The sequence below is a fragment of the Pongo abelii genome, chromosome 9 (assembly GCF_028885655.2).
Source record: "Pongo abelii isolate AG06213 chromosome 9, NHGRI_mPonAbe1-v2.0_pri, whole genome shotgun sequence".
NCBI lineage: Eukaryota > Metazoa > Chordata > Mammalia > Primates > Hominidae > Pongo > Pongo abelii.
The window spans coordinates 133,333,556-133,476,171 of NC_071994.2; the positions used below are offsets into that span (position 1 = coordinate 133,333,556).

At 45.8% G+C, this 142,616-nt stretch overlaps 2 protein-coding genes and 1 pseudogene across 9 annotated transcripts in view; 2 read left to right on the forward strand and 1 right to left on the reverse strand.

Moving 5' to 3' along the window:
* Nucleotides 1-13,932: 13,932 nt before the first annotated feature.
* On the forward strand, nucleotides 13,933-87,417 carry APLP2 (amyloid beta precursor like protein 2). Of its 8 annotated transcripts, none has more exons than XM_054525438.2 (18): nucleotides 13,981-14,221; nucleotides 51,304-51,477; nucleotides 52,404-52,527; nucleotides 62,856-62,968; nucleotides 63,765-63,961; nucleotides 64,453-64,661; nucleotides 65,745-65,912; nucleotides 68,825-68,985; nucleotides 69,882-69,956; nucleotides 71,170-71,328; nucleotides 72,165-72,293; nucleotides 75,760-75,859; nucleotides 77,698-77,850; nucleotides 79,887-79,922; nucleotides 83,016-83,101; nucleotides 84,119-84,193; nucleotides 84,539-84,694; nucleotides 85,960-87,417. In XM_054525438.2, the coding sequence occupies exons 1-18, from the start codon at nucleotides 14,117-14,119 to the stop codon at nucleotides 86,059-86,061; spliced, it is 2,322 nt and encodes a 773-aa protein (XP_054381413.1). In that variant the 5' UTR covers nucleotides 13,981-14,116; the 3' UTR covers nucleotides 86,062-87,417. The 8 variants fall into 8 exon arrangements, with proteins under 8 accessions (XP_002822749.1, XP_009245534.1, XP_002822748.1 ...); XM_002822701.6 differs by having other exon boundaries at nucleotides 68,825-68,955; XM_009247259.4 differs by lacking the exon at nucleotides 65,745-65,912 and having other exon boundaries at nucleotides 13,966-14,221; nucleotides 68,825-68,955.
* Nucleotides 55,988-56,156, reverse strand: LOC112135694 (U4 spliceosomal RNA; annotated as a pseudogene).
* A 14,957-nt stretch (nucleotides 87,418-102,374) lies between the features above and the next one.
* Nucleotides 102,375-142,616, forward strand: part of ST14 (ST14 transmembrane serine protease matriptase) — a 51,350-nt gene continuing 11,108 nt past the window's right edge. The window contains exons 1-15 of the mRNA XM_002822697.6: nucleotides 102,375-102,736; nucleotides 131,405-131,564; nucleotides 131,821-131,948; nucleotides 132,195-132,265; nucleotides 133,067-133,224; nucleotides 133,441-133,476; nucleotides 133,782-134,022; nucleotides 137,355-137,494; nucleotides 137,850-137,947; nucleotides 139,528-139,637; nucleotides 139,759-139,889; nucleotides 141,025-141,129; nucleotides 141,495-141,605; nucleotides 141,695-141,808; nucleotides 142,132-142,254. Of these exons, the coding sequence (XP_002822743.3) occupies nucleotides 102,656-102,736; nucleotides 131,405-131,564; nucleotides 131,821-131,948; nucleotides 132,195-132,265; nucleotides 133,067-133,224; nucleotides 133,441-133,476; nucleotides 133,782-134,022; nucleotides 137,355-137,494; nucleotides 137,850-137,947; nucleotides 139,528-139,637; nucleotides 139,759-139,889; nucleotides 141,025-141,129; nucleotides 141,495-141,605; nucleotides 141,695-141,808; nucleotides 142,132-142,254 (1,807 nt within the window). The 5' untranslated portion in view covers nucleotides 102,375-102,655. The remainder of the gene's footprint in view (nucleotides 102,737-131,404; nucleotides 131,565-131,820; nucleotides 131,949-132,194; nucleotides 132,266-133,066; nucleotides 133,225-133,440; nucleotides 133,477-133,781; nucleotides 134,023-137,354; nucleotides 137,495-137,849; nucleotides 137,948-139,527; nucleotides 139,638-139,758; nucleotides 139,890-141,024; nucleotides 141,130-141,494; nucleotides 141,606-141,694; nucleotides 141,809-142,131; nucleotides 142,255-142,616) is intronic.

Genomic DNA, 142,616 nt, shown 5'->3' on the forward strand with positions numbered 1-142,616 from the left:
AAGGAGGAAGACCTGAGTCCAAATGCTGTTATTTCCACCTATTTGCTACGTAATGTGAAACAAATTATTTAGTCTCATTAAGCCTCAAAGAGGCCAGGAGTTTGAGACCAGCCTGGCCAACATGGCGAAAACCCATCTCTTTTTTTTCTTTTTTTTTGAGACAAAGTCTCACATTGTCACCCAGGCTGAAGCATTATTCCATAATGCCCAGCCAGAAGCATTACTCTTAATAGCCAAAAAGTGGAAACAACTCAAATGTCCATCAGCTGCTGAATAGACAAATTAAATGTGGTCTAGGCTGGGCACAGTGGCTCATGCCAGTAATCCTGGCACTTTGGGAGGCTGAGGTGGGAAGATTGTTTGAGGCCAAGAGTTTGAGACCAGCCTGGGCATAGCTGGGTTTAGTGGCGCATGCCTGTAGTCCCAGCTACTTGGTAGCCGGAGGCAGGAGGGTCATTTGAGCCCAGGAGTCAGAGATTGCAATGAGCTATGATGGCACTGCTGCACTCCGGCCTAGGTGACAGAGCAAGACCCCATCTTAGAGAAAAACAGAGAAATGTGGTCTAGCCATATGTTAACAAAAGGAATACTATTAATATTTGTCGATAAAAAGGAATAAAATAGTGATACATTGTACAACGTGGTTAAACCTTGAAAACATTATGCTTAGTGAAATAAGCTAGTCACAAAGACTCCATACTTCTTGATTCTGTTTATATGAAATGTCTGGAAAAGGCAAATCTGTAGATATAGAGAGTAAGATCCGTGGTTGCCTAAGGCTCGGGGAGGGAGCGTTGGAGGGAAATGGGGAATGGTTCCTAATGGGCACAATACTTCTTTTGGTGTGAAGAAAATGTTCTCAAATTCATTGTGGTGACGGTTGCATAACTCTGTGAATATACTCAAACCATTGAATTGTACACCTTAAATGGGTGAATCATACGGTATGTATGTATCAATGAAGTATAGTATATGTTAATAAAGCTGTTATATGAAAAACAAAACAAAACAAACAACAAACCAGGAATAGACCTTGGGGTCTCCCCAAACCCCTTTTACCTTATGAAGCTCTGCCTGAGAAGTAAGCTGGGCTCACTCTCTGGCATTTCTTTCTCTTTTCTTTTTTTTTTTTAAAGATGGGGCCTCACTCTGTCACCAAGACTAGAGTGCAGTGGTGTGATCTGGGCTCACTGCAGCCTCCACCTCCTGGGATCAATGTCTCAGTCTCCCAAGTAGTTAGAACCGCAGGTGCACACCACTATGCCTGGCTGATTTTTTTTTTTTTTTTTTTTTTTTTTTTTTTTTTTTAGAATCAGGGTCTCACTATGTTACCCAGGCTGGTCTCTAACTCCTGGGTTCAAGTGATCCTCCAGCCTCAGCCTCCCAAAGTGCTGGGATTATAGGCGTGAGCCACCGCACCCGGCAACAAGGTTTTATTTATTTATTTATTTATTTTTGTGACAGAGTCTTGTCTGTCACCCAGGCATCATAGTGCCAGTGCAGCCTTGAACTCCTAGACTCAAGGGATCCTCCCACCTCAGCCTCCCAAATAGCTGAGACTATGAGCGTGCATCACCGTGCCTGGCTGTTATTTTTATTTTTAGTAGAGACGGGTCTTGCTTTGTTGCCCAGGCTAAGTTACTGTTGATAAAATCAAGAAAGACAAAAGAAAAGTGAAACATTACTCCCTCCATTATAAACATAACACATATCCATTATAGAAATATTTTTTAAAGAATAAAACAATCACTTATAATCCTATTATCCAGAAAAAAATGTTGTTTCATTTTCTTTCAGTCGACTTTAAATGCATAACAGAAATTGTTCTACATATGCAATTTCTACTATGACTTTTAAAATTTTAACACATCTTATAAGCATTTTTCCGTAATTTATTCTCATTTGGATTATTTTCCTAGGATGGATTCCTAGAAATGAAATAAGTGAGTTTTACATGGTTCTTTTAAATATGAAAGGAAATGATGGATACAAAACAAATTTGAAAATTCAAAAGCATTATACAAATATGAGCTTCTCTTTCCCTAAACTTGCACTACAACCATAAATAACCAACCAGAACCACCTGCTGTCCTGTACCAAGCCCTTATTATATGCTGTATGCTGAGCTAAACATGTAAGCATTTTATCCATCATTCCACTTAGTCTTTCTGAGATGCCTGCTAAAAAGCTGATGATATCCCATAGCTGTCAAGATAAAGGACAAAATCATTGTCCCTTAGGAATCCTCTTCTCTCTCGTCATTCTTATATGGCGTCATGCCACTTCCATGTTAATACCCACACAGATGCCTTTGCCTGGCTGAGCACCTGTTTGCCATAGCCACCTTCTTTGTCCAGGTGGCTCCCACCTTTCCAAACTCAGTTAAAACATATTTTCCTTTGAGAAGTTTTCCCTGTTATCATAACACTTTTAAACGCTGACCTAAGAGCCTTTATTAAATTGAGATTAGGAAGCACAAGCACAGTATATTGAACATAGTAGGTGCCAAATAAATATTGAATTAATTTTTTTTTAAGAGACAGGGTCTGCTGTGTTGCCCAGGCTGGCCTCAAATCCTCAAATTCCTAAGCTCATGTGCTCCTCTCACTCCAGCCTCCTGTGTAGCTGAGGCTACAGGAGTGCTACCACATCTGACTCTTTAGTGAATTATTATTACATGAACTTGGTGTAGATATCTCATCAGGAAATGTTGGTTACATTATTAATAAAATACACATTGTCCAGAAAAAGAATGAATTTTCTGGGGAGTTTGTGTTTATTATGTGAAATATTGTGTTCAGTTTTGGATTCTATACTTTTAGAGGCTGATTGGTAAATTGGAATCTATACAGAGATATAAGGATGGTAAGAATGGAAACAGTATTACAAGTAAAATGGTTAAAGAAGTGAATCTGTTTATTAAAGAAAAGATTTGTATGGCCAGGCTTGGTGGCTCATGCCTGTAAATCTCAGCACTTTGGGAGGCTGAGGTGGGTGGATCACTTGAGGTCACGAGTTCAAGACCAACCCGTCCAACATGGCGAAAACCCATCTCTACTAAATACAAAAATTAGCCAGGTGTGGTGGCGCGTGGCTATAATCTCAGCTACTCAGGAGGCTGCGGCACAAGAATCACTTGAACCCAGGAGGCAGAGGTTGTAGTGAGCCGAGATCACACCGCTGCACTCTAGCCTGGGCAACAGAGCAAGACTCTGTCAAAAAGAAAGAAAGAGAGAAAGGAAGGAAGGAAGGAAGGGGAAGGGGAAGGGGAAGGGGAAAGAAAGGGAAGGGGAAGGGGAAGGAAGGAAAGAAAGGAAAGAAAGAAAAGACTTTGCGGGTGATAGTGGGGGGTGCAGAATGGGGTATGACAGCCACCTTTAATTATGTGATGAAGATTAGTTCAATAAAAAGACAAAATGTCTAGCCAATGGAGCTGTGAACTTCTCTGTCCTTCTACTGTAGTAAGTGACTTCCACACCAGGCAGAAAGATGACACAAATACCCTCAAACTCTGACGTGGGGCATGTCAAGCAAGCAGTTTTACATCAGCTTTTCTGAAAAGCAAGTACCATGTAAAAATCACCAACGATAAGAACTTTTAGTATAAGCAGCTCCCAGCGCTGAGGTTTTTTTCACCATTATTTTGTATTTTCTGCACTGAAGGCAGAAGAAATTATTCAAAGAAGGACCAAACAAGAATACCAAACAATGTAGCATTACTACAGGTACATGAGAAAATAGCCACAACATAGAGGCAGAACAAACCGACTGAAGTACAGGGAATGAGATGGTTTCTTTCAAATAAGGGTTAAGGGCTGGGCGGCGCGGTGGCTCACACCTGTAATCCCAGCACTTTGGGAGGCTGAGATGGGCAGATTGCCTGAGCTCAGGAGTTTGAGACCAGCTGGGGTAACATGATGAAACCCCATCTCTACAAAAATACAAAAAATCAGCTGGCGTGATGGCAGGCACCTGTAATCTCAGCTACTCGGGAGGCTGGGGAAGGAGAATTGCTTGAACCCGGGAGGCTTACAGCAAGCCGAGATGGCGCCACTGCACTCCAGCCTGGACAACAAAGAAAAACTCTGTCTCAAAAACACAACAAAAAACAAATAAGACTTAGGAACAATAATAAATGAAGGAAGCTAACTAGGCAGGGCTATATACGAGGACAGTTCCTCCAGGAGGGATTTGCAGCCAGAGGTGGTTTTTCTGCAGAGCTAATGCAGAGCAAGCTTCCAGGCCATTCTTTTGCCCCAGTTTCTTCCAAGGCTGTGGTAGGGACCCTAGCAATCTCACACTGTTTCTCTTTAAGAGAGCACCTGACTTGTGTAAGTTTTAGGACTTGCAAAACCTGTTTTCAAGCCTGTAAACCAGTTTACCAGCAAAACAAAACTTGGTATACGCATAAGGTGTTTAAAGATTTTTTTGTAGCATTTAATTTTAGACATGCCCACATACCCAGATCTTAATCAGTTAAATTAACATTATCTTTGAAAACAAAACATACTCTAGGACCAGATTCTTTTCCATATCAAGGCCCTGCTTTGGCATTGAATTTGGGGACTCTGTATTGATTTTAAGTACTTGATATTTTTGTCTACTTGACTTATTTGATAAAAGCAGACACTTGTTTTAGTCTAGATCAGTAGAAGGTAGAAGAAAGGCTTTATAAACTATTTAAATCTTAATTACCTATTAATGTGGTAAACGTGTGTATTATATAAGGTTAAACCTGTTCTGCTTCAAGCAACTGCATTGCTTCCCTCTGAGAAGTGATTCCACCTGCTCAGCATCAGCGGCAAACAGAACACAGAAGCACCCTAAAGAGCTGGGTGTGATGGTAGGCGCCTGTAATCCCAGCTACTCAGGAGACTGAAGCGGGAGGATCCCTGAAGTCCAAGGAGTTCGAGGCTGTATTGTGTCATGATCATGCCAGTGATAGCCACAGCACTCCAGCCTGGGCAACATAGTGAGACCTCATCTCTAGTAAGTTAAAAAAAAAAAAAAAGCCTGGGTGTGGTGGCTCACACCTGTAATCCTAGCACTTTGGGAGGCCGAGGCCAGTGGATCACTTGAGCCCAGGAGTTTGAGACCAGCCTGGGCAACATGGCAAAATCCCTTCTCTACAAAAAATATAAAAATTAGCAGGCTGTGGTGGCACATGCCTGTAGTCCCAGCTATCTGGGAGACTGAGGTGGGAAGATCACCTTAGCCTGCTAAAATAGAGGCTGCAGCAAGCCATGATTGTGCCACTGCATTCCAGCCTGGGGAACAGAGTGAGACCCTGTCTGAAAAACAAAACAAAACAAAAGGGAAGAAAAAAACATTAAAAAAATTCAACCTGAGGCTGATTTTTTTTTTAAGTGTTCTAAGTAGGAGAGAAAGATGCAACAGCTAAATACATTTTTGACTCCTCTTGAGTCACATTTTTATAAGGACTCTTCTGTTTATTATTAAGCATGTGACTTTACAGACTATCACACAGCCTGAAAATGTAAGCAAAAGGAATGACAAGCCATTGATACATTTTCATGTATCCATTGAGGGCTGTATCAGACTAATATTTTCCAATATTTGGTGGGGAGTTCGTTAGCATGATGTGATCAGGAGACCATATATTTCCAAGTCAGTAAAACCAGGATTCAGTTTCCTTCTCTGCTAGTACTGGTTTTGGCTATTGACAAGTTATTTAACCTCTTTGAGCCTCAGTTTCTTCATCTGTCAAATGGGGTTAATACACATTTTACAAATCTCAACTGTGTCTCTTTCATTTTCAATTTTTTCCCTTCCACCAGTGCCTCCTTATCAGTGACAAACAGGAACAACAACAAAGTTCTCCACCCATACCCTACAAGAGCTACTCTCCTAGTTTTTGCTCTTTCAACGGGGAACTTCTGGGAAGAGACAAGACTGCACTTGTCAGCTCTCCTTCCTCCAAGCCACTTAAACCTTTACATCCTGCAAATAGCTTTTACTCTCTCAAAGAAATGACCATTGACAAAGTTCAATGATCTCCAAGTTCAGTGGTTCTTTCTTAGTCCTCATCCTATTTGGCCTTTTCTAGTTTTCGACTCTATGCTATGGTGACAAATACTGGTTGAACAGAACAGTCATATATCCTTCTGGTTTCTTTCTACCTCTCTTGTTGCATTGCCTGTTGCAAGACATTGCCTGTTGCTTGTTGCATTGCCTGTTGTTAACTAATAGCCTTTTGGAAGGTAACTTCCAAAATTCTAATTCTGGCATTTCACATCTCCACCTTCCTCTCATCCCCATAATCTTCTTGTTTTCCCCATTTCTGCCAATGGCATCATCATCACCATATTCTCCCAGGCCCATGTTCAGAGGTTAAAGTTCTCTTTATCACTCCTTCCTTCTCCTTAACTCTATGCCACTGACTCCCCCATCCAGTGACTGGCCAAGACCATAGATTTTACATTTTACGACCATCTCTTTTCTTTTTTTCTTTTTTTTTTTTTTTTTACTATTATTATACTTTAAGTTTTAGGGTACATGTGCACAATGTGCAGGTTAGTTACATATGTACACATGTGCCATGCTGGTGTGCTGCACCCATTAACTCGTCATTTAGCATTAGGTATATCTCCTAATGCTATCCCTCCCCCCTCCTCCCACCCCACAACAGGCCCCAGAGTGTGATGTTCCCCTTCCTGTGTCCATGTGTTCTCATTGTTCAATTCCCATCTATGAGTGAGAACATGCAGTGTTTGGTTTTTTGTCCTTGCGATAGTTTACTGAGAATGATGATTTCCAATTTCATCCATGTCCCTACAAAGGACATGAACTTATCCTTTTTTATGGCTGCATAGTATTCCATGGTGTATATGTGCCACATTTTCTTAATCCAGTCTATCATTGTTGGACATTTGGGTTAGTTCCAAGTCTTTGCTGTTGTGAATAGTGCTGCAATAAACATACGTGTGCATGTGTCTTTATAGCAGCATGATTTATAGTCCTTTGGGTATATAGCCAGTAATGGGATGGCTGGGTCAAATGGTATTTCTAGTTCTACATCCCTGAGGAATCACCACACTGACTTCCACAATGGTTGAACTAGTTTACACTCCCACCAACAGTGTAAAAAGTGTTCCTATTTCTCCACATCCTCTCCAGCACCTGTTGTTTCCTGACTTTTTAATGATTGCCATTCTAACTGGTATGAGATGGTATGTCATTGTGGTTTTGATTTGCATTTCTCTGATGGCCAGTGATGATGAGCATTTTTTCATGTGTCTTTTGGCTGCATAAATGTCTTCTTTTGAGAAGTGTCTGTTCATATCCTTTGCCCACTTTTTGATGGGGTTGTTTGTTTTTTTCTTGTAAATGTGTTGGAGTTCATTGTAGATTCTGGCTATTAGCCCTTTGTCAGATGAGTAGGTTGCGAAAATTTTCTCCCATTTTGTAGGTTGCCTGTTCACTCTGATGGTAGTTTCTTTTGCTGTGCAGAAGCTCTTTAGTTTAATTAAATCCCATTTGTCAATTTTGGCTTTTGTTGCCATTGCTTTTGGTGTTTTAGACATGAAGTCCTTGCCCATGCCTATGTCCTGAATGGTATTGCCTAGGTTTTCTTCTAGGGTTTTTATGGTTTTAGGTCTAACGTTTAAGTCTTTAATCCATCTTGAATTAATTTTTGTATAAGGTGTAAGGAAGGGATCCAGATTCAGCTTTCTACATATTGTATATCTAGAAAACCCCATTGTCTCAGCCCAAAATCTCCTTAAGGTGATAAGCAACTTCAGCAAAGTCTCAGGATACAAAATCAATGTACAAAATTCACAAGCATTCTTATACACCAATAACAGACAAACAGAGAGCCAAATCATAAGTGAACTCCCATTCACAATTGCTTCAAAGAGAATAAAATACTTAGGATTCCAACTTACAAGGGACGTGAAGGACCTCTTCAAGGAGAACTACAAACCACTGCTCAATGAAATAAAAGAGGATACAAACAAATGGAAGAACATTCCATGCTCATGGGTAGGAAGAATCAATATCGTGAAAATGGCCATACTGCCCAAGGTGATTTATAGATTCAATGCCATCCCCATCAAGCTACCAATGACTTTCTTCACAGAATTGGAAAAAACTACTTTAAAGTTCATATGGAACCAAAAAAGAGCCCGCATCGCCAAGTCAATCCTAAGCCAAAAGAACAAAGCTGGAGGCATCACGCTACCTGACTTCAAACTATACTACAAGGCTACGGTAACCAAAACAGCATGGTACTAGTACCAAAACAGAGATATAGATCAACGGAACAGAACAGAGCCCTCAGAAATAATGCCGCATATCTACAACCATCTGATCTTTGACAAACCTGAGAAAAACAAGAAATGGGGAAAGGATTCCCTATTTAATAAATGGTGCTGGAAAAACTGGCTAGCCATATGACCATCTCCTTTCTAATTCCACTCCATCTCCATTAGTTCTGCCCACATTTTCTCTTTCCCCAAGATCACAGTGGGCTCTTAGCTGCCTCCTGGACTCCAGGCTCTGCCGCATCCCTCATGCAGCTCTCACACTCGTTTTTTGCCTAAAAGCCCACTCTAATTATGTTCTTGTCCAAAGGTTTCTATGGCTCCTCAATATCTTTTCTGTAAACCCACCAACCATCCTGTCTTAATTATGTATTACAAACCCTGGGCTCCGATTAAGTGAAATATGACTGGCATATTCTCTTCCATCATGTTTTTCCAGTGCTATGCCTTTGCTTGCATTGTTCCTTCCATGCTTCTTGTCCTCTCCTGACACTGCATGAGCACATCCTGTATAGATTCCCAGGAAACCTCAGATAGCCTCTTCTCTATGATCCTCTCCTGGTGTCCTCACACAGCTGTAACCAACTTCCTCTGCTCTTCTTAAAAAACTTCACTTCTCTTAAGCCATTTATGACTTTCCACCTATTGCTATGCTTATGCACACCCAGGTTTTAGCTTCTCTGACAGACTGTAAAACTCACTTAGTTCTGTGTTCATTCAGCAAGTATTTTTTGAACACCTATTAAGCACAACCACCATGCTAGATTGTGGAGGTACAGACATGGTTCTTCCCCTCAAGGGAGTCGTGGTATAATTAAGGAAACTGAAAAGAAAAGAAATAACTAATGCTTAGTTTACACATAGTATGACAGAGGTGTGTACATACAGAATGTTAGGGGGAGCAAAAAGGAGATGCACCAAACTCAGCTTTGAAGAAGAAAAGGAGGAGCAGAAAACTTCCTTGAGCAGGTGACACTTGAACCAAGTCTTAAACACTGAGTCAGCTGTGGATGAGGGGGAAAGGCAATCTGGGTGGAAGGAAGGAGATATTTAAAGGCTATCAGCTATAGGCCAAGGCATAGAATTGATTCATATTTATTTCCCATACCACAAGAGTTCTAACACATATATTAAATCAGGGCCATTCCATTATAAAGTATTCACCATTCTGATTTGCAATTAAAACAACAACAACAACAACAAAGGCAATGTATTAAGTTGCCAAAAAGTTATGTTATTCCAATTTTTTAATTTCTTTTTTTTCTTTTTTTTTTTTTTTTTGAGATGGAGTCTAGCTCTGTCGCCCAGGCTAGAGTGCAGTGGCGCAATTTTGGCTCACCGCAAGCTCCACTTCCCGGGTTCACGCCATTCTCCTGCCTCAGCCTCCCGAGTAGCTGGAACTACAGGCACCTGCCACCACGCCCGGGAAAATTTTTTTTTTTTTTTTTTTAGTAGAGACGGGGTTTCACTGTGTTAGCCAGGTTGGTCTGGATCTCCTGACCTTGTGATCCGCCCGCCTGGCCTCCCAAAGTGCTGGGATTATAGGCGTGAGCCACCACCCACAGCCTCAATTTTTAAATTTCAAAAGATGACTATCCTGACTTTGTTGTTGTTAAATGTTGTTTCTTTAGTGAGATGGTGGTGATAATAAGGTTACATTTTAATTTAATGCATTATTTGGAAAACAAAACAAAACAAAACACAACAACTGGTAACTTTGTTATTCCACTTAAAAAGTGTTTTTCACAGTCCATGATATTCAAGAATTAAATAACCACTATGCCAGAGCAGCAGTTCTCATGAATATTAGTGGGTTAGAATTATCTAGAGAGCTTTAAAAATGTATATCAATTTCTTTCTTTCTTTTTTTTTTTTTTTGAGACACAGTTTCGCTCTGTAGCCCAGGGTGGAGTGCAATGGCGCGATCTCAGCTTACTGCAACCTCTGCCTCCCAGGTTCAAGCAATTCTCCTGCCTCAAGGTGCCCACCACCATGCCCGGCTAATTTTTCTATTTTTAGTAGAGACGGGGTTTCATCATGTTGGCCAGGCTGGTCTCAAACACCTGACCTCAGGTAATCCACCCACCTCGGCCTCCCCAAGTGCTGGGATTACGGGCATAAGCCGCTGGGCCTGGTGGAAAAATGTATACCAATTTCTTTAGGTCACCCTAGCATTAGAGATTTAGAATTTCTGACATTGGGTTTTAAAATATGCCTTTTAAAAATAAACTCCTGGCTGGGCATGGTGGCTCATGCCTCTAATCCCAACAGTTTTCGGAGGCCAAGGCAATAGGATCATTTGAGCTCCGAAGTTTGACATCAGCTTGGGCAACATAGTGTTAAAAAAAAAAAAAAATTAGCTGGGCGTGGTGGTGTATGTGGCTGGAGAATTGCCTGATCCCAGGAGGTCAAAGCTTCAGTGAACTGTGATTATGCCGCTGCACTCCAGCTTGGGTGACAGAGTGAGACTGTCTCAAAAATAAAATAAAATAAAAATACACTTCGTAGTTGATTTTGAAAAGCATCCTGATTTGGGAGCAATTATCCTAGCCAAGTGTACCTAGCCTGAATAGGTATTGGATAAATAAGTATCAAATTAATGTGAGGGTTCTGCTCATGTTAAGTATACATTTAGGAAAATAAACTTTGTTTTTTTTCAACAAGGAAATGCACACATCTTAAGTGTGCATAGAAGAGAGTTGATTTAGGAGAAAGTCTGATTCTTAAGAAGGTAGAAGAAACATGAGGTTATTTTATTTTACTTTATGTTATTTTTATTTTTTTGAGACAAGAGTCTCGCTCTGCCACCCAGGCTGGAGTGCAGTGGCACAATCTCGGTTCACTGCAACCTACGCCTCCCGGGCTCAAGCAATTCTCCTTCCTCAGCCTCCGAAGTAGCTGGACTACAGGCGCCTGCCACCATGCCCAGCTTTTTTTTTTCTTTTTTTTTCTTTTTCTTTTTAGTAGAGACGGGGTTTCACCATGTTGGCCAGGCTGGTCTGGAACTCCTAACTTCAGGTGATCCACCCACTTCGGCCTCCCAAATTGCTAGGATTACAGGTGTGAGCCACCGCACCCAACCAGGAGGTTATTTTAGGGCCTTTTGCTTTTATGCACAAAAGATAATAAAATGAAAACATGCTACTCATATACCTTGGTCACTGACACGAGCATATTTGGGATGAAAAATTATTGAGAATTGCAAGACCAGGTACGCTCCTGTCAGTGTCATTTAATAAAAAGACCGTAACATTTTAAAGTACAGAATGTTGATGAATGGGGCTATCAGTTCTTAGTAACGATCCTTCCATAACTTGAAAATGCAAATAAACTTTCAAGACCTAAGTTTAGATTGAAGGCCCTCTAAATCATGTTCCTGTATTTCCTTGTACTATCTCATGATATTAGAGCTCAGTCTTGAATATACCGTCTCCAAAGCATGAATATCCATGCCACTGCTCTGAACTCAGATATCTCACTTGCTTTTCCCTGAGTTCAACGCCCTGATTTTGTAGGTGAGGTAATAGGCCCCAGAGGGGCTACATGTCCTACCCTAGGCTCAACAACAGAATGGGGATTTAGGTAGTCACCTGATACTTTTCCCACATACTTGCAGATGAACCTGCACTTGGTAATACATCGCTTTACCCTCCTACCCCTTACATTTAAGTCACTTCATGCTTTTCACTATTGTACATTCATTTTAAGTTCAATCACACAAAGTGGTGCAGTGAGACAGGTTTTAATATTCACATTTGACAGAGAAGAAAACAGAGTCCCAAGCGATGGAGGAACTTGCCGGTGATTATGCGGCTGTGTCAGTCAGCTCCGGCTGCTGCAACAAAATAACATAGGCTGCGGGGCTTCAACAACAAGAATTTATTTTTCAGAGTTCTTGAAGCCTGGGAAGTCCGAGCTCAAGGTGCCACTTTGGCCCCTCAGTGATGGACCTCTTCCTGGTTTGCAGATGGCGGCCTTCTTGCTGCGTTCGCACATGGAGGAGGGAGGTGAGGGCTGAGGTTGGGGGTAGGGGACAGAGAGTGTGAGAGAAAAGCAAGCTCTTTGGTGTCTCTTCTAATAAAGGCACTGATCCCATCATGACCTGCTACCTCCATGACCTCATCCAAACCTGATTACCTCCCAAAGGCCCCATTTACAAATAACCATCACACTGGGATTCAGCGCTTCGGCACACACATTAGGGGTGGGGACAAAATTCGGTCCATAGCAAGAGCCAAATTCATGCCAGTTCCAGAACTAGTATCAGCACCCAAGATAACTGGGTTCAATAACACCGGGCAAACATTTATCGAGGACTGCACTGTGAGGGGCACTGCAGCATGACACACCCAAGTCTTGTCAGTGGCCTGAGAGAGGTATGGAGTAACTAGGGAGCGAGTGCCACAGTGGGAAACATCCCTCTGAGCAATCAGAAGAGATATTTCAGCCGACTGAGCCGAGGAACAGTGAAAATGCTTCCAACAGGTAGATGTTGGGGAGAGGACATTGCAGGCGCAGGAAGAGTGTTAGGAAGGGCTGTGAAATGGAAAGGCGTCGTCTTGGAGGAATCGGGCAGAGCCAGTTTACCCACAGGGAACTGGGCATGTAGGGGAGTGGTGCAGAGTAAGGCTGGAAAATCCCGAGTTCTTACAGCCGTACTCGCCTACTCCGCGGACAGTCTCCTCCTTTCTGTTGTCAGCGTCCTGGGGGGTGGGGGTTGTGTTATGCATTTAGTCGAACCTGAAGGGACTAGTCCAGGTCTCTCAGAAGGCAGTACCTAACTCACAGGCTACTGAAAGGAAACAAGGCCAGCGGAGCCCTGGCGGTGGCGAGGCTGTGCCAGTTGCTAAATGGGGCAGCAGGACGTTTTTCTCTAGTGAAGTGGAAATGCCGGGGAGCAGGAAGGCAGAGTAGCAGGTCTCCCGCTAGTGCGTCTCAACCGAAGAAGCGGCGTGATCTCTTCCTAAAACACACGAGGAAGGGGGCCTGGGTTGTGAGGCCGGCGTGGTTCTTGCACCCCTGGTCTCTATCCCTGCCTGGGCAGCCGCTGGGAAGGAAGGGTCGGGAAAGGCCTAAGGACCGAAGGCCGAGCGTGCGGAGCGCGGCCGGGCTCAGAGGCGAGGACCCGGCGGAGAGGCCTGGACCGAGCAGCGCGGGAGAGGCGCGCCCTGAGTAGGGCTCGGGGGAGGAGGATGGCTGCCTCCTGCGGTCCTCCCCTTGCCTCGGGGGACGGCCCTTGGCAGACCGTCCCGGACTCCTAATTCATCCTGTTTTTAATAAAACCATTTCCAGAATCAAAAAGAGGGCGGTACCCAAAGGAGTCTGAAGAATGCCCAGCAGGGACAGGCAAGCGGGGCGTGCCCGTATCGGGAGGCTGAAGGCTGACGGACCAGCGCAGCAGGGACAGATAACTGCGCCGGGTTGCGGAGGCCAGAGCCAGCCCCGCACCCGCAGAGCTGCGGCCCCAGACCCGCCGCGCGCACGCCCCCGCGCCTGGCGGCCACAGGGTCCGGAGCGGGGGCGGGGCCATCCGCGGCCGGGGGCGGGGCGGGGCAGGGCGGGGGACGAGCGGTTGGACCGGGCGGGAGGAGCAGGCTCTTCCATCCCCTGATTGGGTCTGGACCGCAAGGGGGCGGGGTCTTGAGGGGTTCTGCGGGCCGGCATTGGGAGCCGCAGAAGGAGGGCGTGGTAATATGAAGTCAGTTCCGGTTGGTGTAAAACCCCCGGGGCGGCGGTGAACTGGCTTCAGATGCTTCTGGGTCGCGGTGTGCTGAGCTAGGAGTCCGAGTGTGTGAGCTTGAGAGCCGCGCGCTAGGGCGACCCGGCGAGGGATGGCGGCCACCGGGACCGCGGCTGCCGCAGCCACGGGCAGGCTCCTGCTTCTGCTGCTGGTGGGGCTCACGGCGCCTGCCTCGGCGCTGGCCGGCTACATCGAGGTGGGGACCGGGCGAACGCCGGAGAGTCGTCTCCTTCGCCCGCCGGAGGAGCGCGGCCTGCGGGCGGGCAGCGGGGTCCGCGGCAGGGCGGGCCGGGGGTGCGGCGCGGGGGGTCCGGCGCTGCGGCGGGTCTGGCGCGCCCTCCCCCGCGCGTCCCTGCTTGGCGCAGTGCTTAGCGCTGGAGGTCGGGCTGCCTCAGCCGCCGCAGAGGCCAAATGAAAGGCGTCGGGGCTACTGGGGGCGGCCGGCCGCCTCAGCCGCCCCAGCCCCTAACCCGCCCGCGGCGCCGCCACCTCCTCCGGGGACCCAGTGCCCACGGGCACCCGCCCCGCCCTCCCCCGGGACAATGCCAGGGCGCTACTCTCCCGCCGGAGTCCGCGGCTGGGCTCTCTCCGCGGGCGGCCCCGTGCGGACCCCGTACGCTCCCTCGCGCGGCACCGGGGCCTCGGCTCCGGGCCTCCCACCTGCGAGCGGCGGGCTTCCCCTTTGTTGCCAGGTGGACGCGGCCCCGGCCTTCGCGCGCGGCAGTGATGCTGCAAGCCCCGGGGGAGCTCCCGCGCCAGGCCGCCCGCTCGCTGCTCCCTCTGCCGCCCGGGGCCGGGGCGCGGACGCGCATTTTTTAAGTGGCGCTGTTTGCCTGCGTCTGTAGACCGAGGAAACCCGCTCTGGGTGCGTTGACCGATTTCGTGAGGGTTTCAGTGAGTAGGGAAGGTGCCCGCGAAGGCGTGTAAACTCTTGGAAAAATCGTCCTCTTTCGGTGTCAGAATTCCAGCAGTGGTTGTGCTTCGAGGTCGCACCCTGAGCATCCCCGCTGCGAGAAAGGCGAAGCGGCTGGGCCGGGGGTGGGGGAGGCCGCGGGAGGGGGTGGGGGCGGGGGCGGCAGGGTCCGCGGCGCGGGCGGGAGCGGGCAGCCTTAGAGGAGCCCTGCAGTGGCCGAGGGAGACGGCGGGCTTGATCTTTACTTTCCTTCTCGAAGTGGTGCTTGAACTGCTGGTCTGGAATGTGTAGTTCTGGTGTCGTTTATTTCTTCTCCCTCTTCGCTCTTTTAAAAATTACAATTGGTTTCTGCGTACTTAGCTAATTTCAGAGAGACCTGAAGACTGGATTTGATTGGGCATTAATTGAGAGCTTTCTTTTAAAGACCTCAGGTTTAGAATATATTTACTTCTACAGAATGTTCAAGTATTTCCACGGGTAAAAATAAATCTAATAAAAAGCCTCTCTGATGGAACGGCTTAAAACCTTTGTATTCATCCAGTTTAAAGCTTTGTGACTGTGAGGGTAAGAAAGGAGTTCAGCTTTAAGGAGAAATAGTTAAGGTTTATCTACAGACGATTTTGGATTGCTATTGTTTCAATGTGTCCACACAATGGTCAGAGTTGTATCTGTGATCTCTGATATGATGTCGCATGAAAACAGCTAGGTGAATGAGATGGGGAGAAGAAATAAAGGCTTTCGTATGGAAGATGGGACTTCACTAGTGGGTCGGGTGTCAGAAACCATCGTTCACACTCGCACTCCACTTCCCACTGCTATGAGTAATTTGAGGCATTAATGAATTCACAGAAGACTCAGCAGTTTTAAAGAATTCGTTAATACTTGTGTAGCGAGAAAAAATAATATCAGAATTCGTTGTTGTGTATTAAATTTGATTGTTAGCCACAGCGTTGTTCAGTTGAAAAGTATGGCTGAAGAAAGTAGGAATTAAACATTTCTGAAAAATGGTTTTATGGTAACTCCTGTTCTTTGGAGCTGTATTTTTGCTCACACTTACTAAATGATCTTTCAAGGGGCCTTTTGTCAAGCTATCAGAATTTTATTCATATGAATATAATTTGATTTTGTTTATTTGCTGTCAGGCAAGGGACTGTCGAAGCTTAATTTAGATAAGAATGGCCTAAATCAGGATGTCTTTGGGAAGGCCCTGATTGAGATTAGCCAAAGGGGTTCTGGCCAAATCCCTGATCAAGTTGCTTGGCACAGAATTATTGATTGGCAAATCTTTAGTGTTGCTTGGTGTTGACTGAATTAATTTCTTACACCTGTTTTAAAAAAAAAAAAGCTCACCTCTGGACTCAGGGTCACTTCCTCTCTTAAATCCGAGACAAGTTCTCCTGTGTGCATGCTCCCATTTGGGACTGAGACAGTATTGTGCTGAAACCCCGCATACTATGCAGTAGATGACTAGGCTCCTGAGAACCGGAACTTGAGTTTGTTCTGTCACATTTGAAAGAAAGAAGGCCATTTGATTGCCAGTTTTCAGGAAACTCAAACCCAAATTAAAGGATGTCAACTGAGGCAGAGTAGAGAAGGCTTTGTGTTGGTGTTTCTGACAGGTGGTATGGGAGATGTCTAATTGTACCTTGGAGAGAAACGTTGGTGTGCTTCTGATAGGAATATCGTCTTTTTTTGTTGTTGTTTTTGTTGATACGGGGTCTCGCTCTGTCCCAGGCTGGAGGGCAATGGTGGGATCTCTGGGCTCGCTGCAACTTCCGCCTTCCGAGTTCAAGCCATTCTCCTGCCTCAGCCTCCCAAGTAGCTGGGATTACAGGCGCCTGCCACCACGCCCAGCTAATTTTTGTATTTTTAGTAGAGACAGGGTTTCACCACGTTGGCCAGGCTGGTCTGGAACACCTGATCTCAGGTGATCCGCCTGCCTCGGCCTCCCAAAGTGCTGGGATTGCAGGCGTGAGCCACGGCGCCCGGCCCGTTATTTTTATCATAACTATGTTTTAAAAAACTTTTGATAAATACGATAAACTTAAGTTTTATCAATTAGGTTCTCCTTTTGTAGAGGGAATTTGTTTTACCATCTAAAGCCGGGCTTTCCCAGGGTGTAGCCACAAGCCACATGTGGTTATTGAGCCTGTAGGGTGACTAGCGTGACTGAGGAGTGAGTTTTTCATTTTATTTAATTTAATTAATTTAAGTTTACATTTAAAATCTGATTCAGTGGTTGGAAAACTTTTAACTGAAATAATTTGGTTTTGCGAATCTACTTTTAAACTGTACATTTTATGAAATCTAAATGTAGATCAAGTATTTCCTATGAAAATTTAGCTTCTGAATTGAGATGTATTGGAAGTATAAAATACCAGATTTTGAAGATTTAGTACAGAAAAATTAAAATCTCAATTTTTGTATTGACTAAATTGAAACAATACTTTAGACATGGGCTAAATAAAACATTAAACTTAATTTCACTTGTTTCTTTTAATTCTAATGTGGTTCCTAGAAAATTTCATACTATGTAGGTGGCTCACGTTGTGTTTCTGTTAGATGGTGCTGACTTAAAATTTTGCTTAAAGTTGGTGCTGCATATGTTTTTATTAGCAAAATTTTTAAATATGTTCCTATATTTTTCCAAATAAAGTCTTGCTAGAAGTTGGCCCAACATGCTCTTTTTTGTTAGAACAATTTTGAATGTGTTGATTTTTAAGCTTTTTCAATTAAAAATGTTTTACTTAGAAATAACTTTAATCGCCAGGCGCGGTGGCTCACGCCTGTAATCCTAGCACTTTGGGAGGCCGAGGTGGGTGGATCACGAGGTCAGGAGTTCGAGACCAGCCTGAGCAACATGGTGAAACTCCGTCTCTACTAAAAATACAAAAATTAGCTGGGCGTGGTGGCGCGCGCCTGTAATCCCAGCTACTCAGGAGGCTGAGGCAGGAGAATCTGGGAGGTGGAGGTTACAGTGAGCTGAGATCATGCTGCTGCACTCCAGCCTGGGCAACAGAGCGAGACTCCGTCTCAAAAGAAAACAAAAATAAACAAAGAAATAACTTTAATCTTATAAAAAAATGCAAAAATTGTACAATTTTCATACCCTTTACTCAGATTCACCAATTGTTAACATTTCTTCTAGTCACATTTGCTTTATTATTGCATTTTTTGCCAAATTATTTGAGAGTAAGTTGCATATGTCATCCCCCATCCCCTTTACCCCTGAGAACTTCAGTATATGTTTTCTAAGAGCCAAAGACATTGTCTTATGTAGGTTTAGTACAGTCATCAACCTAATGAAATTTAACATTGATACAATACGTGGATCTTACCTGCTGTCGGTTTTCTAGTTAGTTTGTTGACCCAATCATGTTCTTTATAGCATTTGAAAACGTGTTTTTTTGTTGTTGTTTTGTTTTTCTTTTTTGAGATGGAGTCTCACTCTGTCGCCCAGGCTGAAGTGCACTGACATGATCTCGGCTTACTGCAACCTCCGTTTTTCAGGTTCAGGTGACTCTCCTGCCTCAGCCTCCAGAGTAGCTGGGACTACAGGAGCCCACCACCATGCCTGGCTCATTTTTATATTTTTAGTAGAGACAGGGTTCACCATATCGGCCAGGCTGGTTCCAAACTTCTGACCTTGTGATCTGCCCGCCTTGGCCTTCCAAAGTGCTGGGATTACAGGCGTGAGCCTCCACACCTGGCTTCTTTCAAGATTGTTTAATTAATTCTGTTTACCCTTACTAAATTCTCAGGCTTTTGGATTTTCTTTCTAAAATAACAGAAGAAGAATTCTATAGGTAGTACATATGCATTGTAAGACATTTAAAAGTACAGATAACCAATAAGAAATGAAAAATGACCTAAAATCGTATTACCCAGGGAAACCTTAATGTAATGTTGTATACCCTTCTGTTAATAGATACATTATGTACATAAATTTTATAAAAATGACACATACTGCGTATTGAAGCCAGCACCTAACAATTATTATTTCAAATTATGCCAACATGAACTACTCAAAGAAGATGTTTTCTGTGTGACAAGAAGTAGGGGTAAATCTTTGTACAGTAATTGTAGTTTCCATGGAGGGGCTAGTTGAGAGAGAATTCTAAATTGCCTATAATTCAATTTTCATGGGTTGATTTTTAGTGAGATAAACTAGATTACCTTGAAGTTTAATTAAATTTAGTGTATTGTACCTTGATTTATGGCCTAAGATGGAAAGTGGACTATGTAGGCACATTCAAGTAGAAATGAGTTCCAGTCGTTTGTGTCAAGTACAACTAATAATTGCTTTTGCTGAGGGAATTTTTCTTACATAAGCATCATGAAGTCTTTATTTTTATTTTTTATTTTTTGAGACAGGGTCTCACTCTTACCGAGGTTGGAGTGCAGTGGCACAGCCATGGCTCACTGCGGCCTCAAACTCCTGGGCTCAAGTGATCCTCCTGCCTCAGCCTCCCGAGTATCTAGGAGTACAGTGCATACCACCACACTCGGCCAAGATCTGTTTTTCAAAATGAGATCTTTTAAAACATAACTAATCTATTTTTTTAAAGATGAAGATTAGAAAATTAGCTGACTTTTCATTTGTAATTCATCCTACTAGTATTTATTAAGCCCCTGTTACATGGTTCTGTGCTAGGTGCTAAACAGTACAGTAGTAAAAACAAATGTGGATAGTGCTTTTTACTTTGCGAAATGCACTCGTGTATGATTTCTAGGCCCTAACCCCAGAGATTGTCGTTGAGTACCTCTGGGATGCTCAGTTTCAAAAGCTCCCCGGATGATTCTAATGTACAAGGAGAGAAAAACAAAACAAACTCTTTGGGTAATTTATCTACATAAGTCCCTAACAGTCTGGTGAATTTGGTATTCTTATCCCTACCTAAAAAGGGAGTCAGTAGAGGCCAAGAGTTGAACATCACACAGCTTGACCAGGGGAAGGAGTCTGCCCATCCTATCTAAGCCTACTGCTCTGTCCTGTCAGCGTGGTTCATGTTTCCCTTTTGGGTGCAGATTTCTTTTTACTCATGTCTGCCTGTCTTTCCCATTACCAAAACCTGGTATGAGTGTTTCCCTTAAAAGGAACTAATTTCTTACAAGTTCTGATATATTATGAACCAATGTAAACCATATGGTTAACAGTGACCCTTTGAAGTATGTAATTACAGGGAACTTTGATGTTTTACATTTTCCATTGATTTATTTTTTCTTTCGCATCATTCAAATGATATTCACTGATCTTAAACACTTTTTGGGCCTGTTTGTTTGTTTTGAGACCAAGTCTCACTCTGTCATCTAGGCTGGAGTGCAGCGGTGCCATCTTGGCTCACTGCAACTTCCGCCTCCTGGGTTCAAGCGATTCTCGTGCCTCATCCTCCTGAGTAGCTGGGATTACCGGTGTGCTCCACCATGCCCGGCTAATTTTTATATTTTTAGTAGAGACAGGGTTTCACCATGTTGGCCAGGCTGGTCTCGAACTCCTGACCTCAAGCGATCCAGCCGCCTCAGCCTCCCAAAGTGCTGGGATTACAGGCATGAGCCACCGCGGGCCCAGCTCTTTTGTGTCTTTTTATATTATGTGCAAGTTCTCTTTTTTTAGTAGTAAGTTGTGTCATTTTTGTATTCTAACCTAAAGTTTTAAGAAAAGAAGTTTGGTTCCCTGTAGAGATTTTTATCAAAATCAAGGTGTGGGATTATTTGGAAGAGAAGGCTGCCAGCACCAGATAGTCAGTGGCCAGTGACCAGTGTGATGGGGATAAGATTGTGGTCCAGAAAAAAACTACTTCGTGTGTGGAGTGGGGCACCTAAAAGGTTGCTTAATTGAGCTGTCCCCACCACCTTTCTCCCCGGCCTTCCTTGGGCGCGCTCCCCTAGTGGTTGTGGAATTACTGCTGCAACTCCAGGGGACATGCTCCGATATGATAATGTCCAGAGGAGGAAGAGATAGTCTCTTCTGTGTATCTCCTTTTAAGAGGGAAGAAACCTTTCTCAAAGCCCACCAGCATAAGACCCCTTAGGTGTCACTGCATAGAAGTGTATCAGATGCTTCTAGCCAAAGCAAGCCTTGGCAAGGGGAATGGTACTGCCTCCACAGGCTTAGACTTCTCGAGGCCTGCTTTCGGAAGCATGTGGCTAGGAGGAGGAGGGTGCAGCCTCGAATCAGGTTGGGCTTATCAGATGGTGATACCTCTTACTAAAAAAAAAAAAAAAAGTTGGGCTTGGTTGGAAAAGAAAGCTGTGGATGTTGGTGAGAACCCAGTGTCTGCTACAGGGGTATTCCCTGTCTGGGAAGTTATGTAGCTGGGATGGCTGAAAGAGAAAGAAGTAATTTCTTCTGAAGAAATTATCTGTGGGTTAAAAGTTAGCTGGCAAAATGGAGACATCTGAGACATCACAATGCATTTGTTAGATCTGGGATAATGCTATCCAGAACAGAATGACTGGAATGGTGAAGAATGTGAAAAATTTGACCTGAAAGGTGAATGGACTGTGAGGGAGGTATTTCGCCTAGATAAGAAAATGTGAGATTAGTGGTGGGAGTAAGGATTGTTAGTATTTTCGCATATTTTATGCTTTGTCTCTGGAAGGCTAAACATGTAACTTGCTTCGGCTGAAGCAGGTTTTTACCCGGAGAGGTGAGCTATTAGAGCTTTTATTTTACTCCCTTTAATTATGAGCATTCCCCACATAGGATAATTAAACATGTAAAAAAGACCCTTATGTTCAGCCCCCAGTTTTGTTGAATCTTAACATTTCTCATGTATGTTTTAGCCTTTAAAAAAAAAAAACACTGGATACAGACATACAACATTACCAATAAAAGCCTCATTTGAACTTTCCAGAAGTAACTCTTGAGTTAGGAGTTTACATTTCCATTCATATTTTCATTACGTTTGCTTAGGCTGTTCTTAGAGTTGTAACACATATTTATCAACACATAGTGTTAATTATTTGTGCATACTGTGATGATTTTAGAAGGTAAGAATGTCAAGCTGTTTGAACTGAAAGTAAAGACAGCCGCTTATCAGGAAAGTGCCAGCCACCCTTGCTGCTTCTACCCACTATTGAAAGCCCTTGAGTATTTTTGAGCTTTTCAAAATTTAAGAGTACACAAAAGAAAAAAAAAGCTCAGTGTGTTTTTGTAAATGAAACACTTGTGTAACTACCACTGAGGTCAAGAAATAAGACACTGCCAGTATCTCCTTTCCTTTCTTGCTCAGGAGTATACTGCTCCTCTGACTTTGTGGTATCACTCTTTGTATTTCCTTATAGTATTACCTCCCATGCATTCGTCCCTAAACACTGTAGTTCAGTTTTTCTTTCTTTCTTTTTTTTTTTTTTTTTAGCTTCATATAAGTGGAATCATTCCGTATATATTTTCATGCATTTGGTCTCTTTCACTAGACACATTTTTGACAGCCACGTGTGTTGAGTGTAGCTGTGGCTCACTCATTTCCGTTGCTGCATAGTACTCCATTATATGAATAAACTGTGCAGTTTGTTCGGCTGTTGATGGACGTTTGAGTTGTTTCCACTTTGAGGTTATTAAGATAATGCTGTTCTCTCTGTGGTTTGCCTTTTCACTCTCTTAGTGATGTCTTTTGAAGAAGTTCTTAATTTTAATGTCTAATTTTTTTGTCTTGTCTTTTTTTGTTGTTGTTGTTATGGTAGGTGCTTTTTGTATCCTGTTTGAGAAGTCTTTTCCTACCCTGAGGTTATAACGATAGTCTCCTGTATTGTCAATGAGGAACTTTATTGTTTTGCCTTTTGCATTTGGAGCTATAATTTATCTGGATTTTTGTGTAGATGTGAAGTTAAGGGCCATTTCATTTCTGTTTTTTTCCTTATGGATATCTGGCTTGCACCCTTTATTGTCAAGGTCATCCTTTCCCTTCTGCTCGGCTCTGTCACCTTTGTAATCAAGTATCTCCCTGTGTGTGAATCTGTTCCTGGGTTCTCCCTTCTATTCCATTGGTCTCTTTGTTTATCCTTGCACCAACTCCACATTGTCTTAATTATTGTATAATAAGATTTTATGTTTACTAGATCAAGCCCTTCTACCTTGCTTGTCTTGAATAGCATCTTAGCTCTTCCCTTAACCCTTTTCTTTTCACATAAATTTGCCACATTTTACCAAAACAGCTTATTGTTAGAATTTTGATTTTGCTTTGGATCTATAGTTTAATTGGGGGAAAATTGACATTTTTCAAATACCGAGTTTTCCAATCCGGGAACATGACATGTATTTTATTTATTTATTTATTTATTTATTTATTTATTTATTTATTTATTTTTGAGACAGGTTGTTGCTCTGTTGCCCAGGCTGGAGTGCAGTGGTACAGTCTCTGCTCACTGCAACCTTTGTCTCCCGGGTTCAAGCGATTCTTCTGCCTCAGCCTTCCGAGTAGCTGGGATTACAGGCACCCACCACCATGCCAGGCTAATTTTTGTATTTATAGTACAGATGGGGTTTCACCATGTTGGTCAGGCTGGTCTCAAACTCCTGACCTCAGATGATCCTCCCGCCTTGGCCTACCAAAGTGCTGGGATTACAGGTGTGAGCCACTACGCCCGGCCCATGACATGTGTTTTATTTAGGCCCTCTATAATTCTGCCTTCAGTGTTTGGTAGCTTTCTGCATAGAGATCTTGTGTATCTTTTGTTAGATTTATTCATAGGCATTTGATCTTTTTTATGCTATTATAAATGACATCTTTAAGATTTTTTGTTGTTGGTTTGTGTGGTGGTGAAAAATACAATTGATATTTTTCAGATTGACCTTGTATCCAGTAATCTTGCTAAACATGTATACTAATTATAATAATTTATCTGTAACTTTAAATTTTTCTGAGCATATTCTGTGAATTGTGACAGTTCTATTTCTTTCCATTCAATCCTTGTAACTTTTATTTCTTTTTCTTGCTTTGCTGCCCCAGCTAAAATGTTCAGATAGAAATGATAATAGCTAGTATCTTAGTCTGAGTTCTCTCAGAGGGATACTGTTTTTGCAATTTATATGATACTCGTAGATTTTTGGTAGATACCAGACCCTTTATCAGATAAGGAAGAGTTTATATTCTAAGTTTGCCAAAGATTCTTATCATGAATGAATGTTGAGTTTTTTTCAAACATCTTTTTTTGCCAAATATAAGATGATCATATGAATTTAATTTTGATAGTGCAGTATGTAAGATACTTTGCATTCCTGAAATGAACCAAACTTGGTTTGTTTATTTTCTGGATTTGGTTTGCAAAAATTTTGTTCAGGAGTTTTGCCTCTTTGCTAATAAGTGAGTTTGACCTGTAATTTTTCTCTCTTTGTAATATACTTGTCAAGTTCTGATTTCAAAGTTAATAGCCTCCTAAGTTTTGGGGGAAGAGAGCGTTGCCTTTATTACTATTATTATTTTTTGAGATGGAATCTTACCCTGTTGCCCAGGCTGGAGTGCAGTGGTGTGGTCTTGGCTCAACCTTTGCCTCCTGGGTTCAGGTGCCTCCTGCCTCAGCCTCCTGAGTAGCTGGGATTACAGGTGCCAGCCACCATGCCTGGCTAATTTTTGTATTTTTAGTTGAGATGGGGTTTCACCATATTGGCCAGGCTGGTCTCAAACTCCTGACCTCAAGTGATCCACCCACCTTGGCCTCCCAAAGTGCTAGGATTATAGGCATGAGCCACCATGCCCGGCCAGACATTTTATTTATACAGGTGCTTACAGATTGATTAATTTGAGGTCTAGGCTAATATGTGTTCCAGACAAAAATTTTCATTCTACTTGGAGCCTGAGGACACTAGCAATCCAGGATCTTACTGTAGTAAGTTCCTGGACTGTGATGACTGTAAGCTGAACTCTGTGGAGTCCTGTCAGTTTCTGATTTATCTTTCTTTCTTTTTTTTTTTTTTTTTTTTTGAGACGGAGTCTTGCTTTGTTGCCCAGGCTGGAGTGCAGTGTTGTGATCTTGGCTCACTGCAAGCTCCACCTCCCGGGTTCACGCCATTCTCCTGCCTCAGCCTCTCAAGTAGCTGGGACTACAGGTGCCCACCACCATGCCTGGCTCATTTTTTTTTATTTTTAGTAGAGATGAGGTTTCATTGTGTTAGCCAGGATGGTCTCAATCTCCTGATCCACCCGCCTCAGCCTTCCAAAGTGCTGGGATTACAGGTGTGAGCCACCGTGCCCGGCCTTCTGATTTATCTTTCTAGATTCATATGCTTTGAGCTACAAACTGCAAACCTTTAAGTTCTCGAAGTTATTACAAGAAATTTAGAAAATACGGTTTTGACCAAAACAAAACACAAACCCCCCAAAAAACAAAAGAGTAGATTCCCCCTTATGTGTGTATAACCCGTTTTTTTCTTCATTTAACATATTGAATAATTTCCAGGTCATTACATATTTTGTAACGTGTATAACTTTTTTTGGGATCACGCTTCATGGTTTGGGGCTTTTGAACACCCGGCAATTTTAAATGTACAACATTCATCCCTCTAAATAGGTATTCATACTGTGAATTTGGATTTGAGTAACTAAACTATTGTATGAACATTTTGAGTTATTGCATAGGGATGTTGCCTACTAGCCAGTGATTGGATATTTGCAGTAGTATTGAACTGTTACTTGAATATTTTACCCTCATTTTATAAGGGTGATAAAAAGGAGGGAAAATGTTTATTTTATTGATAAGCACATGGTGATAACTGGTGCTTTTTTGGTGTTTTTCTAGGTAGTTTCTTTGAACTTATGTAAATACTCAGTGGGCTCAATTATGTGGGAAAAATTAAGGAATGCCTATAAAATGCTGGAAATACATTTTCAAGGGTGTTTTTCCCCCTAAAACACTGGAAGTAATTGGGATCTGATAAATTATTAGCTTGCTAGTAGCAGAATCCCCAAATAACATGCATATGTTTGTAACTTGTTCATGTTTACAGAAATATACCTTATGTGAAAGTAGAGGACTACCTATTTTGTAATTTATTTGATTCTTTTATAACTGAACATATATGTTTCTCATTCTTCTCTAATGTAAACAGCATACTGTGGATATCTTTAAAAAAAAAAATCATTGTAGCTATATCCCAAATTGGCATTTAAAAGAACCTCTGGAAAGGACTTGATCAAAAGTGGAAGACTTTGTGGTAATTGGTTCATTTGAGGCTTTTCATAGTCATCATTATTAGCAGACATTTATGAAATTGCCATATGCAGGGCACTGTGACAGAACAAATAACACCATAGCCGAAGGCACTGTATGGTTCCTAAGATGATATAATAACTAGAAACTTTTTCTGTTGGAGAGGTGGTAGTCAACACTTTTCCAGTCTTCTCATACAGATTTTATTAATTTAGCCTTTTAATTTTTATTACTCAAAACTTCATTTTTTTTGTTTGTTTTTGAGACGGAGTTCTGCTCTTGTCGCCCCGGCTGGAGTACAGTGGCACGATTTTGGCTCACTACAACCTCCACTTCCCAGGTTCAAGCGATTCTCCTGCCTCAGCCTCCTGAGCAGCTGGGATTACAGGTGCCCGCCATCACGCCCAGCTGATTTTTGTATTTTTAGTAGAGACGGGGTTTCACCATGTTGGCCAGGCTGGTCTTGAACTCTTGACCTCAGGTGATCCACCCGCCTCGGCCTCCCAAAGTGCTGGGATTAAAGGCATGAGCCACCTCATCCGGTCTCAGTTTTTTATTTAATTTTCTGACTCTGTGCTTGTGCTTTTAATACTTTCACACTGATTTTCTGCTTCTCAATAAGGAAAGCAAGTTTGATCTGGTCACAAACACAAAACAAATGGAACCACTGTAGGCCCCGATGCCATGTGTTTTGTTTTGAATAACCTCATAAGAACTCCTGGTCTCCCAGCATGAAGCTCTCTAAGCCTGGGCACACGCCACTGCAGGTGTTGGTGCCTTTGGGGCAGCCGAGTTTTGTTAGAGGCTGTATTGCAGGAAAGCCTGTGACAGTATGTCAGACTCATTGCCTATAGACAGCATCCCCAGAAAGAGAGCGGGGGGAGGCTTTTCATATACAGATTTTTAAAATCTGGGTTATCTGTTTTCTTACTGATTTATAGTGTTTCCTTCCAGATGTTTTACATATGTCAGCCACAAGACATAAGCATTTTCTAAATTGAATAGCCTAAAGTCCACAGATCTTTTTGTGTATGTGGTAAAATATACATAACATAAAACATGTTAACCATTGAAACTTTTCTTTTTCTTTTTTTTTTTGAGATATGGTCTCACACTGTTGTCCAGGCCAGAGTGCAGTAGCACAGTCATAGCTCACTAGAGCTTCGACCTCCTGGGCTCAAATGACTCTCCCGCCTCAGCCTCCCAAGTAGCTGGGATCACAGGCGTGAGCCATCATGCCTAGGTAATTAAACATTTTTTTTGTGGAGATGGGGACTTGCTCTCTTGCCCAAGCTGGTCCTGAACTCGTGGCCTCAAGCAGTCCTGCCTTGGCCTCCCCAAGTGCTGTGATTGCAGGTGTGGGCCACCAAGTCCTGCCTTAAAACATTTTTTTTTTTGTGGTAAGAACACTTAACATGAGATCTAAATTTTTAAGTGCACAATGCAGTATTGTTAACTGTAGATAAAACGTTATACAGCAAATCTCTAGAACTTATGCATCTTGCAAAATGGAAACTTTATACCTGTTGAACAGCAACTGTTCTTTCCTCCCTTCAGCCCGTGTCAGTGACAGTTCTGTGAATTTGATTATTTTAGATATCCCATATAAGGGGAATCATGCAGTACTTGTCTTTTTGTGACTTGTTTATTTTACTTAGCATAATGTCCTCCAGGTTCATCCATGTTGTTGAATGTGGCAGAATTTACATTTTTTTTAAGGCTGAACAATATTCCATTTTATGTATATATCATATTTTCCTTATCCGTTCATCTCTCAATGGACATTTAGATTGTTTCCATGTCTTGGCTGTTGTCAGTGATTCTGCAGTGAACATGGGAATGCATGTATCTGTCTGGGATAATGAGTTTAATTCTTTTGGCTATATACCCAGATGTGAGATTGATGGATCATATGATAATTCTACTTTTAATTTTTTAAGAACCTTCATACTGTTTTCTATAGCGGCTGCACCATTTTTTCACCAGCAGCGTACAAGAGTTCTGATTTCTCGGCCGGGCGCGGTGCCTCACGCCTGTAATCCCAGCACTTTGGGAGGCCGAGGCAGGCGGATCACGAGGTCAGGAGATCGAGACCATCCTGGCTAACACGGTGAAACCCCGTCTCTACTAAAAATACAAAAAATTAGCCAGGCATGGTGGCGTGCGCCTGTAGTCCCAGCTACTCGGGAGGCTGAGGCAGGAGAATGGCGTGAACCTGGGAGGTGGAGCTTGCAGTGAGCCAAAATGACGCCACTGCACTCCAGCTTGGGCGATAGAGCGAGACTCCGCCTCAAAAAAAAAAAAAAAATGCTTTTTTTGAGGGTATCATATGATTTTTGTCCTTCATTCTGTTAATGTGATATGCCACATTTTTTGGTTTGTATGTGTTGAACCATTCTTGCATCCCAGGGATAAATCCCACTTGATCCAGGTGTATGATCTTATTAATGTGTTGTCTGATTCAGTTTGCTAGTATTTTGTTGACAATCTTTGCTTCTGTGATTATCAGGGATATTGGCCTATAGTGTTCTTTTTTTTGTAGTGTCTTAGTCCTATTTTGTTATTGGGGTAATACTGGCTTCATGGGTGGAAATTAAACACACCCTTGCTAAACAACAGTCTTAACCATTGAGCCAAAGAAGAAATCAAATGGGAAATTAGAAGATGTTTTGAACGAATGAAAACACAACATGCTAAAACCTTTGGGATGCAGCAAAAGCACCACTGAGAGAGAAGTTTATAGCAGTAAATGCCTACATTAAAAAATAAGAAAAATCTCAAATAAACAGCCTAATTGTACACCTCAAACTAGAAAAAGAATAAGCTAATCCCAAAGTGAGCAGAAGGAGGAAAATAATTTGCAACAGAATAAATGAAAACAGAGTAGAAAAAAACAATAGAAAAAAATCAAAGTAAGAGTTGGGTTTTTGAAGAGATAAGCAAAATTGACAAACCCTTGGCTAGACTAAGAAAAACAGAAGACACAAAATCAGGTATGAAAGAGGAGACATTACAACTGATGGCCATGGAAATAAAAAGTATCATGAGACTATTATGAGCAGTTGTATGCCAAAAAACTGGATAACCTAGAAGAAATTGGTAAATTTCTGAAAACTTGCAAACTACCAAGACTGAATCACGAAGAAATAGAAAACTTGAGCAGATCAGTAACAAATAAGAAGATTGAGTCAGTAATCAAAAACCTCCCAACAGGCTGAGTGCGGTGGCTTACGCCTGTAATCCCAGCACTTTGGGAGGCCGAGGTGTGTTGATCACCTGAGATCAGGAGTTTGAGACCAGCCTGGCCAACATGGCAAAACGCCGTCTCTACTAAAAATACAAAAAAATTAGCCAGGCATGGTGGTACGTGTGTGTAATCCCAGCTACTCCGGAGGCTGAGGCAGGAGAATCGCTTGAACCTGGGAGGCAGAGGTTGCAGTAAGCTGAGATCGTGCCACCGAACTCTAGTCTGGGCAACAGAGCGAGACTCCATCTCAAAAAAAACCAAAAAACAAACAAACAAAAATTCTAACTAAGGAAAGCCCAGGACCAGATGACTTCACTGGAGAATTCTACTAAACATTAAGGAAGAATTAACGCTAGTCCTTCTCATAGTCTTCCAAAATATTGAAGAGGGAACATTTTCATTTTAACTATTTTTAAGTGTACAATTCGGTGGCATTAAGGACATCCACAGTGTTGTGCAACCATCCCCGCTGTCCATTTCCAGTACTTTTTCATCCAGACAGAAACCCTATACCCATTAGACACTAACTTTTATTCCCCTGGATCCCCCAGCCCCTGTTGATCTATGAATTTGCCTATTCTAGGGCTCAAGTAAGTGAAATCACAAAATATGTCCTTTTGAGTTTGGTGTATTTAGTATATTTTCAAGGCTTATGCATCAGAATTTCATTCCTTTTCGAGACTGAGTAATATTCCATTGTGCGTATATACCACATTTTGTTCATTCATCTGTTAATGGACACTTGGGATGTTTCTACCTTTTGGCTACTGTAAACAATGCTGCTATGAAAATTGGTGTACATGTAGATATGGGAGTCCCTGCTTTCAGTTCTTTTGGATATTTACTAAGAAGTGAAACTGCTGGATCATATAGTAATTCTGTGTTTAAATTTTTGAGAAATTGCCAAACTGTTTTCCACAGTGACTTTACTGTTCTACAGTCCCACTGACAGTGGACAAAGGTTCCAATTTCTCCACTTCCTTGCCAACAGTTTTCTTTTTTCTTTTTTCAAATAATAGCTATCCTAATGGGCGTGGAGCAGTATCTTATTGTTTTGATTTGCATTTCTCTTAATAACTAGTGATGTTGAGTATCTTTTCATGTTGACCATGTTTATATCTTCTTTGGAAAAATGTCTGTTGAAGTCTTTGGCCCATTTTCGAATTAGATTGTTTTGTTGCTGTTGTTGAGTTGTCGGAGTTCTTTATATATTCTGGATGTTAATTAGATACGTGATTTTTAGATATTTTCTGTCATTCTGCAGTTTGTGTTTTCACTCTCAATAGTGTCCTGTGATGCACAAAAGTTTAACTTTGATGAATTCCAGTTTATCTATTTTTTTCTTTTGTTGCCTGTAGTTTTGGTGTCATTTTTAAGAAATCGTTGTGAAATATAATGTTATGAAGCTTTTCTCCTAAGTCTTTTTCTAAGCTAAGAGTTTTATAGTTTTATCTCTTAAGCTTAGGTCTTTGATCCATTTTGAGTTCAGCTTTGTATATGGTTTAAGGTAAGGGTCCAGCTTCACTCTTCTGCAAGTTGCTATCCAGTCTCTGCAACATTTGTTGCATCCCCGTTGAATTGTCCTGGCAGATCAATTGACCAAACATGTGAGGGTTTATTTCTGGGCTCTCTATTCCAAATGACTGTCTTTATGCCAATATCACACTGTTTGATTACTGTAGCTTCATAGTAAGTTTTGAAATCAGGAAGTATGAGTCTTCTGTCTCAAGACTGTGTGATTTCATATGAATTTTAAGATGGATTTTTCTGTTTCTGTGAAAAAAACAAAACAAAACCCTGTTGGGCTATTAAGTATTGCATTGAATCTGTAGATTGTTTTAGGTAGTCTTGTCATAACAATATTGTCTTCTAACCCTCAAATGCCATAGAGCTTTAAAGTTAATTATTGTAAATTTGTAATAACAGAATACAATTAATTTTAGTTTATACTATGGCTTTTGAGTGTAAGGTGTTTGGTGAATTATATTCTTTTAGAGTAACTGTCATTAGCGTTCTCACTGTGATATCTAGTACATAACCTAAAGTTGAGGTTGAAGACCTGCAGTCTGCAGGCAGAATGTGACCTGTCCTTGTGTTTTATTTGGCTGTTACCGTTTGACCTTCCTTGTGTCTTAAATTCAAAGTAAATATATCCATTTCCAAAGATCATGGGTTTTAATATAAAAATTCTGCTCCGGTTTTAAAGAAATTAGAACATCTGGCGGCAGGGGCTAAATAGCTGCCGGCCCGCTTCAGTTGGTGAAGAGAGCCTGTGGTCTCCCCAAGGGGGCTGAGTATGGGTCTCCGTTTTTGTCTTACACTCCAGCTCCCCATTCCCTGTCTATGATGTAGAGGCAGTTGAATTTTCAACCTTTGTTGTAAAACGAGGAAAAGAGAACGTTGGTTTGAAATGATCTTTTGTAGTAAATATTTAACACCCTGGCATGTTGCGAGTGAACCAAAAACCACGTTTCATAGCAGAATGGCCCTGCGATTGGTTGGACTCCACCCTGCCGCTTATCCTCTTCTGAAGAAGCTTTCTGTGTAATACTATAGAATGTTTTTCCCTCTAGCCACTTCCTATTAGAAGAATGATTATTTGCAGCTTGATTAGCTTCCTCAGGATCTACATTAAAAAAAATATCCTGCTGGGCTATTGTTTTGCAAGATTACTCTTGTGAATTGATAGACGTCAATGAAACTCAATGTTGGTTAGTGTTGTTTTTAAACAATAGGAATAGTATTCAGGACAGATTAAAATCAGATTAAAATATTTTAAGTATTGCTTTTAAAAGATTAAATACAGAGCACAGTCTCAAGCCTGATAAAGCTCCCCGCCAAACAGTTTTTACATGTAGTTTTCTGTGTGTATGTGTAGTGAGTGAAGACGCTGAACTTGTCACAAAATGTGGATGCATGAGGCATGTTATTGTAACTTGAATTCAGATGGCCCCAAAATTACCCCATTCACTCAGCATAATTGGTTAAACTTGGTCTGGGTGATATCTGTAAGTCATCAAAGGACGGAATTTTTAGGACAAGGAAAGGATGGTTTGATTGTTCCAGGGGGAAAAAAACCATAAAATTTTAAGAAAATCATTGTTCAGGGAAGGCTGCAAGCACTGGTAAGGAAACAGAGTTTTCCAATAAGCTGAAATTGGGAGTAAGAGACCTCTGAAGAGTCTATCTTTGGGAAAATCTCTGACTTCATTCTTGACATGATTGAGGACTTCATGTACAATGAATTAGCAATGAGAATCATCTAGGCATATAAACTGGAAGGAAATAAGAAGGTTCGTAGAGCAAGCAACACCAGATACTCATGCTTGTTCCAGAGAAGTTTTCCAGGAAAAGTAAATGTCATCTTCTCTCTCTGCTTCACTAACTTTAAATTTTGAGACCTCAGGCAGTCTAGTCCATGAAGAAAACACTCCAGAATGACCAAGATACTTAAGTTTTTAACAACATTTAACATAATATGAAAAATAAAATGTTAAAAACTTAAGTATCTCGGTCATAATTTGTGTCCTTTTTTTTTCTTTTGATATTTGTTCAGAAATAGACTCCCAACTTATAATATTAATAATATACCTGTAGAAAATAGGGACTGCCTTCTTTTTTTCACATTGCACAGTCTCCGCAGGTGGTTCTGCCTAATCTCTGGGCTTAAAATTCTTCCAGCCTGGTAATGAATAGAAAATCCTTACTTCCAGCTCACGTTACCCTCTGGAACGCCCATCCTCTATTTTTGTCTGGTGGACAAAAAATGCAGCACTTGGTAAGCTGTGAGTCCTTCCAGTATGATGCACTCAAAACTGAAGTTTATCAGTCTCCAATCCTCAGTCCCCTCCCTACCACCCCTCTTCAATTTCTTTGGCTGTTAGCCTTGCCATTCTCCCAGTTGTCAGAATTAGAAAGCTGGACTTATCCCGACCCTTCCTTCATGTCCCCTGTCCAAGTGTTTCTCATCTGTCCCTTTCCTACTCACACTGCTCCTGCCTTTGTTCATCATCTTGAATGCAGTGGCTTCCTAACTGGTCTCCTGTCTATACTTCATCTTTCCTGATCACACCCTCCTGCCTTCTAAAGTATGCATAGCAGGGTCATGCACACGCTGGAGGGGAGCCCAAGCACACTTTGCTTGGAGAAGAATTCTGAAGGCTCAGCCCCTCATCCTCCATAGCTGTCCCTCTCCTGTGCCAAGCCCGTGCATGCCTCGTTACAGCTCTTCTCAGTTGCAGCATGCTCACTGTCCATGTCCTCACCTCGCATTCACGGTGTGCACCTTACATTGTAATCCTGTTTCTCTACATCTGGATCCTGTCTCAGAGTATATATGCTCCCTAAATACACACGTTGAGTCTTGTTTACCCAGTGTGTTTGTTTGCTAGAGCTGCTGTAACAAAGACGCCACAAATGGAGTGACTTAAGCAACAGAAATTTATTGTCTCACTTTTCTGGAGGCTAGAAGTCCCAGGTCAAGGCGGTAGCAGGACTGGGCTCCTGCTGAAGGCACCAACGAAGGGTCTGTTCCGGGCCTCGCTCTTGGCTTTTGGCAACGTAACTCCAGTCTTCACGTGGCGCTCCCTCTGTGTGCATGCGTGTCTGTCTGTTCACATTTCCCCCTCTCAGAAGGACACCAGTCGTATTGGATTAAGGGCCCATCCTGCTCCAGTATGACCTCCTCCCAGTGACATCAGCAGTGACCATATTTCCAAATAAGGTCACATTCAGAGGTATTTGGGGCTAGGATTTCAGTAAATGAAATTTGAGGCCCTATTCAACCTATAAGACCCAGTGGCTAGTGTGTTGACTGACATAACTGTGAAGTAATCAAGTGAAATGATCTTTGAATAAAGGGTCAGAATTTTATTTTCTTCAAAGTTATGTTTATGACAAATAAAAGCTTATGATCTTGGGAATACTTTCCCATCTCTAGTTTTCCAGTATATTCATAGTAGCTGTTGAATTGTTGCGCGTCAAAAGATGCTGGTGGAGTATTCTAGTTGTTCTAGCTCTGTCTTGATGATAGAATGCCACTTAGTTTTCAATACAGTTAACGTATGAATAAACTATTAAAGAACAGGAAGGGAGAGATGCCTATGAAATCTTGTAGATGGCAAACAGACTGAGCCAGCAAATCAGAAAAGGCTGAGACCTCATCTTAGCTGGGAGGAGCCAACTAAAAGCAACCTCATTTGCAGAGCAAACTCAGATCTGAGAGATAGAAAGCACCGGGGCCTCTGAAGACATGCTGAGGCCCCAGGGGACATAGATGAAACTAAATGTGAGCATTTAGCCCCCTGAATACCCCTCCCCACCTGGCAGTCTAGGAAAAGACTTGAGGTTTACTTGGGGACAGTGGGCCCAGCAGAAGGTGAGGGACTGAGCAGTGAAAGTCTCCCTAACCAGGCCTGGGACAGAGAACTGGCTGAAGGATTTCTCCCTGGAGAGGCAAAGGCCGCTCTTGACCTTGTGCATGTGCAGGAAACTTCCAGAAACTTCCAACCATCTTCTTAGTGTTCCCTTCTTAAATGTGAATTAGATAGCTTAGGATCACCAAAGACTTCAGGAACACCTTGAACATGAACGAGAACAAAACAGGAAGAAAAAGCAACTTGAAGGCAATGTAGGGAATAGACAAAGACAAGTTCTTACCTCAAAGGAGAGAAGAGGGGGCATAACATCTATGAAATAATTGTTTGAAATTTAAAGACGTTCAGATAACAAAGGGTTCTTGGAAATTAGAAATGTGGAAGCAGAACTTTAAGACCCCAATAGAAATCTTCCAGAAGGAGGAAACAAAAAGAAACTAGAAAAGATAAGTAGAAGGTCAATCTAGGAGGTCTAAGATATAACTCATGAGAATTTCAGAAAGAGAATAGCAGAAACAGGACTCTGTGTGTCCAGGCCAACAGGGCCACTGAGAGCTCAGGCCAGTGAGTGATGAAAAGACCACACCAAGACACGTTGGGTTGAAAGTTCAGAATACCAGAGATTGGGAAAACCTTGGAACTTTTTTTTTTTTTTTTGAGACAGGGTCTCACTTTGTTGCTCAGGCTGGAGTGGAGTGGCATGATCTTGCATCACCGCAACCTCCGCCCCCCCTGGTTCAAGCTATTCTGCCTCAGCCTCCCGCGTAGCTGGAATTACAGGCATGTGCCACCACTCCTGGCTAATTATTGGGTTTTTTTTGTTTGTTTGTTTGTTTTTTTGAGACGGAGTCTTGCTCTGTCGCCCCGACTGGAGTGCAGTGGCGTGATCTCCACTCGCTGCAACCTCCGCCTCCTGGGTTCACGCCATTCTCCTGCCTTAGCCTCCCGAGTAGCTGGGACTACAGGCGCCTGCCACCACGTCTGGCTAATTTTTTTTTGTATTTTTAGTAGAGACAGGGTTTCACCATGTTAGCCAGGATGGTCTTGATCTCCTGACCTCGTGATCCGCCTGCCTCGGCCTCCCAAAGTGCTGGGATTACAGGCGTGAGCCACCACTCCCGGCCGATTTTTTTTTTTTTTTGAGACGGAGTTTTGCTCTTGTTGCCCAGGCTGGAGTGCAGTGGGGTGATCTTGGCTCACCACAACTTCTGCCTCCCGGGTTTAAGCATTTCTTCTGCCTCAGCCTCCTGAGTAACTGGGATTACAGGCATGCGCCACCATGCCCTGCTAATTTTGTAGTTTTAGTAGAGACGGGGTTTCTCCATATTGGTCAGGCTGTTCTCGAACTCCCAACGTCAGGTGATCTGCGTCCCTCGGCCTCCCAAAGTGCTGGGATTACAGGTGTGAGCCACAGTGCCCAGCCTAATTTTTGTATTTTTAGTAGAGATGGGGTTTTACGATGTTGGCCAGGCTGGTCTTGAACTCTTGACCTCAAATGATCCACTCACCTTGGCCTCCCAGAGTGCTGGGATTACAGACGTGAGCCACTGCACCTGGCCAGGATTTATTTCTATATGTAAAAAAACCCAGACCTGCACAAAGGATTAGGGAAGATTGGCTTTAGATTTATCAATAGCAGTGCTGAAAGCTAGAAGACCTCAAATTCTGAGGGAAATTATTTCCAGCCTTTAATTTAATCTGGAATTTAAATTCCAGGATTTAATTTTAATTCCAGCTCATCCAAATTATTGACAAGACGTGTACATAAAGTAAAAACCTTTTTGGGATCTGTCATGTTTGAATTTTCCATTCACACACCCTTTCTCAGGAAGCTATGGAGCACTGTGAGCCACTAAAACAGGAAGTTGAGAAAGAGGGAAGTGCTGAGTCAAATCAAAGAAAGGGGAAGGAATTTTCAGGACTCATGAGAGCTGTGCCGAGGCAGAGACATAACTGGTCCAGATGAAGCAGGGAAATGGAGGGCCAGAGGAGGGATGCGTTCTAGAAACCAGAGGGTCAGCTAGTGTGTCTGACTACACTGAAGGGAGTTTTACTGATCTTTTCTGACAATTTCAGGGAGAATTGGTAGTCAAGGCGTGTGAAACCAAGCAAGTAAAAGAAGATGCAGTTGCTTACTCTAATGGGGAAATAGATGCCTAGAAAGGAATTGTAATCACAGTACGCTTTTATGTTATAATAATGGAAATAGACCAGATGCGTGGCTCACACACATCGTCCCAGCTCTTTGGGAGGCTGAGGCGGAAGGATTGCCTAACACCAATAAGATTCCATCTCTACAAAAAAGTAATGACAATTAGCTGGGTGTGGTGTGGCATGTCTGTAGTTACAACTACTCGGGAGGCTGAGGCCGGAGGATTGCTTGAGTGCAGGAGTTCGAGACTGCAGCGACCTATCATTGCACCACTGCACTCCAGTTTGGGTGACAGAGAGAGACCTTTCTTTAAAAGTAGTAATTACAGTGGAAATAAAGAAGTATTGATTTGACCATGGGACAAGTGGGTGGATGGGCATAGGGTTTGACAGTTTAAGAATTAAAAACATTGGAGGATAATATCTGGACTGAAAAGATACAGAAATAAAACATGTTATGTAGAAATGTGGAGATAAAGAGCAGGTGCAAGTCCTGATAGCTGTGCAGCTGTGGAAGCACAGTCTCTGCAGAGCAGGCTCCACTCGGATGGAAGCTGTCCTTCTAGTGTGAGCTCTAGCCTTGTACTGTGTGGCTTCTCAAACTGTGTGCTTGGAGTCACTTGACAAAAATTAAAATTAAGAGAATGGAAACTTGCCATCTTGTATTTTTGTCATTTAATTTGTCAACTTTTAGTAGGTCTCCTTGTATGGAGACTAAGTACACTGTTGATTTAGAAATACCTGTAGATTGATACTAGTTTAGTGCAATATCTTGAAGAAACCAAGAGCAAAGGCTTCAGAGTCAGTTGTTTACTTGAGTATGAATGATGAGCTACTGCATGCTAGGGCTGTTCCCAGATAACAGTGGTTAGGAAAATACATGAAGTCTCTCCCCTTGACGAACTCACATTCTGGTGATGGGAGATGGACACTGCAGATCAATGAGCAAGGTCGTTTCAGATTGCTTGAGAGAGATAAAACCTGGAATGGGTTGGAGGAGAAGGCCTTCCATGGAATGCCCCTTTGAGCAGAGTCCTGAGGGTGAGACCACCACACTTGCTTGGGAACAGCAGGGGTAGGGAGTTCTGGGAGTTCATTAGAATTCAGGACAGTTATCCTCAACAAGAGAGGACAGTTGGCCTTGAGGTGAGACAGACCCTGGCTTGCGACATCAAGGGTGGTGCTGGACTGGAGGGATGCTGGAGTGTGGCGGGGGCTGCATCATGGTGGGCCTTGGAAGCCACATTAGCCACTCTGAATTCTCTGCAATGGAAGAGCAGTGTGTTCTGCCTTGAGGGGATTCAGAGTGCTGGGTGGAGACTGGATCCTGGAGGCCTCCCAGTGCTCACCTGACAAGTAGTACAAAAGTGCTGTTGAGGCTGGGCCCTGTGGCTCATGCCTGTAATCCCAGCACCTTGGGAGGCTGAGGCTGGAGAATTGCATGAGGCTTGGAGTTTGAGACCAGCCTGGGCTATATAGCGAGACCTCCTCTCTACAAAACATTTAAAAATTAGCCAGGTGGGGTGGTGCACATCTGTGGTCTCAGCTCCTCGGAAGGCCAAGGCAGGAGGATCACTTGAGCCCAGAAGTTCAAGGTTATAATCAACTGTGATTGCACCACTGCACTCCAGCCTGGGTGACAGAGCAAGACCCGGTCTCTAAAAAATACCAAAAAAGGTGCTGTTGGATTTTACACCATGCGGGTTCATGTGTGCTTACACACACGTTTACATTCCTTTTACTCATTCTTTTTACTTGAGGGTAGCTTTTCCTGCTGTCGTTTATGCATTTATTTAGTAGTTAGGTGGTTTGAACCCCAGAAGGTTAACTGATAGCCAGTGCAGCAAGCAGTAAACATACTGACTAATGGGTCATACTTGCTTTATTACTTTAGTTTTTTAAATTGTTGATAATTACAATAATGCACATGGGCACGGGTCCAAGACAGGAAGAATTATTGTCTGCAGGCAGATCTGCTGTAAGCTGGTAATACAGTCTGATTTACTTTTAAATTTAAATGCCACATAAATCATAGGAAAGATGTCTTTTAACTTGCTTTGAATTTGGAAACAGTGGAGCACTTTCGTATTTTTGTTATTTTCACGGTTTTAATGGGCATTAGAAGTTAAATTGATTTGTTATATCTAGATTGATATCTGAATGTTGTGTGCACCTAATAAAATGTTTAGCAGAATGACTGTATAGAAATTTATATTTAAAATGTAAAGTTTCTCTCTCCCTGCCCTGTGAAAATCATTTTGGCAATTTGTCATATTTTCTTGTTATAAGCAAAGATATGGGTTATTCACCCGAGAATTTCATGCCTTTCAGCATAGCAGAACCTTAGAAATTAAAGGGCCAGGTATGGCGACTCACGCCTGTAATTCTAACACTTTGGGAGTCCAAGGAGGGAGGATTGTTTGAGGCTGGGAGTACAAGACCAGCCTGGGCAATATAGTGGGACCCCGTCTCTGCAAAAAATTTTTGTTTAATTAGCCGGGTGTAGTGGTGTGTGACTGTAGTCCCTGCTACTTGTGGGGCTGAGGTGGGAGGATTGCTTGATCCTGGGAGGTTGAGGCTGCAGTGAGCTCCAGCCTGGGCGACATAGTGAGACTCTGGCTCAAAAACAACAACAAAAACCCACAAGAAAAACGTAAGCCTGTAATTTCCAGTGTTTGGTTTTTATGGAATAATGGAACTAAGAAAAATGTTTTAAATAGATAAGGTTGTTCTTGGTTAATATTACAGAAGAATAATTTTTAAAAAGCAGCTACCTGTTTATTGTTGCCATCATTTTATGAAACCATTTTAATAACAAAAGGTAGAAGAAAATGTTAGAATTCAGGACAGTTATTCTTAAGCGAGGACCATTAGCAGTTCTGTACCCTTACACGTGGATGTGTGCACAACACGTGCACACTAGTCCTTTCTTAGGTTTCTCATTTTTCGGGTGGGCCACTGGAAACCTTTCGTAGACCCTGTTAGTCCCCCTAGTGGATGTTGGGGACCCCCTGCTTTAAAACACTGGCAAAAATCATCATATATATTAAAACATGGATATTTGGCAGGGTGTGGTGGCCTGTAATCCCAGCACTTTGGGAGGCTGAGATGGGCATATCATGAGGTCAGGAGATGGAGACCATCCTGGCCAACATGGTGAAACCCCATCTCTACTAAAAATACAAAAATTAGCTGGGTGTGGTGGCACGTGCCTGTAATCCCAGCTATTTGGGAGGCTGAGACAGGAGAATTGCTAGAACCCGGGAGTCGGAGGTTGCAGTGAGCTGAGATGACGCCACTGCATTCCAACCTGGTGACAGAGGGAGACTCCGTCTCAAAAAAAAAAAGATGTTTTCAGTTGCATGAATTTGTTTTCTTATTTTTTCCCAGATACGTTAAAGGAAACAAGATCTAGTGAAGTCAATTTCAGATCTCTGACACTGGTTATTCGTGTTTGTGGTTTTAACCTCTTGAAGTCAGTTACAGCATTTCAGCCAAAGCTGGAATGTTGGATAGTTTCTCAACTTAGCCTTGGTAAAGTCACTAATCTGAGTGTTTATTTAGTGAAATAGTTGGTCAGAAAAATGGAATATTTTAAAAAGTGTAATTTTTTACAAGTACATGAAATAAACTATGCTTAACCTGATTTTTAGTGGCTGGCTTAATGCATATAAAAACAAAGTATGTATCATAGAGTACCAGGTCAGCCAGAGGAAGCTTATAATTTCTGAGAGTATTGCCAGGTTTGTGCTCAGATATTCTGCAGAAAACCCTTCATCATTTGTATTATTTCTGTCATCTGAATCAATAAGAATGATTTAGAATAAACATTTTATTATTAATATTTAATGAGTAATACTTCTGAGTGTTACTTGAAATCATTTCACTCTCTTAAGGTTTGGGAAACATATCCTTCTACATCCCCCCAGCCCTGCTCTGCACGTACTGGTCAGCACACTCTTAATAACTGCCTAAGTGATGCTGGCCAACAAGTTCAAATGTTAAGCCCAACCTCACACCATTTAGATCATCTTATATTAATTCTGAGGCCTCCTGCCTTCCTGACCTCTGCAGTTAGCGTGACTGACAAAGTATGAGAAATGCCTGCTTTGCTTTGGAGTCACAGTGAATTCTGACTTAGTGAGGGAAGTCGTCTTTGTTTCTAAGCCATGTTTCTCCTGCATGGGGAGTTTTAGGAAAATAGAGTTCCATCTGTTATAGTGTGAAAAAAGTTAATATTGTAAGTGTCTCGTTTAATAACTAAACTTTGAGTAGCACCCTATTTATGTTGCACAGTAGTGAAAACTAAGGTCAAGAGAGATTAAATAACTTCCATGAGATTACATAGCAAGGAAGCAGAATGTCCATCAGGAAAACCAGTTTAGAAAAATAATTTACATAGTGCTCTTCTGATCACAGAAGTGTTTTGATAGTTGCAGATTCATCTTGACTTCACTTCCAAGTCCCGGAAGCTGGGCTAGAGCCAGGAAGTCAGCAACTCATGGCCATTTTCTTTTAAATGTATTAAATCATTCATCTAAACGTCTGGTGACTGAATTCCCACAAAATATGAAGCATTAATGCAACCTGCTTTCCTCATGTCCATAGTTAATGTGTAAAGAAGGAATGTGCACTCTTTTAAACCCATTTCATGCCATCCTGGATTTGGGAAGGATGGCTAGTCATGTGGGGACTTTGTGGCCTCTTCCCTTGTGCACCTTGGGCTCAAGCCCTAGTTCTGCGTAATTGCAGCCAGAGAGTGGAAAGAGCCAGCCTGATGATAGTGATGCTAACGTGCTTGCTCCGCGGCAGGCATTGTGCTCAGCGCTTCTGCGTGTTATCTTAATCGAATCCTCACAACAGGCCTGAGCCATCGGTACGTTAGTAACCCTGTTTTGTAGATTAAAAAATTAAAACCTGGTAATAATGAAAGCTACCAATGCTTGAAGAGCACTTCTATGTGACAAGCACTTTTCAAACCCTTAACATGTATGAACTCATTTAAACATCAAAGCAGCACTGATGTGTAGTTATTATTGTCATTACCTTATAGATGACGAAAGTGAGGCCCAGAGAGGCTAGGTGACCTGCCAGAGTTGGCACAGCCAGTCAGTGATGGAGGTGGAACTCTGTCACGCTGTGTCTGCGCCTTAAAGCCACACTCTTGCTCTTTCTCCCAGGTCAGTAGTGCAGTGAGTAGAAGAGTAATGGCTGGCCGAGGCCAGTCCCTAGTGTCTCCATACCCCCTGGAAATAAGTTTCTTGGACTTCCTGTTTTATAATGGGCGATCAGAAAAAAACACAGGGACTGATGAAGAACCCGTTCATTTGAGAATTTCAGGTGTGTAAACACTGTTCTGCATGATTTTTGTTTTTTTTTTTACATGAAAGTATTTTATGTATTTGTATATTTTAAAAAAAACTTCCCTTAGCTCTCATCTCAGAGACACATACTGAAAGACAGACCTCTATTAAATCATGATGCTTGGCTCCTTACCACTATAATCCAGATGGACAAATTACCATGTTTCCATAAAAAGCATTGGAGACAGCCTAAACCATTTTCAATCTTGGAAATGATACCTCATTTATACTTTAATATTTAAAGCTCTAATAAAAGCTGGGGTTATTTGTATAAATTACTGCCTGTGAAAATAATACCTTACAGCTGGCATATGTCACTGTAAGAATAGTGTCCTTTACACTTGGAGTTTTCCCCCTACACCCAGTTCACCAGTTTCTAATTAGAATTAAGTTTAAATGTTAAAAAATCAAAAGACCAAGAATTTTCCATTCATGTAATGCAAACTCTCAAGAATAGGTTTTTTCATTTTACTGCTATGAAACCGGAAAATGCTTAACAAGAATCCTGCTATTTTATTAGTGGTTTGAAGCTTCACTTCTCTGCTGCTGAAAAAGATACTCCTAAAGTTTCAAACTGTGGTCACTGTTTGGACAGTAAAAAAAATGTGGCATTTCTTACACATTAGGCTCTGGGTCAGAATCATAATAGTCTTCCAATTGCAGAAAAATAGAATTTAATATGTGTACACATGGGGCTTTACTGTATTAGGATGTGTACCCGTGTGTTTATTTTTTTTTGTTGTTGTTGTTGTTGTTGTTTTTGAGATGGAGTCTCGCTCTTTTGCCCAGGCGGAGTTCAGTGGCGTGATCTCGGCTCACTGCAAGCTCCGCCTCCTGGTGGGTTCATGACATTCTCCTGCGTCAGCCTCCCGAGTAGCTGGGACTACAGGTGCCTGCCACTGCGCCCAGCTAATTTTTTGTATTTTTTTTTTTTTTTTAGTAGAGACAGGGTTTCACCGTGTTAGCCAGGATGGTCTCGATCTCCTGACCTCGTGATCCGCCTGCCTCGGCCTCCCAAAGTGCTGGGATTATAGGCGTGAGCCACCATGCCCGGCCCTGGTGTGTTTAGAATAATACACTTTTCAGGTATTGAGCCTGTTCCGATTTTACTTGCTAGTTGGGCTACCTCAAATTGTGTCTTCTCTTTTTGACAGATTAGACTCTTAATATTGAAACAATGCATTCCAGGTTGAAATCTAGGCATATAATAAGCAGAATTCAAAAACACTATTTTGAATAAATTTTAGACTTTAAAAAAAGTTGCAAAAATACTACAAGAGTTCCCCTGTACTGTAACCCTGTTTCCCTTAATGTTGACATCTTGCATAACTCGTAATGCGATGATTAAAACCAGGAGGTTGGCACTGGCACAGCACTGTTAACTGACTTACAGACCTTATTCAAATAATTGCTGCAGTTTTTCCACTAATGTCCTTTTCCTGTTCCGGGATCCTGTCCAGGCACCTGCATTGCATTTACTTGTCATTTCTGCTTAGTCTTCTCAGATCTGTTGCAGTCTCCGGTCTTCCCCGATCAGCACCCTCAAATGTCTCATTGTGGATGAGATTAACGTAGGTGTCTGATGTGTCTCTCTGCTCTCAAGTAATTGTTTTCCCTTTTGTAGCTAATATCTTTGGGGAGATACCTTGAAAGGATACTAAGAACAGGATTTTTTTTTTTTTCCACTTTGTTCAGTTTAGTAAATCTTTGGCGAAGGTTCATGAACATAAATTTGTTTTAATTTGTGAATCTTGAAGTACCTCAGCACTTGAACAAATATGAATGAAAATAATATATAGGATCTTTGTATCTTTTAATAGATGGTCCTTTTACTGACTTATCCTTAAAAAAGGTTTTTGAACAAGAGCGTCGTACCTTTCGCTATCAGTAGCTTGCGAGTGGTAACTAGATGCCTCAAAGGCCTGCTTCATTCCGCGTTTATTAGAACTAGAGCTGTGTTACATTGCCTTCGCAGGGTGAAACTTGAATACTCGTGTGTCTCATAAAGCCGGATTCCTGTTCAAAGAGACCTAATTCTCCCAGTAGTAGATCAAACCATGTTCATGGGGAGATGCTCCCTCTATGGCAGGCACCTTCAGAAGCCCTGCAGCCAGATTTGATCCTGGAATAGTAGCTTCAATGAGGGCAGAGATAACTGGGTGTGCATGTTTGCTTTGGAGTGAGAGGACTGCCTGGTCCCGAGGGCTTTGTGAAGGGAGGTAGGCTTAGATGGGCCCAGGAGTTGCATCACTTGAGGTGATTAAAGGCCCCGATTTAAAGTAGGTTGAGACTTAGATTTATTTAGATTTGCATATTTATTTCCTTAAGCCATTTCAGGTTTTCGACCAAGTTACTAGAAGCACTTTTTACCAAGTTGAATTTCTGTCCTTGGATCGCTAAACTGTTCCCCAAGCCAAATTAATAAAATGGAATTTCTTATTAAGAATGAATTATTAAGCAAAATGGAAGTGCTGGGCTAGGGAAGCAGTTGATGCAATTTGTTTTCCAAGCCTTAAAAGTGCTGCAGTATGCACAGATCACAAGGACTGGCTTTAGTGCCAACACGTGGGGCATTAATTTTTTTGGTAGAGGATTCCGGGTTTACAGGATATCAGAAGTGCTGACTTGGCAGCAAAATCCCATTTGTAACATGTTAGATTAGGAAACAGATTGATTTATATGTTGATGTAATGGATCAAGGCACAGTCTGTGCTTAAGGAAATGGAGAGCACATTAAATAAGGGCATTTTCAAGGTAGAAGTACCAACATTACAGAAAAAATTAGCCTTTTATACTCTAGGTAGGGTTGGGGTATGTTTGATTAGTTGACTCCTAAAACATGGTCCACAGAGGCTTTTTATATTTCAGATGATACCTTCTTGAGGGTCTCTTAAGACCACAAGGATTAATCTTTTTGAACTCAAAAGTGAATCACTACAGCATTTTGCTGTCTGGATTGATTCCAGTTTCTCTGCTTTTTCTTGGTGGTAACTGATGTGAGGATCTGTTGGTGCTTAGCTGCCTCTTCCTGTTGCTTTAACCTCTGGTATTTTAAGATTCTCTTTAGGGAAGATAGTACTGACCATCTCAGGACAGAGCCGAAATGCACTTACCACTGATGTGTTGGCCTTAGTGGTTGACCCATAAACTGAACATTTATACAGTTGGAACTCTTGCGGTCTTTTAGCCAACAACCATAATGAGTAACATGTGGAACATAATCTTTGGTGCTGATAAATGGCTTTTTACAGTGAAATTGACCATTCCACGCTGTGGCTTGGGTGACCTCATGTAACTAATTACATGAGGTCTCTTAGCTATATTCATTTTTGGAATTTAAGGGGTAAATGGTTTCTTAGCTATATTCATTTTTGGAATTTAAGGGGTAAATGGTTTCTCCTGCAGGCTGAACTGCTGACAGATTAAATACCACCTGAAATCTGATTTGTTTAGTAGCTGCCTTTAATGTAAAAATATAGAAGGCCAGAGACAATCTAGGAAACACTGCTCAGAAGCTTTCAGACTTAACTGTGGGAGTTCATTCATAGCAGGTTTAGGAAGCACATTCCTTCCGACCTGTAGATTTGGCTTTTCATATACATATTTATCATGTCTTCTTGGATTTTCTTCACTTAATTCTATCTGAGCTTTTGAGCTTTCGAAGTGGGAAACAAAGGATTCGGGGGAGAGCACTGGTTTCAGTACACGAAAATATCCTTGGGGCTTCCTTACCTTTATCTTTGGATATCCCCATTTTTCTCCACACACAATCCAAGTTTCTAGCCATAATCCTTAGATTACAAAAGAACAGGCCTTTTGGTACACATCTTTTTTTTTTTTTTTTTTTTGAGACAGAGTCTCTGTCTCTGTTGCCCAGTCTGGAGTGCAGTGGCGCAATCTCGGCTTCACTGCAACCTCTGCCTCCTGGGTTCAAGCGATTCTAGTGTCTCAGCCTCCCAAGTAGCTGGGACCATAGGCACGCGCCCCCATGCCAGGCTAATTTTTGTATTTTTAGTAGAGACAGGGTTTCACCACGTTGACCAGGCTGGTCTCGAGCTCCTGACCTCAGGTATCCACCTGTCTCAGCCTCCCGAAGTGCTGGAATTACAGGTATGAGCCACCGTGCCTGGCTTGGTACGCATCTTGAACTAAGTGTGAAAATTAAGCACATCTGTCTTGTGCATCCTTTATACCTTTTAATTATTTGTTTGAATTAAGCACCACTACAGTATTACCTACGAATAGGTGTGTGTTCCTTTCTACACATATCTTTAGGTGTTTTTTCCTTCTTTGGGGGAAGCAGGAACTCACCTTAGTCTGTAGCTTCACGTGCATTCATGCTGAAGGCATAGGGCCTTCTACTTTAATAAATGAGTATTCGTCCCAGCAGGGTAAAGTCAATTCTAGTTAATAAAGGTGCTAATTGTTTGTTGGGTTTAACTGAGGTGTTTTTCAGCCCTGATAGATATTGGCAACATTTTAATTCCAAATTAGCTTTCTCCCAGCTGTCCAACAAGGGTTGGTGCTTCCTTCTCTTATACTAGTAGAAAGCAGGTTCATTTTAATAAGCTTCGAAGCAAAACATATGTCAGATGGTAAATTGGTCCTGGAAAAAGACCATAATATATTTCACAATCAAATTTAAGTTCCTGGTTAGAAGGATCGTTCATGTCTATGTAGTTCATCATCATAAATAAATGAAAGTTTCCTAGAAAATCATACATTTTCCATATATTTTAAAAGTCAGCTAGGCGTGGTATCTCACGCTTATGATCCCAGTCCTTTGGGAGGTCAAGGCAGAAGGATCACTTGAGCCCAAGAGTTTGAGACCAGCCTGGGCAACACAATGAGACCCCATCTCTACCACAATATAAATACGTGTATACTGGGTGTGATGGCGCATGCCTGTGGTCCCTGCTACTCAGGAGATTAAGGCTGGAGGATGGCTTGAGCCCAGGGGGTCGAGACTGTAATGAGCCGAGATTGCCCCACTGCACTCCACCTGGGTGACAGAGCAAGACCCTGTCTCAAAAAAAAAAAAAAAAAAAAAAAGATGGGGGCATCAAAGCTACCCTTTCTTGTTAATAGGAAAACCATGTTAGGTATATGCTGTTTTTAAAAAGAACAACATGGTAGACCATATAATCTAACACTCCTCCTCTACAAGTTTTAACTTAAGAACTGTTATTTATTTATTTAATTTTGAAGAAAGTTTTGCAATTGGGGACTCTTATGGCTATAACCATGAGTAATGGCATATTTCTAGAGAGATGCCTGTGCTTCTCTCTCTGTGTCTCCCCCCTTCCTTCTCTCCTTCCTGCCTCCCTCCCTCCCTGTCTGTCTGCTTTTTTTTTTTTTTTTTTTGAGATGGAGTTTCGCTCTTGTTGCCCAGGCTGGAGTGCAATGGTGTGATCTCTGCTCACCGCAACGTCTGCCTCCCGGGTCCAGGCAGTTCTCCTGCCTCAGCCTCCTGAGTAGTTGGGACTACAGGCATGTGCCACCACACCTGGCTAATTTTGTATTTTTAGTAGAGATGGGGTTTGTCCATGTTGGTCAGTCTGGTCTCAAACTCCTGACCTCAGGTGATCTGCCTGCCTTGGCCTCCCAAAGTGCTGGGATTACAGGTGTGAGCCCCCACGCCCGGCCGATGCCTGTGCTTTTCTCGTGCATGTCTGCAGGAGCCTTGCTGTCATAATGTTACTTCTCACCTATAGCTTCTGAGCTGTTAATGGTTAGACCGCACATAAAAAGTTAAAGGCCAAAGACAGATCTTATGGAATAGTTGATTATTTTTACCCAACATGAGATAAAATTGTTCATGAAATCCCCTTTAGTGTTCGGTGTTTATGAATGATGCCGTCACATTTTGAGTCATGGGAGCCAAACTTGACACCTTCGTCTTCCTCATCCCTCATATCAGTTATCACACCTAGGCCTATTTTAGGCTCTATGGTTTCTTGAATCTCTCTGTCCACCACTCCACCTTAGCCCAAGCTACCATTTATTCCTCTCTTGGAATGTGCAACTGCAGTGTCCTGAATGATTTCCATGCATACACTCATTTCCTTTCAGTCGGTTCTTCACCGTGCAACTAGAGAAATCATCAGAGCTTTGTTATGAAAATAGTAACTTTATGCTTAAAGCCTCTCAACACTTCAGTGGTAAGGACTGAAGTCCTTCTTGGTCTGCAGACTCTTCTCCCGGCATGCTTCTCCCACCATCTCTCTGCCTCAAAATCAACATTGCCTCCATGTGGGATGCTTAAAGCGCTACTCAGGTGTCACTCTCTTTAGGAAGCTTCCTTGATCAGCTTCCTACCCAAGCTTAGGTCAGATTTCCCCTTTTTTGAGATTTGAGTCTCGCTCTCTTGCCTAGGCTGGAGTACAATTGTGCAATCTCGGCTCACTGCAACCTCTGCCTCCCAGGTTCAAGCAGTTTTCCTGCCTCAGCCCCCTGAGTAGCTGTGATTACTGGCATCCGCCACCACGCCTGGCTAATTTGTGTATTTTTAGTAGAGACGGGATTTCGCCATGTTGGCCAGGCTGGTCTCGAACTCCCGACCTCGTGACCTGCCTGCCTTGGCCTCCCAAAGTGCTAGAATTACAGGTGTGAGCCACCGCGCCTGGCCCAGATTCCTTTTTTATGTGCTTTCTCAATGCTGTTTTCTTTTCCTTCTTAGGACATTTGGGAATGTGGTCACAACTTTTTGTGAGTTTTAACTCTTGCATTAGAGCCCCAAGAAAGCAGGTCATGACTTTTTTGCCCACTCTTAAATCCTAAACACTTAACATGTTGCTTTGCAAAATAGTAGTTGCTCAATAAAATTTTGTTTTCTGGGTAAATTAGGTAAAATTATTGGAATTTTAGTAATTCTCCACTTTCATGATTTGGTGTGTGCAAAGGATTAGAAAGTAGATTTGCTTTTACGAGGACAAACTGCAGTTGGATTATATGTTCTAAAGTTAGAAGTACCCCAGATGGGGATTGAGGGTTAGATTTTTCCTTCGCCTAAGTCTCAGGATACAAAATCAATGTGCAAAAATCACAAGCATTCCTATACACCAATAACAGAGCTAAATCATGAGTGAACTCCCATTCACAATTGCTTCAAAGAGAATAAAATACCTAGGAATCCAACTTACAAAGGATGTTTGAAGTTCTCCTCTTCAAGGAGAACTATAAACCACTGCTCAATGAAATAAAAGAGGACACAAACAAATGGAAGAACATTCCATGCTCATGGATAGGAAGAATCAATACTGTGAAAATGGCCATACTGCCCAAGGTGATTTATAGATTCAATGCCATCCCCATGAAGCTACCAATGACTTTCTTCACAGAATTGGAAAAAACTACTTTAAAGTTCATATGGAACCAAAAAAGAGCCCACATTGCCAAGACAATCCTAAGCCGAAAGAACAAAGCTGGAGGCATCACACTACCTGACTTCAAACTATACTTCAAGGCTACAGTAAGCAAAACAGCATGGTACTGGTACAAAAACAGAGATACAAGACCAATGGAACAGAACAGAGCCCTCAGAAATAATACCACACATCTACAACCATCTGATCTTTGACAAACCTGAGAAAAACAAGAAATGGGGAAAGGATTCCCTATTTAATAAATGGTGCTGGGAAAACTGGCTAGCCATATGTAGAAAGCTGAAACTGGATCCCTTCCTTACACCTTATACAAAAATTAATTCAAGATGGATTAAAGACTTAAATGTTAGACCTAAAACCATAAAAACCCCAGAAGAAAACCTAGGCAATACCATTCAGGACACAGGCATGGGCAAGGACTTCATGACTAAAACAGCAAAAACAATGGCAACAAAAGCTAAAATTGACAAATGGGATCTAATTAAACTAAAGAGCTTCTGCACAGCAAAAGAAACTACCATCAGAGTGAACAGACAACCTTGGGAGAAAATTTTTACAGTCTACCCATCTGACAAAGGGCTAATATCCAGAATCTACAAATAACTTAAAACAAATTTACAAGAAAAAATCAAACAACCCCATCAACAAGTGGGCTAAGGATATGAACAGATACTTCTCAAAAGAAGACATTTATGCAGCCAACAGACACATGAAGAAATGCTCATCATCACTGGCCATCAGAGAAATGCAAATCAAAACCACAATGAGATACCATCTCACACCAGTTAGAATGGCCAGTCATTAAAAAGTCAGGAAACAACAGGTGCTGGAGACGATGTGGAGAAATAGGAACACTTCTTACACTGTTGATGGGAGTGTAAACTAGTTCAACCATTGTGGAAGACAGTGTGGCGATTCCTCAAGGATCTAGAACTAGAAATACCATTTGACCCAGCCATCCCATTACTGGGTATATACCCAATGGATTATAAATCATGCTGCTATAAAGACACGTGCCACACGTATCTTTATTGCAGCACTATTCACAATAGCAAAGACTTGGAACCAACCCAAATGTCCATCAGTGATAGACTGGATTAAGAAAATGTGGCACATACCATGGAATACTATGCAGCCATAAAAAGGATGAGTTCATGTCCTTTGTAGGGACCTGGATGAAGCTGGAAACCATCATTCTGAGCAAACTATCGCAAGGACAGAAGACCAAACACCGCATGTTCTCACTCATAGGTGGGAATTGAACAATGAGAACACTTGGACACAGGATGGGGAACATCACACACTGGGTCCTGTCGTGGGGTGGGGGGAGGGGGCAGGGATAGCCTTAGGATATATACCTTATGTAAATGACAAGTTAATGGGTGCAGCACACCAGCATGGCACACGTCTACCTGTGTAACAAACCTGCACGTTGTGCACATGTACCCTAGAACTTAAAGTATAATAAAATAAATACATAAATAAGGTTTTTCCTTTGCCTTTCACTTCGATCATACACATCCAAAAGTCACTTTTTATTATGTTCTAGCTCCTGGGAAAAGGATTTGTTTGTGAAGATACAAATAGTAAATAATTAAGGTTTTTAAAAGGTGAATTCTGTCACATAGACCTGAATGACTGTTGCCTCTGTGCTAGCCTTTTTGGAGTAAACCTGCAATTTTTTTCCCTTTGGTAGGCTCTTGCAGCCAATGCCGGAACAGGATTTGCTGTTGCTGAGCCTCAAATCGCAATGTTTTGTGGGAAGTTAAATATGCATGTGAACATTCAGACCGGGAAATGGGAACCTGATCCAACAGGCACCAAGAGCTGCTTTGAAACAAAAGAAGAAGTTCTTCAGTACTGTCAGGAGGTAAGAGTGTTGATCTGTTATTTTTCTGGGGCAGGGTTGAATCTGTTAACCTTAGAAATAGGTATTCTGTCATTCTCTTTTGACCTAAGACCAAGATGCTAATGACCAGGGCCCCAAGCCTTTTGTTTCTAAATGTGTGGTATGACTGAGACCTCTCAAAGGCTTTGCCTGCGTGTTCTGTGAGCTCTCAGTTCTTTAAGGAAGGGATACTGCAGAAGCCCGGCAAGTGCCATGGAAGTGCAGCCTGGTTCTCATCCTCCCTCTTGTCTTGGAAGATGGAAAACAAAACATGTCTCCTTACTGACAGAAAGCCACCAGTATTGTAAATGATCATCTCAGGTCTGATTCAACCTTGTGTTAAAGAGAAAATGATATGAGATATTATAACTTGTATTTATTTTTTCTGATAGAGACAGGGTCTTGCTACATTGGCCAGGGCGCTCTCAAACTCCTGGCCTCAAGCAATCCTCCCGAGCTTCCCAAAGTGCTGGGGTTATAGGCATCAGCCACCACTTCTTACCAAGATGAGCATACAGGGCCACGGTGAAGTTGTTCTATAATTTCATTGACAGACGTTTCCATAGACTTGCCTCACGGACTCATCAGTTCAACACCTACCCTACAAGCAAACTTGACATCTCATGAATTTGTTTTGGGCTAAAAGCGTGCTGCTTTTGTTTGTCCTTAAATACATATCCCTTTTGAAAAGAGAATGTGTGGAAGTGTTCAGAAATCTAACCTGTCAAAACTAATACATTATCTTTTTATTTGATGACTTCAGTTAGAGCCAGGGGTAATGGAGTGGAACTTCAGATGTATGTAGGGTAAGGGTGGAGGCTGAGTAAACTTAGACACGCCGTCCTTACTTGCAAGTGTGTGTGTGTCTGCAGATTGATTTATTGTGTGTGTTTTTGTTTTCTTAACAGATGTATCCAGAGCTACAGATCACAAATGTGATGGAGGCAAACCAGCGGGTCAGTATTGACAATTGGTGCCGGAGGGACAAAAAGCAATGCAAGAGTCGCTTTGTTACACCTTTCAAGTGTCTTGGTGAGTGTTCTTAGTTACTTTTCAGGAAGTGCCAGCCCCCTCCCATTTTAAATTTAATTTTCTCTTGGCTCACAGTGAAATATTTACACCTGGTAAGCTGAGTGCGACATGAATTTATTGGGGAGAATTTCTCTTAGGGGTGTTGACTGGCTTCGAGTGTCAGTGGTTGACCTCCTCTCAGTGATGACTAACTCTGCCTTCCCATTGTAGACATCCTTACTCAGGACTGAATAAGGGGGCTACCCACAGAGCAATTGCACTTATGACCTCACATTGTTTGATATCAGTGGTTTACGGTGATAGTGGTGAGTAGTATTAAAGAAAGCAGCCCCAGGAGAAGAGTCTTCTGTTTCCCTTACTTTCATCCCACACACGTTTGCACCATTTGACCAAATTTCTGGTAGTTTTCAGGAGAAAGAAAAGTGATTTATGGCAGCCTGTGGACAGTCAAGGGTACCGGGGCCAGGGCTTATAGGACCTGCCATTCTGAAGGGTTTGGGGCTGGTAAGGGTGTTCCTGATTCTGTGTTGCTGATATCAACATTCAGAGCCAATTTGAGTAAAATGGTAACAGTTTGTTATGCAGAAACAGAGTTGTTGCTTCAAATGCTCAGGGAGTATATTCATTTTAACTATTTGTGCCTGATACATTGGAATTACACTCACATATCTGTGGTCTGGGTGATTCAGGAACAGATTTGGTCACAGAAACTTCAAAGGGCAAAACAATCAATTTTAGATTAGCCCTGACGGGATTAAAGGAGATACAGCATTAATGTAGACATCCTGAGTGGTTCTGGAGCTGTATGTAATTGGAACTCTTAACTTATTCTCCTCTCTCCCTTCTTTAAAACCTTTCCTTCCACTGCTGATGGCAGCAAAATGGAATGTGATACTTTTTCTCATTCTCACTGTAGCCGGGCCACAGGAAGAAGCGGGGCCCCTGAACAACAGTGTTTAAAGTGTGTGGCAGTTAACTTTGTTTTAAAAGTATTGGTGAGGAGAAAGAGGGACATCATGTGTGCTTACCACCGTTTACTTTAAAACTGGGTATCTCAAGGTTGGGAGACTTGTTAAAAATGTTGTGTGATGTGGTTTAAGGATGTTTTCTATTCTGTTTGGCTCTGAGAAATCTCTAGGTATGAGGTTTCATTTGTTCGTTAAAAAAATTCTCAAACTAAAAGTGAAATGAGATTATCCTGGAATATTTGTAGACAGTGGATAGAAAGTGCTTGAAATCATTCCTTCTGCATCACTCCCCCTAAAGACTTTGCAGCCTGATTATCTCCTCTTGTTTGTCCTTGTCACCTTCCAGCTTCACTCCCCACCCAGACCCTCTGAGTGGGACCTGGGAGACTCTTTGATTCTTCTGTTATCCTTTATCTCCCTGTATCCGGTCAGTTTCTGAGCCAGCCTGATACTTACTTCTTAAATAGGCTTATAGTCATGATTTTCAAACTGTGCGCCGAGGCACCTCGGGGCATTGCAGCAGAACTCACAGGGCATTCCGGGATATTTTTGATTTTTCAAGGGAAATGTAGTGACATCTGTCAGGCATTCTGCAAACTACTAGCTGGAAGTAATGTACAGTTTCATCATGAGATCATTTATTTTGATGACTTCATATCTCTGTGAAGCTATGTTTTTAGTTATTCCTGTGATAAAAAGCAGGTATCTTTTGAAAATCGCTGAGAAAGAAATGAAGGTGATGGTGTTCGGTCTGATTGCAGTTGGGGGAGATGTGCAGGGCCCAGTGGGCACTAAGGTGACAGGACATAGTGCTTATTAAGTTGTTGGGTCTGACTACTCAATTTTTCGGTATTATTTTAGCCTAGGAGTCCTGTGAAAAAAATTCCTAAGACACTCAGGGTGCTGTGAGTCGAAAATGTGGTCATCGTGGGCTTGTGTCCTCTTCCTGCATCAGATTCCCACTGCCCTAGCTCAGCCTGTGGTCACTTCTTGTCTGGGCCGAGAGCAGCCTCCATGCTGTTTCTCAGTGCTGGCTGTCCAATCTGTTGCCTGCAGATTGAAAATGAAGACCAAATCATGTCTCTCATGCACAAAATCTTAAAAAAGAATGTTGAAACTCCTTAGCGTGGCTTCAAAACTCCATGATCTGGCCCTTGCTCAACTCTCCTCTGTTCTCTGTGATCTCATGCTTTAGGTTTTACCAGCATCGACCACCCCAGGGTGCTGGGTCACGCACCATCCAGCTCTCAGCATTTGGAATGGCTTTCCTCTGCTGACTTTGCTTGGGAAGTTCTTCCTGCAAGGCTTACCTCACGAGTTGCCTCCTTTAAAGGGAGCCTTTCCTGGTCTTATTTTCTATCCATTCATCCAGGTTTCTGTAATACTCCTTGCTGTTGCCATTGCACTTATCACACTGTACCATGATTGTTTATAGACCTTTCTCCAACTATGCTGTGAACACCTTGCCAGCAGCGACCCTGCTTTAAGTCTTTTTTGTCAACCTCAGCACCATGGTAGTGCCTAGAATATAGAATATACTGTTTACGATAATTATAACACAAAAATACTACTATAGTTGGTACACAACAGAAATTTTATTTTATTGCTTTATTTCCCAAATGATAGAGTTTAAATTTGTTAGCATGTTACAGAACCAAACAATAATATTGTCGTTAATGAAATGCATAAAAGACAGTTTAACCATAATCCATTTGGTACCTTCTTTGCATTGTGGTCACTGAATAAAGCATTATACAATCTTTGGTGTTACTTCAGACGGTTATTCATATTTACCCCAGCATCCATTTAGACAACTTAACCAGTCGGTAGAGCTATCCATTGATATTTTTGCATAAGCACAGTTGCCTGAGCCTAAACTAATAAGGGGTGACATGACTGGAGTTTAAGGGAGGGAGTAGGAAAGACATATTGCAATTCTCCCTTATCAGTTAGATTCTGATGTCTCCCTGCCCCTTCTGCCGTCACCCCCACTTCCAGCACCCAGGCAGAACTGACATCATTTAGTTAATAATGGCCACCAACTTTTCCCCCGTAGACTCCTTAGAAAGCCTTTTGATGATAGTCTTCTAGAGTTGCTATTGCTTTTTTAAATTAAAAATAATAGTTTAAAAATAATTTCAAATTTACAGGATAGTTACAAAAATGGCACAGAGTTCCTCTGTGCACCCTTCACCCAGATTTCAGATTTTCCAACTGTTAACATTTGATTAATGTGGTAAAAAACCTTATTCTCCCTTCCCACTACCCCTCACACACATACTCGTGGTTTGTTGTTTTTTGAATCATTTGGCGATAAGGCAAACATGGTATCCTTATGCCTTAATACTACAGTGTGTATTTTTAAAAAGCAAGGAAATTCTGCTACGTAACCATGGTATAATCATCAAAAATCAAGATTTTGTAGACAATATCTAGTTGATCCAATATCTAATCTACAGACCCTACTCAGGTTTCACCTGTTGTTATAATAACATCCAGGATCTAATCTAAGATTACATGTTGCATATTTCCTTGTCCTTTGTGACACTGATTTTTTTTTTTTAAACTACAGACCAGTTCCTTTATAGAAAAGTTTTCAATTAGCAATGATCACGCCTCCGATAAACCTCATTGGCTACGATACTGCCACTGCTCAGTTCCTTTATAGAATGCCTTGCAATTTGTGTTTTTCTGTGATCCTTTTGATTTATTCATTTTTGAGGGGAGTATCACAGAAGTGTTCTCACTGCATCATAGTTGGAGTAGCGCTATACCAGTTTGTTTCATCACCTGGCTAAGATGGTGTCTACATTCATTTGTCTTATTATGTACACATTGTCTGCATTTGGCCAGTGGGGGCCCCTTTATGCTGGTTCCTGTGTCCTTTTAACATGTCCCTATCATTCTTTGAGAACTTTACTTTCTGATAACAAAAGATTCTTCAAGTCCATTCTGTATTTTCCCTACTCCACTCCTGGAATCTGTTTTCTCTGAGACACCATGGTTTCTTTTAGTGGGGAATGCTGTTTTGAAATCCAGATCTGGGCCTTAGGTGATTTTTTTTGTTTGTTTTTGGTTATTTTTGGACAGAGATTTGGACAGGTAGTGTTATTGCAGTATGAAAACTACTAAAGTTCTGATTTAATATCTACTTTGAAAAACTCATCTCGGCAGCTTTGAGGTGCTGTCTTCTGCATTTGTACCTTGGTCTGTTGGCATAGCTCACTTGTCCATTGCAGGTGTCCTTTTGCAAGTCTTCTAGCCTTTGAGTTCATGACAGCCATTGACAGTTCACTCTGTTCCTGGTGTGGACCCCTGTGCAAGGTGAATGTTCCACTCGTGAGAGGCAGCGTGGATCCTTCACTTCTCTGAACGCTGTTTTCCCTGAAACATACCTCGGGTGACCACCAGGCCTCATTACATAAGGCTGTTTTCTCCCACCTGGGTGCAGCTTTTACCAGCTCCCTAAATTACATGGTTTTCCTGTTTGCACCTGGAGTGTGCTTTTGAGGTACATTTATTTTTTTTGATTTTTAATTTTTGTGGCTACATGGTAGGTGTCTGTATTTATGGAGTACACGAGATATTTTGGTACAGGCATATAGTGTGTATAGTCGTGTCATGTAGTAGATATACGCATGGGTGTTGGTGTTGGAGGCTTCCTCAAGTAGGTAAACAGCCTTTGTTATTTATTCTGAGAGGAATTTCAGCAACTCTGAAAGCTCTAAAACCTGGATGGCTGCCACAGCACTACTGGAGAGAAGTAGTAGGAAAGAAAAGCTGAATCACAGGGATGATTAGAAATTGGAGATAAATCCTAACTGCAGTTTAAATGAATATTGTATAGGTTAGGTTTTGCTATATTGCCATATTCATTGATCAGCAAAAACAGTAGAGCTTTATGTTTGTCCAGTGACTTAGGAAATTGTGGCAATTATATTATACTCCGCTGATTAAATTGAGGATGTTACCAGCTGGAATATAAATTATTAAAGTGAGAGCAAACCATTTTCAATGTTCTGTAAAACAGAGTAATACTGATCTGCCTAGGTAAATTTTTTTCCCTAGGAGCTTCTGATAAAAAATTGTAGCAAAGGCAAAGAGTAGCAATGAAATGATAGAGCGGATGCTGGGGTTGAAATGTGTTTCCTCTTTCAGTCTGCTTTTTAAAAAGGGGTTTATTTTTCAATAAAAGAAGTTTGCATTGGGAGAAGGGGACAAAAACAATTATTTTCAGTTTCTGTACTAAGTTAACTGTGATTAACATTTTGGGGTATAGGTGAACTTTTTTTCCTTTGGATACACATGGAAGTGTATATACTTTTAAATATTTTTTCCCTAACTGTGATTATACAACGTATGCTCCTCTGTTTATTTTTATTTGGCATTTATTGAGCTTTTATTATTATGTGCTACTTTTAGGGATACATACATCTTTGAATAAAAGATAAGGTTGGGAAAAAAAAAAGATAAAGTTGGCCTTAAGTAACTAGCCTGAAGAAGGGGTTAGAGATATGCAGTGGGTTTCCTTTTGTTTGTTTGTTCAGTGATTTTAAAAATTATTAAACCGCCATGGAAAAAGGTCCATGTTAAATATACACATAAGCCATATTTCTTGTAACCCCATACTATTCTGTCGTATATATGTATCATTTAATTAATTCCCTCTTGATGGACATTTAGGTTTGTTCTAGTTTTTTGATACTAATAACACTAATGAACATTTTAATTCACTTGCCTAGTTATTTCCTTAGGGGGTGTGTGTATTTTTTTTTCTTTTTTTCTTTTTATTTTTAAGGCAGGGTCGCTGTCACCCAGGCTGAAGTGCAGTGGCGCGATCTCGGCTCACTGCAGCCTTTGTCCCGCGTGTCCCCCCTTCCACCCTGCAGCTGAGATTACAGGCATTCACCACCACGCCTGGCTAATTTTTACTATTTTTAGTAGAGACGAGGTTTCCCCATGTTGGCCAGGCTGGTCTTGAACTCCTGACGTCAAATGATCCGCCTGCCTCAGCCTCATAAAGTGCTGGGATTACAGGCGTGAGCCACTGCGTCCAGACATCCTTAGGGTATATTTTTAGAACTGGAATTGTTGAATCAAAGAGTACTGTTAAAAAATCTATATATATTTTTAGGCCAGGCGTGGTGGCTCATGCCTGTAATCACAGCACTTTGGGAGGCTGGGATGGGAGGATCATTTGAGATCAGGAGTTCAAGACCAGCCTGACCAACATGGTGAAACCCCGTCTCTACTAAAAACAGTAAAAATTAGCTGGGTGTGGTGGCGAACGCCTGTAATGTCAGCTACTCAGGAGGCTGAAGCAGAAGAATTACTTGAACCTGGGAGGCAGAGGATGCAGTGAGCCAAGATCGCGCCACTGTACTCCAGCCTGGGTGATGGTGTGAGACTCCATCTTAAAAAAAAAAAAAAAAAAAAAAGTTAAATTTTAGAGTTTAGTTTGTTTTCAAATTCAGTGGTGTTCTTTTTTGATTTTTAGAGCTCAAACAGATTGACTCAGTCATGGAATAGCTGAAGATTAGTGGCATTTAATTTTATGGTTTAGCATGGAATTAATTATTTTATTAAATTTTTGGCATTTCCAAAGTTTTGATTTTAAACTTTAATTCTGAAATATTATACCAAGCATCCTGAAGAGATAAAACATAATGTGATGGTTGCTCGTATGCTCACCCTCCTGATTTCAGTTCTTCAATGTTCTGTCATGTTTGCTTCATCTCCCATCTTTTTTTTTTTTTCTGAGACGGAGTCTCTGTTGCCCAGGCTGGAGTGCAGTGGCATGATCTCGGCTCACTGCAACCTCAGCCTCCTGAGTAGCTGGAATTACAGGCGCATGCCACCATGCCTGGCTAATTTTTGTATTTTTAGTAGAGATGGGGTGTCACCATGCTGGCCAGGCTGGTCTCAGTTCTTTTGCAACATTTACATGCATGTATAAACAATGTTTTTGTGTTTTAAAATTTACATTAATGGCATCATACTGTATCTGACCTTTTACAACTTGCTTTTGCTTTGCATCATTTTTTAGTTTATCCAAGGTGTTGTATAGGTTTAGTTAAAGGTTGTGTTTCTGACCAGGCACAGTGGCTCACGCCTGTAATCCTAGCGCTTTAGGAGGCCGAGGCCGGGGTGGATCACAAGGTCAGTAGATCGAGACCATCCTGGCTAACATGGTGAAAACCCGTCTCTCTACTAAAAATACAAAAAATTAGATGGGCGTGGTGGCACGTGCCTGTAGTCCCAGCTATTTGGGAGGCTGAGGCAGGAGAATCCTTGAACCTGGGAGGCAGAGGTTGTAGTGAGCTGAGATTGCGCCACTGCACTCTAGCCTGGGTGACAGAGCGAGACTCCATCTCAAAAAAAAAAAAAAAAAAAAAAAAGTTGTACTGTTTCTATAGAATATAGATTAGTAGTGAAATTGCTGCTTTAAATTTTTTTTGATGTTGCAATTGTACATGTAAAAGTGAGGTTTTACAAATTAAAGTGCATTAACTGTTGCTTAAATATAGATTGCTTTATGAGTATGGTTGAATAGTTCGTATAAAACTAGTTCCTCAAGACTTCACAGTAACATTAACATCAATAATGCCTACCAGGTGTCAGTTTCTGTTTTTATTTTAAACAACAAACCCACATGTGGAACAATAGTTTCTGTTCTAAGCTTTTCTTGTTGTATAGATTATGTCATTTAGTCCCCACAAGATAAAGAAACCGAGGGATAGAAAGGTTAAGTAACTTGGCTAAGATTACTCTGCTAGTAAATGACAGTGCTGAGATTGAACCCTGGCATTCAACCCTACATATTCTTTTCCTTAAGTATACACTTTTGTTGCTTAACAACAATGTTAAGCAAATGAACAAATATAAAAACAGCCTAGTTAATTCAGAATAATCACATTAAACCATGTGAGTTGGTGGTTGGATGTCAGAATTGAAGTAATTTCTACTTAGATTGAGTATCAGGGTTGTTCGTTCTCGTAGAGGCAGATTCTAGCTTACCATTGGTGTTTTTGCTATTTTTAAGCAATGCTTATAAGTCTAGTTGATTGCTAAAGCCTGTTTGCAGGTACTGCCTCCCCTAGAGCCTTTGGGGTCCTCAAGGGTAAGCAGTGTGTCAGGCTCACTTTCACATTCCTGCTTCAGTGTCACATTGAGCTGTTTGATCCCAAAGTCCCTGTGCTAGCAGTGCTGAGAAACCTGACTGCCATTTGTAATGCTGTTTTCATGTGGGGGGACTGTTACACTGCTACAGCTTGTCATGTCAGGAGCCCATCTTCCCCTACTTACACATCAGCAACTCCCTTTCTCTTACCACTGGGGCAATAGAAAGACTGACTTCAGTGCTTGCGCCCGAGGCCCAAGGCAGAGGATCCTGAGAGACCCATCCATGATGGCGAGGCTGGGGTGGGTCTGTGTAGACTTCCCACTAGCTGAGCCCTGAGCCCTTTCTTAGACCACATTACTTTCTCATGATATTTTCAGGGTTTTCCCCCCTTAACGTCAGAGGTTAGTCTGCCTGCTGCATCTTCCTGCCACTGCTTCCCGCATCTCTCCTTGGGCTAAGCACCCTTCTCGCCCTCTCTTCCTCTCCCTCCACACTGTCTGGAGCACATGGCAGACATATGCCAAGTGTAGATTACTGAGCCTTACCTTATATGACTGAATCAGAGTCTTGGGGTGATCATCCAGTGATGTGTGTATTGTATGTTTCCAACTTTTTATTGTGGCAAATTAAAAACATGGCCACACAAGAGACGATGATGCCATTCACCCCCACGCACTGGCCGCCCAACAAGAGACGATGATGCCATTCACCCCCACGCACTGGCCGCCCAACAAGAGACGATGATGCCATTCACCCTCACGCACTGGCCGCCCAACAAGAGACGATGATGCCATTCACCCTCACGCACTGGCCGCCCAACAAGAGACGATGATGCCATTCACCCCCACGCACTAGCCGCCCAACAAGAGACGATGATGCCATTCACCCCCACGCACTGGCCGCCCAACAAGAGACGATGATGCCATTCACCCCCACGCACTGGCCGCCCAACAAGAGACGATGATGCCATTCACCCTCACGCACTAGCCGCCCAACAAGAGACGATGATGCCATTCACCCCCACGCACTAGCTGCCCACCTGTGCAACCACCATCAGTTCATGAGCCACTCTTCCTCCTTCTATAGGCCCACTCCCTCACAACCCTGATTATTTGGAAACAAATCAGATACCATTTTTTCCCCGTAAATAAACAGCTATGTGTATCTTTCTTCCAACTTTTTGGGACAAGTTTTAGAAAATGTAATAGTGAATACCTCTATACCCTTTACCTAGATTCTCCAATTTTGCCTGAAGTTTTTCTCTCTCTGCATCTTATATATATTTTTGTGTTGCCAAACCATTTGAAAGTAAGTTGGGATATCATGACAGTTCATTTCTAAGTATTTCAGCTGGTTTCTCCTAAGAGCCAGGGACATTCTCCTATATATAATGACAATACAGTTGTCATGTTTGGAAATTTTCCTAAGTATCCAACTAGTGTTCTTTATAGCTTCCTTTTTAAAAGGATCACATACTACATTTCATCTAGAATAGTTCCCTAGTCTTTCTTTAAAAACAAAAACTTTCATGACAATGGTATTTTTTAAGAGTCTATGCCATTTGTTTAACATAATGTCCCTGAATTTGGATGTGTCTTATTGTTTTAGCATGATTAAATTCAAATGATAATATACTTTGGCAGAAATACTGTGTAGGTGATATGTTATTTTTAGGACATCACACATATCAGTTTGCTCATTATCAGTGATGTTAAATTGGTTATCTGGCTAAGGTAGTTTTTTTGCCGAGGCTTCCCACTGTAAAGGCACCTTTGCCCCTTTGTAATTAATCATTGATTATTCTTACTGGATTCAATTATTACATCGTGTTTTGTCTAAAGTAAGATTCATCTGTACTTCAGTTGAACACCTGGTTTTAGTTTCTTGGGCATTTGATTAGAGAGGTGTGGGCAGGAATAAGGAAGGCAGAGCTGTGTGGGGAGAGTAGCTGCGTGTGTTTGAGGTGGGCGTGGAGGTGATCCTGTTATATTCCCCGTCACATGTTGCTGTAGCCCTGCGGTGAGACTGCATCATGGCTCTGACAGGTTGGTGAGTTCTTGTGGCTGCTTGGCTAGAACTGTACCGTCCAGTCAGCCTTTGAAGGTACGAGATGTGCATCTGCTCGTATACATTAGACTGCTCCTGGCTGTGTAGACTATCATCATAAACTTCAGTGAGGGGCATTTTCACCTTGAAATCATGGTCAGATCCGCTCTGACAAAGGTTCTCTTTTCCAGTGGGTGAATTTGTAAGTGATGTTCTGCTAGTTCCAGAAAAGTGCCAGTTTTTCCACAAAGAGCGGATGGAGGTGTGCGAGAATCACCAGCACTGGCACACGGTAGTCAAAGAGGTAAGAGAACTGAGGGGGGGAAAGTCAGCTGTTGTTGTATCTATTAAGAGAGAAGGTAGCACTTTTCTCCAAATCTCACCATGCTTTTAAGTTAGTTTTGTTTCCTTCTTACCTCCTTAAGGTTTACAATTACGTCTGTCTTATAAGTTAGAAATATTTGGGAGAGAAGTAGGTATTTGTGTAGGAGAGCTCAGTGTTGACAGTCAGCTCCTGAAGTTGAGGATGTTAAGGAGGTGGCTGAGCGAGAATACTGTATGCTGCTGGTGAGGCTCCTGGGAAACCATCCTGGCCCTAAGGCCTGCACGGAAATCGCCAGTTATAGAAAATACAGGTCTGGACATATGCACAGGCAGGACTGCATGCCATCTCACTTTCCTGGTGGCAAGAAATACCCTTTCTTGTCTTCTGTAATTAGGTTGGCTCTGCTCTTTGGTCAGTAATCTTCCTTTGGTCAAATACTGAAGTAGTGCTTGCACCAGTGATGAATATCAATTAACGTTGACCACCTTATCTGCCTTTGGTCATTATTAGAAAAAAATGCTCTTTTCCTGACTTTTTTCCACATTTGGAATTTCAGTATTTTTGGACCAGATCATGTTTCCCCATTGTAAATTAAAATTTATAAATCTTACAATAATATTATTACAATTTTTTTTGACATAAAATGTATGTGTTCATAAGAGAAAGCATTGCTAAGTGATTTGATAAGGGTTTATTTTGGAGGGTAGAGATCGGAGTGTATTTGACCACGTTTACTCTGGAGTATGTTCTGATGTGGTCTGTGGGTTTCTTTTAGGCATGTCTGACTCAGGGAATGACCTTATATAGCTATGGCATGCTGCTCCCATGTGGGGTAGACCAGTTCCATGGCACTGAATATGTGTGCTGCCCTCAGACAAAGATTATTGGATCTGTGTCAAAAGAAGAGGAGGAGGAAGAGGACGATGAAGAGGAAGAGGAAGATGAAGAGGAAGACTATGATGTTTATAAAAGGTAACTCTTCTACTTGGAGCTGTGAAGTCGTTTTGCCTTTTTGTTAGCCCTTCTGTAAAGACAGCTGCTGGCTGCTAGTCCCTCACTTCTGGATAAACTGGGCATTCCTTTGTTCTGCTAGTTGATTAAGCTCGCATTTCATTCTAGCCATCGCCAATCACAGGAGTACCTGTGATTTTTGTGTTTACGTCATTCTGGGCTGTTATTTTCTGCAGGTTACTATGATATTTTTTAAGAGTCCGTGCCATTTGTTTAACATAATATCCCTGAATTTGGATTTGTCTTATTGTTTTATCATGATTAGATTCAAATGTTCACAAATACTTCCCGTTTGCTGATGTAGCTGGGCTCAGGGGCTTAGTGGCACAGTGAAATGTGCGTTGAGCTTATTTCCTGCCTCTGTTCTGGTGTTTCAGAATAGAGAAGGGACCCATTGTTGTGCTTTGCACATAGGAGCTATTAACCTTCCTTTTTTCTATTTTGGCCTTCAGTGAATTTCCTACTGAAGCAGATCTGGAAGACTTCACAGAAGCAGCTGTGGATGAGGAAGATGAGGATGAGGAAGAAGGGGAGGAAGTGGTGGAGGACCGAGATTACTACTATGACACCTTCAAAGGAGATGACTACAATGAGGAGAATCCTACTGAACCCGGCAGCGACAGCACCATGTCAGACAAGGAAATTACTCATGATGTCAAAGGTAACCCCACGTAGAGCCATGGCTTTGAAATGCATGTGGTAATTATTCACTTAGACTTTTGCATTGCGTCTGTTACAGGTAAGTCAGTCACAGAAGGAAAGGTGTGGTATCTCTGCACTGAAGGTGAGTTCAGCTCTCCAGTGCAGTGATGGTGCCGTCTTAACAAAGTGGGCGGGCAGGCACATCCAGGGAGAGATGTAGGATTGAATTAGAGAACAGGGACTAGAGAGTAAGAGAGACAACATAGTCCGCCCTTCAGCAGGATTCTTCCACATTCATCCTAAAACGTTCCCTCCCCAAGGGGAGCTCCCGTCTTCGATACCACTCAAGTTCTGGCCTCCTAGAATAGAAATGGTTTTCCTTTTCCTGCTTGTCTTCTAATCTGTAGGCTGCCCTATTTGTCCAGATGTTTTAGTTGGGAGGGTGAAATTTATTGACCTGCTGGTAACAGATTGGGGCCTGCAGTTTTTTTTTTTCATCTTGCCAATTAAAACACAAAAAGGTTGCAGTCGGTCCAGAGCCATTAACATGCAGCCTCCTGCTGATCGTATATTCAAAACCAATTAAGATGTGAAGAATTATTTAGGACCCAAGTTGGGGGAAATTATTTAACCAGTTGAGAAGTTTATGATTTGCCTTAGAGAACATAAAGGTGGGAAACAATTGTCCATTCTAGGTGCTTGTCTTTACTACAGATATCACCACTTAAAGCAGCCTTTCCACTCACATTGTCTCCTGAATAGACAAACTAGGCAGATATCTCCACTGAACAGATCAGAAATGTGAGGCTCTCACAGCTGTGAGACAAAGGAATTGCTCTACATCAATCTAAACTCAGATCTAGACTCCAGAGGGTGCCAAAAAAATATTTATCCCAGTTCCTAAATGTCTCTACTCTGTGGGGAAGCAACTTGTCCTCAGCAAGGCTGGCCTGAGCTGGAGTGTTCGGCCAACCAGGGCCTCCAGGCTCCACCCAGTCTCAGGCCTCCCCCAGCCCATCCCCCGGCTTGCCGGCCTGTAGCATTTTGAAGCATTTGACGTCACTGCCTCTGTCCTGCTGACACTCTGACCATTTTCACACAGCTGTCTGCTCCCAGGAGGCGATGACGGGGCCCTGCCGGGCCGTGATGCCTCGTTGGTACTTCGACCTCTCCAAGGGAAAGTGCGTGCGCTTTATATATGGCGGCTGCGGCGGCAACAGGAACAATTTTGAGTCTGAGGATTATTGTATGGCTGTGTGTAAAGCGATGAGTAAGTCCTGCCTCGCGCTGGTCCTGTGCGGCAGCACCGTCCTGTCCGGCGTCCGTCTCCCTGCCGTCTTCGTGGCTGCATCTGTGTGGTGTCCCTGCCCACTCGGGTGTTTGCTGTCGGTCGTCTTCCCCTCATCTTTGTGCTTTCTAGATCTAGGCTTTGCTCTCCTGCCGGCGGTGGTAAGCTCAGTTCTTGTGTCCTGTGCTCACCGTGTGTCTGGTGGTGCTTGGTGGTGAAGGTGCGTACCCACCTTGGTATAGCGAGCAGCAGGGCCAGGGGCTTGTTCTTTCTCGTCTGGCTTTGGAGTCTGCAGGCCCCCAGGCCACTATAGTATTGGTGGGGAAGGCAGCTGTCCCCTGGGCTGGCTCTAGCTTAGAGGCACTGAACATTCCTGTCTTTGAACTGCCCTGTCACTGACCCCTGTGATGCATGCCAGCTCACGGGGCGCCTCCTCTCAAAAGGAGTGACAGTGAAGTACTTTGGGCAGTCTAGAATATTGAAATATCTTGCATAATGCAATCTAGAGAGAGCTAGCAGCCGAGTGGTAGTGACTCACTCTGTTTCTTCAATATTTTGCAACCGGGTCACACAGCTTTAGGAAGTGAGAGGATTTCAGTTGGTGTGTGCTTTGGTGTGACAGGAAGGTCAGTGGTTCAGTTGAGTTGGGTTTATGCTGGACGTTGGTAGGAAGAGTTTCTACCAAGAGTTTCCCTTTTCTCCACGGCTACTCCTTTTTCTCGTTAAGACCTTCAGTCTCTCACCTTGCAGCACTAACCTACACACTAGGAAAATCCTCAGGCCAGACAGTTTTTCTTGGTTCCTACTCTGGAATTTGTTGGAGTAATAATTTGCTGTGAAGGATTTGGCTGTAGCTTCTGATGGTTTTTCATTCACATGCTTTCATGTTCCCTCTTCCTTCGTTCTACCAAAAGATCTTTCAAATCTTAATGTAATATGGCAATGCTTGAGCGCTTTCCCTTCCAGCTCCAGGAAAGCTGTTTTTATTCGGTAACAGTTGAAAGGAGGCCTTAGGGAACCTTGGTGAATAAACTTTGCATTTTCAGGAAAGATTTAGAAATAGAAATTATTGTGATACTTACTACTTTGTAAAACTTGGGTTGAAGTCTGAGGAATCCCACTGAGTGTGGAGGTGGTGATCTCTACCCGAAGGGTCAGCTGGGTGGTGCTGTGAGACATGATGAGTGGCAGGTCTGTAAAACTCCCATTTGCTGTGGCTTGGATGAGATTTGCCTGGGAGAAGCTGTGTGTTCATGTTCTTGTGGGGCCTCTGCCTGGAGGGCTTTGCAGGTTGAGAAGCATCAAGTTTCCTTCCAGTGGGAGCATTTTTGTTCTTCTTTGAAGGGGCTGAGTCTGGCGGATGTGCTGGCTTCGTGAGTGGGTGATTCCACAGGGACCGAGGGTGTCTTCAGAAAAAAGCATTTCGGCCCGCTGTCCTCTCCACTCTGTTCCCAGGGAGGGTGGAAGCAGCCTGTGTTTGCTGTTATCTTTTTCCAGTCCAGCTATGTGAATCAAAGGCTCCGTCTCCAGCGCTCAGGCCTTTATAGCACAGGCACGTGTCGCTGATCCGCACGGTGGACTGCAGTGCTTGAAATTCTCCTCCACTGAACTTGCGAGTGTCTTGGGGAATGGCGTTTACTAAGTTATAGATTCTAATTTAGTTAATCTGAAAGTGGGATATTGACACCCTTTTAAAACTTACATAGGGCTCATATTCTTCATGACTTTAGTTGTCGTTTTTAGGTCTGTTAAATAAAGGGGCAAATAAAAGGTGCTTCCGACAGAAAAAAGTTGAACTGGCTGGCTAATTTGTAGCTGTATTCATCAATTTTACAGTTGTTTTAATGTATTACAATGATGCAATTCTAGAAATCAGGTGAATTTGCTTCCGAATTAAAAATCGGTTGAACCTTGGCATTCTCTCTCCACTGAGCTCTGAAATTGTGTCATAATCTATCAAGTAAGTCCACACCAGCTTGGGAAATCTTGTATGAATTAGGCTAATAAGTGTTACCTTAGGTATGTCTTGAGAGGCTGACTGAGCAAACTTGTCATCTCAGTCCTTTCCCTTATCAGGCTAAATTCCATTGTGCAGAGACTCACTTGCTTGGGCTCCATAAGAGATTATGCCCTTCCAGCAGTCGGGGGTGTTCCAATGGGCCTGTGCTCTGGGGAATGCTTGGGAAGCCCTATTAGTCAGTGTCGTGGATCAAAAAGCCCTATCTTCATATCGGTGAAAGGTGTCCTTGTCAAATAGAGCAACTCAGTTTTATCCTTGTTGGTTCTGTCACTGATGGTGGGGCTAAGAGTCTTTCACTGATATTGAAAACTCAAAATTATAGCTGGAGTGATTGGGACTTTCTCTACCCAGCGTATATGCAAAGAACATTCACTTGAGCCTGTTTTCCGTTGTAAATTAAGACTCAAAGATAGCCAGAAGAGCAGAGGTACCTGAGTAATAAATTTCTTTAAAAATAAGGAATTGCATAAAAGTGCCTCTAGGATCTGATTCCTGCCCTTGTCTCTGTTCAGATGCTCAGTTATGAGCAATAAGGTAGCTATTGTTTAGGTTTCCACGGTTCGAGCACTGAAGGGAAGGTATAGAAGAAACCACCTCTTTTCCAGCCCTGAGGTCTTAAGTAGATGCCTCATTGGTGCTGAAGCTGCCAGTAAATTGCTGTATTAGCGTGGGCTGACATGGTTGATGAATATTGTGTAAGGAAGATTGCCCACTGTAATCTAACCAAGTGAAGTCTTGGCAGATAGCAGCACCCTGCACTTAGAGAATGCCACAAAACAAATTGAGTCCATTCTGCAGGTCCTGAGCTGGGTTTTCTTCCTAGAGCACAGTGCACCTGATTCCAAAGAGAACTCCCTCTGTAATTTTGTTTCAGTTCCTCCAACTCCTCTGCCAACCAATGATGTTGATGTGTATTTCGAGACCTCTGCAGATGATAATGAGCATGCTCGCTTCCAGAAGGCTAAGGAGCAGCTGGAGATTCGGCACCGTAACCGAATGGACAGGGTAAACCTTGACAACTCCTTCATCTTCATGGTACTTGGCTTTGGGTAGCATGGTTCTCATAGCTGAAGAAAAGTAATAGCTTCTCCCTAGATTGTCATGCTGATGTATAAGGACTGGTGAGTCAGGAGAGAGTTATCAGTGGAGCTGCCTTCTGGGTGGGCTTCTTCACCACCTGCATTCAGATAGTATATAATATAATTACCCTCTGAGCACTTCCTATACCATTATCTGCCCTTATTTTTTTTTGCAATTAACTTCCTTTAAAATTTCTTTATTTTAAAGAAGGAAACTTTATATCACTGTTATCAATAAAAAGCTAGTACCATTTGCCGTGAGAAGAAAGTGACCAACCATACAAATATATTAGATGAAAGCAAACGTACTAATACATGCTAGCTAGATACTGCGTCTCTGGAAGGGTCTGAGTCTCAGAGATGTTTCTTTTCCTTTAAAAGGGTTATAAGAGAGCAGCAGGAATACCAAAGTGCAACTTTTCTTCTGGATTTACTCAGGATTGAAAGAGAATTGAAAAGGGAATGCCTTGCTAGGCCTAGGCTCCACCCCAAATCCCACACAGTCCCATGTTGGGCTTACAGTTTGCAAAATGCTCATTGTTTTATCCACATCAGCTCTGAAAAGTAGGTATTAACCTCAATTTTTTTGGTGAGGAGACTAAGGCACAGAGACTTAAATAACTTACCCAAGGTTATGTAACAAAGAGGTCATGGAATTGAGGCTCCATCTGGGGATAGTTGAGGCCTAGAACCTTCTGAGGCAGTAACAATGCTAAGCTCCTGAGGGATCGTGTGATTGGTTTCCTTTTGCAGTTTCCTATGAGATTTAGCATCTGACAGTGTTTTTAGCAAATGGAAGAGTTGTTTCGGGGTATTAATCACTGCTGATGGCGTTTTTGACCTTTGTTCTAGGTAAAGAAGGAATGGGAAGAGGCAGAGCTTCAAGCTAAGAACCTCCCCAAAGCAGAGAGGCAGACTCTGATTCAGGTAGGATGCCTTCTCCGGGGACATAGCTTTCAGCCTGACCATTGGAAAATACGGTCAGAGCCCCATTCCCAACAAAATTAGAATTGGACACCACCTCCTTTTAGGTGAGGGCTTACAAGGAAGTTGTAACTGGCCTATTTTTTTTTCACCTCGAGTATTGCTCACCTATGGTAGAAGGAAACCAAACCCCCACCAGAGCACATGTAATTCATGCCAGAAGGTAAGCTTAGCTCAGCTGCCTTCTGTTAATTCTGCTTTCCTGGCAGAAGTCCTCTGCCGTTTTTCAGTCTTAGACTGTGACTTGTTTTTCGGCAGTACTGAATTTTTTTTTAAGACTAATCGAAAGTCAAAGGATAGAAAATAAAGATCTCTGATACAATTCATCTCTAACTTTGTAGACTATAACTAAAATCATAACAGCAAACTGCATTCCCCTTCAGTAGAAGAGTGTTGCTAGGAATAGGGATAGCAATTTCCAGGACTGATTCGGTTTTTACAAAACTGATTTTGTAAATTTTAAATCATTTTATGTTTAGCTGAAATGTCTTTCCTCCTAATGTTAACACTTTAATAAAGTGTTAAAAAATAATCTTAAAGTGCTTTTTTATTGATCACTTAGAAAATCTAACAGTTTTAATTCCTACAGAAGTCAGTGCATCTTGTTCAGGAAAATTTAGTTCAGCAGGCTTAAACTGTACCTGTAAACCGGGCCGGATACCTCATGGATAACTTTGCCCTTCATGACTTTATTGATAGTAATGGCAAAAACCACAATTACTTTTGCACCAACCTAATGACAGGAATACTTCAACAGAACTTACCACATAACTGCCATTGGTCAGCGGTCTCAGAGTTTGGAAGCTGGTGCCTTGCTGCAATGTGGGAAGGACGGTGTTCTTTTTTTATGGTGCATGTTGAGAAACCAGGCCTTGGGCTTGCAGGCACTAGCACTTGCAGTTATACAGATACTAAGGAGGCCCTCTGACACTGAGATTTAACTTGCTCTCTTTAAAGAAGGAAGTAATTCTCCTGATAGAAGTAGAATGAAGGTAGGATGAAGTAGACTTTGGATCCTACCGTTGCTCCACTCTCTGAACCTGTTACCGTTTTGCATGGGCACTGACAGGAGAAGAAGCACTGGGGTCTAAGGTTGCTTGCTTAGGCTTCCTCTGGGTGCCACAAATCATGTGTGGTTCCTGCTGTCTTGGTTTAGCACTTCCAAGCCATGGTTAAAGCTTTAGAGAAGGAAGCAGCCAGTGAGAAGCAGCAGCTGGTGGAGACCCACCTGGCCCGAGTGGAAGCTATGCTGAACGACCGCCGTCGGATGGCTCTGGAGAACTACCTGGCTGCCTTGCAGTCTGACCCGCCACGGGTGAGTCCTGCCCCTAGCACTGCCTGCCCTGACGTGGTATATGTAGGGGACCAATGTATGACACTCAGGTCAGTAAAAGTCACATTTGTATGACAAGTTCTGGCAAAGCTGAAGCCTAAGGAAAGACGATGAGGGAGGAAAAGGTATTACATTCTAATATCTGTGTATATAAGCTAAGCATGACATCGCTTTATGCCTGTGTATACCACCTGTGATGTGGAAGTGTTTTACACTAGAAAAGTGTAACCTGGCAAAATTGATTGGTAATTATCCAGTTATTGAACTTCCATTCAAAGAATGAAAACATGCTTTTCATGAAGACTTTTGAACAAGTTACATTATAAATAAGATTATGAAGAAAGGGGTAAAGTAATTTCTTCTGAAACTCTTGTGTGAGTGGTCTCAAACGATTTTGTCCCTTAACACTAACCTGCCTTGCTTTGGGGGATGGAAAGTATTAGGAGGATATTTGTATCCTTAAGTAAGCCGGTTAAAGTCTTTTCTCTTTGGGCGACACAGGAGACTACCTAGCTTATAATTCAGGTGTCAGAGGCTGAGCCAGGAAAAAGGACAGATCAGAAGAGAACAGTGGGCTGGAGATTCTGGAAAATACTGTACGTTAAGGAGCCAGTATAACTTTGGAACTTAGTTTTGCTATTTTACCTAGACAGTTTTTTTTGTTACTTGGTAAGCTAAAAAAGCTTTCCAAGTTACAGCTTTCATTCTGGTGCCTAGCTGAGCTTTACATTCTTAGGTGAACTTTTTAAGCTTTTGTTTTCCTGCCTATTTTCAATTCTCTAGTCTCTGGATATTAAAACAACTGTTCTGTCTTGCAGCCTCATCGCATTCTCCAGGCCTTACGGCGTTATGTCCGTGCTGAGAACAAAGATCGCCTACATACCATCCGTCATTACCAGCATGTGTTGGCTGTTGACCCAGAAAAGGCGGCCCAGATGAAATCCCAGGTACAGTAGATGTAGTAGAAATTGCTGCTGTGAGGGCATTTCCAGTGGGGAACATAATGCCTTGACTAGTGGTTGAACAGCACTGCTAGTTGCACTTGCTATTAGTTCTTAGAAAATGAGTTTTGATTTCCGAAGACATTCGGTGGGTGAGCTGGTTTTTGTAAGGGCACTATTTTTAAAACATCTTTTTAAATACTTTTTAATATTAACTACTTTATACTTAAACAATTTCTGAATTTTTTTTATATCATTTATTTCTGATGTAGGGTATTGCCAGAACCAATATTCAAGATCCTTTTCTAGGTATATTTATCAAGCAGATCTTAAAAATTGGTCTCTTGTTTTGTGCAGTATAGTTTTTGTTTAGACAGACACTTTTACATTCCTAGGTTTTGTCCAGCTTTACTTTCATCTATAGAGGTTTGTTTCTGGTTCCTATTTCTAATATTGGTGGTGTTCATATATTAACTTGAGTTTTACTTTTTTGTATTCATAAAAATGAGCTTGCCTACAAGACTGCTAGCTTCCGTTTAAACCAGGAAGTCTCGTAGCTCAGCCTGTTAGTTTTCCTAAAGGGCCTTACAGTAACAACGCTGATCTTACTTGATTTCCTCTCATATTGTAAATACAGTGCTGTGCTGATTGTGAGTGCCAGGGTACATGGGCTCACTTACTGCACAGGTGGTGGCCTGTCAGCCCAGAAACCTTCCTTCCCCACAGCTGCTATGTGTGCGAAGATGAAAAGCTAATGTGCCTAAAGGCCTAAAGGCCTTTGGAGTATTGGAGCTGAGCTGCTCCATTTGTGGAGCCGGGGTCTGTCTCAGTGCCAGACTCCACACTGGCATTCAGTGCTGCCGGGTTGACTCCCTTGAGTGCCCTTGAGCAGCTCACACGCTAGTGTAGACATAATAACTGTAAAGGTGAAGAGCAGGTGTTTTTTTGTCTTTTGTTTGTTTGTTTGAGACGGAGTCCACTCTGTCACTCAGGCTGGGCTGCAATGGCGCCATCTCAGCTCACTGCAACCTCCACCTCCCGGGTTCAAATGATTCTCTTGCTTCAACCTCCCGAGTAGCTGGGATTACAGGCGCCCACCACAACGCCTGGTTAAGTTTTGTAGTTTCAGTAGAGACAGGGTTTCACCGTATTGGCCAGGCTGGTCTTGGGCTCCTGGCCTCAGGTAATCCGCCCACCTCTGCCTCCCAAAGTTCTAGGATTACAGGCGTGAGCCACCACCCCCAGCCTAGAGCAGGTGTTCTTAGATATACAGAGTTCATTTCAGAAGCTGGTTGTTTTGGGGAATAAAAGAACTCAGGCTTCTAAAGAGTGGGAAGAATGTGGAAAGGGGCTGGGTTGGAGACCCTAAGAGGCATCTGGTGTGGGCCTGGAGCTCAGGGCTTTGCTTCACGCTGGATGTAGCAGAAGAGGAGAAAGTCCAAGAGGCCTGGATGGAAAATGCATGCATCTGGACAGGACTTAGGCTCTTGGGGTCTACATGATTTTTTTGAAAAGACTTAATCACTTTCCAAACTTTCTGTTTTAAAATTAAATTATTGTGTGGTATTCTAGCCAGTTTTGTGTGAGAGTAGAAGGGAAGGAGAGATTTTGATCGGTATATTAAATTAATAGAGAATTCCTGCAAGTGAGATCGAGCTTCCACGCCAAGTAATGTGGGAAGTAGAATGCTCCCATTTAAACACCTTTGGGGAGAAAACCCAGCTCTCCTGTCTGCTACTTACTACCTGCTCTTAGCTGTAATTCCGGCAAAGCTTGCCTTCTGCCTTGTTCCCTATTCTGTTATCTAAACACCAGAAAAATTTGCAGATATTCAGCCTGTTGTAACTTGTGCCATATCTGCTTGTCTGGATATGAGTGAGATGGTGCTTTTTACCCCCATACTATAGCCAGTGGTTTGCTGTAGAGACACTAATTTGCAGTCTCCCACTCTTTGGTTCTTGTCCTCTGTGAGTGTATGAACCTTCCTCTGTCACGTGGCTCCTGGTTCCTCTGGGGAGGTGCAGCAGGACAACCCTTGCTGAACCCGTGGGTGTTGCATTTTGCCTTCATTTGCATTTTTTCTTCAAGGCACTCACTCTTGTGCTTTCCTTGATTGACAGAATGGGAAATATAAAATTAAATTGCTTTCATCCTTGCTTTGAAAGGTCAGAGTGGTGTCAGTCTCCAATAAAAGCATCTTTCCATTTAGCTTTTTTTTTCATTTTGATCCTTCATGTTAATGGCGTCAAGCCCACATAATTAATCCATTGGTTTCCAGCACCCTCTTTAGGAAAAGCTTGGTAATTGCAGGTCTAACCAGGCAGGGATGACTTTGCTTGAAAAGCCTGTGGGAGCTACAGCAACACACCTTGCCATGTCGTTGGGGTGGATGCTAGCCCAAGTCACCTTTCACTTCCATCCTGAAAAGCTGTAAAAATAGTGACCACTTCTAATGGCCTTTTTTTTTTTTTTTTTTAAATGAACAACCTTAGAACTTTTGCATTCAGAAAAGGCAGTGAGCTATGGTAGATGAGTCTTCCTTTATCACCCCCTTAAAATCAGGTTTATTTATACCTCAGCATGAGTTTTTCAAAAAATAGCAATTTAGTCAAATAGGAATAAACTAATTCTTTATTTACCACAATAATCATTTAAGCAATTGCTTCACTAAGCAAAATCCATAATGGTTCCCTCTGTCGCCAAGTCTACGTTTCAGCCAGTAATTTCAGTCTTTTTTAATCCCATCTAATCTGACCAGTGGTAGAAATCAACTGACTCTTCTTTCACTCAGCAAAACCTTACTGAACGTTCAGCATTATACAAATTAGGGTTTTTTTTTTAAACTCAATATAATTAGTATTAAGTGCCTTATATGAAAATCCAGTAGCTAGTGGCTATTTTTTAATAAATTGTCTCTTTAACTTGGAGCACTCTCGGGATAAATTCTCACATCAGCTGGGGGAATTATACAGTCTGTTTTTTTTTGAGACAGGATCTTGCTCTGTTGCCTAGGTTGGAGTGCAGTAGCACAGTCACAGCTCACTGTAGCCTAAACCTCCGGGGCTCCAGTGATCCTCCAGCCTTAGCCTCCCAGGTAGCCGTGACTGCAGGCACACAGTACTATGCCTTGCTAATTTTTGTATTTTTGGTAGAGACAGGGTTTCATCATGTTGGCCAGGCTGGTCTCAAACTCCTTGGCTCCAGTGATCCTGCTGTCTCACCCTCCCAAAGTGCTGAAATTACAGGTGTGAGCCACCACGCCCAGGCTGAACAAGGTCTTATACTTTAGCAGTCAGTAAATATGGCGTGAGGATTAATACATTTCCCCTGACCAGTTGCTTTGCTAGACTCTGTAGAGAATATACTTTGTAAAGTGGTTTTCCAGAAGTTGTGTCGATGTTCCAGCTGCAAGTTCCCTCCTGGCCTAGTTGTTTTCAGTCACAACACCTCTCCACTGTAACTCTGCTTCCAGGTGATGACACATCTCCACGTGATTGAAGAAAGAAGGAACCAAAGCCTCTCTCTGCTCTACAAAGTACCTTATGTAGCCCAAGAAATTCAAGAGGAAATTGGTGGGTACCAGCTGTTTGTGTCAAGGTCATGTGGGACTTCTTGCAGAGGCTCAGGAGTGAAAGCTGGGCAAGAGTAGAGAGATGAGCAAGCAAGGCCCGTCAAGTGGGGCATTAGCACACCCTGGCTTCAGAAGCCTGGAATCCACTGGAGCTTTCATGGCAAGGTGAAGGAGGGACCAAGGACAGATGCACTGGCTGTGAGCCATGGAGCCTTCGGTTTCATTGACCTTCACTGTGTTAGCGGAAGAATATCTGGGGTGTGAAATTGCAAGAGACTACGAGATTTCCTGTTACCATTTTCCTCCTTCGTTCTGATGATTTCAAGCACCTGATTTTATATAAATTCTCACCTCCTCCTCTCCCAGTCTTTATCTTCTTCATTTATTCAACAAATTTTATTATGGCTGCTGCGTGCATATCACAGAGTAAAATGGTCCACAAGCAGATAGTACCTGCTGGAATTCATGTGATGATAGGAGAAAAACAGATAATAAAACAAGAAATAAGTGTCAGGTGGTGATAAGTGCTGTGCAGAGTTAAAACTCGGGCGGAGTGGTAGAGAGCGGCCGGTGGGGGCGGTTGGCTCTGGGGATGGTGGCCTGAGATCCGAATGGTAAGATCACAGCAGGAGAGCACGTTGGTAGCAGAGGGAGCGGCAGCTACAAAGGCCCCAGGTGGAAGTCAGGCATCACATTTGAGTAGATCCGTGTGGCTACAACATAGCAAAGGGAATGCGGCCAAAGTATGCAGGGACAAGATCAGGAAGAAATTTCAGCAAAATCAAGGAGTTTGGATTTTGTTCTAGGATAATGGGTAGCCGTTAGAGGATTTTCAGCTAGGGAAAGACTAGATCTGGATTATGAATTTTTAAAAGCTCACTTGGCTGCTGTGTGTAGTCGATTAAAATTAGAAACCAGCCGGGAAGCGATTATAGAAATCCAGGAGAGAGCTGTTCGGAGTATGCACTGAAGGGGTGACGGGGTAGGAGAAGGAGTGCCCCAGGGACAGCTGGGGATGGTCTCTAGGATGTGTTCTGGTGGAAGTGTGTGGGGCTGCGCCCGGGGCTGCATGTGGGGTTGGGGGAGCGGCATCAAGAACTGCACTTAGTGTTCCACTGGGAGCAGCTCGGGGATGGTGGTACCATGGCCAGCTGAGGTGGAGAAGGAAATCTGGAGCTCTCTTGATACATGTTAACATATAAATTTCTGTTGGGTGTTATGTGGAGATGTAGGATTTAGGTGAGGCAGAGGTCAGGCAGTAGGTCCAGGATTCGGGCCTGGGAGTCATGGTATATGGTCAGTATTTAAAACTGGCATTGGGTAGAAGTAAGTCAGAGGGTATGAAGTGGTAGTTGTAGTTACGTAGGGTGGATACGTCTAGAGATGGGGTGGACAGCGTGAGGACTGTAGTTAGTAATATTGTACTATATACTAAAAATTTGCCGAGAGTAGATTTGGGGTATTCTTATTTAAAAAAAAAAAAAAAGGGAATTCTGGAAGGTGATCTGTGTGTTTGCTTGACTATGGAAATCATTTCACAGTGTATATGTGTATCAAAGCATTATATTGTAGACCTTAAATATGTACAATTTTTTAAACCCCCAAAATCTGTGGAGTTGTGGATACCACTTAACTGGAGTGTGGAGGTGGAGGCAGGGGTGCCTGGGATGGTGCCCTGGGGTCCCTGGTGCTGGGGCTCTGTGGTGCCACAGAATCAGGGAAGGTGTTTCAGGCGGGAACTGGGAGCCACAGTGGGGTCTTGGAGCTCTAGAGCATCCTGTGCCTGGACACCAGGCCCTTCTGAAGCCTGCTCTCTGTCCCCTGCCCTGTCTTCATCAGATGAGCTCCTTCAGGAGCAGCGTGCAGATATGGACCAGTTCACTGCCTCCATCTCAGAGACCCCTGTGGACGTCCGGGTGAGCTCTGAGGAGAGTGAGGAGATCCCACCGTTCCACCCCTTCCACCCCTTCCCAGCCTTACCTGAGAACGAAGGTGTGTATGGGCGACGGTGCCACTTCTGGGCAGCAGGGGGAGGAAAGATTGAGAGAATTGAAGTCAGTTTTTTGAAAACCAAATTGAGTTGGGAGATGGTGTTCCTGTGAGAGTCAGGGGAAGGGAGACCGGATTCATTGAGCGCCTACTGTGTGCAAGGACCCTGCTAGATGCTCTCAAATCATTGGTGTCAATGTCCCCATGAAGTTAAGACTAACTCTCCCATTTCAAGATAGGTCGCTTGAAACCCCCACTTCTTCCAACCTGTGCACTTCCCTACGTGCGGGAGGCACCTGTGCACTTCCCTACGTGCGGGAGGCACCTGTGCACTTCCCTACGTGCGGGAGGCACCTGTGCACTTCCCTACGTGCGGGAGGCACCTGTGCACTTCCCTACGTGCGGGAGGCACCTGTGCACTTCCCTACGTGCGGGAGGCACCTGTGCACTTCCCTACGTGCGGGAGGCACCTGTGCACTTCCCTACGTGCGGGAGGCACCTGTGCACTTCCCTACGTGCGGGAGGCACCTGTGCACTTCCCTACGTGCGGGAGGCACCTGTGCACTTCCCTACGTGCGGGAGGCACCTGTGCACTTCCCTACGTGCGGGAGGCACCTGTGCACTTCCCTACGTGCGGGAGGCACCTGTGCACTTCCCTACGTGCGGGAGGCACCTGTGCACTTCCCTACGTGCGGGAGGCACCTGTGCACTTCCCTACGTGCGGGAGGCACCTGTGCACTTCCCTACGTGCGGGAGGCACCTGGCACTTCCCTACGTGCGGGAGGCACCTGGCACTTCCCTACGTGCGGGAGGCACTTGTGCACTTCCTTACGTGCGGGAGGCACTTGGCAGTTGAAACAGCGCCTTCCTGTTACGGCGTTACCTTTGCCCAGCCGTCTTGGGAGGTGGGTGCTGGAGAGGCTGAGGAGGTGACAGGGCTGGCGCAGGGTCATATCTCTGACATGAGGTGGGGATAAGAAGCTGTTCCTCTGGCTCCTAGGCAGACGTTCTTTCCTCTATTCTCCTGCTGGTTCTCAGTGTCTAAGAGGATCTCTAAAAGCTGTGAGCCTGCTCCAGAAATAAACAAGTTGCTGAGACCAGTGCCCTGAGAGCCGTCCCCCTCATCAGTTCTGTTTGTTGCTGTTGCTGCTGGCGGGGTAATGATAAGAATGGCCCACAGCTATGCCATAGTCCTTGTTATATGCCAGCTTTAGCTAAGCATCTCAGCGGATGCTCTCCATCCTCACAGTAACCCTCGCAGGTGGGTAGTCGAGTGTCCCCACGTGGGGATTCTGAGGTGTAGAGAGATTAAGTAATTCACCCAAGATCATGTAGCTTGTAAGTGGAGAGTCAGGAGTCGAACCCAAGCCGATCTGGTCCTGCAGTCACAGACCTGACTGGATATAGCAGTGTAACAGAGGCCTCAGGAAGGCATCAAATTAGGGGTGGGGGGATGGAGGTACATCCACCTTAGCCTCAGACCTTAATGGAAATGCCTTCTAAACTGGTGATCCCAGAGCAGTTGACTCTCCAGAAATAAAACAGGATCTGAGGAAGTGGCAGATAGATGAAAAGGCACCATGCTATCCCCAAATCCCCGTGGGTTTGTTGGGTGGCCATGCTTGGACAATTTCTTATGTGCTTGTTGGGGGTCGGGGCAGCTTGGATATACCTGAACTAGGACCTTATCTCCCTATCAGCAAACCACAACCAACACTAACTTCAATTTTCACTTTTTTCTAAGAAAAATAATTATGTGGGCTAAGCTAAATAGTGCAGGCATCTCCCAGTTTCCCTAAAAAGGCACAAGACACACCTACTTTTTTCTCTCTTATCAAGGATACCCTCCAGTGATTTGCTGTGGCTCGTACTGCTGGTTTGTTTATGGGATATTTCAAGCATGGTGTTTTTAAGGAGGAATACTTTTTGTTCACATTATAGAGAAATTCTAAGATAGAAATTTTAAAAGAAGCCATTTTCTTTTTTAATCTCCTTTTGTGCTATTTTATTTTGTTTTTTATTGTTTTCCTTTCTGCTAGACACTCAGCCGGAGTTGTACCACCCAATGAAAAAAGGTTGGTTTGTCCAAGATGTTCCCTTTAAGACCTTCATTCCTCTCCACTCCCCAGTGTGTCCGAAGCTTCATGTTTCATGCCATCACCTGGCTTTCCCCACCTCATTTCTTCCAACACGGCTGTGAGTGGAGTCAGAGCAGCCCCACCTCCATGTTGCTAACAAGCTGACCTGACTCCAGCACTCTGAGGCCAGTTTCCATGGCGTTGGTTACCGCGTGGTCATGCTAAGCTTTCCCTCTGGGATGTCAGAGAATGCACAGCAACCAAAATAGATTTCATGACTCTTTTAATCTGGGTAGATTTTTAGAAGTATATCCAACTTAGGTTGGTTGTGAACTGCTGTATCCGTATAAATACGCCTTATTTACAGTCAGGTGGAGAGTCTTTCTCTTTTCCCTCTTTTTCTCTGCAATTCCCATTTACATCTTTTCTTTTTGGCTCTCCTCGCCCTCTGTCTGTGCCAGTTGTCTCATGTCCCCTGAGTTGTATATTCCTCAGAACATCAGAAGCCAATGGATCAAACAGCTGAAGACAACCCAGCTCACTGTACTGAGTCTCCAGTTCTCAAAAACAGTTAACGTTCCATAAAGCGCTGTGTGGAATGCTTTGCATACTTGATCTTAGCCCACTGAACGCCCCTGTAGGATGGGTAGTGTTTTTAGCTCTATTTTCTAGATTAGACAATTGAAGAAGTTTCTGAGATGACATGACTTGCTCTAAGAAGTGGAGGAACCAGGATTTGAACCCAGTTCTCTGTTCCCCAAGCCCATGTGATTTCATTACCTAAGTTGTCAGTGTCACGGGATCCCCCAGGTGGGTGGGCAGCCCATTGTGAATCATTTCAACATTTCTTGTTCATAATGCGTTGTATGAGCTCGCCCTTGGCTTTGGCAGACTTCCTATCGATGGGCCCAAATGGTGTTGCCTGGCTAAGAAGTTGGTGTTCTGGTTTATGCCACAGGTTATTCTCAGAACACAAAAGTGTGATTTGAATCTTCTGAAAATGACTTCGTGTAGATGCTTTATTTTATTCTACTTGGATATGCCTGTTCTTGGGGATGACTGTGCCGACATTACTTTCAACAGCACAACTGAGATGTTTATAGAGAAAAATGAGTTTTCTAGAAGTTTAACTGCCTTTTGCCTTTGTACTGAACTGTTATGAGTTGGGACAATTTAAACATTAACTTTGATGTCTTGAAGTCACTCGTTTATGTTAAGAAACATAGGGGCTATACCACCAAAAATCTATTGTAACAGTCTGGACTGGCGATAAGTCTTTTTTTTTTTTTTTTTTTTTTTTTTTGAGATGGGGTCTTGCTGTTGCCCAGGCTGGAGTGCAGTAGTGCGGTCTTGGCTCACTGCGACCTCCTCCTCTGGGGCTCAAGCAGTCCTCCTACCTCAGCCTCCCAAGTAGGTGGGACCACAGGTGCATGCCACCACCCTCGGCTAAATTTTTTTTTTTTTTAGTAGAGACGGAATTTTGCCATGTTGCCCAGGCTGGTCTCGAACTCCCGGACTCAAGCGATCCTCCCGCCTTGGCCTCCCAAAATGCTGGAATTATAAGCATGAGCCACTGTGTCCAGTGACAGTAGGCCTTTAGTTGGCTCAGTGCCACATTGCTTTTTGAATAAATCCTGCCTGTGTGACCTTTAAAATTCTGAGAGAGAGAAACATATATATGGAAGGAGCTCAGAATTACAGTTGATTGGGCTTGGTCATAAGCATCCTTGCGGAGGCAGTACCTTTCCAGATCCCTCTTTCTCAAATAGTTGGAGTGCAGTATTGCTATTTCATGGGCATTTTGAGACAAAAGCTAGCTCTGATTTAACTGGAATCAAGTCGTGCAAGTCTTTAAAGTTGAAGCTTTAGAAAAATTGCATCATTTTTGGCTGCATTGCATTAGCTAGCCTGCATGTTCAGCAGCTGTGGAAGCTGTTACAAATTGCTACGTGTTAAGAACAAGTCTAGTTGTGAGGCAGAAGCTCTGCTGTGGCTGTGCCTTGTGCCATTACCTGCCTTTGACAAGCCCAGGGACAGCAGTGCTTTGCATGTCCTCATGTTGAACTCTCACTTGCAGGTAGTTACCTTAGAATGCCAAATATGCTGTCAGGTTGATCTAGTTATAAAAGGCTCATATCACAGACATTTATATTGAACTGTATGTTATTATTAATAAGGAATTCTTATGATAGCTAGAAATCACATGCTTTGGAACTAAAAATAGAGGACTGCCTCTCACATTCCCTCCCTGGGCCTGTGCTGCGTCGTCGCGCTGCGTATTTGGATGCTATCCTTCGGAACGCCACACTCGAGTGATGTTGCTCAGGCAATGTCTGACCTTGGCAAGAGGAGAGTTGCTATTCTTGCTGCTCCATTTGGAGAAAGGTGCCTTCCATGCTGATATTAGAATTCTTCCTATAGATGGAATGTATGCTTCCTGTTTATCTTCTAATAGCCACTTAGGATATGAGCACCTAGGATCTCGGCACTGAGAGGGATTCAGCGTGGTGAGAGATGCAGGAAGAAATCCGTAATGACAAACTGTGATTGAAAATGGTCCTGGGAACCTCCCCAGGACCAACTGAAACTTGAAGGGAAAATAAGAGTTTAGGTTGGGGAGCGTATTTGAGGCAGAATGAATTCCCTGTGGGCTCACCTACTATGTCCAAGGCAAACGTGCAGGTTATTACGAGGATGGGTGCTGTGGCAGCCAGGTGTGGGTAGTAGGTGCTCAGTAATTTCTCCTATAATGGTGTGTATTTCCCATGCTAGGATGCCCCTGGGCTCCGCTTCTATGTGTCTTACAATAAACATTTTCTCTGAAGACTTGCATTTCATTTTCCCAAGTTGGTGACAAGTAAGCACTCCCTCCTCCTCCATTATACCCATCGGTTTCTGCAAATGCCTGTCTCATTCATCTTTAGAGAGCACAGGGCACCCTCAGACTTGTGAACATGGTTGCAGATGAGTCGTAGGGGGAGGTGTGTGGTGAGGGGCTCACTGGCCCTCAGGAGGGAGTTTGCTGCTTCTGTGCAATGGGCGTGAGATGGGCCATCCTTGGGAACTCAGCCGTGATCTCTTTCCACACAGGATCTGGAGTGGGAGAGCAGGATGGGGGACTGATTGGTGCCGAAGAGAAAGTGATTAACAGTAAGAATAAAGTGGATGAAAACATGGTGAGCCTGTTCTTTCTTCTGCCCAACACACTTTACTTTTGAGACTCATGAGAGTGAGTGACCTGATGTCAGATGCTTCCAGGTGCACGTCTCTGTGTTCGTTTTCCGCATAGTAGAAGGTTGGAGGGCTCCAACGGCTCCCACAGACTGGCTGTGGTGTTTAGCATCTGGGTATGAAAAGGATTAAAAAGCCCTTTTCAGCAGTAGCTCATCTCTTGCTATAGAGTAGGAAAATATATTTACAACTAAAGATACGAATAACCTGTTAGAGGCCATTTTCAAGTGAGTAGAGAGTTAATAACTTGGATTAGAGTTGGTTTTTGTTCTTATACTGCCTTAGGTTTATACCTTATTACCCCCTTTTATTCACCTAGTATTTTCTGTCATTTATAGTTCTGGATTGTCCTCAACTGAGTTTGATATTTAAATGTGGCTTTTTTTTGAAACGGAGTCTCGCGTTGTCACCGAGGCTGTGGAGTACAGTGGCACGATCTCTGCTCACTGCAAGCTCCGCCTCCCGGGTTTACGCCATTCTCCTGCCTCAGCCTCCCAAGTAGCTGGGACTACAGGCGCCCGCCACCATGCCTGGGTAATTTTTTGTGTTTTTAGTAGAGACGGGGTTTCACCGTGTTAGCCAGGATAGTCTCGATCTTCTGACCTTGTGATCCGCCCGCCTCGGCCTCCCAAAGTGCTGGGATTACAGGCGTGAGCCACCACGCCTGGCATAAATGTGGCTTTTTGGCAATCTGTTCTGAGATACGTCTCCGCAACGGTTACTTGAAGGAAAATGCATACGGGACCAGCTGCCATAGTATAGTCTTCCCTCCATACCTGCCCCTTCATTAGGGGTTTGGGGAGTGGATTTGGAAGGCTGTGACAGAGCTCGTTGGTTAATGGGGGTCCCACAGGTACCTGCTTCCTTCCATCAAGCAGCAAGTAGCAGAGGAAGGAGGCAGTAAATACCAAACTCCCTGTTCACCCAGTTGCTCGCTGCCGACATTCTCTTGACTGTTTCAGGTCATTGACGAGACTCTGGACGTTAAGGAAATGATTTTCAATGCCGAGAGAGTTGGAGGCCTTGAGGAAGAGCGGGTACGTGTTTAGCTCCAGAACCTAAGGTTTCCTGTCCATCTTAGGTATTTCTCCTCTGGACCTTCTCAGTTCAAGTAGAAAGTGGGAGAGATGCCTGAGTTAATAAGGGTCCCTCATCCCCAGCTTCCCATACTTTTGGATAAGAAAGCTAAAATTAAAATCTCCATGGAGATGGGGAAGAGTGGGCGTTCTCCACATATGGGTGGTTCCTGCAAAGCAGGATCTTGGTGCCGCTTTGGGTTTTAGGGGCTCGACCTTCCAGGAGCATGGCCCTCAGTGAGTTACTTGCCTCACGGCTGCCAGATGGTCACTGGGACTTTGTTCCACGTCTGCTTTATTACGTAGGAATCCGTGGGCCCACTGCGGGAGGACTTCAGTCTGAGTAGCAGTGCCCTCATTGGCCTGCTGGTCATCGCAGTGGCCATTGCCACGGTCATCGTCATCAGCCTGGTGATGCTGAGGAAGAGGCAGTATGGCACCATCAGCCACGGGATCGTGGAGGTGAGGAACTGGGCTGCTGAGGGCCTGCTCTGCACTGTGGTCTGGGTGGGGGGTGGGAACCTGTGGAATTAATAGGCATCTTCACTCCTCAAGTACTGGACATGCTGCTGTCTTCAGTTCAGTTACTCACTGGATTCCTAGGTCGTGTTTTTGGAAATCATCCCCTGCCACAAGGGGCTGTTGCCAACTTTCAACATTAATTTGGGCCTTGGCTATGAATGTCAGAAAGTCATGTGAACATTTTATGCTACAGAGGGTGAAAACTCTTTTCTCAGATTATTTCCTTAGTGTTCCTTTTTCCAGGTATGTTTTTTTCTTTTAATGGGGGGAAGGAGCAACAGGAAATTTAGAAAGTGCTGAAGCAGACTGTTTCTGTTCTGTTTTCTGCTGGTTACTGAACTTCTCTTGCCACTCATTCCTTAGTGAACAGTGGGAATGTCCAGAGTCCCTTGATCCCCACGTATAAATACAGTAAGGACCTTAATGAGCGCCGGGAAATTAGTGCAGATGCTGGTCTTAGTTATTTGTGTTTTGTTTGTTTTGGTTTTTTGGAGACAGAGTCTTGCTCTGTCGCCCAGGCTGGAGTGCAGTGACGCGATCTTGGCACACTGCAACCTCTGTCTCCCGGGTTCAGGTGATTCTTGTGCCTCAGCCTCCCACCTAGCTGAGACTACAGGTGTGCGCCACCACGCCCAGCTAGTCTTTGTATTTTTATTAGAGATAGGATTTCCCCATATTGACCAGGGTGGTCTCAAATCCTGACTTCAAGTGATCCACCCGCCTCAGCCTCCCAAAATGTTGGGATTACAAGCATGAGCTACTGCACCTGGCCAGTTACTTGGTTTTATCTCCAGCTGGAGACTGGCCTAGCTGTAGAATTTCAGAGCTGAAAAAGACCAGAGATCCCCTGGTCCCACTGTCTGCTTGCTAGCCTACTGCCGAGTGGCTTGCCTTGGCTGGCCAGGTAGTAAGCAGTGGCGCCGAGCCTTGCATGTCACCATGGTGCTGGGAAATCCAGTTGACTGTCATCTTCCGTGAGGGCTAAGCTTTCAGGGCTCTCGTTTCGAAAGCATTGCCTCTTTGATCCCCTTATTTTCTTTCTCCTGTGTTTCACCACCGGTTCTCATTTGGCCTGTCCGGTGGGAATGGGCTGCTGGCTGCATTTGGTCCTCAGGGGATTGTGCAGCAAATGGCTCAGGTCTCCCAGCACCCTGTGCAGGTCTCTTCCCAGACACCACAATGACCCTCAGGTTTTGTTCTTCCAGGTTGATCCAATGCTCACCCCAGAAGAGCGTCACCTGAACAAGATGCAGAACCATGGCTATGAGAACCCCACCTACAAATACCTGGAGCAGATGCAGATTTAGGTGGCATGGAGTGTGGCAGCCCTGGCGGAGGGGTGCAGGCGGGCTGGAAGATCCCACGATTCCGATCGACTGCCAAGCGGCAGCTGCTGCCAGGGGCTGCGTCTGACATCCTGACCTCCTGGACTGTAGGACTATATAAAGTACTACTGTAGAACTGCAATTTCCATTCTTTTAAATGGGTGAAAAATGGTAATATAACAATATATGATATATAAACCTTAAATGAAAAAAAGATCTATTGCAGATATTTGATGTAGTTTTCTTTTTTAAATTAATCAGAAACCCCACTTCCATTGTATTGTCTGACACATACTCTCAATATATAAATGGGAAATGTCGATTTTCAATAATAGACTTATATGCAGGCTGTCGTTCCGGTTATGTTGTGTAAGTCAACTCTTCAGGCTCATTCACTGTCCTGGCTTTTATTTAAAGAAAAAAAAAAGGCAGTATTCCCTTTTTAAATGAGCTTTCAGGAAGTTGCTGAGAAATGAGGTGGAATAGGGAACTGTAATGGCCACTGAAGCACGTGAGGAGACCCTCGCAAAATGATGTGAAAGGACCAGTTTCTTGAAGTCCAGTGTTTCCACGGCTGGATCCCTTTGTGTCTCCATAAAAGTCCTGTCACCAAGGACGTTAAAGGCATTTTATTCCAGCGTCTTCTAGAGAGCTTAGTGTATACAGATGAGGGTGTCTGCTGCTGCTTTCCTTCGGAATCCAGTGCTTCCATAGAGATTAGCCTGTAGCTTATATTTGACATTCTTCACTGTCTGTTGTTTACCTACCGTAGCTTTTTACTGTTCACTTCCCCTTCCAACTATGTCCAGATGTGCAGGCTCCTCCTCTCTGGACTTTCTCCAAAGGCACTGACCCTCGGCCTCTACTTTGTCCCCTCACCTCCACCCCCTCCTGTCACCGGCCTTGTGACGTTCACTCAGAGAAGACCACACCAAGGAGGCGGCCGCTGGCCCAGGAGAGAACACGGGGAGGTTTGTTTGTGTGAAAGGAAAGTAGTCCAGGCTGTCCTTGAAACTGAGTCTATGGATACTGTGGAAAGCTTTGAACAATTGTGTTTTCTTCACATGAGTCTTTGTAATGCTTGTACAGTTGATGTTGATGCTCACAGCTTCTGCTTTTTCTTTCTTTTTATTTTAAATCTGAAGGTTCTGGTAACCTGTGGTGTATTTTTATTTTCCTGTGACTGTTTTTGTTTTGTTTTTTTCCTTTTTCCTCCCCTTTGACCCTATTCATGTCTCTGCCCACTATGCACAGATTAAACTTCACCTACAAACTCCTTAATATGATCTGTGGAGAATGTACACAGTTTAAACACATCAATAAATACTTTAACTTCCACCGAGACTACTTGTTTCATTGACTGTGGCATTGATCTGCGTGATGGTTCTGCCCCCTGCCTCCAGGAGGGTGATACCTTCCTTCCACGAAGGACCCCAGCTGCACCTCACAGGCGGAAATATGTCTACTCAAGCCGTGACTCTAGGGTTCCAGTGCCATTTTGCATTTAGAAAACAAAGTAAGAGGGAACGTCTGCATAGAGCATTTGTCTGGCAAAATTTAGGCTACTGATATTTATTAATATGAGACTTCTTAATGCTACTGGAAACAATGAGTAGGGCTTGTGGCTGAATTTTCAGAGAAATGCTTGCAGCTTCCATTTGCTTAAATAACCTGACACTGGGAGGTCCTATCCCCTCACTGATGGGGGTGTTTGGTTTGTTGCCTTGACAACTGCTTAGAGGGCTTTCTGCCTGGGCCCCGTTTTATCTACTGAGCTAAGATTTTTTTTAATGCCCAGCTACAGGGAAGAGGGTCAGTTCAGGGGTAAATCTCAGTCCCTACCCCAGTTTGATGCCAGTTTAAATATACAGAGTAGTTATCAAGGTAATGTCATATATACCTGTGTGTAGATGCACATGTGTGTACATATGTGATGAATCTTCCCTAGGATACTGGACTGGGGAGTGTTTTATGAGCCAGGAAAGCATTTTGTGAGTCAGGTGAACAGGTTGGTTCTTCATAATGGTTACCACTTCCCCATCAGCCTCTCCCTTCTGCCTGCATTGGTCACTGAAGTTGCTGCCAGGAAAGCCCTGAAGAAGAGGGAACCTTTTTGTTTTTTGAAACCAGTTTCTGCTGGAGTGCTCTGAAGAGTGTTATCACCTGACCCTCTGCAGTATCAGCTGGAAACTGATCTCAGGGTCATTCTAATTTCAAAGCTAACAGACCAGCTTCATTGATTTTAGTGCCTGCCATGTACTAGCTGCCTCCAAGTCAGAGCCGCATCTTTGTCTTTTTTTCTTTTTTTTTGAGACAGAGTCTGTTGCCCAGGCTGGAGTGCAGGGGCGCGATCTCAGCTCACTGCAACCTCTGCCTCACAGGTTCAAGCAATTCTGTCTCAGCCTCCCGAGTAGCTGGGAGTACAGGCGTGCACCACCATGCCCGGCTAATTTTTTTGTATTTTTGGTAGAGACAGGGTTTCACCATGTTGGCCAGGCTGGTCTCGAACTCCTGGCCTCATGATCCACTCGCCTTGGCCTCTCAAAGTGCTGGGATTACAGGCGTGAGCCACCACGCCCAGCTCCATTTAGTCTTAACCTTTTGAGGCATTCCTCTCTTCCAGAAAGGACGCTGAGGTCTTCCACGGAGCAGTAAGGGGTGCAGCAGTAAGGGGTGCACTGAATAAAGGTGAATAAACACCTTTATTCAGTGTACTTCAGTCCTGGGGGAGGCAGGGGTGGGGGCATGGCAGCCAGTACCCATCCAGCTGCTCAGCTCTCGGGTCTCTTACCTGTTAGCCACATTCCTGTTGCTTATGGGTTAGAGAGGAGTTTGGGGCTGGTGAAAGTGCAGGGGTTTCTATTTACACGTTCATTACCCAAATGGGGTCATTGCAGAGACAGTCGGGGTTAGCTGAGAACGGGGGAGGCCTGAGAGATGACGTGGAAATGAATGAGAGGCAGGGCTGCCGGGCGGCCTCACCCTAGGCTGGCTCCACTCTGCTCCCTGGTGGCCCACCCACCTCCCGGGAACTGAGAGAAGCTCGTCTCCTGGTTTCTGCCTTGGTGACTCAGCCTTGACCTCTGGGGAATGTAGCACTGCCTACCTTGCGGCCAGCCTCAGGTGCTGACAGCCGACAGGTGCGAAGGTCCTCCTACCTGCCTGTCTGCTTTCAGTTGCAAATCAGAGCCCAGCAGCTGAGGTTTGAGCCAGGCCATCGGTTGCCCTGATCTCTGGTTTCTGTTGCTGTGACAACTGACAAAGCTCTTTAGGAGGTGCAGATGAGGATGTAATGAGTCCCTAAGGTTTGGAGAGGCCCAAGGGTCCACTATCGTAGGAGCAGGCGAAAAAGTATTTAAAAAAGGAACATGCTGTCTCGCGGTACTTTGAAATCCTAGACATAGAATGGATACAGGGAACGGGAAGGGACCTTATGACTCCTGATTATTTCACAGCTGAAACATGGCCACAAGCTCACACGCTGTTAGGTGCAGAGCCAAAGGCTGTGGTTATGTACAATGGACTCTCTTCTGGGGCAAAGGGTAAAGTGGTCTTTATAAGACAAGGAGATGGGTGTCAGCTGGTATCTTCCCTGTTACCGCCTATGAAATAAGGGGAAGTCGTGTCTGTTCTGCCCTCTGTGGGTACATACTTTTGACAGGCAGTAGCAACCATGGACTTGGTTAGTGCATTTCCACTGTGGGGCAGCCCAGATACCCAGAGAATGCGACAGGAGACATGAGTTCCCCCGCCCCCGGCCCCCAGAGTCCTTGAAATGAATGGGGCATCACTTTTTTTTTTTTTTTTTTTGGAGACAGAGTCTCACTCTGTCGCCCAGGCTGGAGTGCAGTGGCGCAATCTTGGCTCACTGCAAGCTCCACCTCCCCGATTCAAGCGATTTCTCCTGCTTCAGCCTCCTGAGTAGCTGGGACTACAAGTGCGTGCCACGACGCCTGGCTAATTTTTTGTATTTTTAGTAGAGATGGAGTTTCATCGTGTTAGCCAGGATGGTCTCAATCTCCTGACCTTGTGATCTGCCCGCCTCGGCCTCCCAAAGTGCTGGGATTACAGGTGTGAGCCACCGCGCCTGGCTGGGGGCATGACATTCTTGAGGAATCTGTCAGAGATCTGTGGCCAAGATACAAGATAACCCAGATCTGACTGAAATTTTTTTTTTTTTCAGATGGAACCTTGCTCTGTTGCCCAGGCTGGAATACAGTGACGCTCACTGCAACCTCAGCCTCCCAGGTTCAAGTGATTCTTGTGCCTCAGCCTCCAGAGTAGCTGGGATTATAGGTGTGCACCACCACGCCTGGCTAATTTTTGTATTTTTTAGTAGAGATAAGGTTTCACTATGTTGGCCAGGCTGGTCTGGAACTGCTGACCTCAAATGATCCGCCCACCTCAGCTTTCCAAAGTGCTCGGATTAAGGCGTAAGCCACCGTGCCCAGCTTGGTTGAACTTAAAATTTTGAAGTTCCTGCCTCTTTCTGATTAGAGCAGTGCCCTCCATCAATAAAACATTTATAGTGTGTACTATATATACAGTTGTTTTCAACTATGTATAGTTATTTTAAAATTATCGGCATGTATTATAAATAGAAACTTGGAAGGCATAAAAAAGATGAAATACTTTTTCCAAATTTTATTTAATAACAGTACAAAGCCTTTTGGGTCCAGTCAAATATTGCTAGTTTTAGTGCAGGCAAAGTGATTGCTTTCATTCTCTCCTTCCTCTCTCCTAACGGAAGTTCATATCGTTGATTCAGATCTTCTTAGTGTTTACCTACTGTCTTCTATTTTTTTTTTTTTTTCTTTTTTTTCTGAGACAGAGTTTAGCTCTTGTTGCCCAGGCTGGAGTGCAATGGTGCGATCTCGGCTCACCGCAACCTCCGCCTCCTGGGTTCAAACGATTCTCCTGCTTCAGCCTCCTGAGTAGCTGGGATTACAGACATGCGCCACCAGGCCTGGCTAATTTTGTATTTTTAGTAGAGACGGGGTTTCTCTATGTTGGTCAGGCTTGTCTACAAACTCCTGACCTCAGGTGATCCACCTGCCTCAGCCTCCCAAAGTGTTAGGATTACAGGCGTGAGCCACTGCGCCCAGCCCTGTCTTCTATCTTCTCCCAATAAATGACATTGTATTTAGGCTTCTCTAGACAGTGAAGGTTTCTCAGACTTTCCTTGTTTTGATGATCTTGACAGTTTTGAGGAGCTATTGGTCAGGCATTTTGTAGGATGTCCCACTATGGGGTTTTGTCTGATGTTTTTCTCATGGTAATGCATGGGTTATGTGTTATTAGGAGGAAGACCACAGAGGTAAGGTGTCCTCCTGTTCCATCAAGGGTACACACTGTCAACATGACTTACTGCTGTTGATGTTGACCTTGACCCCTGGCTGAGGTGGTGCTTGTCAGGTTGTCTAAAGTTAATCTTCCCCTCCCTGCACTGTCACACTGCACCATGTGCAGCCCGAACTTAAGGTATGGGAGTTATGCTCTCCCGTATCTTATTTTTGTAATCGTGTTTTAGTACTTTGAAAGAAAGCAATTAGAAAATCTGTTCGAAGGTCAGTTTGTTGCAATACTATATTTAATGGCTATCAAAACTGAAAGAGTTCTTGATTGTGGCGACAATTTCATAGGTGTAGATATGTGTCAAAACTTACCAGATTGGACACTTTCAATATGTGCAGTCGATTATACCTCAATCAAGCTGCTTTTAGTTTAGTTTTGTTTTCTGGTGTGTGTGTGTGTGTGTATGCGTGACGGAGTCTTGCTCTGTCGCCCAGGCTGGAGTGCAGTGGCACGATGTTGGCTCACTGCAGCCTCCACCTCCTGGGTTCAAGAGATTCTCCTGCCTCAGCCTCCCATGTGGCTGAGACTACAGGTGCCCACCACCACACCCGGCTAATTTTTGTATTTTTGGCAGAGACGGGGTTTCCACATGTTGGCCAGGCTGGTCTCAAACTTCTGACCTCAAGTGATCCACTTGCCTCAGCTTCCCAAAGTGCTGGGACTACAGGCATGAGCCATTGCTCCCGGCAAGAAAAAAATAATATTTGTATTTTGTGAGCAGAAAAATCTACATATATTACACTATGAGCAGAGCTACATTAGAAACATCTGTGCTTTCATCCAAACCTCCCATACTCTAAAGGTTGTTTTTTACTTGTTTCTTCAAATCTGTGTATCTTCTAACAGTATTTACTGACAGAAGAATGGATTATAGTGTTGCCATATCCTTTTCTGTGGTTTTTGTTTGTTTGTTTTGAGACGGAGTCTCACTCTGTCGCCCAGGCTGGAGTGCAGTAGCGCGATCTCGGCTCACTGTAACCTCTGCCTCCCAGGTTCAAGCAATTCTTCTGCCTCAGCCTCCCGAGTAGCTGGGACAACAGGCACCCACCATCACGCCTGGCTAATTTTTGTGTTTTTAGTGGAGATGGGGGTTTCACCATATTGGCCAGGCTGGTCTCGAACTCCTGACCTCATGATCTGTCCGCCTTGGACTCCCAAAGTGCTGGGATTACAAGCATGAGCCACTGTGCCCGGCCTTCTGTGTATTATTTCAGCCACTTTTACTGTGGCAAGAAAAAGTGATTCCACCATGGTTTATGGCTTTTTGCCTTTAGCATTTAATGAAGAAATCTCAAGCTGTGCATTTATCATTTCTTAATGAAACTTTGTAAATTACTAAATCGAGTATTGCATGACTAAGCACTGAAGAGATTGTAGTGGTTTGTCTTCATGTACTGGGCATTTAAAGTTTAAGTCTCATTAATCACATTGGCCTCATAATATTAGTTAATACCTCAAGACCCAACATACATTTACAGTGAAGAATATCACTATTAATAGTAAGTGTAAATCCATGGTCTTAATAATTGAAACTTTTTGGGGAATGACGTCTTAGATGGTAAATGTTTTCAGCTGATGACTGAGCTCAGAATGCAAACAAGTGCATCAGCAGACTTTGATTTTAATGAAACCTGTGTATACCCCACGCGGCACCCTGGGCCAGGGAGCAGGCTGGGCCAGAACTGCACGTATTAGATGGAAGGAGGGATGAACTTGGATGTGCTGATGATGTGGACAGGGCAGAGGAAGTCAGAGAAACACAGAGCATCAAACAAGTGGCCCACAGTGAAATGCATTTCCAGAACAAACTCCCAGACTCCACTCACATTTCCGTGCATCTGCATTTACCCAGTTTAGGGATACTCCAGTGTCTCTTGAACAGCCCTCTTAGATTTGGAGACTTTCCATCTTTTGAGTCCTGCCTACCTCAGGCAGAAACCAGAACTCTCCTTCTCAGCTCCCTTGTAGGTAGGGCACAGACATATAACTTAGGATCTAATGAGATGCACTCACAAGAGACTTACTCAGGAGGCAACAAAGAAAGGACGCAGGCACTGCAGTGAGCCCACTTTCTGGTGGGATGCAGGTGGCAGCGTCCTGCTCCTGGGGCAGCAGCGGCAGCGGCACTGGTGAGTGGGTCTGGGCTCAGAGGATGAGCTCTGATGGTATCAGCTTGGGCGGGAGCAGTGGGGGTGTCCCTGCTGCCTTGTGGTGTGCCTGGGACCTTGTTTCTGGCTCTGTTTCCTCCTCTCCCAGCTCTCTGGCCCTCCCAGACATTCTGTGAATCTCCTAACAATTTTAAAATAATTTCCTCTTTTTTCCCTCAAATTAGCTATTCTATTGTTCGTGAGCTCCAAGTTGACAAAAATTCCACTAAGGGCCAATTCACTGAACTCTAATGGGAAAGTTGTACCCGTTGCCTTCATTTGATAAAGGAGACAGAGTTTTAAAAAAAGGTGATGTGAGAACAAGAATTATCAGTGTGAAAAAGAAAATACAGATCTCAGCTTGAATAAGTCAGTACTCTGTGGTCCTAAATTAGAATTGGGAGTATCAATATGAACATGATGGGTGTTTTATCTCTTTCACAAAGTTCTGGCTTTGTCTACCAAAAGCCCCAGAAACAAGGACCAGCTAGAAATGAACATCCCCTTGGAGGATCACTTTTCACAAAAAGCTATTAGGATGTCTTAAAGAAACAGCTGATTGCATGTGTGGGCAGGAAAAGTACAAGTTGAATCTGCAACATCATACCAGAAAATAAACAAAAAATCAAAGATGACAAGAATTGGGTCAAAAGGACTCAGAGCTGACTTAAAGAGGGTCCCAGTGGCCAAAGAGAGGACACTTTGAACATCAATAAGAATAAAAACAGCAATGAACCCGGACATATCAAATATGTTTAATACCAAGAGTTCATAATAATACAAAAACAAGCAAAACACAAGTGGTTTGTGAAAGCGGTTTGTGAAACCCTCGTCTCCACTAAAAATACAAAAATTAGCCAGGCGTGATGGTGGGTGCTTGTTGTCCCAGCTACTTGGGAGGCTAAGGCAGGAGAATCCCTTAAACCCAGGAAGTGGAGGTTGCAGTGAGCAGAGTTACTGCCATTGCACTCCAACCTGGGCGACAGAGCAAGACTCCATCTGAAAATAAATAAATAAATAAATAAATAGAGACTTAGGCATTTATCCTTCCTTTCCTATACAAACCTTACCACTGGGTAACCAAATAGATGATAAGAAATTTCACTTTCTAGAAGTATTCCAGAAAGTAAATAAGCAAGGAATGAAACATTGAAATCTTGCTGTTACCATTTCCTCACAAATTTAGAATTCAAGCACAGAGCTCACAATATGAGACAACCAGACACGTCACCTGTTGAAGAACACACCAGCCCCTGTGAAGTCATCTTCCCTCCCGAAAAAGCAAAGCTTTATCTGCTCGCGCCTCTGGATATGACAGTTTGTGGGGAATACAAAGGACAAGGAACCCATGAGATAGACTACACTATGAGAACACAATCAGCAAAATCCTGACTGCAGGAAAGTCTCCAGAACAAATGATTTGGTTTCTTCAGTAAATAAACTGTAAAGGAGGGTGAAAAAGATGAAGTGGGAACCTAAAGATTAAAACTGACTGGCTGGGCATGGTGGCTTACGCCTGTAATCCCAGCACTTTGGGAGGCTGAAGCGCGTGGATCACATGAGGTCACGAGTTCGAGACCAGCCTGGCCAACATGGTGAAACCCATCTCTACTAAAAATACAAAAATTAGCCAGGTATGGTGGCGTGCGCCTGTAATACCAGCTACTCAGGAGGCTGAGGCAGGAGAATTGCTTGAACCCAAGAGGCAGAGGTTGCAGTGAGCTGAGATTGTGCCATTGCACTCCAGCTTGGGTGATAGAGCCAAACTCCATCTCAAAATAAAATAAAATAAAATAAAATTTAAATTTAAATTGGCCAGTCACGGTGGCTCACACCTGTAATCTCAGCACTTTGGGAGGCTTAGGTGGGCGAATCACGAGGTCAGAAGTTTGAGACCAGCCTGGCCAGCATGGTGAAATCCCGTCTCTACTAAAAATACAAAAAATTAGCCAGGTATGATGGCGGGAGCATATAATCCCAGCTACTTGGGAGGCTGAGGCAGGATAATCGCTTGAACCCGGGAGGTGGAGGTTGCAGTGAGCTGAGGTTGCACCACTGCGCTCCAGCCTGGGTGACAGAGCGAAACTCCATCGCAAAAAAAAATAAATAAATAAAATAAATAAATAAATAAATAAAATTAAAATGACCTAAAAGACATTGAAAACAAAAAGCAGGCAAACAAAAAGCAGGCAGAAAGTAAACTATGGTGCAAAGAGAGTCAAGCCTGGATTGTAAAACCATATAAAGAAAAACAAGGAGAGGGGCATGGTGGCTCACACCTATAATCCCAGCGCTTTGAGAGGCTGAGGCGAGAGGATTGCTTGAGCCCAGGAGTTCAAGACCAGCCTGGGCCACATGGCCAGACCCCTTACCACAGGGAGAAAAAATCTTTCTATACAAGATGGCCAAAAAAACCCCCAAAAAGTTAGCTGGCGTGGTGGCACACGCCTGTGGTCCTAGTAACTCTGGAGGCTGAGGTGGGAGCACTGCTTGAGCCTGAGAGGTCGAGGCTGCATTGAGCTGTGACTGTACCATTGCACTCCAGCCTGGGCAACAGAGAGAGACCATCTCAAAAAACAAACAAACAGCCGGGCGTGGTGGCTCACACCTGTAATCCCAGCACTTTGAGAGGCCGAGGCAGGCCGATCACGAGGTCAGGAGATCGAGACCATCCTGGCTAACACCGTGAAACCCCATCTCTACTAAAAATACAAAAAATTAGCCGGGCGTGGTGGCGGGCGCCTGTAGTCCCAGCTACTCGGGAAGCTGAGGCAGGAGAATGGCGTGAACCCGGGAGGCGGAGCTTGCAGTGAGACGAGATCGCGCCACTGCTCCCCAGCCTGGGCGACAGAGCAAGACTCTGTCTCAAAACAAACAAACAAACAAACAAAGCAAAACAAAAAACCAAGGAAGTAACCACAATCCATGTCAGTAGAGTGGTCACTCTTACTGGGGAGAGGAGGGATTGTTTTGGGGACGGGCCCGTGGAGGGCTTGGCATGAGGGTTGGCAAGGTTCTATCTCCTCTCACATCTGGTCTTCTGTTTTTTTTTTTTTTTGAGAAGGAGTCTCGCTCTGTCGCCCAGGCTGGAGTGCAGTGGTGCGATCTCAGCTCACTGCAACCTCCACCTCCTGGGTTCAAGCAATTATTTGCCTCAGTCTCCCGAGTAGCTGGGATTACAGGCACGCGCCACTACACCCAGCTAATTTTTTGTGTTTTTAGTAGTTTTAGTGTGAGCCACTGTGCCCAGACTCATATCTGGTCTTCTATGGAGTTGCCTTATAATAATCCAGTAAGCTGTATATTTGTTTTATGCTGATTTCTATATTTCCACCACATTTAACAATAAAAAAATTTGTGACAACAGTCCCGGCACGGTGGCTCACGCCTGTAATCCCAGCACTTTGGGAGGCCGAGGTGGGTGGATCACCTGAGGTTAGAAGTTTGAGACCAGCTTGACCAACATGGAGAAACCCCATCTCTACTAAAAATGCAAAATTAGCCAGGCGTGGTGGCACATGCCTGTAATCCCAGCTACTTGGGAAGCTGAGGCAGGAGAATCGCTTGAACCTGGGAGGCAGAAGTTGTGGTGAGCCGAGATTGCACCATTGCACTCCAGCTTGGGCAACAAGAGCGAAACCCCGTCTTAAAAAAATAAAAATTGTGAAAACATTTACTTACATTTTTCCTTATTCATGTGGTCTTTGAATAATTTAACAAAGACTGGTTGACTGCGTGCTGGGGATGCTAACAGACACTGGTCCATGCCTTTAGGAGTTTTGCGCCTGGAGAGGGAACCATTCTCTGTAACCACAAGGCCTAGAGTGGAGAAGAGAGGAAGGAGAGCTTGCAGGACTGTGTGTAGCCCACAGGAGAGATGATGGTGACGTGGGATAGGGACACAGCAGGAGGGAAAAGCAGAATTAGACAGGTTCCAAACATGTTTTGAAGGTAGAACCAACTGATTGGTGATTTGTTTGTGTGTTTGTTGTTTGTGGGTGGGTGGGATAAGGAAAGAAGAGAAGTCAGTGATGTCTTCTAGAACTGGTTGACTAAATGGATGAGAAAGCCCTTTGCTAAGATAGCTGGATCCAGAGTAACATAAACAAATGGGTGTTCCTGGCACACAAACCCGCTATGCTGCTGCAAAAGGAGGGGTCATCTTCTCCCCCACATTCCTAGAACATCATCTTTTGTTTAGACATGGGGTCTCACTTATGTTGCTCAGGCTGGAATACAGTGGCTATTCACAGGTGTGATCACAGCTCACTGAGGCCTCAAACTCCAGGGTTCAGAGATCTTCCTGCCTCAGCCTCCCGAGTAGCTGGAACCACAGGTGCATCCCACAAATCCTGGCCTCCTAGAGCATAACCTTTCATCTCATAGAGCTGAATGAGCATCTTGCCCGCAGAAGTGCTCAGTGCTGTCATTTGAATGCTATCCATATGCAATGCATCAGCTGCAAATTCAGATGAAAAGGAAGCCATGCAGAGGCCAAGACCTTCTCCCTAGGACCACTGTGCCACACCAGCTCATTGAAGTGCAGGAGCGAGGAGGAAGGAAGTGTAGCCATCAACTATCACATCAAACCCATTTGGTTTAATCCTCATGAAATTATGATATGCTGGCTGGGCGTGGTGAGTCATACCTGTAATCCCAGCACTTTGGGAGGCCAAGGCGGGTGGATCACCTGAGGTCAGGAGTTCAAGACCAGCCTGGCCAACATGGAGAAACATCTCTACTAAAAATACAAAAATTAGCTGGGTGTGGTGGCAGGCACCTGTGATCCCAGCTACTCGGAAGGCTGAGGCAGGAGAATCACTTGAACCTGGGAGGTGGAGATTGCAGTGAGCCGAGATCCAAGATTGTGCCATTACACTCTAGCCTGGGTGACAAGAGCAAAACTCTGTCTCAAAAAAAAAAAAAAAAGAAAAGAAAAGAAAAAAAAGAAATTATGGTACGCTTTTGTTTCTAAACTCGGTGAAGAGACTCAGTAGCCGACAGCTTACTTGATGGACACTGATCAGCTCCACGGACTGTCCTCACTCACTGTCTCCAAACAGCATTTTCAGTGCTCTTATGTGTATCAGGAAGACCAAAATACACTATACCATAAGTCCTAACTGACGGAAGAGATTAGTTATTAACTTCTGGGGAAAGTTAATCATATTCACTTTGATACTTTAGCTGAATTTGGATCTCACTAAGGGGAAGGGGCCAAGTCATTGGGGATGGGGTGGGAAGGACCGTGCAGGAACAGGCAGCATTACCTCAAGGATACTAAACACCTGCATTTAGAAAGTGCATTTTCCCCACGAAGCACGTTTGACAGGGAAGCATGAGGGCTGTGCCAAGACAAAAGCAGAAGTGGTTCTAGGTGTCGAATCCATATAAACCTTGTTGTTTCAGAAGGTTTAAGTACATTTATGGATGCCAGCTCCATAACCGGTTCATTTGGCTTTATTCTGTTCATTCTCAACCTCTACCACACCTCTTTGCTGTTTACACTTTTCTTCTTTATTGAAGGAGCATGAGTCGCCTGCAGGCCTGGCACAAGCTGCTCTGGCTGGGTTTGGCCCTGGTCTCCCCCCGCCTTGGATGGCAGCAGAGCACTGGCTGTTTTACACTTGGGCTGGGCCTACCTCACATGGCCCCACTGGCTCCCACATTGTCACTAGCTTCAGCCAGTGTCTTTTAGCCTGTGGGCAGGTCCACATTTGCACACCTTCTAAGTGGTCCCAGCTGCAAGGACATAGGGGCTTGTTGGACATGCCCTTGAGGGGGTCCCAGGGACACAGATGTGACTTTCTCAGCAGGCAGTCCTGGAACCAGGAAGAGGATGGCTCCCTGGAGAGGAGTGATGACAGCTTTGTAGTGCTGGGGCCGGGGAAGGGCCAGTGAGGGGGTGGTGGAGAAGGCACAGTGGGTGGTGAAGGTTGGGTAATTTGGTCATGAGTCACTCTTTCTATAGAAGAGAAATGACACGGACCTCAGGCCGAAATCTGGGCTTGAGTTGGATTTGCTCCTCCTGAGTGTGAGAATCTGGTCCTATTCTTGAGGCTGTCTGCTCTTGGGTTCCTTCACTTACCATTTAGGAACAAAAAGCACTGACATTTCATAATCTTTTGAGGATTAAACCAAATGGGATTAATGGAATAACATATGGTTACACTGCCTCCTCCATCCCAGGAGTACACATAGGTTGCATTCAGCAAGGTATCCCCATGCAGCCATCCTAGGGGAAGGGTCTTGTCCTGCATCGCTGTCTCTTCATCTGCGCTTGCAGTCAGTGCATTGCATTCACACGGCATCCAAATCACGCTGAGTGCCCAGCTCTACGAGATAAAAGATGAGGCCCTAGGAAGTGGGGAGACGACCTGAGTCACTGTGTTTGCAGCAGCACAGCTGGTTTGTGTGTCAGGAGTACCGTCTCATTTATGTCACATTGGATTTGGCTTACTTTCTATCACTTACACTAGTTGAAGAATGCTGTGCCATTGGTAATCCAAAGGAAAAAATTATTTTTGTGTATTTTCTTTTTTTTTTTTTCTTTTTTTTTTTTTTTTCCAGAGATGGAGTCTTGCTCCAGGCTGGAGTGTAGTGGCATGATCCCGGCTCACTGCAACCTCCACTTCCCAGGTTCAAGCAATTCTCCTGCCTCAGCTTCCCAAGTAGCTGGGACTACAGGCACGCACCACCATGCCCAGCTAATTTTGTATTTTTTAGTAGAGATGGGGTTTCACTATATGTTGGCTAGGCTGATCTCAAACTCCTGACCTCAGGTGATCCACTCACCTCAGCCTCCCAAAGTGCTGGGATTACAGGCGTGAGCCAACGCGCCCAGCCTTTTAGAAATATTTTCTGTTTAGCTTTGGAATGCTTTATGCGATGGAAGGCAGCAGATTCATTCTTCTTTCAATTAAATTGACCCAATATATTGTGTCAGTCATTGTGCTAAGCTTTGAGGGTGCAAAGGCAGTTAAGACACAGACAGAAAATGCAATGAAATGGTGGTGAGCTCCACGAGAGAGGTACAAATAGAGCTAGTTCTGGTTGAGAGGGAAGGAAACTCCTGGGGAGGAGGTAGCATATCAGTCAGGATGCGTGAGGTTTGCAGCAATAACAAACAACCCTCAACTCTTGGTGGCTTAATATCCCAAAAGCTGACTGACTCCTCATTCATGCTACATATCCAGTGCGTGTCATTGTAGCCACTTAGGGTCACAGGTCACAGAGGTTTAATCTCAGAAGAGAGCAGGGAATTGTGCAGTGCCTCCTTATGCTGCTATGTACAAGTGGTGTGTCCTCTCATTGGACATTTTCTTGGTTACCGCTAGCCATACTGCTATACCTAACTTCAGAGAAGAGAGAGTAACACCCTGGCCTGTGCCCAGAAGGCAGAGAGCTAAAAACACTCAATGAACAACACGAAAAAACCCCATCGGTGACTTCGACCCAATATGTGGAGGTGAGTGTGAAGGAGAAGAGCTTCCAGGGAATGAAAAGCTTTAGGAAAGGTACCAAGGTCAGAAAGCCTGGCTGGAGAGAGGGGCTCCAAACAGGAATGCTGGGAGGCACGGTGTTAAGGGAGGACAGGGCAGAGTGTGAAGCTGGGCTAAGGAGGCTGGATTTGATCCAGGAGACACGGAAAGTCATGAAAGAGCTGTGGTTTCAGATTTACCTGACTGCTACGTGTAGGAGAGATCAGAGGGTGGCAGCCCAGAGGCAGATCTTTCTTAACCAGGCAAAGGGCTCTGAGGACTTGAATAGGGGTCTTCTAAATGCGCAGGAAATAAAGGGCTATACTGATCAGCAGAGTCTTGATCAGATTTGGAACTAATTGGATATGAGATGCAAGCAGGGTGGAGAATCAAAGATGATTCCAGGATTTGAGCCTGGGAGAGTGCTGCCATTAGAATGAGAGAAAACAGCGGAAAATGGGCAAGTCAGGGAAGGAAGATGGGGCTTGTTGATCTCAAAGCAGGGATTTTTATTTTGTTCAATCCTGTTTCCCTGTACCCAGGACAGTGCTTAGCGCATAGTGTGTGCTTGGTAATGTTCCTTGGCTACAGAATACAGTAGAACATAAACGGAGACGTCCCCAGGCGACCGCTAAGGCAGAACCGGCACTCCTTGGTGGTGTCTGTGCTGGGAGGGAGGTTTTCCTGTCTGAAGCCGTAAGATGAGACGTGCTGCCAAGAGAAAAAGCCTAGAGAAGAAAGGGATGAAACTGAAGGGAGAACTTTGGGAATCATGACATTTAGGACTAGAAAGGAGGACCGGAATCCAGGGAAAGGGGGCATTTGAGGAAGCATCAGATGCTGCAAGTGGGCGAGGGGCGTTGGGACGGCTCAGAGGGCATCTGGTGGCGCAGCTCATGTCACTGGGCCTCCCCAGGGTAGCCGGGCGAGGCCAGCAAGCGCCTCTCGCCTGGAGAACAGGAGGCTGCGTAGCCGACGGGGAGGCTGGGCCAGGGGCGGTTCTGGTTTCTGTTTGGTTTTGGGGGGTTCATAAATGCGATTTAGTCCTGTAGCAAAGTGAGCAAGGTGAAGGGGAGAGGCCGGAGGCGCATGAGGAAGGAGGGAAAAGATGGTTGGCATCAAGGAGGTGGATAAAGGGCTGCCCTCCCGGGACGGGGCCCCTGCGAGGGCCGGAGGGGTGAGTGAACGCTATCGTGGTGATGGTGAGGGCCTTAGCGACCACCACCCGAGTGAGGCCCCCTCACCTTCAGGCCTAGAGCCGAGGGGAGGAGCCTCCCCCAGGGCCGGCGGGGGCGGGCAGGTGAGCCGGGCAGGTGCGCAGGCGAGCGCGGCGGGCTGGACGGGCCGAGGCCACACCCTGAAACTACCTGCGCGGGCCGGGCCGGAGTGTGAGAGCGGAGCTGCAGCCGGAGAAAGAGGAAGAGGGAGAGAGAGCGCGCCAGAGCGAGGGCACTGCCGCCGGTCGGGCGCTCTGGGCCTGCCCGGAACCCCGCCGCCTGCGCCCCGCGCCCCGCGCCCCGCGCCCTGCGGGCCATGGGAGCCGGCCGCCGGCAGGGACGACGCCTCTGAGACCCGCGATCGGCCTCGGGGACCATGGGGAGCGATCGGGCCCGCAAGGGCGGAGGGGGCCCGAAGGACTTCGGCGCGGGACTCAAGTACAGCTCGCGGCACGAGGTGAGCGCGGGCCGGGGACCCGGGGCGCTGGGAAGCTCCGCCCGCCCGACCCTGCAGCGCGGCGCTGGGCTCGGCCGGCTCCCCTGGCGTGTCCGTCGGTGGCCGAGCTCTGGGCGCACAGGTGGAATTTCCTGTTCAGCGGGTGCCGGGCCGCGGGCGGGCGGGGCTGGCCGGACCTTTGGTACCGGACCGGCTGCGCCCCGTCAGAGGGAGGCGGGAAGCCCCTGGGCCTTCCCGCGCCCTCGGTCCTTTCCCTGAGTTGAAAAAAGGGGCTCCGTCTCGGCCCCTCCATGACTCTCGCGCTGTTAGTGAACATCCGGAAGAAACCAGGGGCTCGGAGTGGGGTTATTTGGGAGGAAGTGAAATTTCAGGAGGGTTTGGAGTCTCAGCCATCCTTGGCCTCTGCAGAAAGTTTCTTTTGTCTCTCGCCTTCCCCGTCAAAAGGCGCTTTGGGACCTCGCAGAGGACAACTGGGAGGCCGGGGCTTTGGCTGCCATAGGGGCTGGAGCTAAGAACTCCAGAGTTGGGCTTGCCTGGGCTTCTCGAGAGGGGATGGAGCCCTTTGGGAAGGCGGCTGTATGGGAAGGGATTTGGGAACACATACATGCCTTGAGCCTTTTGCAAAGTACCGAAACAGGAAGCTCTTCTTTGGCAGAAAGAACAATGAAAGACCTATTGAAAGATCTCAAAATGATTACATGTTCCTGTATGGAGTTGGGGATGGGTCGCTAGTAACTTCATTGACCGACCCACCTAGGTGGTAGTGCCCGGGCGGGACCAGCAGCCAGGTCTCTACCCTCTCTGTCCAACGCAGACCCCCAGGTTTCCTGGAAGGCCAGGCCATACCAGGTCAGGGCGGCGCTGAGAGGCAGGGGCTGTTTGGCAGAGAGTTTTGCTCCTCTGCAAATGATGGCCTCCCTGCCCTGCCAACCCTCACTTTCTCCCCTCCTCCTGGGTGCCCCTGGGCTCCATAGCCTCTGCCGTTGCTCCCTGAGTCAGGCCTGATTTTGGTGCTGTCTCAGATCAATTCCTTTTGTCCGAGCACCATCCCGACCCAGGGAGCTTGCAGAAAATCAAACGCTGGGGCTTTGGAGGCTGCCTGCACCACAGACAGGACCTGGGGCTGGGCTCTGCTATTTTCTCCACTTTTCACCCTCAACAAGGAGGAAAGCTTCCAGTGGACCTGAAGGCTTGGGCCCTTCCCCTGGCTGTGCCTGTGCCCTGCTGTGAGGCAGATTCACCTTCTCTTCCTTGCTGTAATTGCTGTGTTTGTGTCCTTGCTAATTGCCTACTTGGGGCTCTAGACTCCCTGCCTCTTCAGCAGAGATCCTGCTGTTTGGAATTTGTTATTTCGGGGCAGTCCGGTGCCCCCACCCCAAGTTTGTTCTTCCTGACTTCCCTTTCTAGGACTCTCCTGCCCACACGGGGAAAGCAGGGTCTTCTTCCTGGTCGTGTGGTCCAGCCACCTCTCTGAGCCATCTCACCACCCGACAAGTGGCCAGGCTGGCGCTCACCTTCCACTCACCCCCAGGATCCCACATTCAGCAGACTTGTCTTGCCCTGGCTTTAGTTTCCCCCGTCCCTGCTCATTTCCTCCTCCTCTGCGAAGCTCATTTGCTCTCTGCGCCCTTGGGCTGTTCCTTCTCCCTCTGCCATTTTCCTTCTCATGGCTTGCTCTTTGTCTTTTCTCCTGCCGAGCTTTATTGAACTAACTCAATACCTAGTCCTGGGTCAGGCATGGGTGAAGGGAAGGCTCTCAGAGACCAGTAAGATGTGGTTGTTTCCTTTAAAGAACATCCAGTCTTGAGAGCAAAACTAAGAGACGAATGCCAAAGTTAGCTGCGAGGCGGAGTGTCCAGAGGAAGTTGGCCAAAGCTCATTTCCATGTCTTGCAGATTCCTCCCATCCCTGGCTCATTTCCATGTCTTGCAGATTCCTCCCATCCCTGGCCTCACCAGAAATCCCAGTCCCTGGGATCACCTTGTAGTGTGTGTTTGCAGCTAGAATCTCCATCCCTGGTCGGGAGGTGTGGCTGCTGCCCCTGGGTTTACTATCTGGGTCAGCAGAGCCTGGCCCACAGGGTACTGTTGTTTCTGGGTTCCTTGTCCCCAGTTGCATCCATCCCTGCACCCTTGTTTGGTGGTATTTGTATCTGGCTGTCCCCTTCTCAAGGCTGGTTGCGCCGCCCCTGCCCCACCCCTGCTGCTCCCATCAAGTGTTCTGCATGGCCTTCAGAGTCCTGATGCACGTTACTGCATCTGGGGATGGTGTGAGCCCTGCCTGCGAGCAAGCAGGGAAAGAGATGCCACTTCTTATGGCCATTAACGAGAACCAGGAAGCCTGCCTTCCTGAGGGTCTTGATTCCTGTTGAGTATTTGATGGTGAATATGAAGCTGCCTTGACATCTACTGGTTCCTTCTCAGATCACGATTGCCCTAGGTAAGACTCAGAATCCCTTAGGCATCCAGAGACCAAGGTTGGAAAAATCGGATGTTGTGTGGCCAAAATCAGATGTCTAGGGGCTATGGTGTAAAACTCTTGCTATTTAGAGAGTCACCTGCTTGTTAATTGGTCAACCATTCAGGCATTCATTCACATAACAATATCTGCTAGGTAACCCACTGACTGAACCTGTGCCAGGTGCTGGGAAATAGCAGTGAGGAAGACCCTAGACTCACAGCCCCTGTCCTTGGGACCACTCAAGGTAGTGTGGGATACAGGGAACTAAATTCTGACTCATGAGTACTAGCTTCTGGATACGCACTGGGTGAGCACATGGCATCTCTCTAACCCAGGCTGGAAGGACCAGGTCAGCAAATTGGGGCTGCAGGCATCTGTGATGTGGTGGCAGGAGGTAACATGCAGCGAAGACCCGGGGCCGCCTTGTCTAGCCACGTGATCTCAGAGATGTTACCCAATATCTCTAAGCCTTGGTTTCTGTGGCTATAAAATGGGGATGACATATATGTTCCAGGTTTGTTGAAAGGATTAAGAGGGATACTTTACATGAAAGCCCTTTGTAGGTTGCAGTGTGGTGTTCAAATGATGCAGCTTGAGTTTTTGAGTTGAAAGGGACTTGAGACAAGCAAGAAGATAATATAGTATCAGTAGGACGCCTGTCGAGAGGCTGAGAACCCAGGTTGTCAGTGGGGCCCTGACCTCGCAGAGGAGCCATGCTGCCCTGCCAAACACGTGGAAGTGCTCCAAGGATTCAAGGAACTACTCGCCAGCAAGAGACCTCTTCCTAAGACCTTCTGATTTTCATTCCCCCCCTTTACCCAGCTTCTAGGAGAAAGCTCTTTCTATGAAAAGAAAATGTGTGCCAGCTGCATATCCCTTTCTCCTTCTCATCCCCTGCCCCTCCCACCATAGAAAATTAAACTTTTATTTTGTTTTGTTTTTTAGACATGGGGGTCTTGCTATGTTGCCCAGGCTGGACTCAAACTCTTGGGTCCAGGTGATTGATCCTCCTTGTCTCAGACTTCTAAGTAGTTGGGATTACAGGCATGAGCCACTGTGCCCACATAAAACTTTAGAGAACTGCCTTTTTTGTTCTCTAAAGCATGTGCTGGGCAGGTGTGTGCAGTGGGTGAGGAAGAGGGTTGGGAAGGCAGAAAGCAGCAGGAAGCTAGGATTGTCCCATAGGTGGGGCTTCAGCTGCTGGAGTAGACCGGAAGTCTGCCTTCTCCGGGGACTTTCTGGACCCTTCCCTCCGCCTTGGTCCTGAGAACACCTGGAAATTCCTCGTTTAGGAGTTGAGAAAACTGAGGAAGAGGAGAAGATGCCCCTAGTTTGGTGGCTGCCTTCGCCTGCTCGCAGTGGAAATGGTCAGAGGGTGGATCTGCTCAGAGCCGACTGCTGGCCTGTTGCCACGTTGTCACGGGCTGCGGAAGGAGAACGAGTCACAGCTCCCTCCCCCTATCTGACCCTCACTCTGCTCCCTGGGAACCAGACTACCGGACTGCCTACTGCTGTGGCCAGTGGCCTCTATCCCTCGGAACACTGTGCCCCTAAAGTTCCCAACGTCTGTTCCTTCTCTGGTCTGTGGTTCTGCCAAGGCTGGTGGCTCATGTCTCTCTTAAAAGAGAAGTTGTCTTTGGAAGAGGAAGGGAAATGTGACAGAGTCCCCTGGGAGCCCAGGTCCTGAAGATGATGTTGCTTCTGATGTTGTGCGATGATTACTAGAGTGTCTAGACTACTAATCATCATGAATACTGATCATCATTAGCATTTATTGAGCATGGCTTGCTGTTTGTCTTTTTTCCTGCCAAGCTTCATTGAACTAACTCTGTACCTAGTCCTGGGTCAGGCATGGCTGAAGGGAAGTAAGATGTGGTCTTACTGGTCTTTGAGACCAAGTATTACCCCTCTCAGAGATAAGTGTTGCTATTATTACTTTTTTTTTTTTTTAGACAGGGTCTCCCTCTGTCACCCCGGCTGGAGTGCGATGGTGCACTCATGGGTCACTGCCACCTTGATCTCCCAGGCTCAAGCAATCCTCCTGCCTCAGCTTCCTCAGTAGCTGGGACTACAGGTGCAGCACGCCTGACTGATTTTTGCATTTTTTGTAGAGGCAGGGTCTTGCTATGTTGCCCAAGCTGGTCTTGAACTCCTGGGCTCAAGTGATCTGCCCATCTCAACCTCCCAAAGTGCTGGGACTACAGGTGTGAGCCACCACACCCAACCTTATTATTATTGTTATTATTATTTTGAGATGAAGTTTCACTCTTGTTGCCCAGGCTGGAGTGCAATGGCATGATCTCGGCTCACCACAACCTCCGCCTCCTGGGTTCAAGCGATTCTCCTGCCTCAGCCTCCTGAGTAGATGGGATTACAGGCATGCGCTACCATGCCCAGCTAATTTTGTATTTTTAGTAGAGATGGGGTTTCTCCATGTTGGTCAGGCTGGTCTCAAACTCCTGACCTCAGGTGATCTGCCCACTTCGGCCTCCCAAAGTGCTGAGATTACAGGCGTGAGCCACCATGCCCAGCCCAGCCTTATTGCTATTACCTTTTTATAGGTGAGGAAAATGGAGCACAGGGAGGCTAAATAACTTGCCTGAGGTCGCAGAGCAAAACAGTGGCGGAATCTGGATTGAAGCCCAGGTAGTCTGGCCCTGTTGTATCGTATGTGGGCTGTGACATGCGAAACAGGGCTGTCAGCCCACAGGGCTCAGGAGGGGATGGAATACTAAAGGTTGAGAATTCATCAGATTTGGGTAAGAAACTGGATTTCTCTCCTCAGGATGTTTCTGAGATGCCTGGGACTAAATTGTAGAAACCATTTGGTAGGATGGGAATAGAAACGTATGGAATTCTCAGAGTTCTTAGCCTGGCCTGGTTGGCAGTGGTGAGAAGTGTGTTTGGGGTTTGCTCAGAGCTCATGGATAGTAGTTGCCCTTTTTGCTTTGTTAAGAATCTTTCCAGAAGCAGCTCCCTGCTAAAAATTCTGTTTCAGATGCTCATATTTTCAGAATTTCCCTATTCTGCCTGGGCTTAGCAATATTTTGGGATTTTCCCCTGAATCCTGTGACAGTCGGCTAACTGATCAAAATCTTGGATCCTTTGACTCTCTTTGGCCCACGTTGGTGATGCTGAGGTGGTGGTGGGGATGATGATGGTGGTGGTGATGTTGAAAGGGTGGAGAAGAATGTGATGACAGTTATTTCTACCTTTCACTAAATATCTGCACTTCAATTCATGACCTCACTTTATCCTCACAACAGCTATGTGGGAAAAAAATGCCCAGTTCACAGATGAGAATACTGAGGCTCAAAGGGTTTGTGTAAAGGCAGTAAGAAGTAGAGCAAGAATTCAAACTTAGATCTGCGCAACTTCAAAGCCTGGGAGCTCACCATGATGCCATTATAAAATTGTATTCCTGAGATGATGGTGAAGGTTGCGTATCCCCAGCAAACTGCTAGAACACGTTATTCACCAGAGAGCTGTGAGCACATAAAAAGGAAGTGGTGATCACCTGGTGCCAGTGCTGGTGTGCTACAAACATCATAGACCAACTTGTCTGGTTTCCCCTTTTGATGAGGTTCCTTAGCTGGTGGACCAGGAGCACAGCTGGAGATATGATTTCAACAGGCTTTACATAGAGGTAGCTTTATGTATCATACATATGATTAAAAATTATGGTGGAAGTTTTCAAATGAAAACCAATTCACTCACCTCTGCCAACAAATCACTTTTCACGCCTCTTTCCCCTCCTTGCTGTCTATGGTTCAATGTATCTAGTTGGTCGTTGTGCACACACCACTTGTTTCTTGGACAAGGTGTTTTATTGGCCTCCTGTCTGCCGCGTATGGAGCCCTGGGCGCTGGAGGATTGAAGGTCTGGTAGGCTTGTGTCTGACTGAAAGGCTGTGCCTAAGGCGGGGTCTGTTCTTGAATCCATGTCACTTTGGGTGGTGACCTCAGGCTGCTCGTCACCCCTTCCTGGGTTCTGTGCCATTTCTTATTTAGTAACAGCTCAGATGATGACTTGGGGCATTTGCCTATCAGCTCCGCAGATGACACCAGCTGGGAGGGAAAGGCTGATACCTTGTATGACTTGATTATGAGTCAGAGCATCTGGACAGCCTGTCTGATAGGCTGCGCTGGACAGAACGCAACCGTCTGGGTCAGGAGTCAGTGCTTCGCTCACCGAACCACTTCCCTCAACCGTGGAGCAGAAACCACGAGACCCAGAGTTCTGAGTTGACAGCGGGCCCAGGAGAGACCAGGCATGGAAGTGTGACTGCCCAAAGTCGAAGTGTGCTTTCTTCCCCCCATGTTTTTATTTGGTTATACCTTTTAAAGTTATTATTGAAAGGCTAATATATACATATTTAAGAAAAACTTGGCCAACTCAGATAAGTAGTAAGAATTAAAAAATGAGGCCGGGCGCGGTGGTTCAAGCCTGTAATCCCAGCACTTTGGGAGGCCAAGACAGATGGATCACTTGAGGTCAGGAGTTCAAGACTAGCCTGGCCAACATGGTGAAACTCCATCTCTACTAAAAATCCAAAAATTAGCCAGGCATGGTGGTGGGCACCTGTAATCCTAGCTACTCGGGAGACTGAGAGAGGAGAATCACTTGAACCTGGGAGGTGGAGGTTGCAGTGAGCCGAGATTGTGCCATTGCACTCCAGCCTGGGTGACAGAGCGAGACCCAGTCTCAAAAAAAAAAATTTTTTTTTAATAAAAATGACACAAACACCCCTACAAAGACATTTTAACAATTTGGTATTGCGTATGCGTGTTTTCTAAAAAAATTTTTTCCTCATTACCACATTTAGGAAGCTTTTCTTTTTGAAGTCACGCAATATAGAAATGTACAGTGTAAAATGTGAAACTCCTCTGAAATTCCCTCTCCCAGATTTTAGAGCCTCTATAAATAGTTTTGTTTATATTCTCCCACAAGTCTTGTGTGCGTGTTCTGCTGTTTGTGTGCACACCTATTCTCCCACAAATGGAGTCATCACTAATTCCACTCTGCAGTAAAGACGTGATTTTATTAATGAACTTATTAAACATTTATTAGATATCGTACCTCATGCTAGATTTGTGGAGCAAGGCAGACCCCCTTCCCTCCCCTATCACAGGAGTCTGGGAGGGAGGTGTTGGAGAGATATCTCCCAGAATTACTCCAAGGAGATGCCTGAGCTGAGTTTTGAAGGGCAGGAGTGACTATTTGTTTTTTTTTCTGAGATAGGGTCTTGCTCTGTTGCCCAGGCTGGAGTGCAGTGGCGCGATCTTGGCTCACTGTAACCTCTGCCTCCCGGGTTTGAGCAATTCTCCTGCCTCAGCCTTCCAAGTAGCTGGAATTACAGGTGTGCGCCACTGCGCCAGGCTAATTTTTGTATTTTTAGTAGAGATGGGGGCCATCTCTACTAGTAGAGATGGGCCAGCCTGGCCCATATGGTGATCTGCCCTCAAGTGAATCCTGGCCTCAAGTGATCTGCCTGCCTTGGACTCCCAAATTGCTGGGATTACAGGCATGAGCCACCGTGCCCAGCCTATTTTTTTCATTTAACATTCTATCTTAGATAATAGCTTTTCCATGTCATTATCTACTTTTCGAAAAACCATTTTTGATTGCCTTATAAGCTTTCATCAAGGGAACATATCATTCTTTCCGTCTTCTTATTTTAATCATTTTATTGTTTGGGTGTGTTACTTGAATGCATCGTTGGACAATTAATAGAAAAAGAGCAAAGAGAATGAGGAAGGTAATTGGCAAGCAGACCCTGTGGAGGCCACACTAGTCAGACCTCTTGTGGGTTATGCTGGTGAATTCTGGAAACGGTGTCTTCAAGGGAAGATGACTAAGGGTGAGATTGAACCAGATGGCCAGGGTTTAGGAAACATTTTGTTTGAATGATCAGAGGAGTTGAGCATGTTTAGCCAGAGGAGGTGCAGACTGAGAGAGCACACGAGCACTGATGTAGAGCTTCCACTGGAGCGTCTCCTGAGTGGGGAAACTAGGCTGGTTCTGTTGCAGTGCTAATTAGTGCAGAGGTGATAGCGGTGCTGATCACACTTGGTGGAAGGAAGAGCTTCCTAATACTGGTACTAAGGAAAATGCTATTTCTTCCAAAAGGATGGTCCCGCGGGGATGAGAGGTGGGTGACATGACCTGTAGAATATGTCCCAGCTCTGAGAATCCAATTTCAAGGGTAGATCCAGCAGTTTTCCCCTCGCTTGTATCCTATTCCCCCAGGACAGAGTCTGGTTCTAATAGAGGACACAGACCTCCTGGTGCCCTCCCCTGGGGGTGGGGACCCCTGTTTGCATAGTTGGTCCTTTCCCCAAAACAGGTGCTCAGATTTGTAGCCGTGGAAGAGTGTTTTAGATCCTAACCAGTTCTAGAGGCTGCAGGAGGGCTTGGGTTTTTCCCACTGGCTTCTGCAGATCCCTGGGTCCACCAAGTCAGAAACAGACGGTGGCACCTCCATGCCATGAAATACGACTCAGCACTGAAAAGGAACAAGCTGATGGATGCAACGACTTGAAGGACCTCCAGGGAATTTTGTGCAGTTAAAAAAAAGCCAACAGTCCCATACATACCACATTATTTATTTATATAACATATTGGATTTTTTTTTTTTTGAGAGCGTCTTGCTCTGTCCCAGGCTGGAGTGCAGTGGTGTGATCTGGGCTCACTGCAACCTCCGCCTCCTGGGTTCAAGCGATTCTCCTGCCTCAGCCTCCCGAGTAGCTGGGATTACAGGTGCGTGCCACCACACCCGGCTAATTTTTGTATTTTTAGTAGAGATGGGGTTTCGCCATGTTGGCCAGGCTGGTCTCGAAATCCTGACCTCAGGTGATCCACCCGCCTTGGCCTTCCAAAGTGCTGGGATTACAGGCGTGAGCCACCACGCCCATCCTATATAACATAATTTTTGAAATGACACCATGTTAGCAGTAGAGGACAGATTAGCGATTGTGGAGCTGAAGGGGTTGGGGGCAGGAGGGAGGTGGCTGTGGTTACAGAAAGCCATGGGCATCCTCGTGTTGGAGCTGTTCAAAATGTTGACTGTGATGCTAGAGACAGGCGACTATGCTAGCGATGACATAGATGGAATTTAATACTCAAGTGAGTATCAGTGAAACGGGAAGTCTGAATAAGATCCGCGGATGATACTGCTGTTGTGGTATTATGATATAGTTTTATGAGGTGTGACTACTGGGAGAAACTGGGCAAGCTGTACAAGGATCTCAGTATGATTTCCTACAACTGTATGGGAATCTACAAGTATCTCCATAAAAATGTCAGTAATAAAAGGCACACTAGCTCGTGAAATCAGAATGTGGATTTAATAAAAAGTCAAGAAAATGAATGAAAAGAAGTTACGAGGTGCTGGCTGCACCTCTTGTTTCTCTTGTCAGGTTTTGGGGGATCTGCCTGGTTTTGCTGCTGCAGGCAGATGCTTCTGCTCTGAGTCCGCTGACTTGGGGCAGGAGGAAGGTGGGGCGGCTGGGCCGGGAAGTAGGTCTTTGGCACATAAGGAGAGGGCTGGTGCAAACTTAGTGGGATCGGAGAGGCAGAGATGGAATTTTCCGGCTAGAATTGGCAAAAGAGGTTATGTCCTGGTGTGTGTGTTTTCGGGGCAACACACTGAATTGAGGACCAGGAGAGATCTGGCAAAGTCCAACCTTAAATGGGGCCTGAGGACAGTGGGTGGCCAGGCCAGGTCTGACCCCAGAGAGCCTGGGGGACTGTCAGCAGAGCCCTGAGGTGTGGACTGAGTATTTTCTACCCTTCTTGTTTGAGGGCACTTGGCAACCGGCGGATTATTCCAGCCTGCCCTGGGGAGGCTGCCTAAGTCTGGCTATGGGGAGAGAAGACCTTCCATCAACCCATCAATTAATCAATCAAGTGCTAACTCTGGGCAAGGTCGAGGCTGGAGGGGGAGGGAGAGAAGCAGTAAGAAGAGGAAACCGGGGCACTGTGACCAGCCAGGACTTCCTGGTCCACCCAGCATGGTGCAGGTTGGGGGAGAGGTGAGGCCCCAGGGAGAAAGTACTGTGGCTTGTTGTGGTCCCGGGAGGATTCCTGGCAAGGCTCAGCTTTGGCCTGTGTGCTTGAGGGCAGGCAGGGTTCGGTAGGTGGTAGGGGAGCCCAGCCATTCTGAGCAGGCAGATGGGTCTACCTAGGAACCTCTCGGTTCCTAAAAGGCTTGGGGGCCTTTCTGGCTAGAGCCAACGTCAGAGTTGGGGGAGCCAGTGCCCTTAGACCAATGTTGAAGGAGTGACAACCCATATACAGTGGTGGACACAGCAGGGGCCCGTCTCTTGGGCCCAAGAAGTGGGTTTTGTAGTAGATAGAGTTTTGCAGAGTGTTCCTTTTTTTTTGTTTGTTTTTTTTTGAAATCAACACCGTATTTATTGATTTAGACTACTTTATTGAGGTATGATTGATACACAAAAAGCTGTACCTTTTTGTGACATTAGAGACAGGGGTCTATGATAGCAATGACAGAATGGAACTTAATATTCACATGAGTAGCAGTGAAATGGGAAATCTGAATAAGATCCACGGATGATACCGCTGTTGTGCTTATCACGAATGACAGCAAGATAGTGTCAATTAAGACAGCTATTTCAAGCTACTGATGTCCTGCTCTTTTCTCTTGTTTTTTGTTTCTTTTGTTTCTATTTAATATGTACAACCTGATGAGTGTGGACGTATGGAAACACCAGTGATACCATCCCATAAGTTAGGCTGCAAAATACCCATCACCTTCCAAAGTTTCCTCCTGCCCTCTTTATCTATTATTCTATTTATTTATAATAATAATTACTATTTTGTGATAAGAACACTTAATACAAGGTCTCTTATTGAATGTATGGACCACCTTTTGTGTATCCATTCATTCGCTAAGGAGCGCTTAGGTTGTTCCCACATCTTGGCTTCTGTGAACAGTGCTGCAGTGAGCATGGGATGCAGCTCTCTCTTCAGATCCTGGTTTCAATTCCTTCCTTTGGATAAATACTCAGAGGTAGGCTTGGTGGATCTGCAGAGCATGATCTCTCTGGGCTTCAGTTCGCTTTTCTGCAATATTGCGGGGGTCTCGTGAGTGGCAAGGTCAAAGACAACCAGGTCCCTGCACGTTTGTGTCTTTCCACAAGGTCAGACTTTTATTGATGCAATTTCAATCATAAACACCACTAGCCACATGGAGTTCCCAAACAGACAATTCTCCTTAGTACTTCCTGTTCACTCAGGAGGCAGAGCCTCGGGCACACAGGCTGAAGCCACTCCACAAGTCAGTCAACATTGCAAGTCATACATGATCATATACTTAATCAATATATAAATGTATAGATTAAACATCTCACATCAAAGTAACACTTATCATCAAGAGAAAGCGGTTAGGAAAAAGGGTTAATGAACCAGTCCAGGGAGAGCCACGAAGACAAAGACCCCCTGCCCTGGCCTGGGCAGTCTGTTGGTTTCGTGGGGAAGAGTTTCTGATGTTGGCAGAGCCTTCGCTGGCAGATGCTAGGTGCTAATCACGAGTGACAGCAAGAGAGTGTCAATTAAGACAGCCATTTCAAGCTGCTGAAGTCTTGCTCTTTTCTCTTGTTTTGTTTTTTGTTTCTTTTGGTTGCCTTTTTTTTTTTTTTGATACGGGGTCTTGCTCTGTTGCCCAAGCTGGAGTGCAGTGGCGTGATCACAGCTCGCTGCAGCCTTGACATCCCAGGCTCAAGTGATCCTCCCACCTCAGCCCACTGAGTAGCTGTGTCACCATGCTAAGCTAATTTTTAAAAAAAATTTTGTAGAGATGGGGTCTCACTGCATTGCCCAGGCTTGTCTGAAACTCCAGGGCTCAAACAATCCTGCCATCTCAGCCTGCCAAAGTGCTGGGATTCCAGGCATGAGCCACTGTGCCCGGCTGTCCTCTGCAAGCTCCGCCTCCCGGGTTCACGCCATTCTCCTGCCTCAGCCTCCAGAGTAGCTGGGACTACAGGTGCCCGCCACCACACCCAGCTAATTTTTTGTATTTTTAGTAGAGATGGGGTTTCACCATGTTAGCCAGGATGGTCTCGATCTCCTGACCTCATGATCCTCCTGCCTTGGCCTCCCAAAGTGCTGGGATTACAGGCGTGAGCCACCAAGCCCGGCCGTGGCTGTCCTTTTCTTATGGCCACAGAGTCCTCTACTGAGGACAGACAGTGGAGGAGTGTGCTTGTGTATGTCCTTGTCTGGTTGGATGCCATGTTTATTTATTTGCAAAACATCTTGTCCCTGTTGACAAAGTGAAACATAAGATGAGGTCTTTTTCTAAGATGGAGTTATTTATGTCAAGGGTGCTCTGTACAAGCCTCACACATCCGCAATGGGACCCTACAGGAGGGCAAAGAACCAGCTTCAGTGAGGACTGCCTGACACAAGTCTCTTCTTTCCTTTCTGGGGAGCCAGTGCAGGGGAGGGTTTGGCGTAACCAGGCGAGTGGTCAGGACTGAGAGCCCTGAGCTGCTGGGGCAAATACTTTTCTCTGTGCCTCAGTTTTCCCCTCTTAAAAGTGGGTTAATAACCACTTATGGCCTTCCAAATAGAACATAGTTAGCTAATTCCTTCTAATGACTGAGGCCTACCTACCGTCTCTCTTTGATTTTAATTTCTCCACTCACTGTTTACCCATCTGCCAAAAGCCAGGCAGTCCCATTCCTCCCTCTGGTTTGGTGGAGCAGCTGGAGTTCAGATTCAAACTTCAAAACAAAATGAAAGGCTGTGCGTGGTGGCTCACGCCTGTAATCCCAGTACTTTGGGAGGCAGAGGCAGGCAGATCACCTGAGGTCAGGAGTCGAGACCAGCCTGGCCAAATGGCGAAATCCTGTCTCTACTAAAAATACAAAAATTAGCCAGGCGTGGTGGCGGGTGCCTGTAGTCCCAGCTACTCGGGAGGCTGAGGCAGGAGAATCGCTAGAACCTGGGAGGTGGAGGTTGTGGTGAGCTAAGATGGTGCCACTGCACTCCAGACTGCACGACAGAGCGAGACTCTGTCTCAAAAAAAAAAAAAAAAAAAAAAATCAAACACCCCCCCGCCACAAAAAAAATGAAAGACCTTAACAGCACAAGTCTACTGTGTGGGCCTTAGTGGGGAGCGACCTGGCAGGTCTTTCCAGGAGCCCAGGAGCCAATCCTTGGCTGGCCCACATTTACCCGCCCTTGTCACTCTGTCCCGACCCACGGCTCCAGGAGGGCTCCGCTGCTGTCCCGCTTCTCTGCAGCCCCTCTGTCTACTCTCTGTGGGAGAGAGAAGAAGGCCAGCCAGGGTGTCCCTACCCACTTGCACCCATGGGTGGTTTACCCCACAAGACCAGAGAGTGCTGGCCAGGTCGCAGCATGCTCTGGGCCTCAGCTTACACATCAAGCTTCTGGTAGTTTCCAAAAACATTTTTTAAAACAGTGAAAACCTTGTTTCAAATACTTTTTTTGCAGAGCCGGAAAATAATGAAACAATTGGCTTGAAGCAGGAGCAGGACACAGAGGGTCTCTGGATCATTCCTTAAGACAAGTTAGGGATTCAAAACCAGACAGACCCACAGCAGCAGGAGGAGAGAGTCTGCCCACAGGCTGCAGCCCCAGGAGCTGCTCTTCCACCTCTGAGGTCTCCCAAGGGATTGTCCCATCCCTCCTCCCGGGGGCCCACAGCCAGATGAGGGGGGCGGTGACCACAGCAAATACACTCATTATTTTTGGACATCTTTGTGCCATGTAGGTGTTTTCAATAAATATCACGTCTAATTCTTACAGCAGCTAGGCTTCATTTTCAGATGAAAAAAGGGTTAAGAGAGGATAATTTATCAAAAACCCAGATAGCTGAAAGTGCGGCAGAGCTGAATTTTGAACCCAAATCTGTCTGACTCCAAATCCAGTGTTGCTTTCCTGGGCCCTCTGCTGCTTCTCCTGGGGGGTGGGGTGTGTGGGTGTGGGGTGGGGGTGGGGGTGGAAGTTATTACCAACTACCCGTATAGAACCACCCTTGACGTAAGTAACTCATCTTAGAAAAAGACTTCATCTTACATTTCATAGGGCACTTTGCCAACAAGGACAAGGTGTTTTGCTGATAAATTTAAAGACTGCATCCAAACAGACAAGCATACTCCTCCACTGTAGTCCTCACCAGAGGACTCTGTGGCCATAAAAAGAGCAGGACTTTGGCAGTTCACCCTCTGCTGTCACTGGTGATAAGCACCCAACATCCACTGCCAAAGGCTCTGCCCATGTTACAGACTCTTCCCTGAAAGACTGATGAACCAGCCAGCCTAGCCCAGCCCAGATTTTTTTTTGTCTTTGTGGCTCTCCCTGGACTGGTTCATTAACCCTTTTTCCTATCCCCTTTCTCTTGGTATGTTTTTCAGGTTTTGCCATAAATGTTACCTTATGGGTTCCTGATAATTATAAGTCTAGTATATCTTGCATGGCTCTGCATGCCAAGAGAGCAATCATGTAGGAGAACTGCAGGTTAGGTGGTGCTCCTAACAGAAGTGTTCTCTGAATTTCATTTATGATTGGAATTTCAAGCGGAATGGCAAATTCATTGTATCTATCACATGCCATCCCTAAGATAGCTGATTTTTTTGGATTCGTTTGGCCTTGTGTTAGATTTTTTTAAGTCCGTCTCCAGATTTTGCTGGGTCTAAATATGGGTGGACAGATCTCCAGGCTGATGTGATCCAGTCCCAGAGGGCTAGAACATATCTTGACTGATTGGTGTTTTTTTTTGTTTGTTTGTTTGTTTTTTGAGATGGAATATCACTGTTTTCTTTTGTCTTTTCTTTTCCTCTCTCTCTTTCTCTCTCTCTCTCTTTTTGTTTTTGAGATGGAGTTTTGTTCTTGTTGCCCAGGCTGGAGTGCAATGGCACAATCTTGGCTCATCGCAACCTCCGCCTCCCAGGTTCAAGTGATTCTTCTACCTCAGCCTCCCGAGTAGCTGGGATTACAGGCATGTGCCACCACACCCGCCTAATTTTTTGTATTTTTAGTAGAGACGGGGTTTCTCCATGTTGGTCAGGCTAGTTTCAAACTCCTGACCGCAGGTGATCTGCCCACCTCGGCCTCCCAAAGTGCTGGTGGGATTACAGGCATGAGCCACCACACCTGGCCTGGAGTCTCACTCTTTCTTGCCCAGGCTCGAGTGCAGTGGTGCAATCTCGGCTCACTGCAACCTCCACCCCCTGGGTTCAAGCGATTCTCCTGTCTCAGCCTCCCGAGTAGCTGGGACTATAGGCGTGTGCCACCACATCCAGCTAATTTTGTATTTTAGTAGAGACGGGGTTTCACCATGTTGGCCAGGCTGGTTTCAAACTCCTGACCTCAAGTGATCCACCTGCCTCAGCCTCCCAAAGTACTGAAATTACAGGTGTGAGCCACCACATCCAGCCTTGGCTGATTTGTGGTTCTAATGGTTTACGGTTTGGTAGTTTTATAATAGCTCATGACAGTTCCTGCTTGTGTAGGGATGCGATGCATTTCTGTGCCTGATAGTACCATGGTGTCTGCTGCATTCTCCCACAGATGGAGGGGCCAGTCTGCATCTGTGCTCTGTCTTTGGCAAAAATCTGTTCTCAGTTTCAGTAACTCTGCTGTGGTGTATTCTCTTTCCCCACTGGTGTCCTGAGGACTGTGATTCTCGTAGTTATCATTGGTACCTCTTTTTCTAGTTATTATAGGTCTTGCTGTATATACCCACCCCAAGGTCACTGTAATCTCTTAAGTTCTCTGCAGGAGGTTCCTTTGGTCCCAGGGGTTCCTCCATAAAAGTTACCCCTGACAGGGATTTACTTTTCCTTTTTTTCTCTTGTCTTTTTTTTTTTTTTGAGACGGAGTCTTGCTCTGTTGCCCAGGCTGGAGTGCAGTGGCGCGATCTCGGCTCACTGCAAGCTCCTCCCCCCGGGTTCACGCCATTCTCCTGCCTCAGCCTCCCGAGTAGCTGGGACTACAGGTGCCCACCACCATGCCCGGCTAATTTTTTGTATTTTTAGTAGAGATGGGGTTTCACCATGTTAGCCAGGATAGTCTTGATCTCCTGACCTCGTGATCCACCTGCCTCTGCCTCCCAAAGTGCTGGGATTACAGGCTTGAGCCACCGCACCCGGCCTACTTTTCCTTAAAATTATTTGAGCTGGCTGTTTGCCCGTCTGGCAATCTGTGAGATACTTTGCGTTAAAAGTGCAGGGATTTTTTCTTTTGGGCTTAACTTTTTTTTTTTTTTTTTTTTTTTTTTTGTTGAGACGGAGTCTCACTCTGTCACCCAGGCTGGAGTGCAGTGGCGCGATCTCGGTTCACTGCAACCTCTGCCTCCTGGGTTCTAGTGATTCTCCTGCTTCAGCCTCCCGAGTAGCTAGGACTACAGGCCCGTACCACCACGCCTGGCTAATTTTTTGTATTTTTAGTAGGGATGGGATTTCACCGTGTTAGCCAAGATGGTTTCGATCTCCTGACCTCGTGATCCACCTGCCTTGGGCTCCCAGAGTGCTGGGATTACAGGCGTGAGCCACCATGCCTGGGGGGGCTTAACATTTTTAGGGTCCTCAAGTCTGACTGTACATCCTCAGGGGGTCATACGGGGAGTCTTTCTGACTTCCAACTCTATTTGGGCAATGGTTTGATTTCCCACCTTAGCCAACCGGATGAGTGGGGGTTATGCAATAATTGGCTTCCTCTTCTTTCAGCCCAGTTAAAAATTTGTTTTTAGGCTGGGCGCGGTGGCTCACGCCTGTAATCCCAGCACTTTGGGAGGCTGAGGCGGGCAGATCACGAGTTCAAGAGATCGAGACCATCCTGGCAAACACGGTGAAACCCCGTCTGTACTAAAAATACAAAAATTAGCCAGGCGTGGTGGCAGGTGCCTGTAATACCAGCTACTCGAGAGGCTGAGGCAGGAGAATCGCTTGAACCTGGGAGGTGGAGGTTGTGGTGAGCCGAGATGGCGCCATTGCACTCCAGCCTGGGAGACAAGAGCGAAACTCCGTCTCAAAAAAAAATTTTTTTTTATTTTGCCAATCGCCATCTCCTAAGTTGAGACCATGCTTGCTATGAGCCTTTCTGGCCCCACTAGCTTCCTAGCCTGGCATCAGCCAAGACCTTGTCAGCTCTTGGAGCTACAGGACCTGGGTGAAGAACCTCATCACCTGAGGTTTTCCTCAGGGAGCCAGACTTTCAAGGTGAAGTGAGATGACGTCTCTTTTTGAAGAGGGTGGCAGTTTGTTTTTTCAAACGGCTTGATTTCTAATTTAAGTTTTAGTGGAGGCTTTGGCCTTAGCATCGACTATGCCAACTACGCCCAGTAAGCTGACTGTGCCAGTTCTCATGAGCGGTGCGAGGTCCTAACCAGGTCCATGCACCTTTGTGTCTTTCCACAAGGTCAGACTTATTGATGCAACTTCAATCACACAAGGCACGAGCCGCATGGAGTTCCCAAAGAGACAGCTCTCCTTAGTACTTCCTGTTCACTCCGTAGTCACAGCCTCAGGCATACAGGCTCAAACCACTCCAGTCAATATTGCAAACTATACATAATAATATTCTTAACCAATACATAAAAGTATAGATTAAACATTCCACATCAAAGTGACATTTAACATCAAGAGAAAGGGGATAGGAAAAAGGGTTAACAAACCAGTCCAGGAAGAGCCGCGAAGATAAAAAGAGTCTCCTAGTGTGAGCTGGGTCATTTGTCGGTCTTGCCGGGAAGAGTTTCTGATGTTGGCAGAGCCTTCGTTGGCAGATGCTGGGTGCTTATCATGAGTGACAGCAAAACGGTGTCAGTGAAGAGGGCATCTCGAGCTGCCGAAGTCCTGCTCTTTTTATGGCCACAGAGTCCTGTGGACCAACAGTGAAGTAGTGTGCTTGCGTGTTCCCTTGTCTGGTTGGATGTAGTCTTTATTTATTAAGCAAAACGTCTTGTCCCTGTTGGCAAAGTGCCCTATAAAATGTAAGATGAAGTCTTTTTCTAAGATGGCGTTACTTATGTCAAGGGTGCTCTGTACAAGGCTCCCGGTCCCTTGGCGCGTGGGGAGGGCCCTGGGCAGTGCTGGGAATTGGGACAGAACTTGAAACCTGCAGGAGCTGGCTGCTCGCTGGCAGAGAACCACTGGGTTTCTGTGTTGACGACGTCCTCCCAGCTGGCTGAGTCAGGCCCTGGGGGACTTTCCTTCAGGCTGTAACCAGGTGTGGAGACTTGTGGTTTACTTCCTTCAGTGGGAGTTCTTGGCCGTGGGCCAGCTTTGTGTTCCCCTGATGGGCTGGGGTTACAGATCTACAGATATTTCTGGATCTTCCTTGGGGCCCTGCAGCCCCACCTGTTTTCCAGCAGCTCCTTCTGGCGGGGCGGCTGAGGGCGGTGACGGGTCAAAGGGAAAGGTGGGCAGGCCGGGGTTTTGGGGTGTCTGCCAGCAGCTGGCTGGGCCTGCAGCTGGTCCTGTGCTCTCCCAGGAGGAGCTGGAGTGTGTATTTCTGGGAAAAGTGATAGCCTCAGGGACTTCTGGGACGATGCTTATAACCAATTGTGGGAGGGTCCCCAGGGCGTGGAAGCAAAGTTCGACCTGGCACAGCAGCTTCCCTTCATCCCAGGTGGTTGCTCAAAATAGACCAGCTGAGACTCTAAGCCAGCTTCTCCTGCTGGTGACAGGAAGGGGTGAGCCTCCTGGAAATGGTGGGTGGAGTTTCTCCAACTTTCAGGTTCCCAAGAATGACCTGGGGCACTTGATAAAAACTTCCAAATCCCAGGCCCTACTCCTGACGCGTGACATCAGCATCTCCAGGGAGAGGGGCTTGGGAATCTGGATGTGGAACAAACACTGCATTTGTTTCAGTTGATTTTTATTGTTCTTTTTCACGACCAGACAAGTCCGGGAAATGCTGGGGGTTGCGATCAATGGGAACCATAGGCTTTTGCAGGTTTCGTGAAAATTGGCTTGTAGAGCGATCGATTACCACTGGTTGGGGAGTGGGTGGGAGGGTTCCAGTGTAGGCTTTCTTTTCCTTTCTCATTTGCCCCTTGGTCATCCCCAGATAAGCACTCAAGTGTCCTCTTTTATGAGGCCCTGTGCTGGGCCCTGGACTGCCATGGTGGCAGGTGGGGTGAAGTCCCGTCCTCAGGAGCCTGCTGACCGCCTGCTCTGTGCACAGCTGCTGGAGCTTCCCTGGGGCTGCTGATTTAACTGGGGAGGGCCTGTCTATGTGGGGTCCCTCCCAGCTGGAGACAGGTCCCTTTTATAATCAGCAGCCTGATGAAGAGGCCTTCCTGCAGCATCCCTCTGGTATCATTCTCAGCTCAGCATTGCCCAGATGACAAACACAGAGTTCGTTCTTGGCAGTCATTCCCTGCTGTCATCTGAGGTGGGCTCGAGCCGTGCTGGGTTTCCGGGGAATCTGGCCAGGATCCAGCACAACCTTGTAGCCAGTCCGGCAGGGAGCGGCCACGAGGTTGTGCTGGCTCGGTCTTTCCCTTGCAAAGGAAGGCATCTTCGACCTGCCACAGAATGCTTTCTTCCCCGGGGAAACCCTTGCAGGTGCTCAGGCTCTACTTTCCTTTCTCGCTTGAACAATTACAGGGTTAGTTTATGGTTCTCATGGCCCTGGTGGGGGTGATGACGTCATGGGATTGAAACCCGTCCCACCTGGGAGTCACTGAGCGTGTCAGTCAAGAGCCTTGGCCACAAATCAGTGGCACTTGGCAGCAGCACACAAATCCAGCCACCCCTGTCCTTGTCTCAGGTCTGAGCAGCACAACTGTGTCCCTAGCTGGTGGCATCGCCCCTGCCCCTTGACCTTGATCTTCAGCCTCAGAAGCAGGTTACCCACTGTCATGTGACTGCCCTTCATGGTCCCTCCCCAGGATTCCAAGGGGCCTCTTGAGGTTTCCAGGTTCAGCCCCTTCCTTCCCAGCAGATCACACCCAACCTTAGCCACATGAGGAATGATCTTTAGAAAGGGTCTGGCCCGAAGCTTCATTTTTCCCTGTCTGCTTTGGTTGGAATCTTGTGTGGCTTTGTGTGCAGTTGGTAGTATTTTTGTTGTTGGTAAGTGTAGGGGCCCTTCCCCATTGCTTTTCTCTAAGGATAACCATGCTCTGAGCTACCCATGGCAAATTCTGGCTTTGGACTTCTTGGTCCCCAGAGCCAGTAGGGTCGTGGGCCCTGGAGAGTTTGCACTCAGTGGCAGGTCTAGTGTGTGTCTGAGGAACCAGGAGAGCGTTCCTCTCAGAGGCAGGATTCTCTGGTTGACTCACACAGAGTTTTGTTGGCTCAGCATTTAGCTTTCAGCCCTGGTGAGTTTCTCTGACTTAATGGGAGTAGGCTGGCTGCAAGAATCTTTCCTATATTATCAAATAAAATAGGTCTCTTTTTTGGCTCTCTAGAAATCAGTGTTTTTTTTCTTTTTGTTTTGGAGAGCCCGGCCTTGGGGAGGATATGCATCTAGTGTGCTTCAGACAATGAGATAAGATAAAATAGGGCGTGCTCCAGGACCTCTCCACTTCCCCTTCCCGGGTTTCTGGATCTGACCCTTCGCTCCCTGCAGAAAGTTGGGTGAGATGACAATGGTCTGATCTCATCCCTGCTGGGTGGGATGGCAGTTGTCCCTCTTGGGTGAGATGGTGGTGGTCTGATTTTGTCCCTGCTGGGTGGGATGGTGGTGGTCTGATTTTGTCCCTGCTGGGTGGGATGGCGGTGGTCCCTGCTGGGTGGGATGGTGGTGATCTGATCTCGTCCCTGCTGGGTGGGATGGTGGTGATCTGATCTCATCCCTGCTGGGTGGGATGGTGGTGATCTGATCTCGTCCCTGCTGGGTGGGATGGTGGTGGTCTGATCCATCCTTCCTGGATGGGATGGTGGTCTGATCTTGCCACTGTTGGGTGGGATGGTGGTGGTCCCTGTTAGATCCGGGCCCTTTAGGGTCTGTACCCTGCTTGTCCTGAGCCCTTTATCCCCAACCTCCCGCCTGGAAGTCATTCCTCGTTCCCTTGTCTGAGTGGCCTGGAGCCGAGCTGTGTTTCTGGGTCCTTCGGCCAGGATCTAACTAGAGTGGGCCAGCAGGAAGAGGCTGTGATAGTTACGTGGCCTCTGTCTGTGTTTATGGTAAGCAGACACACCTGGCTTCATAGCACCGTTTTATGTGTGCACCTGCAAAGATGTTTACTTTTAAGAAAGAGAGACAGGAGAAGTGAAAGCAGGCGCAGGCATAGGATCTCTCCTGTCGGCTGTGGCCCCGTAGAGAGGTGTTATGCCTACAGTTGTCTAAGTGTCTAAGTGGATGGGAGTTCCCTGAGACCTCCCCCTTCCTCCTCCCCCACCCAGGAGTGAAAAGAGCTTTGCTGTTTCACTGACTTTATTAACTTTGTGACCTTGGACAGGCCACTCCCTCTCTTTCATTCTCAGTGTTCTTATCAATAAAACGATGGGATTATGCAAGAGTATCTCTGTTACACCTGAAAATGGAGTCAAGAGCTAAGGTTATAAAAGGAAGCAGCCCAGTTACTGATTAGACAACACTTTTGGGCTGAGTGGAGCCACAGAACTCACACTGCGGGGAGGAGAGAGGACCCACCATTGAGCTAGCACCACTGCTGACAGCCTCGCTCCGTGGCAGAGCCTGGGGTGACCCCTGAGTCAATGCCCTCAGCCACCTTCCCCCTTCTCATGGGAGTCTCTGTCTTCTGTTTCCCTGAATCCTTGCTCCCTGAAGTCTGGAACCTAACCACACTGGGAGGCAGTAAACCAGGACCAGATTCTGGATCTGCCACCAAGTCCTGGGTGACCTTTGCAAAATCAGCATTATTCACTACCTTCTTTCTAGAGCAGGGTGATGGCACCAGCCAGTCTTGAATGAGTCACAGGATTGTCATGAAGAGCCAGGAAGAAAATGGTTGTGAAATTACCCTGTGAATTGGATATACATCTAAACATAATACATTATTATTTCGTTACATTTCTTTTTTTCTTTCTTTCCTTTTTTTTTTTTTTTTTTTCGAGATGAGGTTCTGCTGTCTCGCCCAGGCTGGAGGGCAGTGGTATGACTATGGTTCACTGCAGCCTCAGCCTCCCTGGGCTCAGATCATCCTCCTGCCTCAACCTCCCGAGTAGCCACGACTACAGGTGCATGCTGCCATGTCTGGCTAGTTTTTTTGTATTTTTGTCTTTCTTACCATTCACTGAGCCATTTGAATTGGGTTTAGCCATGTTGGCCACGCTGATCTCGAACTCCTGGGCTCACGTGATTTCTGCCCACCTTGGCCTTTCACAGTGCAGGTGTGAGCCACCGTGCCTGGCCCTTTTGTTACATTTCTTTTTTTTTTTTGAGACTGCATCTCACTCTGTTGCCCAGGCTGGAGTGTAGTTGTGTGATCTCGGCTCACTGCAATTTCCGCCTCCCAGGTTCAAGCAACTCTTGTACTTCAGCCTCCCAAATAGCTGGGATAACAGGCATCCGCCACCACACCCAGCTAATTTTTTATATTTTTTGTAGAGATGGAGTTTCCCCATGTTGGCCAGGCTGGTCTCGAACTCCTGACCCAGGTGATCCACCCGCCTTGGCCTCCAAAAATGCTGGGATTACAGGCATGAGCCACCGCGCCTGGCCACTTTTGTTACTTTTTTTTTTGAAATGGAGTTTCGCTCTTCTTGCCCAGGCTGGAGTGTAATGGCACGATTTTGGCTCACCACAACCTCTGCCTCCTGGGTTCAAGCGACTCTCCTGCCTCAGCCCCCCGAGTAGCTGGGATTACAGGCGTCCACCACCACGCCTGGCTAATTTTTTTGTATTTTTAGTAGAGATGGGGTTTCACCATGTTGGCCAGGCTGGTCTTGACCTCCTGACCTCAGGTGATCTGCCTGCCTCGGCCTCCCGAAGTGCTGGGATTATAGGCGTGAGCCACCACGCCCGGCCTACATTTCTTATACATATATACACGTACACGGTCTGTTCAGAGTCTAGCCGAAATCTCTGTTTTCTCATTCTTAAATATGATTAGACTACCAGAGGCCACCAGATGTCTAAAGAAAACCTAGCCTGAAAGAAAGTCAAAGGCGAAGTTCCAAAGATAACATAAAAATGTCTAGTTGCAGCTGGGTGCAGTGGTGCACACTGTAGTCCCAGCTACTCAGGAGGCTGACGCAGGAGGATTGCTTGAGCCAAGAGTTCAAGACCAGCCTAGGCAACATAGCAAGACCCTGTATCTTAAAAAAAAAAAAAAAAAAAAAAAAAAAGATTGCATTGCATCTATAGCTAATTTTGAGAATAGACATCTTAATATTGAATCATCTAATCCATGAACAGCATATATTGCTCAACTAATTTAAGTCTTTTAGAATTTCTCCCAGCAGTATTTTGCATCTTTCAGTGTACAGCTTTTGTACATTTTTTGTCAGATTTACCTCTAAGTATTTCATATTTTTGAAGCTATTGTAAATGGTGTCTTTTAGTTTTAGTTTCCAGTTTTTCATTGCTGATATGCCAGTACAAAGACAGCTACGGGAGTGTTTCTAGCAGCTCTGTTTGTAATGGCCTCAAATTGGAGACACCCCAAATGTCCATCAATAGGTGAACAGGTAAACACATGTTGTGTGTCCGAACGATGGGATAAATACAGCAACAACCAAAAGGTATGCACTGCTGTGCACACAGGAACCTGCGTGAGTCTCAGAGGAATCATGCGGAGTGAAAGAAGCCAGGTGGAAGAGTGCATACTGCAGAATTCCATTTACATAAAGCTCCGGGAAAAGCAGCCTGAAACAGATGAGTGGTTTCTTGGGGACAGGAAAAGGATTCAGGGAGGAACATGTGGGAGGGGCCAGGAGGAGACTTTGAAGGAGATGGACATGGACATCATCTTAGCTGTGGATGGTTTCATGGGTGCATATGGATGCCCAAAATTGTACACTTAAATATATACACTTTATTTTATGCAATAATACCTCAATGAAGCTATTTTTTAAATTTAATGGAAGGTTTGCAAGAGCAAGTCAAAGAAATTCCCAAAATAGAACCAAACGCTGAAGAAACGCAAACTACGGGAGAGAAAAGATGACAGCTAGAGGCGTAGAGGATCCATTCCTATCTGTGATGTTCTGAAATGTCATCACAATACAGTCTGTTTGGCTATATGTGCTGTTTCATTTGTCTTTCTCACCACTCACTGAGCCCTTTGAATTGGAAGATTTACGACTCTCTTCAGCTCTTGGAAACATCCTTTCAATATTTCTTTGGTAATGGTCTCTTCTCTGCCAGGCTCAGAAAAGATTGGGCTCAAGTATTCTAGAAGACAGAGGTGAGACAAGAAAGGACATTGTTAGAAATACCCAAATCTCCACCTCGGCCCCAAGCAAAAAGACAAAGGCCCCAGCAGTCTCCCACAGTGGATGGGAAAAATAGTCTGGAGAGACTGAATCAAAGAATATGTGGGCTTGAGGACCCCAGGTACAGAGGAAGGCTGTAGAGAGAGGTGAAAAGAAGGGGAATGAGTCTCTTCTCCTACATGTTCCTGAATGCTAGTGGCTGGGTTTAAATCACTCCAGCCAGGAGATTAGAAAATTATTCTCTGGAGCAGTGGAACCATCCACAGGAAGATGTATATAGTCTAACTGTTGGGAGTGCCCAGAAAAAAAATGTTTAGCCACTCACTTGTGTCCCCCCTAGTGAAGCCAGTTGTGGCAAGGCATGCACACAGAGTTTCCAAACAGCCTCCAGGAGCTTGTTTCTAAATAAAAATAACCACCAAGGATCCCCCAGTATTTGAGGAAAGTCTTCAACATGGAAGAGAAAGTCAAAAACAGAGAAAGATACTCAATGGAAATATAAAGATGAGAAGGTTTTGCATTCATGAAACAAATACAAGATGCCATAAAAGAGGAAAATTCAAAGAACCAGAAAGCTCTTAGAAATTAAAATTTTGATACCAAAAATGAAAAACTCAATTGAAAGGTTAAAAATAATGAGATGGATAATACAGAGAAAGGATAAATAGAGGATAAATATAATAAGGATTAAAGAATGGTAGACCAGAGGAAATGAAAGGGAGACATAATCTAAAAAATAAGACAGGAAAATCATTTTCGGAGGCTGAGATGGAAGGATAGCTTGAAGCCAGGAGTTCGAGACAAGCCTGGGCAACGTAGTAAGACCTTGCCTCTACAAAAAATTATAAAAAAATTAACTGGACATGGTGGTGTACAGCTATAGTCCTACCTACTCAGGAGGCTGAAGTGGGAGGATTGCCTGAGCTCAGGAGTTCAAGGTTACAGTGAGCTATGATCAGACCACTGCAGTCCAGCGTGGGCAACACAGGAAGACCCTATGTCAAGAAAACAAAAAGACCCAATTCAAAGCACATTCTCAAGGCTTTCAAAGAAAGACAACGAAGTCATAAGTAAAAGATAATGAGTTTATAATATTATCATATTTCTCAAAAGCAAATTAGAAGCTAAAAAACAATGGAGCCCTCAAAATGCTTTCTTTTTTTTGTTTTTGAGACAGAGTTTCACCCTGTCACCCAGGCTGGAGTTCAGTGGCGCAATCTCAGCTCACTGCAACCTCTGCCTCCCAGGTTCAAGCGATTCTCCTGCCTCAGCCTCCTGAGTAGCTGGGATTACATGCACGTGCCACCACGCCCAGCTAATTTTTGTATTGTTAGTAGAGACAGGGTTTCACCATGTTGGCCAGGCTGGTCTCGAACTGCCGACCTCAGATGATCCACCTGCCTCGGCCCCCAAAGTGCTGGGATTATAGGCGTGAGCCACCGCGCCCAGCCTGAGCCCTCAAAATTCTAAGTGAAAATTATTTTAAACCTATAGTTCTATACCCAGCCAAAGTTCCATAAATGTGTGAATGTAGAATTAAGGTATTTTCAGAAACATGCAAAGTATCAAAAAATATTCTTCTCAGAAAGTATATGTTCATCTCTTCTGGGTCTTTGTGGTTAGAAAAAAATTTTTTTTTTTTTTTTTTTGGTTCTGTTTCTCTGGAGATCCCTGACTAATACAGATACATTTATTTATTTGCAAATTTTGAATACACTTCAGAAATACAGATGGTTGGGTGCAAAAAGGACAGGCCTTCTCAGTGTGGCTGAATTCTATCCATCCCTACTTGTAGCACATTCTACATTTTATGCATGTATTACTTACCCATTGTTAAAAGTTATTAGCAATTTTTTTTTCTTTTATTATTATTATTATTATTATACTTTAGGTTTTATGGTACATGTGCGCAACGTGCAGGTAAGTTACATATGTATACATGTGCCATGCTGGTGTGCTGCACCCACCAACTCGTCATCTAGCATTAGGTATATCTCCCAATGCTATCCCTCCCCCCTCCCCCCACCCCACAGAAAAAAATTTTTAAAAAGTATGTGTTCCACCAAAATGAAGTGTAAACCAAGAGAGATGAAGACAATGAATCCAGGAAATAGGGGTTTTAACACAGAAGGAGATTAAGGAAAATCCCAGGGTGATGGTGAAGGAAGTTCTAGACAACTTGCTATGAGAAAGGACAGGCGGCTCCAGGACTGTGGCCCTCAGGAAGAATATGAAATAAGTTATTTAACAGATATTACATGTAGAAGATTGAGAAGAGTATTGCAGAGTTCTTAGATTGTATGTAAAGATTTGGGTACAAGTTAAAAAGAAACCCCAGTCAATGAAAATTCACAGCAGGAAAAACAAAGAAATTGTACAAAGAAAGGAAACATAATAGTGAACAATATTTTCACAGGCTAATAATGAAAACCTAGAGTATGGATATAATTTTTTTTAAACTTTGGGCCTGTAACTGTTGGGAGGATGGGGAGAGAAAGGGCGGAAGGACACTATAATCCATCTTGTCATAATAGAAAGTCAGCCGATGTCTAGATAGATGAGTCAAGAGATTATGGTGTTGGCGTATTATTTAGAAATATAGAGACAGACTCCAGAACAAGCATCTTGAACACATTTTAAGTGGCCGTCTGGGGTGTGTTTCTGTGTGTGATATTAGATCAAGTCACAAATATGGACAATGAGGAAACTAAAATTGGAGTTACAAGTATCCTATCCCAGTAAGGCAGGAATGAGGAGAATCTTTCATGCAGTGAGTTGATAATGGGTAAATGTGACAAACCAAGACATATCAGCTTAAATTTACACTGTCGAATTATGAGATCACCACCAGAAGAACAACATCAGGAAACCGTCGAAAGGGCCAACACCTGTGGGTTTGGGATGGGCTGTTGCTTTTGTTGTGAGCTGTACTGAGTGGGTGTGAGGTAGTTAAACTGAGAGTGCCACAGTGCCAGGCCATGGTACGTCCCCACTATTCAGGGCGGGCAGATGGCATGTGCTATGGGCAGAAACCTTCACCGGTCTGTCACTGGGTGCAGCAGACATCCCACCTGCCCCTCCGTATTCTGGCCCCTCACATGGATACCCTCGGCAGGGAGGAACCCAGGGAAGTTGCCATCCTGTCTTTTGGGCGTTTGGTTTGTTTGCTTTTCCCTCTCTTGGGGCTGCGCATGGGTGTGGATTCCCACAGCGGGCCTCTCACTGTGCCTTGAGGTCCTGGACTGGGGTTCCCAAGGTTAAACACAGAGCAGTTTTTTCCATGACAGCACCACCTTTTTACTTTTGGCTGGTTCACCATCAGCAGGGTGAGGCTGCTGGGTAGGGTGTGCAGTTGAGTGCTGGCCACAGGCTCCTGGGCCAGGTGATGGGGGGACTGAATCTGGCAGGGGCTGTGTCCGAGGGAGCAGGGCCTGCTCCTAGAAGTCTGCACAGGGGCACCACAGTTGCCAGTCATGGGCCTGGGCTGGGGCTACCCTTCGAGGCATCCACCCGTGTCGAAGGTGATTCACTGAAGGGGAGACCTCGAGGACCGGGTTCGACAGCCCTTTATTGTGTTTTAGTTTAAATGAACAATTCGTGAGCAATGATTGCCTGGTGCTGTCCAGACCCTGAGATCGTGGCCAGGAAGGCTGACCTTGTGTTCCTCCCAGAGCACGCCCAGGGTTCATGTCCCGGGGTCTGCGCTCTGGGCAGTGGTCCTCATGCCTCTGGGGGAAGCCTCCTTCTTCTCACCCAAGCCCCTGCTTTCTTCTCCAAGCCGGACCTCAGAAAATGTGAACATCTTCCCCAGCAGGGCGCAGGGGGAAGAGGGGGTGAGAGGGTCTGAGTGGCGGTGCCTCTCTCCCTGCAGAAAGTGAATGGCTTGGAGGAAGGCGTGGAGTTCCTGCCGGTCAACAACGTCAAGAAGGTGGAAAAGCATGGCCCGGGGCGCTGGGTGGTGCTGGCAGCCGTGCTGATCGGCCTCCTCTTGGTCTCGCTGGGGATCGGCTTCCTGGTGTGGCATTTGCAGTGTGAGTAAAGCTGGGGCTGGCTCCGGGGAGGACGACAAGGGGTGACTGTCCCTCCTCCCTCAGCGGACAGACCCAGGGCCACCTACTGAGGACACGAGGATCTCTTGGCCTCTCTGGAACCCCGATGGGGAGTGATGGGAAGCAGTCAGGGCTGACCCACGGCCCCCTCCCGGCATTCATTCCCCATTGTGGACGGCAAGGGACAGGCGGGGGTAGTACCGCCTCCCCTGACTGAGCGCCTTCTGATCTCACACAGACCGGGACGTGCGTGTCCAGAAGGTCTTCAATGGCTACATGAGGATCACAAATGAGAATTTTGTGGATGCCTACGAGAACTCCAACTCCACTGAGTTTGTAAGCCTGGCCAGCAAGGTGAAGGACGCGGTGAGTGCAGCCTGCCCAGAGCCCTGCCGGGCTGTGTGCCCTGGTGTCCCACCTGCTGGTCAGGGGAGACATACCTCGCCTGTGCTCCCAGGGCCCTGGGATGGGGGTGACCTGCGAAGGGGACCTGGGCCCTGGAGGGGGGTGATCTGCAAAGGGGACCCGGGCCCTGGAGTGGAGGGAGCAGCCCGGGCTTGGGGCAGGGTCATTGCCGTGTGGGGCCCGCCTTGAGTCTCTGCCCTTCCTCAGCTGAAGCTGCTGTACAGCGGAGTCCCGTTCCTGGGCCCCTACCACAAGGAGTCGGCCGTGACGGCCTTCAGGTGGGTGTGGAGAGAAGGCTCAGTGGGATGCACCCCAGACTGGCTGGGGGTATGATTGGGGTACAGTGTGTGGGGCAGGAAGCGGGAGATGGTGCTGGAGGTCCTGGCCTGGAGAGCAAGGAGGGTCCTCACTGTGTCCTCCTGTGCGTTACTTGGCAGCCTGACTCTTCTGCCCCATGACAAAGGTGACTGTAGCTGTTGCTGTGATGAGCTGCCCAAAGGCCTGTGAAGTGTTTGGCATGATGCCAGGATCGGCTGTGATTCTTTGTTGTTTTTCCAAATTTGGGTTTGGGGGAGTTGGGGTATTCAGGCAGGCTTCAATGAGTCCCCACATTTTCTGTGCTTGAGCAGTTTTTCACGCATACTTCTGTAAAAAAATAGACTTTATTCTCAAAGTGCTTTTTATTTTGCTGTTCGTTTGAACCCTGGGGAATGCTGTGTGGCAGGTGGCATTCCCAGTTCCTTTCTCAGGTCAGAAAACAGGCTCAGGAAGGTGACACTCGGTGTGTCCACGCTTGTGGCCAAACTCCAATGGGTTCCCCTCCTCATTCCTACCCCTGAGCGGCCCCCAGAATCGGTCTGGTTGGGGATGAGACTGTGAGAGCAGAGGGCAAAGGGGCAAGGCCTCTTGCTTCGGGGTGGAAAGAGGGGTGACACAACAGACGAGCTGGGGCAGGGCCTCTGCAGATGGAGGGCCCAGGTGTGCCCCCGTGAGCGGCCCACGTGTCCTGGAGTCGCTCTAGGCGCACGTGGGGGAAATGGGGCCCAGAGCTCCGCCTCAGGCCTCCGCTCTCTCCCCAGCGAGGGCAGCGTCATCGCCTACTACTGGTCTGAGTTCAGTATCCCGCAGCACCTGGTGGAGGAGGCCGAGCGCGTCATGGCCGAGGAGCGCGTAGTCATGCTGCCCCCGCGGGCGCGCTCCCTGAAGTCCTTTGTGGTCACCTCAGTGGTGGCTTTCCGTGAGTCCGAGGGCCAGGGGTGGGCATGGGACTGGCCAGCCTTCCATGGAGTGGGGCTGGGCCCTGGACCATTGCAGGGGACCGGCACTCCCAGGGCCCAGTGCCCCAGAGAGAAGACTACGTGCTGGCAGGGCACCTCCCTTTAGATAATAAGGAAGCAGGAATAAGGAAATGGATTGTATCAGGAAATGCTTCATTCTTCTTCTTATTCTTCAGCCACTGACCCCAAAACAGTACAGAGGACCCAGGACAGTAAGTATCGTGCCCGCCTCCTCTTCTGGGTGGGGAAGAGGGGGGATGTGGCCAGATGCCCTTGAGCCAGTGGGGTCCCCAGAAGCATGTCCCTCTGAATGAAGTATATTATGATGATCATTCCAGACCCTTCCTCTTCCAGGCCCTTCTGAGAAGCCCCCTTCCTGATTTCCCGAGGCCCAGGGCAGCCTGGGGCATCTCAAAGGGGCCAGGCCTGAGATGCACACCCACGGGGTCTCAGGTTCCTCCCCCAGCTCTGCCCAGCCCTGCCCCCACACATGCCCTTCTTCTTGTCTCCTGCGCAGACAGCTGCAGCTTTGCCCTGCACGCCCGCGGTGTGGAGCTGATGCGCTTCACCACGCCCGGCTTCCCTGACAGCCCCTACCCCGCTCATGCCCGCTGCCAGTGGGCCCTGCGGGGAGATGCCGACTCAGTGCTGAGCCTCACCTTCCGCAGCTTTGACCTTGCGTCCTGTGATGAGCGCGGCAGCGACCTGGTGATGGTGTACAACACCCTGAGCCCCATGGAGCCCCACGCCCTGGTGCAGTGAGTACCCCGGGGGGCGGGTGGGGCTGTGGGAGCTTGGCAGCTGCCCTATAGGGGGCCAGCTTCTTCAACAGATTGTGGCACAGGCCTGGGATACAGTATATGACTCTTGGCCACAGGCCACTGCTAAACATCCAGGCAGCAGGAGGCACATGTGGTGTGATCCTCAGCTGGAGCTCCAGTGGAGTCTGGGAGGTGATTTTTCTCAGCCTTGGCAAGGCAGAGGAAGGCTCTATGGTCCCCAGATACCAAATCCAGCCTGTGCAGCCTGTGCAGGGTGTGCCCCCCTGAACTGCCAGAGAGAAGGCACTGCTCACAGTTGTAAAATGTAGGCTTTATTATTCAGGTATATGAAGGCCAACAGATCAGGAGATGACTGCTCTTGAAAAGACAATTTTGATGGTGGGCATGGTAGCTCATTCCTGTAATCTCAGCACTTTGGGAGGCTGAGGCGGGAGGATCTCTTGAGGCCAGGAGTTTGAGACTAGCCTGGGCAACAAGACTCTGCCTCTATAAAAAAAATAAAAAGCTTAGCTGGGTGTGGTGGTGCAAGCCTACTCAGGAGGCTGATGCAGGAGGCTCTCCAGCCCAGGAGGTCGAGGCTGCAGTGAGCTCTGATTGCACCACTGCACTCCAGGCTGGGCAACAGAGCAAGACCCTGTCTCAGGCCACACGAGGAAGCACCAGGTTGGTCAAGGGGTAACAGGAATGAGGGGAAAATGTAAGCAAGAGCCTTTATTATGGGCCGGGCATGGTGGCTCATGCCTGTAAGCCCAGCACTTTGGGAGGCCAAGGTGGCTGGATCACTTGAGGTCAGGAGTTCGAGACCAATCAAGCCAACCTGGTGAAACCCCGTCTCTACTAAAAATACAAAAATCTGCTGGGTGGGGTGGCGGGCGCCTGTAATCCCAGCTACTTGGGAGGCCAAGGCGGGGGAATCACTTGAACCTGGGAGGCAGAGGCTGCAGTAAGCCGAGATCAAACTACTACACTCCAGCCTGGGTAACAGAGCGAGACTGTGTCTCAAAAAAAAAAAAAAAAAAAAAAAAGAGCCTGTATATGGTTTACACAGAAAAGGCAAGACAAATCAGGGTGAGAGGTTTAGAATTGGCTTGTTTGAATAATTTCAGTAGGCTCTGGGGCATAGGAGCTGTCCCTAGTTCTCTGATACTTGGGCCTGGGGTGGTTAGGGCAAAGAATAGTGGCCCTGAGTGTGAGATCCTTTCGGAGGAGGTGGGTTTGCATAGGGAAGGTTTGCTCGCAGCTGAGTCCTTTCCTATCTGTAAGCATTGGCCAGCCCTCCACAGTCAGCAGGGCCCCAGATGTCAAAGCACTTGCATTACAGAAAATGGAAAGGCGTGGTTAATGTACCTGTGGGATACCCCACGTCAGGGTGGAGCGTACCGCACAGAGGTGCTGTGCGTGGTGGGCGAGCCGACTCTCCTGCACGTGCTGGGCCAGAGCCTTCTGTGGCTGTCTATGGAAATGAGCTGGGCGGACATTTCATGATTAATAATGGGCTAAAATTCAGGCCAAGAACAATCTAGAACCATCTGCTGCCACAGCTTCGTAACCAGGACTTCTTTTCCATCTCTCTAATTTATTAATTGTACAACAAAGAAGTACATGGTCCCAGTAGGAAAAAGAAATCGACAAGCAAAAGGAAGATTAAAGTCACTTGTCATCTTACTGCCTAGAAATAACCACTGTTAATTCTTTTTCTTTGAGATGGAGTCTCGCTCTGTCGCCCAGGCTGGAGTGCAGTGGCAAGATCTCGGCTCACTGCAACCTCCGCCTCCTGGGTTCAAGCGATTCTCCTGCTTCATCCTCTCGAGTAGCTGGGATTACAGGCACGTGCCACAACACCTAGCTAATTTTTTTTTTGTATTTTTAGTAGAGATGGGGTTTCACCATGTTGGTCAGGCTGGTCTCGAACTCCTGACCTCAGGTAATCTGCCCGCCTTGGCCTCCCAAAGTGCTGGGATTACAGGCGTGAGCCACAGCACCCGGCCAAATTTTTGATGTCTATTCTCCCAGCCTTTTTTGCCGTGTGTGATAAGAAATAGGATTATCCTGCGCATTCAGTCTCATTACCTGCTTTAACAAATGAAGTATATTATAATGATCTTTCCAAATCAGTCACCCTCTCTCTCAGGGTTTTTGTAAGGTTGCATTGTTTAGAAGGAGGGGACACAATCAGGATGCCATGGTTGTGAGCAGTGTGGACTCTGGAGCTTGAATGCCTGAGTTTAAATTCTAAGCCTGCCACTTATTAACCATGAGATGTTGGGCACGTTACTGAAGATCTCTGTGTCTGTTTCCTCACCTCTGAGATAAGGATAATAGTATCTACTTCATAGAGCTGTTATGAAGATTATGAGTTAATAGATTTAAGAGCACTGAGAACCATGCCAAGCATGTTCTTCTTCTTCTTTTTTTTTGAGTCTCCTGGTCACCCAGGCTGGAGTGTGCAGTGGCGCAATCATAGCTCACTGTAACCTTGAACTCCTGAGGCTCAAGCAATCCTCTGGCCTCGCCCCGGAGTAGCTGGGACTACAGGCAAGCGCCACCGTGCCCAGCTAGTTTTTTTGATTATGGAGATGAGGTGTCACTGTGTTACCCAGGCTGGTCTGAAACTCCTGGCCTCAAGCAATTCTCCTGCCTCGGCCTCCCAACGGGCTGGGATTATAGGCCCGACCTTGGCGTGTGCTTAATAAATGTTGGTTGTTACTACTGCTGTTGTTCTGATTGAGCCCACAGTTTATTAGGCATGTATTGTGTCTAGGGTGTTGCTCTTTTTTTTTTTTTTTTCTGAGACAGAGTCTCGCTCTGTCGCCCAGGCTGGAGTGCAGTGGCGCGATCTCGGCTCACTGCAACATCCGCCTCCCGGGTTCCAGCGATTCTCCTGCCTCAGCCTCCCGAGTAGCTGGGATTACAGGTGTGCACCATGACGCCCAGCTAATTTTTGTATTTTTAGTAGAGACGGGATTTCACCAGGTTGTCCAGGCTGGTCTCGAACTCCTGACCTCAGGTGATTCACCCGCCTCGGCCTCCCAAAGTGCTAGGATTACAGGCGTGAGCCACCGCGCCCGGCTGGGTGTTGCTCTTTTAAACAAAGGTGAACGGTTTATCACTAACTCCTTCCATCAGAGATTGTGTGGGGGAGGGACTTACTTGAATGAAGGTCTTTTTGACTCCATTCTTGGCCTCTGTGGATGGGACCAGAGTTAGGGTTGGGGTCCTCAGGCACCTCTGCCTGGGAGCCTGTTTTGGGTGTGTGAGAAGCTTGGGTTCTGTCTGCTCTTCCTAATGCCCGCCCTCTACCCCCACAGGTTGTGTGGCACCTACCCTCCCTCCTACAACCTGACCTTCCACTCCTCCCAGAACGTCCTGCTCATCACACTGATCACCAACACCGAGCGGCGGCATCCCGGCTTCGAGGCCACCTTCTTCCAGCTGCCTAAGATGGGCAGTAAGGAAGGGCAGGGCAGGGCGGAACTGCCCTCGGGCCGCGGAGAAGGGGAAGGCCTTAGTGGGGGTGACCAGAGCTTAGGAGGCCACAGGCTAGACCCCGTGGTTGGCGAGCTGGCCTAGGTCAGCAGCAGAGGCTGAAGCTTGAGCCAAAGGCATCTATCTGGCCGACCGCCTGGGTCAGGAGCCCTCCCGAAGCTTTGGCACCTGGCACCTGGCCTTCCTGGCTGTGCACTTGCTGTGCAGCATCCAGGCGTCCAGGAGGCAGCTCCAGGCCTCAGGCTGCAGAGCCCTCGCCTGCCTGCTTGGCCGGGCAGGTTCCTGATCCTCTTGCTTTCTCCCACCTTTCCTCTCAGGCTGTGGAGGCCGCTTACGTAAAGCCCAGGGGACATTCAACAGCCCCTACTACCCAGGCCACTACCCACCCAACATTGACTGCACGTGGAACATTGAGGTAGGAGCTATGGGGTGTGTGAACGTGTGTGTGTGTGAGCATGTATGTGCACGTGTGTATGTCTCCCTGTGTGGATGTGTGCATACGTGTGTGCATGTGTTTGCATATGTGTGCATGTGTGTGTGCGTGTGTGTGTGTGTGTGAGAGAGAGAGGTGGATGGCAAATGAGGAAGACAGAAGAAAGGGAAGGGGAGATCCTTTATCAACCCCAAAGAGGCAGCCAGACGTGGTGACTCACACCTGTAATCTCAGCACTTTGGGAGACCAAGGCAGGAGGATCACTTGAGGCCAGGAATTCAAGACCAGCCTGTGTAACATACTGAGGCTTGATCTCTACAAAAAAAGTACAAAAATTATCCAGGCATGGTGGTGCACGCCTGTAGTCCCAGCTACTCAGGAGGCCGAGGTGGGAGGATCACTTAAACCCAGGAGTTTAAGGCTACGGTAAACTATGACAGTGCCATTGCACTCCAGCCTGGGCAACAGTGAGACCCTGTCTCAAAAAACAACAAAAACAAATAAACCCCAAAGAGACCATGTGTCTCAGGGCCCAGGGTGGGGTCAGGTCTTCCTGCAGTGTCAGGCAGACCCAGACTCTTATCCTAGCTCCTTGTCAGGTGATGGAACGACCTGGGCAGTTGCTGAAGCTCCCTGGGCCTCAGCTTGCCCCTAGGTGAAGTGAGGGTGATAGTGCCTGAGTCTCAGAGGTGCCGTCAGGAAGAAATCAAAGAAGGCGTGTGAGACAAGAGAGTCGCCTGTCTGTGCTGCTCACGCCATCCCAGCCAGAGCTGCCTCCCTTTCCTTTCTTTAAAAATGCCAGGAGGTCCGGGCGCAGTGGCTCACGCCTGTAATCCCAGCACTTTGGGAGGCCAAGGCTGGTGGATCATGAGGTCAGGAGTTCGAGACCAGCCTGGGCAACATGGTGAAACCCTGTCTCTACTAAAAATACAAAAATTAGCCGGGTGTGGTGGCGGGCGCCTGTAATCCCAGCTGCTCGGGAGACTGAGGCAGGAAAGTAGCTTGAACCCGGGAGCCGGAGGTTGTGGTGAGCCGAGATCTTGCCACTGTACTCCAGCCTGGGCGACAGAGTGAGACTTCATCTCAAAAAAAAAGAAAAGAGGCTGGGTGTGGTGGCTTGCGCCTGTAATCCCAGCACTTTGGGAGGCCGAGGCGGGCAGATCACCTGAGGTCAAGAGTTTGAGACCAGCCTGACCAACATGGTGAAACCCCATCTCTACTAAAAATACAAAAAAAATTATCTGGGTGTTGTGGTGTGTGCCTGTAATCCCAGCTGCTCGGGAGGATGAGGCAGGAGAATGGCGTGAACCCGGGAGGCGGAGGTTGCGGTGAGCCGAGATCTTGCCACTGCACTCCAGCCTGGGCGACAGAGCAAGACTCCATCCCAAAAAACAAACAAACAAGCCAACAAACAAACAAAAACACTGAGAACTTTCCAACCTGTCTTGGTGATGGAAGGCATACGTCTGTCCCTGGTCCATGCCGCCGCCTCCCTTTGACGTCCTCAGGTTCAGGGAGGCGGGAGGGAAGCCGCACATTCCCAGCAGCCTCTCTTCCCTCAGGTGCCCAACAACCAGCATGTGAAGGTGCGCTTCAAATTCTTCTACCTGCTGGAGCCCGGCGTGCCTACGGGCACCTGCCCCAAGGACTACGTGGAGATCAATGGGGAGAAGTGAGTCCCCAGGGGTATGGGGGCTGCCGGGCCCATGCTGCAGGGGGAGGGGTCCCACCAGACCCCTAGTCCCCCAGCTCCCAGCTGTCCCTCCTCACCTTGTGCCCCACCCCCGCTCCAGGTACTGCGGAGAGAGGTCCCAGTTCGTTGTCACCAGCAACAGCAACAAGATCACAGTTCGCTTCCACTCAGATCAGTCCTACACTGACACCGGGTTCTTAGCCGAATACCTCTCCTACGACTCCAGTGACCGTGAGTGAACATTGTTGGCAGGAGGGCTGGCGGGGGCCTGCACCGCATGTTCTGTCTACCCTGCATCTCGTTAGCATCATGCTTTGCTGATTCTAAAATGCTGGAGAACGTAAGAGCATCTCACCCCTCCCGTAGCTTTGGGAGGAAAACACGCTACCTTTGATGCATTAATTAAAGCAGGCTGGCTGTGAGCGCTGGTACACACCGTGCCCCTCTGGGTTGCAGTCCCAGCATGAGGTACCTGCGGCTGGAGACGCCCCTCATCTGAGCTCCCCCGGCCATCTGTCCCTCAGGCCCACCTTCACCGTGACTTTGATCATCTGTGCTTGCCTCTGTGGCCTGTTAGCACCGTTAGGATTCACAGCGTAATTTTGAGACACATTAGGAAGCACCGTTGGCTGTATGAGCAGTGGTTCTTCCACATATACAACATGTTTTTATTTCAACCCTGCGTCGTAGAATAACCTTGGGAAGACATTTAACTATGCTTAGGAATCCGAATTTAAGGTAAAATTCAAGGGCCTGGCTCACCACCAAAAGTACACTTGGATGAACCGACACCTTTGATCTAAACACTTACCTGTGACTGAAGTGTACCTGTGCCGAGGCGGTGACAATGGTCTCCTTACAACTTTGTCATCTGCAAAGTGGTCAGATGCCTCTGGATTTCAGAAACATTGAAATATGGAAAATGTTTAGAGTGAAGAAAGTGCGTGATGCTGCACTACATTTGGATAGGACACATCACATGCATTGGGGACCAGCTGAGCGTCACAGGCGGGGCCTGGCCCTCAGGGGCACCAGGCAGCCCAGCACACAGGGCAGGGCAGGGCCTGCGACCAGCCGGCCTCACTGCAGGGCACCTGGGGCTTCCTGGGCTTCGATCCTCAGTGGTGGGGAGGGACCCTGTCAGCCCAGGTTGGGGTCTGTGGCCAGCCCTCTTCCCACACTAGCAGCAGGTGCAGGAACCCCTTTGTCACAGCTTGGTGGGCCTGGGCAATCCCTGCCCTGGGCCACAGCACCCGCCCTGCTCCTGTGTGTTTGTGGCTGGGAGGTTGGCCCGAGGGAGGGAGCCGGGAGCCAGCGGAGGGAGGTGAGTGGGTGCTGGGGGCCTCAGGCCTGCTTGTGCCCACAGCGTGCCCGGGGCAGTTCACGTGCCGCACGGGGCGGTGTATCCGGAAGGAGTTGCGCTGTGATGGCTGGGCCGACTGCACCGACCACAGCGATGAGCTCAACTGCAGTGAGTCGGGCTGGGAGCCCGGGTCTCCCCACCCTCCTTCCCTGCCCTGCCCGCGTCCCATGGCCCTGCAGGCTGGCTGGCTGCTGAGGCAGAAAGGCCGGAGGTGGTGGGAGTTTTTGCTCTCGGCCCCGTGTAGAGACCTCTGGCCCCCCTCCCCACCCTGCCATATGGAGATGTTGGCCTATGGGGCAGGTGGTGGGGTGTCTCGGAGGTGCTAGGTCAGCTTGGTAGCTGGTGCAGCAGGGCCACCTGGGCCTCTCTTTAGATCGGAAAGTGGTCCCCAGGTAGCTCTGATCGCCTGGGCATCCTGGGGAAGCAGTGAGTGATGAGGGCCTCACGGCCGACCTCCCCTTACCCTGCTCCAGGTTGCGACGCCAGCCACCAGTTCACCTGCAAGAACAAGTTCTGCAAGCCCCTCTTCTGGGTGTGCGACAGTGTGAACGACTGCGGAGACAACAGCGACGAGCAGGGGTGCAGTGAGTGCTGGGGAGGGGCCGCCTGGGCGGGCAGGTGGGCGGGGCGACTCACGGTGGCTCCTGGTGGCTGAGTCCCGGTGCCTCTGCAGGTTGTCCAGCCCAGACCTTCAGGTGTTCTAATGGGAAGTGCCTCTCGAAGAGCCAGCAGTGCAATGGGAAGGACGACTGTGGGGACGGGTCCGACGAGGTCTCCTGCGCCAAGGGTGAGGCCCGCCCCACCCACATTCCTGCTGGGGGCCTCGTCCCTGGAGGAGGCTGCCCTGAGCACACGCACATGCAGGACGCCCCAAGTTTAATGAACACAAATCACCTGTGTGTTAAGTGTGATGAGAAAGGGCTCCGGTTGGGGGAGAATTTTCCAGAAGGTGGAGAACCTGTAGCAGTGTGGGAGGCCAGTGGGTGTGGATGGGGCAGGCCTGGGTGAGGGGTAAGGTGCAGGGGCCATGAAGCGCCATTGGTGGTTTCTGGCTTCTGGTCGGATGCTGCAGAGGAATTGATCCCCTCCCTCGTCCTCCTCCTTGAACAGTGAACGTCGTCACTTGTACCAAACACACCTACCGCTGCCTCAATGGGCTCTGCTTGAGCAAGGGCAACCCTGAGTGTGACGGGAAGGAGGACTGTAGCGACGGCTCAGATGAGAAGGACTGTGGTGAGCAGGGCATCCGAATATGGTTGTGCAGGTCATTCACTGTGTGAAGTGCCCACCAGAAGGTGCACCTGGAGGTGCAATCCTGCCAGCACCTCACTTAGCAGCTCTGTGCTTGGGTGAGAGGGCGTGTGTCCTGGAGGAAATAGTAGCCTTGCCAGTTGGCATGAAGGCACCACCCCACGGGCTGGCTCTGGTCTTGGAGAAAGGCCCGTACCGCCAGCATCTCAGCGCCTCTGTAGCATGGCGAGGTCGTGGCTGCAGTGTGTTGCTGGCCCCTGCTATGTAGACACAACTGTGGAGCAGTAGCCTGGAGAAGAGCGGCCCAGCTCACCCAAGCCCAAGGCAGGGTGTCACCCTTGCCT

Coding starts and splice junctions, on each gene's coding strand:
- APLP2 (XM_054525438.2), top strand. CDS start 14,117: ATGGCGGCCACCGGGACCGCGGCTGCCGCAGCCACGGGCAGGCTCCTG. Junction 68,986..69,881: donor ACAACTCCTTCATCTTCATG/GTACTTGGCTTT, acceptor CCTTTGTTCTAG/GTAAAGAAGGAATGGGAAGA. Junction 72,294..75,759: donor CGGCCCAGATGAAATCCCAG/GTACAGTAGATG, acceptor CTCTGCTTCCAG/GTGATGACACATCTCCACGT.